This window comes from Rhamphochromis sp. 'chilingali' (assembly GCF_963969265.1).
Source record: "Rhamphochromis sp. 'chilingali' genome assembly, chromosome: 1".
NCBI classification, from domain to species: Eukaryota; Metazoa; Chordata; class Actinopteri; order Cichliformes; family Cichlidae; genus Rhamphochromis; species Rhamphochromis sp. 'chilingali'.
Genome location: NC_137929.1, coordinates 1214884 through 1338628, shown reverse-complemented (window position 1 = coordinate 1338628; position 123745 = coordinate 1214884). Strand labels below are relative to the sequence as shown.

General features: G+C 43.0%; 2 protein-coding genes, 2 long non-coding RNA genes and 1 pseudogene across 10 annotated transcripts; 4 read left to right on the top strand and 1 right to left on the bottom strand.

Moving 5' to 3' along the window:
• The first annotated feature begins 6163 nt into the window (after positions 1-6163).
• On the top strand, positions 6164-22761 carry LOC308397243 (protein NLRC3-like; annotated as a pseudogene). The gene is made up of 6 exons (XR_013974773.1): positions 6164-6566; positions 6695-8490; positions 8984-9157; positions 13577-13750; positions 20880-20926; positions 21075-22761. The product of XR_013974773.1 is annotated as a protein NLRC3-like (transcript).
• A 6201-nt stretch (positions 22762-28962) lies between these two features.
• Positions 28963-49123, bottom strand: LOC308399320. Of its 3 annotated transcripts, none has more exons than XR_013972124.1 (3): positions 48391-49123; positions 44845-45297; positions 28963-29536 (listed from the first exon to the last, which is right to left on the bottom strand). It is a non-coding gene; the product is annotated as an uncharacterized lncRNA (long non-coding RNA). The 3 variants fall into 3 exon arrangements; XR_013972126.1 differs by lacking the exon at positions 48391-49123 and having other exon boundaries at positions 28963-29217; positions 29351-29536; positions 44845-45403; XR_013972125.1 differs by lacking the exon at positions 48391-49123 and having other exon boundaries at positions 44845-45411.
• A 6498-nt stretch (positions 49124-55621) lies between these two features.
• Positions 55622-63683, top strand: LOC308399312. The gene is made up of 7 exons (XR_013972122.1): positions 55622-55862; positions 56578-56617; positions 61644-61690; positions 62003-62047; positions 62887-62916; positions 63370-63438; positions 63645-63683. It is a non-coding gene; the product is annotated as an uncharacterized lncRNA (long non-coding RNA).
• Positions 56868-61621, top strand: LOC308399545 (uncharacterized protein; the record flags this gene model as incomplete). Its single annotated transcript, XM_080886864.1, has 3 exons — positions 56868-58057; positions 60860-61153; positions 61616-61621. The coding sequence occupies exons 1-3, from the start codon at positions 56936-56938 to the stop codon at positions 61619-61621; spliced, it is 1422 nt and encodes a 473-aa protein (XP_080742990.1). The 5' UTR covers positions 56868-56935.
• A 14416-nt stretch (positions 63684-78099) lies between the features above and the next one.
• LOC308397706 (uncharacterized protein) lies at positions 78100-99013 on the top strand. Of its 4 annotated transcripts, none has more exons than XM_080883780.1 (5): positions 78126-78183; positions 79728-79780; positions 92012-92117; positions 95443-96627; positions 96953-99013. In XM_080883780.1, exons 3-5 carry the CDS (start codon positions 92100-92102, stop codon positions 97643-97645), a joined length of 1896 nt encoding a protein of 631 aa, XP_080739906.1. In that variant the 5' UTR covers positions 78126-78183; positions 79728-79780; positions 92012-92099; the 3' UTR covers positions 97646-99013. The 4 variants fall into 4 exon arrangements, with proteins under 4 accessions (XP_080739908.1, XP_080739905.1, XP_080739906.1 ...); XM_080883781.1 differs by having other exon boundaries at positions 78149-78183; positions 91665-92117; XM_080883782.1 differs by lacking the exon at positions 79728-79780 and having other exon boundaries at positions 78100-78183; positions 96956-99013.
• The last annotated feature ends 24732 nt before the right edge of the window (positions 99014-123745 follow it).

Below are 123745 nucleotides of genomic sequence, written 5' to 3'. Positions count from 1 at the left end.
ACTTTCCACAACCCTCAGCAGGCAGAGTCCATTCTCCCCGCAAGTTTCTCGGTGCTGGAATTTGGCTGCGGAACATGAAGACGCTCTTACTTCTTCCTTCTTTCCGCGGAGTGGCGGTTGCTTCGGATCTGCTACTGTAGACAGAGACGGGCGTATCGCTGATAATCGACGAGGACCACTCGCTGCTGCTGCCCCCCATGCTCGAGGGTTCGGAGGGAGAGCAGATTTCTTCGCCGTCCAAGTAAACAGGAGCGCTGCTGGGCTGCAGAAGGAAATCCATCTTGTGTGTCTGTGACTTAGAAATTGTGACGGACTCCTCCTCTCTGCTTTTTATTCTCCTCCCCCGCTGCAGTCCCTCCCACTAAAAACTTTTTTTCCCAACAACAGATGGCGCTCTTCCGGAGGTTTCCCCCCTCCCTTCTCAGGATGCAATTCGACACGCTTAGCAACAGATGGCGCGCTTCCGGAGGTTTCCCCCTCCCTTCTCAGGATGCAATTCGACACGCTTAGCAACAGATGGCGCGCTTCCGGGGTTCACCCCCCCTTCTCCGGATGCGATTCGTCACGCTCATTACACACTTCCGGGGGGGGGGAGGTCAAAAGGTCGTGATTAGGGCCATCAATCACTTCGGATCAAATTTTGTCATAAGCTGTATGGTATTATCTCTCTGCAGCTGTTTAATGCAGCTGCTTAGAGTTCACACACAGTAGAAGAATCAGACTTGAGTCACATTTCAAACACTGGAAAAATACTCAGCAAGTAACAATGAAAACAGCACAGACTCAGTATATCCTGTTCAGTCCTGTGTTTGATATGAATGTGCTGTTCAGAGAGGATCTCGTGTCCTCTTTTACAAAGCCTTTGTTTCATGATGTTTGTGTATAAATGAATGTAGGTGTGTTTCTAAGTGTGAAGGAGCCCTGGGAGAAAAGACTGAAGCTTGTGCCAAAGAACAAACAGGAAAGAAAGATCAGCATTAATGAAGACGAGCACAGAAGGAGCCCAAGCACGTGTTGCTTTTTCAGATTTCTCTAAAAGTGTGTGTTCATTTGTTCCATCCTTCACAACAAACAACAGCTGACAGACACACATGCACTCTGTGTCACTTCACAGGGGCTGATGAAAGTGGACACAGTAAAGGGAGAGCTGGACCTGCTCTACACATCCTGCACTCTGTTAACAGACTTTATTCTGCAGCATCAACAGATAAAAATATATGAAGATATAGAAACGTTTAACATTGTGACTGTTCACATTAGTGAAGCTGTTACTTTGCTGCCAGGTGGGAAAAGAAGCCTAAAGCTGAGTCTGATTAAACATCTGCTGCACCAGAGAGTTTCATGGCCCTGCTTTATCCTGTGCTTGCTGACCACCTCGTCCTGAAACCTCTTCATCATCCTCACAGTTGTGTGAAGAAAGAGGGAAGCAGGTGGAAACCATCTGTGCTGCTGTGTTCACTTGTGTGTGTGCGTCTATGGTCATATCTAATGTGTACCTACAGACAAACACAAACACAAACACCTGGCATTGCACAAGAGTCTCTATGGAGCAACCTGCAGATGTCAGAGATGTGATTAGAGGGTAAAGTGGACTAGTGAGAGCATCTATGTTGTTGTTGTCTGCTGGGGGACAGCATCAGCTCCAGAGATGCATCAGGATCAGCAAACTAATCTGCAAGGCTGCAAGTGTCACTGAAGGAGTTTGAGTCAGTGAGGGACTCAAACTCACACAGCTGGTCAAGAAGGCTCAGCAGCTGCTGTATTTCCTGAGGAGGCTGAGGAAATTTGGTATGTTGGCCAAGATCCTCAGCAGGTTCTACAGCTGCACTGTGGAGAGCAGCCTGACAGCTGCATCACTGCATGGTACGGCAGCACTACTGCAAACCGCAAACGCCTGCAGAGAGTGATAACAACTGTGGAGAAGATCATCAGGACCCCGCTGCCCTCTCTGCAGAGCAGCTACCATCACAGAGTCCAGAGGAGAGACACACCTCTGCCCTCGAGACGAAGGTTCAGAAGTGTGAAATGTAGAACATCCAGACTCAACAACTCCATCTTCCCCACTGCTATCAGACTCCTGAACAGCTGACCGACCTCAAACTGCAGTTTGCACATCAGGTCACTTTGCACACTAAGTTCATTTTGCACATTAAACTCCATGTACATCCATGTACATCGACATCTGCAGACCACACGTGTCTTCAGTTACTTATTTGTACTTATTTGCTTTTCTTTCCAAGCTCCTTCGACAACATCATTCATAGAACAACTTCCAGCTTCTTTTGCTCGGCTACAGTTTGGATGGATTTGCATTTAAAGATGCAACAAGACTAAAATGGTTAGGGTCAGGAGGTCAAAGGTCAGAGCTCCTGTGGGTCTGAGGGCGGCCTCACGCTGGAGAAGGATGAAGGAGTCTGACCTGAGCCAGTGTTTGACATGAACACATCAGCACTGCTGTCAGTGAGCCTAACGACAGCCGTTAGCATCATTTCAGTGTTTCAGTCATAAAAACACTTCCTGTCTCTGTGGTGGTTACAGTGACATCATGCAGTTTGTGCTTTGACCTCCAGAGGGCGACAAATCAGCACAGACAGAGAGCTCCATTCAAACTTTGCTGCCATCAGGAATAATTCTTCAAATATAATCATCAGTGTTTGAGCAGCTATGATATCAGGGACAATCTAGACATGTGTGACAATACTGAACATGTCACATGACACACCTCAAACATCATGTGATCCACTCTCAGTCTGCACTTTCATTCATGACTTCAACAGGTTGAAATGAGCTTTGAAGAAACATTCAGTGAAATAAATCTTTCATGGATTCATGTGAGCAGCAGATGAACTTTGTACCAACAACATCTTCAATAACAGAGTCTGAATGAAGCTCAGGTGTTGATGCTGCTCACTGATTGGACGCTTGGTTTCAGCTCTGCTCTCAGTCTTTACTGCACAGGTGAAGGTAGAAAGTGTGACTGGATCTATAGACTGGAAACAGAGAAACATGCTGAACATTTGAAGCTTTGCAGCAGAAATGTTCATGTTACAAATACAGCAGAGCTGATCTGGGATCAGTGTGTTCACACCTGCAGCTACAACAAGGTTTCATGTCTCCACACGTCAGCATGTGAACTTTACTCTGACTCAGTCTGAGCAGTCAGACGGCATATTTTTAAAGTTAACACATCAGCACACACAGAGCTGAGCCCCTCCCACCTGTGCTGAGTTTCAGGTGGAGCCCCGCCTCCTTCCAGGAAGCAGCTCACCTGTGTGTCCGTGTTTAGTGGAGCTTGTTGTTGGTGTGAAGAAACTGTAAGTTTGCTTTGTTTCCTCCTTTAACAGTTTGTCTTTAGGAACTTTACTGTTTGTTCAGCTCGTGTTTGATTTCTTCACACAACAAACTGTGTGTGTTTGTATTTCCGGTCTCTCCATTAAAGTCAGTGTGTAATGTTTCCTGGCTAACATCAGCTGTGTGCAGCTTAGTTCAGCACAAATCTGCCGCTCCATAGTTCACGGTAACGGACTCACAGCTGGACCAACGAGGCCGAGTGTGTCCGCCACTCTGAGCTACGTTCGTGTTTGTGTACTTGTAGTTTGTACTTTGAGTTCATTCAGAGCCCACAGAGGACGCAGCGTACGTGATGACGTCACAGCCCTTTACCTCCTTTACTGTCACTGTGATTAATATTTACACACGAGACACCTGCAGAGCTCTGACGCTGAGCTAGCACACAGCATGCTAACACTAAGCTAACGTTCAGCTAACACTAAGCTAACACTAAGCTAACGCTAAGCTAGCCAAGAACCCAGAGTGAGGTTAAAGCTGAGTAAACACTGACCCCAGACCAGCACCGTGATAAAGTGAGCTGCTGCTGCTGAACTTGAACAGGTAACAAAGTGATGAGCAGTCAGGCTGCAGGTTTCTACCTGTTCATGTTTCTACAGTAGAATCACTTTGAAGTGTCTTTGTGCTGTTTCATCTTTGATTTGTGTTCATAAACACTCAGAGAAACATCACGTGACCTCATCAGGATCTGTGTTGGTGTGTGGGGCTGTACCTCAGCTTTATGTTGTTACATGCTCATTTGTTCATTATAACATCAAAGTAATGTTATGAGGAGTAATGAAGTAACGTACTCCATTACTTTTAATCAAAGTGTTCTGTGTAATATGTGTAATAATGACTGTTTTGAGTAATGACCAACACTGATCACAACAAAGAGGAAATGCCTCCAACATGCACAAACATTTGAGCCACAACATGCAGTTAATGTGCACAAATGTCTTTGATATGCTGCTCAGTGATGGTGGTGACTGTCAGAGCAGAGCTACTGAGAATCAATAAGTAATATCAATGATGGGATCAGAATCACTAAATTCTTCTCATCCCTGTCAGTATCATACATGTGCTGTATAATGTGATAAATGTAGAGGTGCTGGCTGTTCTCTCACTCTGCTGTTTAGCTGTAAAGGACGCCTCCCTGCCTTTGTCTCATTCATGACCTTTAATAGTCTCTTCTAACATGCAGAGATCTGTATGATCTGTTTCATAGAGTCTAACCAGCCTGTACAGGTAACAACAACAGTCACTGCATCACTGACACACAAACGTCATCTCTGTCAATAACAACATTCATACATGGAATAAAAACACATCAGTGGATCATTGCTGGAGCTGATGTTTGTGCTCCTGGTGCAAAGGCTCTCAGTTTCCTCCTTGAAATAACATCAGTGGTGGGTCAGCGACATGCTTTCTTTCCCTCTCAGGTTTAAATATCTGGGACTCTCCACCGTTTGGTTTTAGAGCTGAAGAAGCTTCTCAGATGAAACGTCTTCCAGAAACTTAAAGACGTCTCTTTTCTCTCCAAGCTCCTTAGATCACATGACCTGGATGACTGAACCTACAGACATATTGACCTGGTTTCATGGTCACATGACAGGTCAGAGGTCAGCGACTGTAACTCAGTTCCTCCTGTTAATGTGAACTCACTGAGTGTTTGTGGTTTACCTCTCAGACTGACTGAAGATGATGATGGAGGAAGAGGAGGACAGAGCAGAGTCTGCAGGGTCCAGCTGTCCGTCTGTGAGGAGTGACCGGTCCAAAGATTATAATCCAGTCTTCAGTGGTGAACCTGGAGCAACGAGGTCAGAGAGCTGTGATGACTCCTTTACATGTTTGTGTTTCCTGGATAAATATGACCTGAAACATCCTCAGATTGTTACAGAGATTCATTAAAAAGAAAACAATGAAAGAGAAAAGATCCAAATGTTCGACTTGGTCATTTGCTGTTTGAGGACAGTGATGCTCATATCTGTGGGGAAAGTGTGACCTGAGTGGGTTCATGTTTGTCTTTAAAGAACAGAGCTGCTCTGATTCTCTTTGTGTCTGATCTGTTAAACAGTCTGAGAGGTCACACAGAGACCCAGCAGCTAAAGCCTGGATCATACTGGCTGCTGTTACTCCATCAGGACAACACTGAACCACAGTGGTGTGGATGTAGTGGATAAATCCCACCATACTGATGCTCAGAGTTAACCACAGGGAACAAAACCAGATGTTACCTTCAGATTGTGACCTTTGGAGTGGACGATGCAGATTTCAATAGAGAATAAATGTTGTTGTTTTTCAGCTGTGAAGAAAGAATCTAATTTTCTGAACTGAAGAATTTATGATGCTGGAAACAACATGGAGACTATAACACAACATTTCCACTGTGTTCATAGAATGAATGTAAAACTGTCAGACATTCATTAAATATGCAAAATGTCCACAGAAGCATCAGAGGGTCAGACGTGAAGCACTCAGTGATTTTGATCAAATGACTCATCAGTTATTGATCTGTACTACACTGATCTACCACGTTAGTAAAGCTGGTGTTCTGGTGGTGGAGGGAGACTCGGATCATGTTCTGGTTTTGGAGCAGTGATCTGCTGATGGTTCAGTTTGATGAGCTTCTTCAAAATCATCCCTGACATCACCACTGAAAGGACGTCCATGAAAACAGACTGAAAATTACTGATATGTTCACAATCTGAGAGTTTAAAACTTGACAGACTTGATTCAGATGAAGTTATTTGAGCAGAAACTCCTGGATCTTTATCCTGTGTTGATCTAATCCTTCATGGTTCCTCCACAGAGTGGAGCAGCAGAGCTCAGAGGTTCCCAGTGGTCAGTCTGCCCAGCAGCATCAAACACAGCTGGACTCCATATTTATGGTCTGTACATGTACAACAACTACTGTTACATCTGTTCTGTTCACAGTCATCTCCATGCTGCTCTTTGTAGACCAGTGGATCGTCAGTGTGTCCAACATGGATCTGATGTTTGGCTCCATGATTTCAGTCTGATTGGCTCATTCATAAATATTCTGTTCCAGCTGCTGGAGGACAACATCATCACTTTTGTGAAGAACGAGCTGAAGAAGATCCAGAAGGTTCTGAGTCCAGGTTACCCAGAATGCTTAGAGAGTCAGAGGAGCAGCAGCAGAAAGGCATTTGTGAAGATCACAGTGGACTTCCTGAGGAGAATGAAGCAGGAGGAGCTGGCTGACCGTCTGCAGAGACGTAAGAGGATTTATCTAAAGATTTAAGCTGCTGGATAAATGAACATTTTCCAGAGATGGAAGATGGAGCAACATGTTTTAAAGATTAGTTCTTTTTGGAATTGAGTGTTTATTTTTCTTCTCATTCAGAGCTTCAAGCTCCAGTTTGTCATCGTAACCTTAAATCCACCCTGAAGAAGAAGTTCCAGTGTGTGTTTGAGGGCATCGCTAAAGCAGGAAACCCAACCCTCCTGAATCAGATCTACACAGAGCTCTACATCACAGAGGGAGGGACTGCAGAGGTCAATGATGAACATGAGGTCAGACAGATTGAAACAGCATCCAGGAAACCAGACAGACCAGAAACAACCATCAGACAAGAAGACATCTTTAAAGCCTCACCTGGCAGAGATGAACCAATCAGAACAGTGCTGACAAAGGGAGTGGCTGGCATTGGGAAAACAGTCTTAACACAGAAATACAGCCTGGACTGGGCTGAAGACAAAGCCAACCAGGACATCCAGTTCATATTTCCATTCACTTTCAGAGAGCTGAATGTGCTGAAAGAGGAAAAGTTCAGCTTGGTGGGACTTGTTCATCACTTCTTTACTGAAACCAAAGAAGCAGGAATCTGCAGCTTTGAAGACTTCCAGGTTGTGTTCATCTTTGATGGTCTGGATGAGTGTCGACTTCCTCTGGACTTCCACAAAACTACAATCCTAACTGACCCTAGAAAGTCCACCTCAGTGGATGTGCTGCTGATAAACCTCATCAGGGGGAAACTGCTTCCCTCTGCTCGCCTCTGGATAACCACACGACCTGCAGCAGCCAATCAGATCCCTCCTGACTGTGTTGGCATGGTGACAGAGGTCAGAGGGTTCACTGACCCACAGAAGGAGGAGTACTTCAGGAAGAGATTCAGAGATGAGGAGCAGGCCAGCAGGATCATCTCCCACATCAAGACATCACGAAGCCTCCACATCATGTGTCACATCCCAGTCTTCTGCTGGATCACTGCTACAGTTCTGGAGGATGTGCTGGAAACCAGAGAGGGAGGAGAGCTGCCCAAGACCCTGACTGAGATGTACATCCACTTCCTGGTGGTTCAGGCCAAAGTGAAGAAGGTCAAGTATGATGGAGGAGCTGAGACAGATCCACACTGGAGTCCAGAGAGCAGGAAGATGATGGAGTCTCTGGGAAAACTGGCTTTTGATCAGCTGCAGAAAGGAAACCTGATCTTCTATGAATCAGACCTGACAGAGTGTGGCATCGATATCAGAGCAGCCTCAGTGTACTCAGGAGTGTTCACACAGATCTTTAAAGAGGAGAGAGGACTGTACCAGGACAAGGTGTTCTGCTTCATCCATCTGAGTGTTCAGGAGTTTCTGGCTGCTCTTCATGTCCATCTGACCTTCATCAACTCTGGACTCAATCTGCTGGAACAACAACAAACAACCTCCAAGCCGTCTAGTTTTTTTTAGAAAAAAAGAGTCTCTCCACCAGAGTGCTGTGAACAAGGCCTTGCAGAGTCCAAATGGACACCTGGACTTGTTCCTCCGCTTCCTCCTGGGTCTTTCACTGCAGACTAATCAGACTCTCCTACGAGGTCTGCTGACACAGACAGGAAGCAGCTCACTGACCAATAAGAAAACAGTTCAGTACATCAAGAAGAAGCTCAGTAAGAATCTGTCTGCAGAGAAAAGCATCAATCTGTTCCACTGTCTGAATGAACTGAATGATCGTTCTCTAGTGGAGGAGATCCAACAGTCCCTGAGATCAGGAAGTCTCTCCACAGATGAACTGTCTCCTGCTCAGTGGTCAGCTCTGGTCTTCATCTTACTGTCATCAGAAGAAGATCTGGATGTGTTTGACCTGCAGAAATACTCTGCTTCAGAGGAGGCTCTTCTGAGGCTGCTGCCAGTGGTCAAAGCCTCCAACAAAGCTCTGTAAGTACATATGTGATCATAGCTTTAGCTTTTAAATGTTTATTCTAGTTAACACAGATCAGGTGGAACAACTCAAATAAAATATCAAAAATATTAAGTGGTCATCGGTACTCAGTTTGTTCAATACTGAATACAATGGAGCACAAATTGTCCACGTTTCTGAAATATTTCTGGGTGTAACTGTCACCAAAGTGCAATTTAGACCTGGCCTGTGGTTGTTATCTAAGTGATAATCATCAATTCTACTAAAACAAATACAAAATAAAGAAATTTGACACATTCTGTTGATATCAAAAGCACACTGAACAATTCAGTGTTGTTTTACTGCTGTTCTCTCTTCACTTCTTCTCCTCTGATTCTCTCCACATGTTGCTCTGCATCAGTGCTCAGTTTCCTGACAAAACAAGATGAAATATTGCTAAAAATAATAGTATCTCATTACGCTTCAACATAAGTGTTTTATTTTTGTAATTGTTTATCTGTTATTTTTCAGACTGAGTCACTGTGACCTGTCAGAGAGAAGCTGTGAAGCTCTGGCCTCAGGTCTCAGGTCTCAGACCTCTAATCTGAGACAGCTGGACCTGAGTAACATTAACCTGAAGGATTCAGGCGTGAAGCTTCTGTCTGAAGGACTGAAGAGTCCACACTGTACACTGGAAACTCTCAGGTGAGATCAAGCATTTTTCTTTCATCAACTGACAGAATTAGCAGATTAATAATAAGGCAGTCCTCTAATAAGAGGAGAAGTGGAGGTGTTTTGAAGGGCAACGTACTCTTATGCTGAAAGCAGACTTCTCACAGATTCTGAGGCTGCAGGTTTCATCACTGTCCAACCAAAATTCACTGAACCAGCAGTAAATGAACGTCCAAAACGACGCTTCATGTTTAAAAAACAGATGATCAGGGGGATTTGTGTTTACATCTTTTTTGTGTAATCTGTTCACCTGCTGTTTCAGCTGTTTGGTGGTTGTTGAGATGGTTTTGTGAACTTTTAGCTGAGATCCTGACGTTTCTGTAGATACCACACATGTCTAATTACTTTGTACAGCATGAATGGCCATAACGAGGTTTTTAACAGTAAGAAAAGTTGTAAAACTTCAGAAAATATAATTAAAAGTCCAAAACCTTCTACGTCTGGTGGCTTGTGGTAAGGAGCAGATCAAACGAGTAAAGAATTACGTTATAATTATAAATGGCTTCAACAGCACATTCAGGTCTGTGAGACTCATTCAGACACTGAGCCGTGGCTCTGTGCTACATGCACATATTTCTGCATCTCTGCCATTCAGACACACTTTATATATAGTTTATTTTATGTAGTATTCAATACTGAACTGTACATTTAGTCTTTTTAAAGGCAGCAAGTTGTATTCAGTGTTTTCATAAAAGCCTTATTTCTATCCATTTACTGCTATTAGGAAGAACACGTGAGGTTTAAGACCTGGACCAGTTTGAAACCTTTTGTCCTCCACAATGGAAAATGGGTGGAAATAAAAATGGGTCTCACTTTAGCCAGCTCCTAATTTTATCAGTTCTACTCTCAGCGTCTCCTGTATATCTCCTGTATAAATGTTGCACTCAGCTTTGTGGTCTCCAATATCACTGAAATGCAGCCAGATGCTGCTCATTTTGCCTTTTCACTCTTTCCTGACATGCTTGCATTTCAGTACAGCTCCCATTTCTCTGTGTACTGGTCTCTACCACTACCCTTGCTGTCTATGGGACATGTCCTCTTTCACATAATGGTATGATCCCAGTCTGTCTCTGAAAGTGATTGGCCACATGGTTTGCTCATCAGAATAAAACCTCAGCCGTGCTCACATTGATTATCAGCAAGCCTGAAAATTCATCAATATTTGACATATGAAATTATCTCATGGGCTGGATTTGGCCCACGGGCCATATGTTTGACACCCCTGGTTTACACAGTTTGGTATTCAATGTACAAGTGAGCTAGCTCTCAGCTAACTAGCAGACAAGCTAACTGCTGGGACTGCGTCTTTCTAACAAGAGCGTCAGACACTCAGACTAGTTTCCTTTGTGGATGATGATGTGTTCTCACACTGATCCTTCATGCTGATGCTGCCATCCACCCACTGCTCCTGGATTCCTCATCATCATCTCCATCAGCCCTCACAATACTCCACCTTCTTCAGCTTCATGTTCAGCAGCCTGGATGGACAGTAATTCTTTCCATGGGTTATGGTGGGACATTGAGAGCTGAAGTCAAACAGCAGTGAGAATGAAAGACTGATTCATTTCTATTTAGTCTTGTGATGTGCAGCTTTGTTCAGAGCATTAAGGCCCAGCAAAGATTACTGAGGTCATAGAGTCCTGATGAAACCTGTGTGCTTATAGAAACTGAGACCAGATGAACCAGAATAGAAGGACATTAAAATGAAGTGTCAGCTACACAAAGGCAAAGCTATTCAGTTGTTGCTGTGAGTTATTTAAATGGAGGATGGAGTCAGACTTTAAGCTGCTGGACTCAGTCACTATATCCTGTTGTCCTCATAGAACCTGGACACACAGACTCACCTGTGACACAGTGACACACAGTGTGGGCTACACACACATTAGAAAGTGGATCAGTCACACTTGTGCAATCATTTGTTGTGCTGGGAAACCATGAACACTTTGAATCACATTAATGGCTTTGTTACAGCAACATTCAATCATGAGTTCAAAAGTAGTGTATTGTGTACTTATTTTAATAGTACTGCAGTATGAGAAGTGCAACATTCAGTGTGCAGAAACAGATCAGGTGCTTTCTAACAGCAGTGTTCCCTTTAACACAGCAGCAGTTCAAATATTTCTGTCAGTCTGAGCTGAAACATGAATCTAATCAAATATCAAATCAAAGTTCTTTGCCTCTGCCAGGACGTTAACATTTGATCTAGTTTTTTACAAAGTTCCCTCAGCGTCCAGAGCCACCAACATACCTTTGATCAACAGCAAGTGAACATTTATAAATGTGTGTTTGCAGAACAGGAAGCAGCAGAACTATTGTTCTGTTATCAGGCAGCAGCACAAACGCTCATCAGCTCATTTACTGTGCAGGACTTTGAGTGTGTGAAGTGTGTGTTTGTGCTGGATTTCCTTTGGAGAATCTCAGTCAGAAACCAGACAAAGAAAAACTCTTTCAACAGTCCAGGTTGAGTTGACAACATGAACTGCATTTATCTTCCTCTGACTGACATGTTCTTCCTCCTCTGCACCGAGCCAGCTGCTAAGACTCACAAGCTCATTGACATTTTCTGATGTTAAAGAAACTCTCTTCTTCTGCACAATATGAGCAGCAACAGAGAAGAAGCTTTCACAGGTACAGATGTTGCAGCTGTGGCCAAGTACATGTGCTGCATGTTGGAGCAGCACTCTAATGGACAGGCCTCTGTACTGATGGTGGGCTCTGCTCTGTATCCACCACACTGTTCTCAGCTGAGTCTTCCTCCTGTTCACAATCACACTCTGATCAAGCATGTTCACGTTGTAACGCCGTGGCTTTCGTAGTCTCTCCTTTTTCTACAGCTCATGTGTTCTTCTTGTGATGCTGCGTCTTGAGGCTCATACATGCCGTCATTTGTTGATCCTAAGAACGTTCCTCAGACCGACTTCTTCAACAACAGATAACTTTAGTTGTATCAACACTGCCTCCTGGAACAGTTTAAAATGAACATGTCAAAGATCTGTACCTGTCTCCATGTTTCTGTCCCTGCCCCTTTCTTTCTGTCCTGGGTCATGTGAGCGCTGCAGTAGTATTAGGCCCACCCTCAATGCTCCCTTTGGCTGAGACGCATAATGACGCCCATTTCAAGCCAGCACTGATCAACATCCCTCCTGTGACCCATGGCTGTTATATTCAGAGCCAGTGAGCACTTTCACAATAATCATGATTTTAAAAACTGTGATTAAAATAATTGCTGACGTTAATCAGTTAATGAGTTAACGAGATAATAACAGGTTAAGTTGCCCTAATAATTAGACTTTGATGACAAACTGATGTGATCTCCATGTTTCCTTTGTTGGACTGTGGGCGAGTGTCAGAACTGAATGTACTGAGTAACATGTAGAGTTTAAACATGTGTCAGTTCCAGTTTTAGAGCTCTAAAGTGCAGCTATCATGTTAGGAATATGTTAGGAATAGACAGGAACACTGAGCACACTGAGGTCAAATCTTTATTTTACCACTCGCTGCATTCTTGATGTTCATGAATTCAGCAGGTTCATGATTGTCTGCAGCATTAATCTCATATTTCCATTAAAAGTGTTGAATTTGACTGTTTAATGTTCTTTATGATCTCTGGCACCAGTTCATCTGTAGGCTGAGCTCAGTCCATCCAGTTAGTGAAATGATGTTTAAAGGTCTCCTTGTTCTGTGAGCGTGCACAGATCCTGAAGCAGAAAGCCTGGGTTACAGAGAAATGATCATCACTGTGATGATGCTCATCATCTCTGACTGGGATTTGAGGTTTTGTCAAAGCAGCAAAGAAAGCCTGGCTATGTTGGACTGGGTGTGGCAGCAGCTCCCAGTTTGAGTTCAGGAGACAGACGCCCTCTCTACTTTGAAGATCAGCTTCAAACTTTCCTTTTTAATAAAGCTTATAGTTCGAGCTGGATCAGGTGACCCTGAACCATCCCTTAGTTATGCTGCTATAGGCTCAGGCTGTTGGTGGACTTCCCATGATGCTCTGCTTTCTTCTCCCCACTTTTCACTCCTGATGCTTTTATATGTCACTACTGCATGTCCTTAACTTTTGTCTCTCTGTTTTGTTCTTGTCTCTCTGAGCTCATCTCTTCTCTTTCCCCTCACCCTGCAACCAGTCATGGTAGATGCTCCTCCTGGAGCCTGTTTTCACTGGGAGGATCTTTGTGTCAAAGGGAGTTCTTCTTCCCACCATCACCAAGTGCTGCTCACAGTGGAGGCGGTCACCTTACACTGTTAAACAGCTTCAGATGACTGTTGTTGTCTGTTGGGTATTGTCACTTATAAATAAAGTTACATTGAATGGATGTAAATGGATAGATGTTATTGTGACAAAGAGAAAACAACTGTTGACAGATAGATTGTTGTTTTGTGTGTTTGCAGTCTGTCAGGATGTCTGATCACAGAGGAACGCTGTACTTCTCTGGCCTCAGCTCTGAGCTCCAACCCCTCCCATCTGAGAGAGCTGGACCTGAGCTACAATCATCCAGGTGACTCAGGAATGAAGCTCCTGTCGGCTGGACTGAAGGATCCAGGCTGGAGACTGGACACTCTCAGGTATGGAGAGAAAATCTGATAGAGGAGGAAGAGCTGGAAACATTTCCTGTGTCTTTCACTCACTTCCTGTTTGTTTCCTGCAGATGACACATGAACAATCACACATGCAGGAATATTTTCAGGGACAGACACACTAGTCTAGCTGGATAGTTCATGGATATTTATGTAGGGGTCTCCAAGGAGTCTGGTTGCAGGAACATTTAGGTCACAGGTGTACCTGAGATAGATACCAGTGTACCTAATAAAGTGTCAGCTAACATTTGGAAATGGAAGCTTAAATAATGACAAACTGTACATTCACAGCTGAAGTCACAATAAATTTGTTCTCAAGTGCACATTTTTCTGTTATTGTTCTCAAACAACAGAATGAGAATGAAATATTGATTCTAACAGGGCCCATAAACAGCATTAGCTTAGTAGCATTAGCTTATCAGAGTTTCCATCATGGTCACAGAAATCCTTAGCAGAGAAAAGTGGCCTACTTAGCAATAGCTGCTCAAGTTGTATAAAGAAAGGGAAAACAGTATTAGCATTAGCTGCTAATGGCAGCTTACTTAGCATAAACTGTTCACATCTTTATAATGCAAGGGAAAGGAGTCACTCATGGAAGCCTATTTAGCATTAACGTCTCACATCATTATAACACAAGGGAAAAGGGTATTAGCGTTAGCTACTAATGCTTATTCACCTCAAATTAGCTTTAGCTGCTAATGGTAGCCTACTTAGCATTAACTCCTCACTAATATAATGTTAATTCACATCAAATTAGCATTAGCTGCTCATATTGTTATAAGGAAAGAGAAAACGGTATTAGCATTAGCTACTAATAATTATTCAGCCCTAATTAGAATAAGCCTCTAAAAGCAGCCTACTTAGCATTAACTCCTCACATCGTTGTTACCCAACGGAAAAGAGTATTAGTATTAGCTACTATCATTTTTAATAAGTAAGAGAAAACAGTGTTAGCATTATTGAATAATGCTAATTCACACTAAATTAGAATTAGCTATTTACAAGAGCGTACTTAGAATTAGCCGCTCACATTGTTCAAAAGTAAGGGAAAACAGTATTAGTATTAGCACATAATGCTAATTCACGTCAAAGTAGCATTAGTTAATAATGGCAGCCTACTTAGCATTAACTGCTCACTAATATAATGCTAATTCACATCAAATTAGAATTAGCTGCTCACATTGTTAAAAGGGAAGGGAAAACAATATTAGCATTAGCTGCTAATAATTATTCACCTAATTAGAGTTAGCCCCTAATGGAAGCCTAGTTAGCATTAACTCCTGACATAGTTATAATGCAGGGGAAAAGGGTTACCATTATCAGATAATGCTAATTTACATCAAATTAACAATTGTTAATAATGGTAGACTTCGTATCATTAGCTGCTGTCGTTCTTACAAAGCAAAGGAAAACAATATGAGCATTAGCTGCTAATGCTTTTTCATCTAAAATTAGCATTAGCCACTAATGGCAGCCTACTTAGCATTAACTCCTCACTAATATAATGCTAATTCACGTCAAATTAGCATTGGCTGCTAGCATCAGCCTACCTAGCACTAGTTGTTCACATTGTTAAAAGGGAAGAGAAAACGATATTAGCATTAGCTACTAATAATTATTCACCCCTAATTAGGATTAGCCGCTAATGGCAGTATACTTAGCATTAACTCCTCACATTGTTATAATGTAAGGGAAAAGAATTAGCATTATCTAATAATGTTGACCTTGGCCCACTGGAAAAGTTCAGAACTAAAGATTTAGGAGTGTTTCTCGATAGCTCTTTCTCATTTGAGAAACAAATGAATTCTGTTATTAAAACCAGCTGTAAGGTTTATATTGTTGATTGTCATTTATGCTTAGAAATATTTACTCATATATGCTTAGAGTTGTATAATCGATTGCATGATGATAGAGGTTTGATCCGTAGTAGTCTGTAAAGACTCTGTGTACCTTCCAGAGTGCTCTGGCATGCACACACCACTTGGGGCCATGAGAGAGGTCGTACCCTCTCTTACTGATTTATGGTGTAGGACAGGGGTCTCAAACTCAATTTAGCTGGGGGCCGCTGCAGGCAGAGTCTGGGTGAGGCTGGGCCGCATTAGGTTTTCCACAAGAAAGGCATGGTTAAAAAATTCCAATCTTCTCAAATCTCTTTATTTTTATTTTTTAACACAAAATATGAAAAATAAATAAACAAATTAAGAATTAATAAGAAAATAAATCAATCTGTAATACATAAATAAAATAATAATAAGATATTTTTAGTCAGTGAACTTGTGTGTATCTTTCAGTCTTCTATATCTGCTGTGTTTAGATTGAAATGTCTGTATTAACAGTTCTATAACCTTCTTCTGAACATGAATGGAACACTGTAGAAAATGAACTGTTCTTCTGAACATGGCTTCTCTTGCCTACTCCTTGCTGCTAGAGACCTGGCAGCGTTTCCTCTCGCATAGCCGAGCCAGATTTGGCCTGAAGGAGGAAGCAGTTGCGACCCTCAGTATGTCTTGAAGATGATCATCCGTAAGTCTGGACCTGTACTTGGACTTATTGAAGTTCAAAGTGGAGAAGAGCTTTTGGCACAAGTATGTGCTACCAAAAAGGCACATGGTCCGCTTGAACATTCGGGAAAGCCGAGGGAAACTAGGGCTCAAGTCTCTCAAAAATTGTCCAAGCTTGTCTGCTTTTCCACTCACCTCCCTGAACTTTGCTTTGAGTTCAGAGTTGCACTGCAGCTCAATGAGCTCCATTTGAAGCACAGAAGGGGCATCTTGCACATCAAAGGAGAAGGGGTCCGCAAAAATGTGAAAGGTGGCTCTGTGTGTCTTGAAGTCAGCAAATCTGTGATCAAATTCCTCCTGTAGCCTCAAAATGACATCAACATACTCGTCAGCACTGAATGGTGTGCCTGCATCCACGAGTGCCTTGCATGCTGGGAAATGGCAAAGGTTTGTCTGAGAGAGCTGAGCTTTCCAGAGCGCCAGTTTTGTGGAGAATGCTCTCACGTTGTCATAGGCAGCACTGACAAGTTGCCCCTGGCCTTGTAACGTCTTGTTCAGTACATTAAGCTCATGTGTCATATCAACAAGAAAAGCTGAGTCCATGAGCCATTTGGGATCAGTTAGCACAGGAACACTAACTCCATCCTTCTCCATGAAGGCTTCACTTCTGCTCTCAACTCAAAAAGTCTCTTTAATACATTTCCCCTGCTGAGCCAACGTACCTCAGTGAAGTCGAGCACATCCCCATATTCTGACTCCATTTCCTCTAAAAAAGCTCAGAACCTTCGGTGCTTTAAGCCCCTGGATCTGATTTGGTTGATGCATTTCACAACAATAGACATCACATTGTCAAACTTCAGGCATTTGCTGCAAAGGACCTGCTGATGGATGATGCAGTGCAGAGCAATGGCCTCCTCCACGCCTTCCTCTTCCAGTTTGTTTTGTGCCACCAGTCCATTTTCCCTCCCTGTCATTGATGGCGCTCCATCTGTTGTTATTCCAACAAACCTCTTCCATGGCAAACCAACATTCTCAATGGCATCACACAGCTTGTAAATATCTGCTGAGCGGTGGTCTGGCCATGCATTGGAATTACTGTGAGCAGCTCCTCCATCACTTCAAAACTGTCATCAACACCACGGACATACATTGGGAGCTGGGCAGTGTCGGTGATGTCTGTGGTCTCATCAAGAGCGACTGAGTATACACTGAAACATTTGGCTTTCTCACACAGTTGGTCATAAATGTCACTTGACAGGTCAGAAATGCGATCTGCTGCGGTGTTGGCAGAAAGGCTGATGTTGCTAAACTGACCTTTCTTTCCCGGACAGACTATATTTGCAGCCTGCAATATGCACTTTTAGACAAATGCACCTTCTGTGAATGGCTTCCCTGCTTTAGCAATCATCTCACTAACCACGTGGCTCCGACTGCTGCATTATTCTCTTTGGTTGCTTTCTTGGAGAAATCTTGCTGCCTCAGTAGATCTGTTTTAAGACTGGCAACCCGGTTCGCTCTCTCGTCTCCCTGGTATTTTGCATCCAGCTCAGCATGTCTAGTTGTGTAATGACGTTTCAAATTGTATTCCTTGTGCAGCGCAACTTTCTCTGTGCAAATAAGACAGGTCGGGGTGTCCCTGTGCTCAACAAAGAAATATTGCATTTCCCACTTTTCCTGAAATTGTCGGTGCTCATCACCAACCTTTCTCTTCACCGCAGGCTTTGAAAAAGACATGTTTGGGGCTATGTGACATTTATAATTCTACTTGGTGTCACTGTCGCATTGAAGTTTCAATCAAGCGTTTAGCCGACGGACGGGGAACGTCTCAACGCGTAGAGAACGTCATTTCTGCTTCTTTTTCTTGCAACCGTAGCACGGCGATCGGCAGATAAAAAGCCGGTAGCAGTCTCCTTTGTTTTTACGCTCGATGTTCATGTCTTTCATGACGACACGAACACCGTGGCGTTTGCAGATGGTAGAAAGTGCAGGGATAGCGAGCGCAAAAAAGGCGACTGCTCACGGCGCCGGGCTGTTGTTACAGGAGAAAGAAGCGGAAATGACACCGTGACATATAACAAATAACATCAGCTGTTTCTGATGTTAGTTGTTTTGACTGCTTTTACATTATATTGAAATATATGTAATGTTCATGTTTGCTGCAATGCAAACGCAGTGATGCAAATAAAAACATGGAGCCACAAATTACGGTGCGACCCTATAATTAGTCCGGGTTACCGGGGACTGTTGTTGCCGATGAACAGGTGTCGCTATGTGACTGCAGACTAAATTGGGCTGCATTGAGTTCATGACTTTTCTTTTATCCCGCCGCCTACGCATCACTGTGAGAGTTAATATGAGATCTCTCTCTGTGGAAAAATAACTTTAAATCCCACTGACGTGTGTATAAATCTATATACGTATAATGTCCCGCTGGGCAGCAACTTAAAAAAACAACTTTTTTTGAAGTGTTGTGAACGCAGCGCGCTGGGGCGAATGTCGGCGTTTGCCCAATAGAAAGGAGGAAGCCAGCCAGGCACAGGAAAGAAAGAAACACTCCAGGGCAACGCTGCTGGAACTTTGACTCATTGAGAAATGTTTCCCTGCTTGCATCAAGCCCGGCTGGTGTCCCCTGAGATCCATATCCCACCCTGATTGGTGGGTTAATTCAGCTCCGCCCACAACACTGTAAAGTGTCATACATTATCAAACTAACATTACATTTTCATGTTAAGGTGGGGCCAAAAACTATCGTCCTGCGGGCCGCAATTTGCCCACGGACCACGAGTTTGAGACCCCTGGTGTAGGAGGACACCTACTCTGTGTCTGGTTAAGTATAAGAGCCCTTTGTTAGGGGGACCGCTGGACTCTTAGCACCAGCTTTGGGGTCACAGGGTCACATCTGGAACACACACACACACACACACACACACACACAGACACAGACACACACAGACACAGACACACACACACACACACACACACACACACACACATACCTACACTATGCACAGACTGGTACTCTTTGTTCATACCTGTGTAAGACGTCATAATGAACTTGTGCATATTCATGTAAGCTCAATAAAGAGCAGTGTTACGAGGGAGCAGACGAGAGCGACTGAGGTCAAGTGAAGGAACGGCGCTGTCACAGTTCTCTCCCTCATCAATTGTCTGGTTCCAGCGGTGGGTCTGTGCTAGACGACCCATCAGCAGCTTTTTCCACTGGTTACCAGTACGTGGTAGAATCCACTTCCAGATCTGGTTGTCTTTAAATCTGTGAATGGATTGGCTCCATCTTATCTCTCTTTAACAAAAGAATCCAAGTGGAGCCCTCAGGTCTGCAGATAAGCAGCTTCTGACCAGAACTAGACGTAAAAACAGAGGTGAGCTTTATCGATGGCTGCAGCCAAACTCTGGAACAGTCGCCCTTCACATCAGGTCGTCACCAACACTGGACATTTTTAAAAGCCGGTTGGAAACACATTTGTACTCTGTAGCTTTTGTTAAGGTTCAAAAATTGAGGAAGGAGAGTACAAACAACCATGGTCCAGAAGATCTTGGTCAAACAATGATTTTAATGAATACACACGTGTGGGAAGCCAACTCTGTACGCAGACAGCAATTGATCTTCGACTTACTAAAAGCACAAACAATTATTTTATAACATCAGGGTTTGATTAATGACGCCCCTTCATGCGTCACAGATACATTTTATACATAGATCAGATCAACACCACAATGACTTTTAACACAGTTCGAAAGAACATCATCTTCTATTTTCATGGCCGGCACTTCCTTTCTACCTTTCAGTTCCTCTTTTACCGAGACAATTTTGCAGTTACAGCCAGACATGACTAACCTCTCTCCTCTAAATAAATCTAACTAAAAGTGTGTGTGTGTGTGTGTTGACCTCACTCAGCCTCTATGTCACCTCTCGCACTTCTGACCTTTCACCAGACAGAGAGACAGAAGCCACTCTCGTATATGTAATAATCGAACCGAAACTATGGATATATCATCTACTAAATAAATGTTTTAATCAAGAACCTCTACTAAACATAATAACTGTGTGCATAAGCATCTTAAGGCCTTCTTAAAGCTATCTGTTACATTGTTAGAGCAATGATCAACTTGAATAACCTAGTAATTCAAATAGCCTCGTCCAACCCGCTGCTCAGAATAACCTAAGACTGCTTTCACTTCTGCAAACTCTCTGCAAGCCTATTTCCTGTCAGCCTGTGACTTTTAGCCTTTTCTGACAGACACACTGTTTAAACCTCTGAATGCAATATCCATGCTGCAGATTATATTATTCTTAATGCAATGGTAATGATGATAATTATTTAACAATAGCAGTAAAATAATTTCCCTGCTCCACACTTTCAATCCTGACCAGTCTTTATAGTCATTACTGTGTATGTTTCCTATTTTCTCTCTACTCTGTGCAGCACTTTGGCTCAAGCTGTTTTTAAATGTGCTGATAAATAAATGTAGATTTCTTTGAATAAAACAGTGGAGCCGAGCTTTGAGCTCAGTGTGTAACAGTGTGTGTGTGAGAGCCATGTAATGTCCATGTGTGCATGCTGACTGTGCTGCTCTGACCCCCCTCCTCCTTTCAGGGTGGAGCCTGCTGGAGTCCGATGGTTGAGACCAGGTCTGAGGAAGTGTAAGTGTGTTTTTAATGGGATTCATGAAAACAAAGCAGCACACATTCAACCATCTTCATCATGTCAGGAGTCATCATCAAAGTGTCAATCAATGAACAGATGATGGATCAATAACTGCAGCTGGATTGTGTTTGTTCTCTCCATCAGATTCCTGTCAACTCACAATCGACACAAACACAGTGAACACAAAGCTCCAACTGTCTGACAACAACAGGAAGGTGACACGTGTGAAGGAGGTTCAGTCATATCCTGATCATCCAGACAGATTTGATTATTATCAGCTGCTGTGTAGAAATGGTCTGACTGGTCGCTGTTACTGGGAGGTCGAGTGGAGAGGAAGCGTTTCTATATCAGTGAGTTACAGAAGCATCAGAAGGAAAGGAGGCAGTTATGACTGTTGGTTTGGATACAATGATCAGTCCTGGAGTCTGTACTGCTCTGATCATGGTCCTCGTTCTGTCAGGCACAATAGCAGACACACATCCATCTCCTCCTCCTCCTCCTCTGTCTCTAACAGAGCAGCAGTGTATGTGGACTGTCCTGCTGGCACTCTGTCCTTCTACAGAGTCTCCTCTGACACTCTGATCCACCTCCACACCTTCAACACCACATCCACTCAAACTCTTTATCCTGGGTTTTGGTTCTTGTTTCCTGGTGCCTCAGTGTCCCTGTGCTGAGTGGAGTGTAAAGAGTGTCTCCTGTTACAGAAACACTCTGACTGTTGAACAGATAGTTCAGTCTGTACATGTCTGTCTCTTTCACTCACAAACACGTTTTCAGATTCATGGATTCAATCAGTTGATGTTTGAAACTCTTCTAAATGATTCCTTGTAAACTTCTTCCTCTTCAGTCACAAACAAACAGGAAGTGATGTCACATGTGTTCCTGTCCACACAGCAGAATGAGTCTATTGCTGACAGTGATGTACAAACAGAGTGAGCATTTCTGAGGCCCAAAATAAACTGAGTAGTTCACTGAATGAACAATGGACTGTGAGCTCAGTTCCTTCATCATTAGTATGGATTATATATGTATATGTATTATATTAGTATCATATATATCAGGTGCTGCTGCTTTCAGTCATTGTGCAAATGTGCTGTTTGTAAGCTTGTAAAGCTGCAGTCAGCTGAGACTGAAGAAGTCACCTGATCAGTGAGCAAACGTTTCTGAAAACGTCCAGATGAACAGAATCAACCTTTTGGGATCAGCCAGCAATGCAGCATCATTGTTGTTCAGCTTCAGAGGTTTGCAGGAATGAACTGATGACCAGAAACAGCTGCAAAGTCCAAGAAAATACCAGCTGGAGTTCAGCTGCATTTGAAGAAGTCAAAGAAAAGTAAGGATGGCAAAGGGCGACGTTTTCTTCCAAAGAGCTGCAAACATGGTCGACGCCTCATTAGAAGAATCATCTGGACATTTGTGAGGAACTCTAACCAAGAAAGCAACGTCACACAGATCCAACAGACAGTTTCCATGACTGCAAGTGTTGAGTGGAAAAATGCTACATTGCATTATTGCATCCTCTCACCACAGGAGGCGCTGTTGGCACCACTGATTGCTGATCAGCTGTTCTCTGATGATCTGATTGATACTGTGAATAACGGGACTCACTGAACTCTGTGACACAGTGAAGATTACAGAGTTTAACTTCACCCTTTAAGACTGACCACAGAACCAAGTCCGCCAGAGCTTTTGTTATATTTTTACATGCTGTGGAGCCATTTGTGGGAGCATTTCAAGTTGCTATACATCAATACAACTGTTATAGCCCTAATTTTAATAATATGTATGCATTAAGTCCATAGTAACTACATAAACTGCAAAAAAAACCTCTGCTCATCCATCTCTGTGTGTATCAGGATACATTTGGTTCATAATACACAGAAAAATCAGAGTTATTACCTGTAATAAATGTGACAGATTCCTGCAGTGATAACCAGGCAGGACTGAAACACATCCAAGCTGTCACCACGGTAACAGCAGCGTCCATCCACAGGTGAGGGGAGGAGCAAAAAGAGGGACTTTGACCATTTTATACTAAAAACACTCAACTAATGTTTCTAATATGAAACAAATAAGCCCACATTAATGTGAGCGTTTATTAAATAATAATAATGATGATTTCCTCCTGATCTCATTTCCACAGCAGAGAAAACTGTGGTGTATATTGAGGTGGAGGGTGTGGTCTGTGGCTCAGGTGTAGAGTGAGGGTGGGGTGCACCACAGCAGCATGCTGGGACTGCTGAGGGTGGAGGAGGGAGTGATGATGACATCAGAGCTGCAGCACAGAGACCAGTGAACACACAGTCTGTTCATCTTTGCATAGATACAATATACAGCACAATATTGAATGACAGACACGCTGTGGGAGCTTCCACAGATACACTGACGTCAGCATCCAGAGTCCTCCTGCTGCTCCCCCCTCAGAGCCCCGTGATCAGCACCAACACATTCAGTTAGATGACAGAGTCCAGCTGCAGCTAGAATCAGCTCCCCTCTGTGAACAACAGCACAGCGTCAGTGTTTCACACTCAGTGAAAGGAGGAAACAGCAGAAGAACACCATGTGTGCTACGTTTCCCAGGACACACTACAAACTGCACAAATACAGAGCAGCACGTGGAAGGACCTGGAGCTGCATTTACAGAGCTGCAGACAGCGTGATGTCCTGTATGGACAGGTGGAAGGAACCAAGTCCTCAGCTGGAACACTCGTGTTTGTCCACAGACAGGAAACACAGCAGGAAACTTCCTCACAGAAGTGCAGCTCATGGATAACACACTTCCTGTCAGTCAGAATGAGGCTGCAGCCAAACACAGAAAGGTGTTTTTGTCCAGATGAGCCCAGAGAAGAAACACGAGTGTTCACAGACATCAGAAGCTCAGAGAGGTGAAACATGAGGTTGGAGTCCTCGTCAGCATCCAGAAGAGCTGCTGTGAAACCCTGAGTACTCATGACAGACTCTGATGGCACAAACACATCATGATTCAAACAGAAAGACAAACATGGAGCTCCTGATCCTCCTGCATGAGAACAAGCTGACATGAGCGCTGTGTCTGAGAGTGTCTCCCTGTCACAGTGACAATAACACAGCTGCTGCTCACAGTCATTAAACTGACCTGAGGTCAGCTGTGCTCCTTACATATGAACCATGTGACCTCACATCAGTGCTGTGGATGACTGTAGTCATAGAAGAGTAGAGCTGTAGCAGGTGGTGTGAGGAGGAGGTGGTGTATTCTAGTTAACGCAGTACTGAAACACTCCAGCAGAGGGCGCTGTTAAGTCCTTATTGTAACACAGTTACTGTGTGCAGTTAGACTTCATACATAATCTGCACTTATTTCCATCAGACATGCTGTCAGGAAATGATTGGTTTCTATTGATTCTACTTCCTGTTGACTCGTTTGATGACAGTGAAACAATCACAGCTGATTGTGTGATGATGTAAACTGTCACTGTTACATTCAGTGTGTGTGACATAATGTTAGTGCAGGCTGATAACAGCCTGGTTCTGTTAGAAACACATGAACGTGTCCATAGATCAGTGTGTGTTTAACATGAGAGCTTCAGCCCTGCTGATGTGTTAAATAAAGACATGCAGGAAAACTGATGAGACTCTGAAATAACTCTTTATATTTATAATGTAACTCTGCATCAAAAGAACAACAAAGGATCCCAGACAGCTTTCTGTGAACAAAGACCATTCTGATGTTTCTGTGTTTCTAACACTTTGACATTATTAGTAAACAGACTGCAGTGAGCAGCATTTATAAAGAGCTTCTATATAAAGATATGACAGCTGTTTGACAAGTTTATCACTCTGTGTTTGGACCTGATCAGTCCAGCTGTTTACTTGAAACATGTTCATTTACCTGTTCTGTTATATTCATGTTCTTGTCTCTGTTGAAAACACATTTTAATGTCCCTCAGATTTTTCTCCCAGATGAATAAATCTAAAAATGACACAAACTGACTGCAGCTGCTTTTTGTCCTTTCTGTCAAAAACCTTCATGTGACTCATGAGAGACACGTTTCAGCTGTTTGTGACAGATCAGAGGCCAACAAGTCATTTATAACACTTTCCATCATTGTTTAAAGTTCTCAGTGTTTCTGTGTTGCTGCGTATAGGATCTCCCAGCATCATCACTGTGCTGTCCAATCATTGTGTGCGAGGTTACCCTTATAGTGCGATGTGTGTTTGCACAAAGAGAAGCATGTGTGTCAAATATAAATAAGCACAGAACAGAAACAGCTGCTCGTTTCTTCTGTTTAGAGTCAAGTTAGTGTTTTGTGTCTTTGTTTGAGGCCTGATGTCGAGCAGAGGTGTGTGTAACTGCACTGGTCTGTTATATGTGTGAAGTGTGTGCTTCTCTTCAGCATCATCTTTGTCACTGCTGATTCCTTTGTGTCATCATGTGTTGAGAAGAGAGAACAGTTATAACGGAGGAGCAAAAGGAAGCCCTGAAATCTGCATCAACAAGGAAGTGTTGGCTCACCAGTGATCCCAGCAGAGCCACTGGTTTGGCTCCAGTTGTTCTAGATTCAATGATGTTGTTGCTACAGATACATGTCAGCATCTTTATTGAATTTAATATGAAGCAGAAATGGTGTCATTAGGAGAAGAAGAGGAGAACAAGTCCGGCGAGGAGGCAGCAGCTCTTAAAGATGAAACAGCAGCTCAGCCCTGAGCTCAGAGAGCTGCACATGAAAAAGCTCCTCAAGCAGATCCTGTCAGAGGTTTGTCATCAACAGGAGGAACTGTTCACATCATAGGATGAAGATGCTGTCAGCTGGATGAAGAAGGTTATTTAATGCAAACGTTCACACTGAAGTCAAATTGTTGTCGTGTTGAACAGATTCATGTACTGATCGTCTCCAGAATGTTAGAAGAGCTTCAATGGATCATTAGAAACAACTTACAGCTGCACAGCTGTGTCAAACACATCTGTGTGTCATTGTGGGATTGTTGTGTTTCTACATGTGACACACGTCTAAAACATGCACACAATCTGAACACAAACAGGGACTCATGTGTTCCCACAGCCAGATGCTGAGAGCCATTTCCTTGTAGTCCTGTGTCTACATACATGAACCATTAGATGTTATTGGAATGATTGTCAGCTCTGATAGTTTCATGTGTGTTTAGCTGGACGCTGTTTGATCCTCGACATGTTTAAAGGTGTCCAGTCCTGAGACACTGGGGCTGGAAACAGCTGTGATGTCATTGGACTGTCACACAGACAGAAGTGCATGAAGTGAGCAGCCGAGGAGCCGCTGATGTTTTGGATTCAACAGCATTTGAAAGGTCGACACAGACACATTTGCACACAGAAAGCTGAATCTGTCATATGCCACAGTGAACTCACTGTTCAGTGTTTTTCAGGAAGCTTCTTAACTGCCTCTGCTGCCAAACAAGCAGCTGATGTCCTTGAGAAGAAGCTGAAGAAGTCTTCAACAACAAATACAGGAAGTGGACTTTCAAATACTAGATTCACTTTAGACTCACAGAGAAATGACTCAACCAGCTGTGTTTGACTATATGAAAGGTCAGTGTGTGTCTGCACACAGACTGTTGTGTTGGACTGTTATTCAGTTGTCTGCTGAATGTTTTCAAATGTCTGCATCTCAGCTGTGATGAGGCTGGGGGTCATGGGAGGCCACCGTAGCAGCCTCTTCAACATCATGACATCATCATAAATGCTGCTGGACTGTCTGATGGGCTGACGGTGAAAAAGCCGTCGGGAAGGAAACAGAAGACATTTCAGAGGCTGCAGCAGATTTCTTTGATTCGGGGCCTTTTTCAGCTTTATTGGACAGAGCAGTGAAGATAAGTGACAGCAAAGCAGAGAGAAAGGGGGCGTGGCCCGGGTCAAAGCCAGGCCAGCTGCTCTCCACCTCGTGGTCACCTGCTCATCCTAGTGAGCTCCACCAGCAGCCCTTTCACACACTTTACACTGTCAAACACTGTGTGTGGACCTCAGCTAACAACAGGCTACATTTAAGTCTGGACTACATGCTTTTATATTGTTTTTATTCCATCAGCAGCTCAACATCATGAGCAGCTTTGACATAAAGACATCAAACTCAAGCTGACTTTAAACTACTTTTAATACAGGGGCTCAAAAACAACAACATCTTTATTATATATCAGGACACAAAGTCATTTCATCTCAAAGGGAAACAGCTTTATTTGGAATAACCAGCACTATCAACTGGTTTGGGATCTCCACCAGTTTCATGTCTTTGCAGCTTCTCCAACAAAGTTCCTGTAAAATCAGCATGTTTGTCTTTATTGGTTTGATAGTGATTGATTATTCAGTCCCAATCTGCTGTCATCGAAAGAACAAAATGATGTTTCTATGAGTCACAAAGCTCCAGATGTTGTCGGCTTCACAAAGAAAACAAAGAACTTAAACACAAAGTGTTTGGAGCCAAAATGTTCCCAAGCTGCTCTTTTTGAAATGGCAGAGGTACAGTGGTGTCTAACAGCACACTGTGGAAGGCAAACATGTTATTGTTGGATGAAACTTCATGAATCCTTTGTAGATTTGAGCTGTTGGAGCCTTTCTTTTCTCTTCAGGTGTACAGATGCTGAGGAGGCAGGTGAAGCAGGTGGAGCTGTTGTGATGCTGCAGAGGGTGTGTCTTAGTAACTCTGTGAGGCAGAACTGGATCCAACATTGTGGATGTGTTGATGTTGGAGCCATTAAGAGTCTCTGGCCACACTGTAGGATTTCCCTTTGATCCACTGTGGGGGCATTTTGGAGTCTGTCAGTGAAACTCTTCATGTTTGTGTTTGACTCCAGTTTATAGAAACAGAGAAATGTGTCATGCTTTTGTTCGGCCTCCACAAATACACACATTTGTTCATTGGTTGGACTTTTTGGAAGGAGACACATTGAAAACCATGTTAATAAGATCTTGTTGTTTCCTGTGGATCCGACACAGAGAGTGGACTTCAGACAGAAAGCGTGGAAGAGATTTTAGAGGCCGTGTGTGGCAACAGGAAGTTTCTGTGTGTTTGCTGATCTTACATGTGGAAAACAACACGTGATGTTTGTGAAGTTCTACAATGATCATTGTTCTCACAGCATTTTGAGTGGGAACAGTTCAAACTGGGAGTAGTGGGAGTTATTTACTGATTGAAACAAGCTGAATGTTTCTGTGACGATGAAGATCAGCAGCTCAGCTGATCAATGAACTGACATCTATCAGTCGTTTCATGAGATGAAGTCATCAGCAGACATTTGTTCTGACTGTGTGATGAATGTCAGAAGGTCAGGGCTCTGCTTTAGTCACTGCTTGATGATCATTGGCTCATTGTTGAATCCAGGGCCCAGTCTGACCTCTGACCTTTGCTGCAGGTCTTCTGTGTTATCTCCACTTTCATGTCTGATCTTCTGCTGTATCGTCCAAAATAAACATCTGGATCATTTCCAACACTTCAGCAGATCTTTAGTTTGGGCAGTGCAGCACAGAATAACACATATTGTACTATACTGCCCACTTCCTGATCTTATTGGATCTGTGTGTGAGGTTGGTGAAGGAAACACATGTTTACTGAGTGAGTCGCTGCCATTAGGAACTAGTTTTTATATCACAGCCTGGAAATCACACAGGACCATTTCTGCAAGTGAAAAGTCGTCATTGGAGGAAAATGATTGTGTAGTTTGTGCGACTGAAGAATTGTCCCAACTACATGTGCTGCTGACCCTTGACCTTTTCTTTAGGTGCACAGAGGAGTCTGTGGGAACATCCAGAACTGAGGCATCTTGTGTACAAACGTGTTCAGACCAGATGTCAAATGATGTCAGATGTCATCCGTGAATGGATGCAACTGTGGATCGTTCCAATAAAATGAGGCAGTTTTGTAAGTACAAGCCCACTACAACCCATCATCAACATTTTAAATTACATTATACATCTTCACTGATATAAAGCACCACTATTTTAACCTGATTCACTTTTTCCACCCTAACAGTTCATTCCTCAAATCAAACAAGATATTTGACCCTAAAAAAATGCATCAACAAATAATTTTGTAATAAAATATTTATTCTTCAACTTTTACAAGTGAAATCAAACAAGTGTGTTTAAGAGTGAAACCAGAGTGGAAGCTGCTCATATAGAGTCCAACCCAGGCTAAAGTAAGCTGAGTAGAGCAGCACCATCAAAGTGTCGGCTCTCTGGACACGGTGCAAGATCGCCATCTGCAGGACTAAACTAGTTTTTCTCGCCCTCCTCGTCAACATCAAGATGATGTCATCGTACAGCAACTGATTCCCTGTCCGTCTGGAACAAAGCATTTACATTAAAAAGACATTTACAGAAAATACAAACACCAACAACACATCTCATCATCACATGATATTTTATTATTTATTATATTATATATTTTTATTGTACCATCAACATCAACAAATACCAGCATATTTTCTTTGAGATTGAGTAGAGTGGACCTTTCCCTTGGTTCACTTCCTGCTCGCAGCATCAGCTGACCTCTGACTTCCTGGTTAAGGTCTCTCAGCGTTGACTGGAATATCAAATCGGACTCACACCATGTTCTTGTAATGTGGTCATGTCTGTCCGCTGTTTGAAGAGCATCTCTGGCCTAAACACAATAGGAAGAACAACAACACGGCTAAAAAAAAACAACACATTTCCATATTAGATGAAGGGCACCGTAACTGGAAATGGTAACATTCATCTGATGCTGCTTTGGATTTATCTTCTGTTTTAGACCAACTTTGATCACTTCGAGCCATCTTAAGTCCGTTTGTTCTTCTCACTCACTAACGTCTCGTATGATTTCAGATCCCTGCTGTTCCCCAGCTGCCCTGTAGGTGGCCTCAGTGTGTCTCACACCATTTACAGATGATTACAGGTCGTTTACAGTTCAAACAGGTCCAACATAAGAAATATGCAGAAAATATCCTGCTATAACAGTTTGGGTCAAAGTGCAGATGTTCCAGATGTTCTGAGTCTGTCTGTGTTTCATGTTAACATGTAGATGTTGGACCAAAGTGAAGCTTTTTGATGTGACAGCAGGAATGTGAAGTGTAACTCTGAGCTGTAGGAAATGAAACTAAACGGACTTTTTCTCCTTTATTTATAGGAAAGTGTAGGAGAGCAACAGATGAACAAGCGTTACTGTAACAGGAAACATCAGAGGACCTGTATGTTCATCATCATCACTGTTTCCTTGTTCTGTCACAAACACACAACACTTCCTGCTCTCTCTCTGATGGATCTGATTGGCTGTTTCATTCACAGGAGGTCAGGGCGTCACACAAACAGCTTTAACTGCACAACGACACACTTTAAATCATCTGCAGACAAACCTGTGTGTTTGATTTATGAAGAAATAATAAAGACGTGTGTACAGCTGTCCATGAAGCAGCTTCTCACACAAACTCTGACACTTCAGCCACTTTAATTCCTGCAAAGCTGCGTAATAAAGAGCTGTGACTGCTATGAGCTGCTGATGATGACTGCATGAAGCTCTCAGCTGAAGCTTCTTTCATTTATTTTAATGTTAATGTCGCCTTTTTAAGCCTGTGTGAGGATTTTAATGACACACATTAAAGGAGCTTCTTTGATTAGAACCAAATTCATGTTGATTTTCAGCCTGAAATGATAAAAACTTTAATAATTCTGTTTATAATCATCAACCTGGAGACTAATGAAAAGTATAATAGTGAAAAAAAGCCTTTATTATTTGAGTAATGCCTGAATCTGCTCAGAGACGGAGACAACACAGAGGTGTTGATGACAGTTTGACATTAACTGAATTAAAAACTAGGGCTGTCAAATGATTAAAATTTTTAATCAGATTAATCACAGCCTAAAAATTAATTAATCATGATTAATTGCAACTCGAAATATGACCAAAATGTGTGCAAACATACGGACAGATAGCGGATTTTTACACACTTGTTAGTGTTATTTAATGCTAAGACCACGCTGAGTGGCCTGCGTTCACTCAGCGTGGTCTGACGTAGGCTGGGTGTTGTGCTGGAAGAGAATTAATCACAGCCTAAAAATTGATTAATCGCAACTCGAAATATATGTGTATATGTGTATATGTGTGTAAAAATCGGGACAGATAGTGGTTTTTAACACACTTGTTTGTTTTATTTATTATTAATTGTGAGTACAAACAGTACAAGCAGAACAGGGCTTCAAATAATTGTGAGGGATTTTTACTGAATGTTTTCCACCCGTTTAAATCTAGCACATTGTTTTATCCATATACATCTTCAAGTTCACAGAACATAGGCCTAATTCAACAGGCAAAATAGAAAAAATCTCCAATCATCCTTTTGGGTAAGGTAGATTAGTGCAAAAAAAATATGAACAACAGTGAAAAGTATTGTTTAAATCACATTCAACCATAGAACAAGCTCTAAACACACGGTCCTCTGGTCTACTCATCCTTCAGCCAGTTGCTGAGACAAACCAACTTGTCCACGTTCTCTGAGTGCAGAGCAGACCTCTTCTTGTTCACAATGTGCCCTGCTACAGAGAACAGCCTCTCACAGGGCACTGTGGAGGCAGGAGTGGCCAGGTATCTGCGAGCAAGGCGGGCCAGCTGGCTGTGGGCTCCTGCATGAGCTGCCCACCACTGTAAGGGACAGTCCTCTAAGGCAGTGCAGGGCTCTGCTCTGTAGCGCTGTATGGCTCTGTCCTGCTGTACCTCCTCCTCTGACTCAGAGTCAGAGTCCATCTGCAGCAGGCTCAGCCTCTTCTTGGCTGGACCTTCTTCTGCAGTGTGTGATCTTCTAGGAGAGTCTTCATGCAGCATGCCTGCCAGTGTGGTCCACACTGCTTCTCTGTCAGTCTTGGGCACACTGCGTAGGTCTTTAAAACGTGGGTCCAGTGCAGTTGCGATCTGGAGCCATGCATAGTTGGTATGTTCCTGGCGGGAAGCAAGGTCTTCCTTAAACTTCTCTTTAAACCTCACCACATATGCAGGGTCCTCATCAGTTACTTCCATGACACGGCGCAGATGGCAGAAGGCTGGTAGAACTACAGAGCAGGAGACGTAGGCCTCTCCTCCCAGCAGTTCAGTCACATATCTGCAGTGGAATACACACACACACACACACACACACACACACACACACACACACACACATACACACACACACACACACACACACACACACACACACACACACACACACACACACACACACACACACACAGATAAGACAGCAAATTAAAAAAAGCTTTTTATTACTAGGTATTAAGACATTTTCATAATAACAAAACTGATTTAAGATGTATGTTTGATACATTTAATCTAAACCTACAATTATGGTCACAATGACAGGCTCACCTGCAGGGCTCTAGAAGTGTCTCCAGTCTCTGAAGTTTGTCCCACTCTGGAGGCGTCAGGAGGACAAGTTTATGCTTTTGTTTATCCAGAGTCGCGGTTACTGCAGTTTGGTTGCGGATCAAGCGCTTCACCATCTCCAGCGTGGAGTTCCAGCGTGTAGGCACGTCCTGGGCCAACGGCTCCTGCTTGCGCCCCAGTGACACCTGCTCTGCGTTCAGCTCTGCTGTGTTTGCTGGGCTGTGCTTAAAATGGCCAACAATTTTGCGACATTTGGCCAGCGCAGTGACAAAGCCACTGTCTGCGAGACTCACTGTGATGCATCTCTGTAGAATGTGCGCGGTACACGGCATGTGATTGAATGGCATGATGCGAGCCGCGGCGATCATATTGCGCGCACTGTCCGTGCCTACTGTTGTCACCTTCTCCTCAATTCTCCACCTGCGAGCAACAGTCTGGAACTGCTCTGCACAAGCCTCCGCAAAGTGCCGCTCTTCCGTTTTCATTATAGTCAGCGCAAAGGATGTCAGACCCCAGGCTTCAGTGATTAAATGCGCAGTAACTCCCAGGTAATTGTTATTACTCAATGATGTCCAGTGGTCTCCTGTCAGAGCCACGCATTCTGTGTGAACTAAAGCCTCTTCTTTTTTCTTTTTCTCCGTTTCATACAGTTCGTGGATTCGAATTGTTATTGTGCTTCTCGCTGGGGGCTTGTAGGACGCGTCCTGAGATGCAACCTTTAAAACATCCGCAAAGCCCTTGTCCTCCACAATGCTTAGCGGTCTACAGTCCTTTGCTATCCATTTGGCTATATTGTCGGTCAGTTTGTCCAAAGAAGACTTACCGAGTGGCCTGCGTTCACTAAGAGTGGTCTGACGCAGGCCGGGTGAAGCTGCTGCCCCAACAAACGCGTGTTTGGCATTAAGGTGGTATTTTAAGGTCGAATTTGAACGGTGAAATTGAAACTCTTTACTACAGTGAGTGCAAATTACAACGCATTTGTTTATTATCCCATCTATGTTCTTCTTGTATTTGAATTCCCCATCTAGAAGGCCATCCTGTTCCTGCTTCTCCATTTTCAGTGGCGCGGTAAACAAATCAAGTGGAATTATGGGAGCGACTTTTTTTTTTTTTTTATCTGCGTGTTGCGCTAAATAGTTAAATATTCTAACGTAATTAATTCCAAAATTTAATTATCGCAATTAACGCGTTAATTTCGACAGCTATATTAAAAACAAAGTGCTCTTATTGTGAAAATCTGCCTCCTACTTCTTTAAATCATTTTTATGTATTTTTTAACGTCACAGTGAAACATTGAGGCATTAATCTGACACAGTTTGATCAGCAGCTGTGTTTTCACTGACGTTTCACTTTGATTTGTTCAGGCTGAGCAGAGAGGATCGGCTCTCTGTGTGCGCACTGCTGAGAAACACAAGCTCATTTCTGCTGTTTCATGAAAAGTGTTATGGAGGAACAAGAAGTTCAGCCTCTAAACTCTCAGCGTGAGGACTGAGTGAAGAGTTTCAGAGCAGAGAGTTTTGGCTCACAGCTTTTAGCGTCTACACAAAGAGACGATTACGCACTTGATCTGAGAACATCTCCACCTCCTACAAACAAACTCTCCTACGAGCAGCTGTCACAACCACAACAGGCTGAAGACTGGATTTCTTCAGGTCAGATTTACTGCAGTTTGCATAAATTGTGTGTCACAGACTTTGTAGTTCACATTTGTGTGACTCGTTTAAATCTTCTCCTCCTGAAAGTGAAACTCTTAAAAACACATCAGGCCACAACCTGCTGCAGGTTGTGCAGCAGGTTGTGAACATCGATTCATTAATGTTGAATTCTCTGCAGCTGCTCTGTTGCCATGTTGTTGCAGTACCGTATTTTCACGACCATAAGGCGCACTTAAAAGTCTTAGATTTTCTTCAAAAAGTGCGGCGCGCCCTATAGCGCAGTGCCCCCTATGTGTTGTAAGGAGGACGTAGTAGAGAACACCATGAGAACGTTAAAGGGTGAAGTGTGGGCGTTGATCGTATATACCGGGACAATCGCACATACGTGTATAAAAGAACAGGTATGTGCGTTATGCAGGACATCGTTGTTTTAACAACCCTGAAAATGGCAAAGAGACACGCTTACGAAGCACAGTTTAAACTGAAGGCCATCAGCTACGCGGAGGAACATGGAAATCGAGCAGCGGCGAGAGAATTTAAGATTAATGAATCGATGGTTCGCAAGTGGAGGAAGCTGGAAAACAAGCTCCGACAGGTCAAGAATACGCAGCTGAGTTTCCGCGGACATAAGGCGATTGATAGAGGATTTTTATGAAATACAATATAATCAAGTGTGTTTTATTTTCTAGTGTTCATATATTTTCACATAACCAAGCCTATTGTTAAACAAAACACAATGCATTCCTTACTTCAGTGTTTGAGATGTTTGACAAGACAGGATATACATGCATTCTTTACTTCAGTGTCTGTGATGTCAGATAAGCATGAATACTGCTGTGTCGTTATTTTTCAGTTTGTGTGCAGAGGTTAGATAGCTAAGACAATGCCTGAGCTCTCCCCTTTCCGTTAAAAGAGGAAGTGCTATGTAATCCATTTTGAACTATAAATAAAGCAAGCAGCCTGTACTCGTTGTGTCTGTCTTCTCAGAGGCATTCACCCGTGTACACGTTCTTAAACTCTGAGTCGGTCTGCAGTGTCTTATTTCTCTTACTTGTGAACAGATGTCTAAACCCCTGACAGCGATCATCGAGCAAAGAACGAGCGGGAGAAGCGTTTCGACGGTCACCATTCGGCTAAAAGCAGTTTCACTTTCACTTTTTATGAAACGGTGCCATTTTTCCATCCGGACCAGGACTACGGTAGCGCAGCAACTTCCAGCGGATTATAAGGAAAAGCTGGCCATCTTCCGCTCCTACTGCAGCAAACACATCGGCGACAAACACATCCAGCGATGGATGACCGATGGAGACCACAGTTTCACCAAGAGTGGAAGGCAGCGCCGGGAGAGTTACGCCACAATTTGCCAATGGATTGTAGATGCTTGGGCTAACATGTCTGCTGGCACTGTTGTTCGAGCTTTCGCAAAAGCCGGCATCATTTCTGAGGAGCCGCACGGCACGGAAAGTGACTCTGACAGTGAAGAAAGTGAACCTGGCATGTTTGATGGAGATTTAGCTGTTCAATTCAGACACAGAGGATGAGGACTTCGATGGGTTTGATGATAAAAATGTGAGTACCAAACTTTGTTTTGCTCCTGCTTTAGTTTTAAATACGCACACTTGTATGCTTGTGTGTTGTTGATGATGACGATTACCGGCAATAGAAATGTGAGTAAGGTACCGAACTCAGGTTTGCTCCCGCTTTATTTTTAAATACTCATACGGTACTTGTATGCGCCCTATGGTCCAGTGCGCCTTATGTGTGTGTTAAATACAGTAAGGGCACACATAACTGAGACTGCGCCTTTTAGCACAGTGCGTCTTATGGTCGTGAAAATACGGTATATTAATAACTAACCTCGTGTTGTGGACAAATGATCTCAGTTGTTCTCGTATGGGCTCAAAATGTGGTCATAAATATTTTGTACTTGTAAAAAAGATTTGTATGTGTATAAAAGATTTGTGTGTGGACTTAGAAAAAAACCCCCTGCAAGTTACAAGTACGGATTTTGACCCTATTTTTCTTCCTTTCATCTGATTGGTCAATGTCATGTCAATCAACAATGTAACAATCCAATTAGAGAACAGATGGGTTTGGCTGTCGAGGGGCGCTTTTTTTTAACTGCAGGTCTTTGCCTGCATACATGCACATATGTCCCTCTGTGGGGGGTCACTCCCACTAGGTTTATATCTGGGACTCTCCATCATTTGACCTTAGAACTGAAGAAGCTTCTCGGATGAGAGGTGAAACGTCTTCAAGTAACTTAAAGAAGTCCAGACGCTTTTCTTTGCAAGCTCCTTTGACATTTGACCACGAGCAATCTTTTCTGGTTTCTTTGTAGCCAGAAACCAGCTCTCTCCTCGGCTTCCTCCACTACACGCTTGCCCCACGCCAGTCTCCTCCGTCACTATAAAGGGGAGAGTCATGAGCTCCATCACCCTCACCTGTGCCGTCCAACGTCCCGCCACCAGCCTCCACTGCAGCAGGCCAGAGACCACACCCCTGCCACAATAAGTAAAAGTATATCCTTGCTGTACCCTTAATGCTAAATGTGCTAAATTAACCGCTGCCTTTGCCCCTTTGGGATTATTCTTATGTCACTGGGATGTTGACCTTTGACCTTCACATTAGAGAGATGGGCAGACATAATTAGTGTATGAATTTTAAAGTAACAGGTAATAAAGAGAGTGCAGCAAATGTAGTCAGGTTTATTACTCTGTATCACACATGAGTGCCCGAGGGAGGCGGGGCTGACTGGGGAGACACAGGAAACAGAGAGACAGGGCTGACTCGACATGAACCGATGAAACGTGGGACACGGGAACAGAAACTAAACACAGGCTGAAATGAACACTGAGGGAGGGAGAACTAAGATTACTGAGAGCCTGATAAATAAGAAGAACAAAAACCAAGAAAAACAAGAGTCAAAGAAAACCAAAAACACAAAGCATTGGGCCAGGACCCACTGCTGTGACATTTATATGTGATAAAAACATTAAAAACTGCTCAGATGTTGAAATCTTTCTACGTATACTTTAGGTTCAGCTCTCCAGCCTGGCATTTGGTTAAGCATGATTCAAACATTTGATTTTGTTTAACTGGTTTTAATTATAGTTACTTTTTGTGAACATTTGTTGCAGCATTTAAAAATACATCATTTATTTTCAAACTTTTATTTGATTTAGAGCATCATATTTGACCAACGTAAATGTTTTAATTTCATATAAAATAACTGAAGCAGTGAACTAAATATCTGAAATCTTTGCTTCCTTAAAAGTTATAATCCTACTTAAGTTATAGTGCAAACGCTTAAGCAACAAATATACTTGATGCTAATTAATTAATATTTCCCTTTGATGTTGCAACTATGCAGTCACTTCTGTCTTTAAACAAAATAATATTTTCCAGTTACAGAAATCATAAAGTCCAAACTAAAGTGCTACTGTTGCTATATGCATTTTATATAAATCATGGATGATGGTCCTGACATGAAGGAAGAGAAAGTTACAGGTTGCATCCTTTGACTTTGTCTCCGTGCCTTTGGGCGATTTTCAGAAGGACAGATGTTTCTGTTCAATTCTTAAATCAATTTTTTCAAACACAAACACTATTTTAAAGCTTCTAGAGAGTAAAATATTAATGATAATTATAATAACAATAATAAAAACAAAAGCTCTCAGCTCCATCAAACCAAGCAGCAGAAAGAACAATAACTGAAGAGAAAACTTTAACCTTGTAGACTTCATTATGTTCCAGCTGCTCTACATACGCTGTGACCTCGAACTTAAGCAGAGCGTAACGTATGTGCAGCTCAATAACTTCATAATCAGACCCTGTGGTATTTAGGCAGCAGAACAACTAAGAATAACAACTACAAATAATGTTTTTAGGTTTCTGTTGTACTGCAAGGTTCTGTACAGGAGAACCAAACCAAGAGCAAATATTACGTCTCATTTACACCTGAGCACGAAGAGCCATCAACATTTAGCAAATTGAATCATCTTTGTTTAGATGCAAGAAGAATCATATAGAAATGAAAGAGTAGAAATAGAAATCCAGAGCAAAGATATCCTCTAATTCAGCGTAGCACATGTGCAGCTGCTGCGATTCACGTAAGCATTCGGCTCGTCGCTGTTGCAGATTTTTCTCTCGCTGTTCTGGCTCACAGCGCTGCAAACACAAAAATAAATATCCCCAAAGGTGTGAAAGGGAGCTAATTAGTAAGAGTATTGTTACTCTCCGCAGGAGTAGTCCAGCAGTAGAAATCAGTCCAATAACAAGGTGTGTAACATCTAGCAGGGTGACAGAAAAACCCAGGGTAACTTCTAAGGACCTCAACGTCTCTCTCACATTGTGTTTTTAAACATGCTTCCATTTGTCACTTCAGTCTTTACTCTGAAATACAGGAAGAGAAATCATGGCTGAAACAATTTCTCATGAAACCAGGGGTGTGGTCCAACAGTCAGTTTGGTGAGGAAGGTTCCTAACTGAGAGAAGTGACCCAGAAGTATCTGTGTAGCAGCCACAATGAATCCAGATCATGAGCTTTATTAACTGATCAAAGTCTCTTCTTTCATCTTCTGTATCATTCAGTTTGCATTGGTAATGCCCATTATTGTAATGCTTTTTTAAGACCAGCAAAACTTTATTTCACTTTGGGTTAGCTGGGATAAGTGATGGATGGAGGGAATTTTACTTCAGCCACAGAAATCCTAAACAGGAAGGAGGAGCAGAGTTACAGTGGATCACTATCCAGCAGGGAAACAAGGTTTATTTCAATTTCTTGGCCATGAGTGAGATTTACTGAGTGGGCAAATTAGGGAGACGACACCATCAGATCCCGAGCCCTCCATGTGTTAATCAAGAGACGGCTGCTGTGCTACATCCATAAATAATGAATAAATTAGGAGCTAAAGCTGAAAGGACAGTTTATTTGTACCATCTTCACGTGAACACATTCAAGAACATCACAGATGAAGAAACATTAAAAACTTCCACACTACATAAAGCAAGAAAAATAGTTTTTCTTTCAGGTGGTTTCAGAAAAACAGAAACATCAAACATCTCCAAGACTCTCTTTGAAAGAACTAAAAACCTTTGTTCTCATGGTCCAATCATGAGTGAACTCCCCGATGAAGCCTTGTGTGCTAAAACATGTCAGAGTTTTAAAGGTTAAACATGAGTTTCCAAAACGTTTTGCTGGAGAACAATGAACTATTTGACTGAGTTTCAATCATTTACAGACGAGCAAAACCAGGACAGAGAAAAAAGGACAAAACTGACTCAGTAAAACAACAGAAAAGAAGATCCCATGTAGATCTGTATTATGTAGAAGTTCAGCCCAGCAACCAGTTCAGTTCAACACAAGTTTAAATGATTCTATCTGAACTCTGTGGAGCCTGATCTCAAGCTTTTTGAGTCTGACACAGAAACCAGAGGATCTTTCTGTGTCTTCAGATTCACTGTGATCCAGTGATGGGAGTGATTTCAGCCCTGAGTGATCGCGCTGATGTTTGCACAGAGCAGACAATGAGGTGAATGTTTGGGCACATTGGTAACAGTGAAACAGTTTATTAGTAACGTGGGATCGTTTGTGTGCAGAGTATGAACTGAGATTCCTGAAGCTCTTGTCACACTGGTCACAGCTGTAGTTTCCTTCCATGTGTGTACGTTCATGAATGTTACGACTACGTGAATGTGAGAAGCTTCTCTCACAGTGTCTGCACTTGTGTGGTTTCTCTCCTGTGTGGACTCGTTTGTGTGTTTTAAGCTTCCATGCAGTGGTGAAGGATGACCCACACTGATCACAGAGGTGCTTTTTAACCCCACTGTGAATCAGTTCATGTTGTTTTAACTCACTTGTTGTGGTGAAGCTTCTCCCACATTCTTTGCAGTATTTCAGTTTGTCTCCAGTGTGTCTACGTTGATGTACTTTTAGGGTAATTTGCTGACTGAAAGTTTTTCCACAGAGGTCACAATGAAAGTCTTTCCCACCACCACAGTGATGACAGGGTTGAGAACTGGATCCATCTGTGTCGCTCTGCTTCTAAACAAAGACACAAAGACAGTGTAAGTCAGTCCTTCAACATTTGTATCCTGAACGTCGCCTGAAATAAAGAGCATCTCTGCAGACGTCCAACTACATTTGACTGTTTCAGTTAACACACTCAGTTTACTGGGCTGCAATAACTACAATACTACCACCATAATACTACAGTAATACTAAAATCATAACTGAAAGGAAAATCTGAATAATCACTCAGAGCTGCTTTTCCATGCAGTAGAATTGCTAACATGCTAACACAGTTTAATGAGCAGAGTTGTTCCAAACAGTCAGGCTAAAATGACAAGATATAAATACATACCTCACAGTAGCTGCACTTGTAGAGTCTCTTTCTGGTGTGGATCTGTTGGTGTCGTCTCAGGTGACGTGGAGATTTAAAAGTCTTCTCACACAGGTCACATTGATAAGGCCTCTCCTCAGTGTGGGTAAACATGTGTTGTTGTAAGTCTGTGTGAGTTATAAACTGTTTGCCACACTGTTCACAGCAGTACACATCATGTCTGGTGTGAATGCGTAGGTGTGTATTTCGGTTCCCTCTCTGGCTGAAAGTTTTTCCACAGATGTCACAGCTGTATGCCTTAATTCCAGAGTGGGTAACTAGATGACTCTGTAAGTTGCTACTGTGAGTAAAAGCTCTGCCACACTGATCACAGCTGTACGCTTTAACTCCACTGTGGATGAGTTGGTGTGTTTTTAGGTAACCCTTCCAGGAAAAAGACTTTCCACACAAGTCACAGCTGAACGGTCTCTCTCCAGTGTGGATGACCTGATGCTGTTTTAGTTTAGCCCTCACTCGTCACAGGTGTGTTTTTTCTCTCCCTTTCTTCTGTGAGGTTTGTCGGCCTCCTGAGAGCGCTGACTTCTGGCTCCATGTTGGTCCTGCAGTGACAGAGATACAAACAGAGGCAGTGAGTGAAATGCAGTCGTGGAACAAACTCAACCTTCAAACTCCATTAACACTAGTTTTAAACCTGAAGGTGGAGCGTGGCACCAAACACCTTAAAGGTCTCTTATCCCCACCTGCTGGTAGTTCTAACACATTACATCCAACCTGCTGTTAAAGATAATTCATGACCGTTCAAACACTAAAATCATGCCCATCCCTCCTGATTGTACACACACACACACACACACACACACACACACACACACACACACACACACACACACACACACACACACTTTTATAATTTAGATTATTTTGTTGTTTCCTATTACATATTTCTATAATTTGTATAGATTTATACAGAATTATTCAGTGATAATAAATCCTATGTTTGTTTATTCTAAAGGAACCCCGTTAGCTTCCACAACAGATGTTGCTCATCTTCCGTCAAATACTCACATAAATTATTGCACAATAAAGTGGATTCAAGATATCCACATAATTTCACTCTTACATCCACAGTGAGGTTTCACAATTGTTCAAATATAAGCAATCAATAATAATAATAATAATATCAATAACATTGAGGCACATTACACAAATGTCAAAAACAAATCATGTCTTACAATATTTACAACAACTAAAAGCTCTGTAAATCGGCTTTTAAGTGTTCATTGAAGTTTTGAATAATTCTCTAATTTTTTAAGGCAACTTATTCCACTTAAAAGTTGCTCTAAATGTAACAGTTTTACAAAACGTTACTTTTAACTCGAGCATTTACTAAATTGCAGCTTGTTGAAAACTGTGTAATATGATGATGTATTTCATCTGGATACTGCAGCTGAGCAGAATAAATGTGGTGTGTTTAACAGAATTGCTTTCTTTAGAACTACAAGTAAGCCATAGAATATTTTAGCCTGTACAGGAAGCCAAGAAAGGTTATTATGCATTTTATCAATATTAGTATAGTATGAACATCTTCACACTAATCTGGACGCCTTATTCTGGACTAACTGAAGTCTGTTAAGATCTGTCTTATTAGCTGCTGACCAAATGATTGAACAATACTCCAGATGAGACATTACTAGTGCATTAATGACATCTTTCATAATGAAGAAGTGATACACAAAGAGCATTTCATAGCCATAGCTATGCCTTGTCGGCAGAGTTATGTGACATTAGTGATGTTTGTACTTTCAGCGTTAACTTGGTTTTAAAGCCTTTAAAATATACGCCGTTCAATAGTCGACCTTAATCTGACAGAGAATGTGATGATTTTGTGGATAATTAAAGTCAGTCATATATCCACAAACACAACAAGCTGAAAGTCAGTGATGCTGCTCGGTTTGCAGTCCTGAACATCACGGCACAAGCAGGATTCACTGCACTGTTAATGTTAGCTGTGTTATATTGCTGCCTCTGTTCGGTGGTGTCGAGCCAAACGCACTTTAACGTGTGTTTGAACGAGCTGACGGTTCACTCGTTAAGCTGAAAGAAAGATGCTTTAATCACAGCAGTCACACATGTGTCCACTGCACCATCTGGAACTCTTCTTGTTTACACTCGTAATAACACAAACACTAAATCCTGCTTCTCTGTGCTGTTGTGTAGCAGTGTGTACACCTGAGACTGTCACCTGTCTGTCTGTCCTGCACTCTCTCTCTGTTTCTTTCTCTCTGATTGTGGAATAAAAGTATGAACATGTGTTTATAAGTTACACTTGTGTTTGAATCCTGCAGCTTATCACACATTTGATTTCCATGTGTGACGACTGCAAGTGTCCAGAGTGAGGACAGACTGAGGGAGCCACTGCTGCACATCATCTGTGAGGCTTTGCAGCCCTGATGATCCACCAGGACAAACTCAGCAGTGTGTGAGGAAGAGGAGGAGGAAGAGCCAGCAGCAGCTGACAGATGGAGAGAATAGACAGACTGTTCCCTGTTTGTGAAGGACTGCTAGGAAAGTTTAACATAACTGTCTGTGCTGAATCAGTCTTATTAGGTAATGTTCAAATAATGTGATCATCCCAGTGTTTCCAGTGTGGGAGAAAGTACTCAGGGCCTTCAAGTTACACACTATGAAAGGCAGCAACAAGTTTAATGTTCAGAAACCTAAAGTCTGTATCAGCAGCAGGATGGAGCTAAAATAAATGTTGGTTTCAGTTCTATGAAGCTTTGAGTATTTTGGATCAGTAGCTGCTGTGTTTGTTGCATCATATTGCTGTAACTGTTTATATGCTTTATATATTCTGAGCTAAGTTGATCTATAGTGTTACATGATACACTCTCAGAAATAATATAAATATATATATATAAATAACTGTTAGTATCATGGTTGCTAGGCAACCTGGGCAGCGCGACGGAGGTTAGACGTCCCATTTCACGAGCCTACGAGCCTCGCACTTCGGCCTTAGCGGTCTTTGAGTCTGCGGCCCTTGAGGACTTTAAAGCTGCAGAACCTGAATCGGGATACAGCCATGATGATCTCCAGCCTCGTGCTCGCCAACATTCTGACCTGAGTTAAGAAGACGATCACTGAAATGGTCTCAGCAGGTCCTTTGATGACAGCAATGAAATGCAGTGGTAAGGCTGCCACGATTAGTCGACTAGTCACGATTACGTCGACTATCAAAATCGTCGACGACTGATTTAATAGTCGACGCGTCGTTTGAAGCTTTGTAAGATCCCAAAAGCAGGAATAAGTAGCAGGATTTAAGAGTGTAATAACGGACTGAAACAGAAGATGGCAGCACTGCATGTACAAGGATGCCAGCTGCCGTTAAACCCCGAAGAAGAAGAAGCTCTGTCCCAGAATTCATAGCGCGGCCCAGCGCAGTTTCCAACAATAGCGGCAGCTAGTTAGTTTTAATATTACTCTTATTATTCTTTCTGGGTCACAAAATAAACGTTTAACATATTTTCAGGCGAGAATGTAGCTGTGTAAACCTCAAATATCGGCTCAGTTTATCAGGACACCACATATTTTCAAAAGCGCTCCGACGTTTTCGGAGAAGTCTGTTACCCACTAGCTCGATAGCTAGCCGGGGGCCATGAGAGCACCGGACTCCCGGCAGATCGTTTTCAAACCCACCGCCCTACTCAGGTTAAACATGATATATAAGTCACTTAGATAAACTTAAAAATGTTATTGTTTGGCTTTTTTCAGTATTTTATTTGTTCCTGAGTAATTCGGCTGAGTTTATTAAACTTCACCAAAACAATCTGCACATTTAATTAAAAATTAATAAACTACCATCTTGTCTTTATTTTTAGTTAGCACATACCTTAAACACTTAAAGCTGTAAGCTAATGATAGTTATATAAGAGCAGATGCTGCTGGTGCAATAAGCTGTACGTTTTACGTCCAATGGATGATGATCTGATTAGTCGACTAATCGCAAAAATAATCGGTGACTAGTCGACTATCAAAATAATCGTTTGTGGCAGCCCTATGCAGTGGTAAGGCTTTTTGGGGATTAAGTTCGTTTTCATGGCAAAGAAGGACGATGCAGTTCATCTGATTACTCCTCATAACATTCTGGAGTGCAGGCAAAATGCTATTATAAAAACTTAAGCAGCAACTTCTCCAGGTTCCAATATTTATGCAATTCTCAAACCTTTTGGCCACGACTGTATAACCTCTTCTGAAGTTTAGTGGATATTATACATGGTTATGCTCAGGATGTGTCGGCCAGTTTCCACTGGAAACGCCTTTTGGTTAAACTGTCAGCGAGGAATTTGCATTTGCACTGTTACATTTTTATATAACTTTAATGCACATAAACAACAGCTGCTTGTTTCAGTGAAAATACATTGATGGGTTTTTAATAAAGTTGTGCAGCTGTAAAGTATTTTGTCTGGTGTCAATTCTATCGTCAGCTACATCGTTATGGCAAATGTTCAAATGTATATGGTGATAAATATCTGTGGTCATATGGTCCTGCTCTGTCTGTCACCTTCTGTGTTGAGCTCATTGTTTCCTCTGTAGTGGCTGAGCTGAGTCCAAGTAGCTGAAAATGTTCCTCTGCTGCTCCGTCAGACTCTCCTCCTCCTGCTGATCAGCTGGGACACAAAACAGATCTTTGTTAGGCTCCACACTGCACTGAAGAGTCAAAGTGTCTCATATGTTCATCTGACAAGTAAAAGAACACATTTTTGTTTCCCGAGGTGGGCAACTTGTTGGAAACAAACACAAAAGCTTTGAGCACTGATACCTGCCATTGCTGGCATTGAAAGATGCAACGCCAGCAATGTGGATTGTCAAGACTCAAACCAATCATCAAGCAAAGACAACAGGGATCATTTGTTTCTGTTTATTTAGCATTCACAGCATTTGTAGTTGCCTTCTGTGCAGGGGAAGTCCACGCACACTGTGTGGTACCGCCATCCGCAGAAGGTGCATTCAACCTCTGTAAGAGAAACGAGATTGTCTGAGACTGAAATGATATTCACTAAAGAAGTGGTGATTTGTAAAACTTCAAGTGTATGATAAGGTGAAAACAAATACACAACTGCATGTCATGTAGTTGAAGGTTTTTTTTCCTTTGGAAGACCGGAAAACACTGAAAGTTACAAATTAGTCCTTTATTTATCCAGGTAAAAAAAAATCTCATTGAGATTAAAAATCTCATTTCCAAGAGAGACCTGGCGTCATGGCAACACAAGTCACATACCACACAGGTATATAACATTTAAAACAAACACAATATCCCAACATGTGTAACAAATGTATTGTGCTTGAAACAAATTCAGAATAGGTGATAAAGCAGCTGCACATGTGTGTCACGAGTAAATCTGGCTGTATAACAAACAGAAACAAGTGATCTGCTGTCTTTGCTCAACGGTTGGTTTGAGTCTTGACAATCCACATTGCTGCCATCTTTCAATATGTTGAATGCACCAGTGTAAGTGCAGCCACTCAGACTCAATGTGTTCATAGAAACAGGTGCAGATGTGTCACGAGTTCATCCAGCAGTAGCTATGGCACTTGGCCACAGGGGGCAGCAGTGGACTGACCTGCATTCGAGACTGCTCCAGCTGCTCTGTGACAGTCAGTAGATCTGCTACAAATTGCAGATCATATGCAAGTTTTGGAAATGACATTATAAATATTCTTAACTTAGCCACGGCAGCATTGTTGATGTATTACCTATATACTACAAATTATTCCACCTGCTGAAAAGTGGATCTAATGTGGGCGGACTCACACTTAGCAAATAAACCTGTGATGTGAGAATGTAATCAAACTGTTGATCAGAGGCAAAGTAATTTAAAGTTTATGATGCTATCGTCTAATGTTAGCTGACATGATGTTAGCTTGTAAACTTATGTTGTTGTCTGGGTCTCATGTCTGATCTGATGATAATAACTGTGACAACACAGAGATTAAATAAAGGACGTTGGTGGGACTTCTTATGTTAGAACTATAACTTCAGTTAAGGAGTGAGACGTAAGGTGACAAGGAGAATGAAGAGAATGAGAAAGAAGTAACTGGGAAGAGAAAATGAAAACACAAATTTGAAATGATCAAATTTGTGTTAACAGATGATGGTGATTTTAAAAATTCAAGTAATTTAAAGGTTTTATCCTATTTGTTGTTGTTTTTTTCATATTCTTCTATTTGCAAGAGGTTATTAATAAAACAGGTTCTCTTTCTGGTTTCTCTTTTTGGACGCACTCTCTACAGCTCATCACATCCAAAATGGCGGATGTCAAGTACAAAACCTCGACAGAAACAATCAGCAAGAATTTTAGCATCAGTCCAAAATAAAACTGTCCAACTACAGAGTTTTAAAATCCAACTAAACTATGAACAGAGATCTTTTACCAATAGGCTATTGATGAGATGACAGTGGTAACAAAAACGTACACATCCGCGCACACAGACAAAATGGCGGGAGAGCGTTTAACGGTCGACCTCATGAGTCCGTTACCGTGAACTATGGAGCGGCAGATTTGTGCTGGAACTGAGCTGCACACAGCTGATGTTAGCCAGGAAACATTACACACTGCTAACGTTACCTTCACACGGAGCTCCACACGGAGACGATCAGCGTCAGGCACAAACACCAAGTTCAGAAAAGAGGAACTTTGAGCAGGAAGGAAAGAGTCAGAGCGGCGTTTGAGGACACGTTTACAACCACGAACATCAGAATCTGTCTGTGCTGCATTCAAGTGCAAGTTGGAAACTCACTAATCTCTGTCATGTTGTCCAAAGATGATTTATTTCTGCTGGTTTTCTTGTTTGAAACACAAACATGTGTCAGCACTTTGTTGTTCTTCACCCTGCAGCATTTGAATATTTCAGGAGTAAACTGATCATAAATTCATGAAGTCATGACTGAAAGTGCAGACTGAGAGTGGATCACATGATGTTTGAGGTGTGTCATGTGACATGTTCAGTATTGTCACACATGTCTAGATTGTCCCTGATATCATAGCTGCTCAAACACTGATGATTATATTTGAAGAATTATTCCTGATGGCAGCAAAGTTTGAATGGAGCTCTCTGTCTGTGCTGATTTGTCGCCCTCTGGAGGTCAAAGCACAAACTGCATGATGTCACTGTAACCACCACGGTGACAGGAAGTGTTTTTAAATGATGAAATATGTCAGTGATGCTGATAGTGTGTTCATCACAGACGTTCAGGCTTCGTGTTGACATGAATCAAAGTTAATGTCATTATGGACCAAGGACAGTACTCTGGGTCTCCTGCAGAACAACTCGAGCTGTGATACCTGAATGAAGAGCCTCTGCTGCTTTAAAGAAGGAGGCTCGAGGCAGAGGTGAGGTGCAGACCAACCAGCTTTTATTCAGCAACTTTAACAGAAGGATCAGAAAAATAAAACTATACAGCACAGTGATGCTGACTGAAGCCACAGCATTAAACTAAACAAGCATCGGATCATCTTTAACAACATCTAATAAATAATGACAACTATTTACTCCTGTATTTCCTACAATAAAGCCTGTTCAGATATTTGTTGCTGATGGAAATGTAAAAGGCTCCCAGGAACCAAAGGACAAAAACAGAGGCAACAGTCACAGCTGCAAAGGATCCCCTAACACATAAACTGGTTCGAAGATATTTTCTAGCTCTGCAGAGGAGCTTGATTGCACGGACAGTAAAAAGTGGATTCAATAACAGCAGCGAGCGCTGAGTGATATAACGGTGCTGCGAGCAGCAGTGCAAAGGCTCACACAGAGACAGCAGCTACACTGTGTGTGGATGTGATCCACAGTCACAGCTGTGGGTTTCAGTCAGTGTGTCTCTAACTTCATGGTCACATTTCAAAGCTTATTGCAGCCAGAAGATGTTCAAGTAAAAGATTTATTGCTGTACTCGTCTACCAGGATAACAGGAGGTTCATAAAGCTGTGTAATACTTCAGCTTTCCATCATGCAGTAGTAGTTGTGTCCCTTTGTGTTCATTAGTGTGTTCACACGTCTACTTTAACTTCACTCTGTAATGAAAGGATTCAAATCACTGATAAATACATACATGCTGACTCTGAGTCTCAGTGAAGGAGGAAAGGATGGATGAAGGCAGCCTAGTGTGGGTCATGTGTGTCCAGCAGTCATCCAGGGCCTGGATCCATCTGTAACAGGAAGACAAAGTCCAGCCTGTAATCATCCTATCAGGCACAGCGTTTCCATCCAGCATCCTGACGACGCTAACAACCCGTCAAACGTCTCCTCTGGTCCACAGAAGTCACACTTCCTGTGTCATGTTTACCTTTTTAAGTGTGCTATTCAAGCCTGTGTGACCAACTCTGACTCTCCAGATTCCATCCTGGTCTCTGCTGCAGCTTCTTCTACACGACTGTTTTCTGTATAATAATATCTGCCTTTCCCGTCTCTGTCCCAGTGTGCCTGCCACTCGTCCTTCATCTTTACCTTCATTATACTCTTCACCTCACTTTCACTGTATTTTATAGTCAAACCTGCACGACTTCTTCTTGCTGCACCTTTTTAAACTTATCGTCCTGTTCATTGCATCAACACCGATATTCACAGGGAGCCATAAGAAATCCACTTCTATCCCTCTGTGTTTGATTCTATACAGTAAATGAAGTATATCAAAAACAATATGTTGCCTAGAGTCTGAAGACATATCACCTGTGCTCACTAGCACGCTGCTAGAGTCCCAGCAAACCACATACCTGCATATTAGTGCGTCCTCCACCCAGTTCAAGCCAGTAACATCACTACCAGCTCCCAGTATAAACTGCCACATCATCTGTAATTCTTTTACTCATCACCAAACTTATTTGTGGGAGAACAAATGCAGCAGCCGTTCTTTTATCTGACAGTGTTGACGCATCAGTAAATATCCTCACATGACCTGAGGACTTTCCCACTATATGAACCTGCTTTTAGTCGCCCCTCCTCCCTCGCCACAAGCTTCCTTTACAACATAACTTATAAAAAACAACTTTATTGACAATCAGCAATAACAATTACAGACAGTCTAGAAGAAGAATCACATGATCAAGGAGCAGAAGTTTATGGTTTTAATAGCTTTTACATTTTGGGAAAGTTTTAAAAACATTGTTTGGTTTTCTTTCTAAAGCGTTGAAAGGACGGCTTTGCATCAGAAAAGTAAGATCAGCAAATGAATCCATTAAAGTTCTTTTGCCTTGTTTGCAAAAGAAGCCAAACAACATTTGTGTTACAAAGAGAGACTTCAGAACAGATCAAAGATCACAAACATCAGGCACTGATGGAAACAGCCAAACACAGAAACAGAGGCACCAGCAGGTGAAGGAGGCCTGTTGTAGAAATGACTCTGAGTGCTCAGGTAGAAACGCATGAAGAACCAGTGCGTCTAATATTTGGAAACCAGTCTGTGTTTGAGCGTCCTGGATGAAACACAGATCATGTTGCAGAGCGAGGACGTCGTCTTTCCTCCCGAGTGTGTAACTACAGGACGTGTGCAGAAGGTTTAATCGTCCTCCTGACAGTTACTGATGAACGAGTCCTTCAGGGAGGCTCCAGGATCACTGTGGCTTTTACCAGCTGCTGCTAAACTGAGAGGTGTTGCTGCTTCATGTGTGAAGATGTTTGCATGGCTTTAACAGTGCAGACGTTCCTCATGTGCACCCATTTCATATGTTTTATTGTGATGTTTAGTAACATCTGCTTCCCTCCTTCAGGCAGACGATAAAGTGAGCTCAGCCTTAAACATGTGGAGAGAACGTTTGACCGACAGTCCTGGGACGACTGCAGAACAATGGTTTGTTTTTAATGATAAAGTTTCATAATGGAAATAAATGCTGAGCCTGTTTCATGATGTTGGCCCTGCAGCATCAGGCAGGATTAATACTGTAACAAACGTGTGTCACAGTTATAATGACTTTAAATGAAGACTTGGGTTGGATGGAGATGTCAGCTGGATTTGTGCTGACTGTCACTTTAAATGTTTTCAGTTCAGCTTCTAAATCTACTTTTGTATAATGTTTGCTGAGTTTTGCACTTCATGACGCTTTTAAGAAGAGCCAATAAATCCTGACTTTACACCAAAATAAAGGTTTAATGTGTTTAGTGTGACAGTGGAGGAGAGCGCACATAATAAGAGTCATTAACAGAATGGTGACAATTATAATCTGTCTCATTTTAGGAGCAGCTCACAGGCACAACAGACTACAGAGCAATCAAAGCACCAGTTAAACGTCCATGTGACCGGCTTACAGCCAATGAACAATCAGTCCCCACTGTCCCCACCAACATCACTGTACTGGAAAGACTGTGCTGCCATGGTCAGAGATGAACTGGTACTAAAATGTAAGGCAGCTGATGTGTGTGGCCTTAGCAGCACAAATGCATCACGGCTGCAACGCTGCAGTGTGTTTAAACATTTGAACATTTCTGTGGCTTCAAACCAGCAGCTGCTCTGTACTCAGTCGTGTTTGTGTGTCTGTCAAAGTGATTGTTGTCTTTAAAAAGCCTTTTGTGTTGAGTTTTGTGAGCAGTGCCGAGCTTCTCTGTAGTCTAAGCTGAGTCGATATATTTGATTCCATGTTTGCTGTGATTTTCAAAGTCAGCAGCAGCAAACCCATACGGTAAAAAAATACATTTTTCCTGGCCAAAATATATTTCAAATATATGGTAAATATATTTTGTATTTGTGATGCTCCAAAAAAATATATTTTTGAAATTGAAAATATATTTCTTTCAAACCAAAATACATTTCAAAACATATTTTAGGGTGAAGAAAATACATTTCCAACCTTACAGTAGAATGTATATCAAAGTATCCTTTATTTAAAATATATTTAGTGCAATAATGATGATAATGATAACAATACTAAAAGTAACATGTTTTATGCACATCTGCAAAAAACAGTTGGATTCAAACAAAACAGAGTCAAAGGTCTATCACGAATTAGGTTGTTTATTCATTTGCTTACAGTATTTCACATTACACAATATCTCACTATAATGTAGCGTTCATTGACTTTGAAATTATCTGTCAGTGATACAGTAAACAAGATACAACAACTGCTATGTACACTTTAGTTTTTGACAATATATACAATTTAGTACTTAAAGGAACACACTCCACTGTTTTGGAAATAGGCTCATTCTCCATCTCCCTCAGAGTTAAAAATGCAGCGTCTTCTTTCTAGATCCGTACGTTAATAGGGCTCTGGAGCGTGATCTTACGGGATGGGGCGTAGCCAGGATTTTTGGTCAAGGCGCCATATTAGCAGGCCAAACAAATGCTTGCTGTGTGGTCGGTTGTAATGTTAGATTGCACTACCGACAAAGGAATAAGCTTGAAAACAGGCTCTCTTTTCATTGTTTCCTCACCTGGAAACATCATGAGGGAGCTTATGTGTTGGATGTTACCAAAAGAAGGCGTCTAGCCTGGATAGCAGCTGCGAGACGAGCTGATATTCAGTTCTCTACCAGCCACAGATATCTGTTGGTGTGCTCCAGTATTTTCATTCAGGTAAGTTCTAAATAAGTTCATATTATTCTTTATAGCCTGTTAATTTTATTTTCAATAGCACAAACTTAGAACAAACATGCAGAACTACCTTCTATTTATAGAGTTGCTAATTATTTGGCATTATTGCAACAAACCAGCCTATGAAATGAATGAAACAAATCCTGACTGGGTTCCAACACTACACATGGGGCACTACGAAATCCCTGCTTCAAACTACATGCTACATACCACCATGCCAATCAGATTACTTCTTCCATGTGAGGGTAAAAAGGTGACCTTCCTGGATAAGATGGCAAAGGTTTGCTGCGTTTTGGTGAACATGTGCCCCAGTGTGGTAGTAAAACCAGGGAAAAATGCTCTTGTTAAATACTTTTAAGTCTTGTGCTGTTTATGTAGTGATAAGTTTTCTTTTTTTTTTTTTTTTTTCTCTTCTTTTTTTTTTCTCCTTCTCTTTTTACAGTTGCAGAAACATATAGGTGATTGCTGTAACGTATGTTTTAATTTTGAAATTAAAGCAGCCTTTTTTCCGTTAAAAGGTTCTTTGTGAGGATCAATCCAGACATGGGAACAAAATGCCCTGCAAAACTTGGTACAAGCCGCAAGACAGGTCGTGTGGTAAAGAGGAAGGTTACAAGAATCAGCCCTCGGATCACCACCTTCCTCCAGCGGCTCTCTGAGTTTGAATGGAGGACTTCCAACTAGGTAAGAACAGAGATGATAATATCTTTTACATAGCTGATAATTATATACATACTGTACACACATCCATACAACAGTATGAATGATCTCAGACAGATGTGAACAAGTGAATAACCTGAGCAAACATGAATATTGATGATGTGTCTTTGACAGGTGGTGATAAAGACTACGCTGAACCCGACCATCCTGGTAACGGAAATCTAAATCCCATGTCACATTCTATTTCCTGGGACCCACTGATAATTATTACATTTTGTAAATGAGTTTTGTTTTACAATTGTAATAGTTTATTTAATGTTCATGCTGGTGGGTTTGTCCTGTTTTTAGTGGAATGAAAAACTGTTTTCCTTAAAAAAATCAGACAGAAAGGTGAAGGACTGTGTAGTTTTCATGTACGCTTCTATTTATTTTGGTTATTGGCATTGTTTTTATTCAGTTGAAAAATGTTTTTCTTGTTAAAAAAAAAAATCAACAATAAATGTTGGTTTAATTCACTATTCTGAGACTACTTTATTTTTTTTATTTTTTTTTGTCCCGTTTGGATCTATAGCCATCAGAATTGTTGTCTTGAGGCCAAGAAAGATGCCAAGCGGATTTATTTTACCAAGTGGGTCATCATGGCCTTGCCATATTGGTCCATTTGATTGACCTTTATTATAATTATGAATTTATTTTATTTTCAGTTGCAAACGGGACAGACATAACTGTGGGACAGGACAGGGGGAAAGAATGAAAGAAAGAGGGGGAGAGAAAGAAAGAAAACCAAAGGGGGGAAGAGACGGTGAGAAGGGGGGAAGAGAGAAAAAAAAACAAACAACAAAAAAAAAAACTCCTGGGTCACCTGTATGGAGAAAAAAAAAAAACAGAGGAGACAGCAAACAACAAAGAGCAACATAATAATAGAAAAAAAAGCACCATCACAATAAACTAGCTAGCCATAGATATCAATAGTTACTAAATAATAAACGATATTGTGCAGCACGCAGGATAGACAGCGCACAGTGTGCTTTGAGGCAGCAGCCAAGAAAGCTGTAGTCCGCGTCTGTGAATACTCATGTGTACACCTGTGTGCATACCTGTGTGGATCAGCATGCTTGCATTCCAAAGGTTTCTCCATGTGATAAGTGATAAGTTTTCAAAAGAGACAGTAAATTACAGAATGCTAGTAGTGGGTGATATTATACAAATGCTGTCATGATTTTATGTGAACATTTTGTCATTTGTAAACTATACATAACATTTTTTCTACATTGTAACTGATGTGATGTTCGACAAAGTGCTTTTAATTAAAAATAGGCAAACATTTCTTTGTTTCTTTATTCAACTTTTGAACAGTGGTATTTAGTAAGTACATATTCAGTAAATGCAAAGTATTTACATGGCCCCCTAAATTAAAACACTATGGGTTATTCAGAACAGAACTATGCTTGGAAAAATATTGTCCCATCAGTTGATCCAACTCCTCCACAGTAGCAGGTGGAACTTTTCTTTTTTGAGGATGGCTTCTTTTACCTGTCACTACAGATGGTCTGTCTATGTTTTGATCAAGAACCTTTTTTTTGGGCAGCTGAAGAGGAGAAGTCTATCTTATGGCCAACCTCTGGCTGTATCTTGGTCATATTACCCAGCAAAACCCAGTATGCAGGTTCATCTGTAACAGTCCTTGTGCCACAGATCCTCACTGTTGCTTCTACATTAAACAGAAGAGCAGTGACATGGCTGCAAGTCTCCACGACTCTAGCCATACAGCTGCAGTGGGCGGCTTCAACCTTCCCTGTGATGCTCACAATGACCTGTGGCTGCAATGCTGCAATTCAGTCTTTAAGAGTGCAGGACCTGAAACACACACAGACAAAGTTCATTTAAAGACAAGAACTATGAGCCAAGGCCGACACAAATGTGTTTTATTTACTTTCAAATCCATTTATCATAAATGTAACAAATAAAGTGTTTTTATGTATCCATCTATAGAACGCTGCATGTTATATTCTAAATCTGCATGTTTCTTTTTAGAAACCTATCAGCAAAAAATGAACCTAAAGTATGTAATGCAAGGATGTAATCACTTTCAAGAGGGAGAAAACATAAAGTTCAACTTTAAGTGACAACTATGGACACCTAATATGACAAGGAGATTCTGCAGGTCATTAATCAATGTATAAAACTAAAACAGAATGTATTTTTAGTGACACAGGACACAAACAAGGAAGCAAGATGTGTAATTAGGATTATTTATAATAAATATGAATTAATTAGGGCAATTTCTTTAACCATAAAGAATAACTAAATCCTTCAGGACAATGTCACATCAATGCACTGAACTCACTATGTTATCCCTCTAACAGAGCCTCTACATGTTCTCACTGTAATTTCCCCCTCACGAATGAATTTTTACTAGCACTAATTTGAATGTTGGGGGGAATCAAACGCATTTTACTCGCAGTACTCAAGCTGACTTACCTTTGCTTGAATGACGCCGTACTCACAACGTGGAGGCTTAAAAATAGCCAAATCTTGTACCCAGTCCTTGGTGAATTGGATGTGCGCCTCCAGAGATTTATAATTGCGAAATTGGTGCGCCATGTATGCTCTGACTCCACAGACAAGGTATGAGAGTAGATCATGCTAAGTCAATAGCGGTTTGGTCTTCAGGGTTTCTACTCCACGGCTATATTTCATACGGGTCCACATTTCAACAATCAAGTACCGTCTCTTTGCATCTGGACAGAATCTGTCTCTATACCGTCATTTTCTTTTGAGCTACGTTTCAGAATGGTTCGTAGCAAACTTGTTTTGATTCGTGACCTGCCAAGATGGTGCTGCGCTCCCACAATGCATTGCGACATTACGTCAACTCCAAAGCCCTTTGCGTGCAGGAGTGTATGCGCATGCGCATTGCCACGGTGGTTTAAAAAATAAAGATATAATGAAAAGTAATTAATAAAAATTAAATATTTAAACATTCCCACAAATGTGCAATGAACGTGCAAAAACTCTCTTTAGTAGTTGTTGCTGTTTCTTTCTTTCTTTCTTTTTTTTTTTTTTTTTTTGAAAAATAACGACGTCTCTGAGGCGCGAAATCTGACAGCGAGAGGAACGGCCGGATACAGGAGACGGGAAGAAACAAGCCGATTATGTTCGCGTTAATTAAGTGGTTGGAAGATGTAAAATTCTCAATTCTGCCAACTGAACATATACGAGATTTTAATGAGGATGAATAATTAGCCGGCATGGAGGAAACGGACCTTTATTTCATGGAGTGGCGACAAGAAGCCAAGGCGGGTGGCCAGTCTAAGAAGCCTCCATCATCAAGCTAGCAGGTGCCTTTTCCCATATAATATTACTTTATTCTCGCTTATTTGGAACGGAAGCGTAGAGCTGCCACCCAGGCAAAGAGAAATATAAGTATATCACGTTATAACGTGAAAAGTTTATCGTTCTAACAATATACTATCATGTTTGAACAACATGTTTGAACAACATTGTACGAAAAATGTACATAATTATCACGTCCGTACAATATTGTGCGAACGTGACAATTATGTATATTATAATAATGTGATATTATATTATACCAGTGGTTCTTAACCTGGGTTCGATCGAACCCTAGGGGTTCGGTGAGTTGGTCTCAGGGGTTCGGCAGAGCCTCCGCTGTGACGTGCACGGCTCATTTTGTGCACCAGTAAAAAACATATCTACGTCTAATTTGAAAAAAAAACACACTTTATTTTTCACTAAAGAGGGGTTCAATGAATGCGCATATGAAACTGGTGGGGTTCGGTACCTCCAACAAGGTTAAGAACCACTGTATTATACAAACATGAAAAGCATAATGTTAGAACAATAAACATTTCACGTCATAACGTGATATAGCTCTATTTTTCTTTTGCCTGGGTGGCAGCTCCACGCTTCCATAATTTGGTAATAAAATATGTAACTTAATTAATTATATTGTGACGTACTTTTGCCTTTTCTTATTATTCTGCCTTCTCAATAACTATCAAAGCCTATTCACATTTAATTTGGCTTTCACAGAAATCCTACCTCTCCTTCTGGCTACAGAGTACTTACCAAGGTTAGAAACAAAGAACAGTTATGCTTTATTAATGTTCGCTAATTACAATGTTCCACATTTCCTTGCTTTTTAAGTCATTGTGGCGGGGGCGTGGCCCCGGGCGCAGCTGCAGGGGAGGAGTGGAGCGGAAGGCTCATCAGGGCGGCGCTGCGAGGCCGGTAAGAACAGCTGATGTTGTTTATGGACTGATGATGGTTTCCCTCCCCTGTGTTATAGTGAGACGGAGAGGAGCGGGAGAGGGGAAAAAGAGACACACATCAGCTGGGATGGACAGCTGTCATTCTGTGCGATAGTATCAGTGTGTGAAAGTGTAAATAAATGTGGAACTTGGCGATAAAGACCTGTGTGTGCGTGTACCTGTGCCTAGTATATTCCACAAGTGGTGCCGAAACCCAGGAAAGTGCCGGTGGGGAAATGTCCGACCCACAGGCCGCGCCACCCGCCCAGCCTCTGCAATTCTTGGCGCAGATGCTGGCGGAGATGGCGACGATGAGCCGGGATCAGGCGGCCGACCAGCGTGCCCACCTGGCCGCGCTGCGGGAGCAGACGGACCGGCAGACGCAAGTTCTGGAGCGGCTGGTCGGGGCCGCTGCCACGCCGAAGCCCTCGCCACTGTCGGTGGCGGTGCCCCGGATGGGGGACGGGGACGACCCACAGGTTTTTTTGGAGACCTTCCGTGCCACGGCGGAGGCTTGCCAATGGCCGCGGGAGAAGTGGGCTCCGCGGCTGCTCCCCCTGCTGTCCGGGGAGGCACAAACAGCGGCCCTGAGTCTGCCTCCGGCGTCGAGGAGCAGCTTCGCGGACGTGAGCCGGGCGGTGGTGGACAGGCTAGGGCTCACCGCCGAAGACCACCGCCGGCGGTTCCGGGCCTGTCGGCTGGCTACAACGGACCGACCATTCGCCTGGGCCCGGCAGCTGCGCGACGCGGCGGTACGCTGGCTGCAACCGGGAACATCGGAGGGGGAGACGAAGCTGGTGGACAAGGTGGTGCTGGAGCAGTTCACGGAGGGATTGCCAGCGGAGACGGCGAGATGGGTCCGGTGCCACCGGCCCGCAAGCGTGGAGGTAGCGGTGACGCTGGCGGAGGACCACCTTGCCGCTGGAGCAGGGGAACCCGGGGACGCCAGACGGAGGCCGAACAAACAGGCCCCGGTGCCGGCCCCGAGGCGCCGTGTGCCGGCACCAGGGCAGGCAGAGCGGCTGCCGGCGCTGAGCCCCACTAACCCTTTCGCGGCGTTGGTGCCGTCCAGGGCAGCCGAGCCAAGTGGAGCCGCCCCCGAGCCACGGAGAGCAGCACAGACGCCGGGGCCGGAGTGTTGGAAGTGCGGGCAGCCGGGGCACCTGAGGAGGGATTGTCCGCTTATGGAAGTGGGGCAGGTGTTTCGTGTTGCTGGCGCCCCAGCACCCTCCCCCGGTCCAGGAGGGACATACAGTATTCCGGTAAGGACTCGAGGGGGTATACGCCAGGCGTTGGTGGACACGGGCTGCACGCAGACCCTCGTACACCAAAGCTTGGTTCGCCCCGGGGCATTGCTGGAGGCAGAATGGGTGGAGGTGAGGTGTGTGCATGGTGACGTTCACAGGTATCCCATAGTGCCGCTGTTATTAAAGTATAAGGGCAAAACGCATAGAGTAACGGCGGCGGTTAGCCCGCGCCTGTCGCACCCCCTGATTCTGGGTACCAATTGGCCGGGGTTTCATCAGCTACTGGGACAGTACGCGGGGGTGCGATCACGACCGGAAGCGGGGTGTAGCGTGTGCGCGGCGTTCAGCGGTGATGCGGGGTCGTCCGACACTGACTCCGGGGGGGAGGAGCCGGCGGGTCCCTCACGGGACGTCCCGCCGGCCCCGGAAGTGTCCCCCATGGGTGATTTCCCACTGGAGCAGTCTCGTGACGGCACCCTACGCTCAGCCTTTGACCAAGTGATGGCTATTGATGGTCACGTGGTGCGCCCTGAGGCCGCGCAGACCTACCCGCGTTTCGTCTTATTAAACGACCGATTATATCGAGTGAGTCGTGACACTCAGACAGAGGAAACACACACCCAGTTGTTGGTGCCGCAGGGCCGCCGGGAAACGCTTTTCCAGGCGGCCCACTATAACCCCATGGCAGGGCATATGGGCTATGAGAAAACTCTGGAGCGAATAACGGCCCGATTTTATTGGCCGGGCATCCGAGCGGATGTGCGCCGCTGGTGCGCGTCCTGCCCGGACTGCCAACTTGTTAACCAGCCGGCCATACCGAAGGCGCCGCTGCGCCCTCTCCCCCTCATTGAGGTCCCGTTTGAGCGCATCGGCATGGACCTCATCGGGCCGTTTCACCGGAGTGCACGCGGCTACCGCTTTGTGTTAGTCTTGGTGGATTACGCAACGCGGTACCCGGAAGCAGTTCCGCTGCGCACCATCTCTGCAAAGAGTGTGGCGCAGGCACTGTTTCAGGTCATCTCCCGAGTCGGAATCCCGAAAGAGATACTGACTGACCAGGGCACGTCGTTTATGTCTCGTACACTGCGGGAACTGTACGAATTACTGGGCATTAAATCTATTCGGACCAGCGTCTACCACCCTCAGACTGACGGGCTGGTGGAGCGGCTGAATAAGACTTTAAAATCCATGATTCGGAAGTTCATTAACGAGGATGAACGCAATTGGGATCACTGGCTAGACCCTCTGTTATTCGCAGTGCGGGAGGTGCCCCAGGCCTCCACGGGATTTTCTCCCTTTGAACTGCTGTTCGGCAGGAGGCCACGTGGGGTGCTCGACCTGATTAAAGAAAGCTGGGAGGACGGTCCGAGCCCCGCCAAAAATGAGATTCAGTACGTGTTGGACCTGAGAGCAAAACTCCACACTTTGGGGAGGTTGTCACGGGAGAATTTGCTCCAGGCTCAGCAGCGTCAGCAACGCCTGTATGACAGAGGGGCTAGGCTCAGGCAATTTTCACCGGGAGATAAAGTGCTTGTGTTACTCCCTACTTCCAGCTCGAAGTTGCTCGCCAAGTGGCAAGGACCCTTTGTGGTCACACGGCGAGTCGGGGACGTGGACTATGAGGTCGCTCGGTCGGACAGGGGAGGAGCCGCGCAGATTTATCACCTCAATCTCCTCAAACTGTGGCGAGAGGTTGAAACCGCTTCTCTGGTGAGCTTGGTGAAGGAGAGAGATGAGTTGGGGCCTGAGGTGCCAAATTCTATCATTCCCGCCTCCCTCCCTTGTGATGACCATCTCACACAGGCCCAGAGAGCGGATGTTGTCGCGTTGCAACAGCGTTTTGCGGACGTGTTCTCCCCCCTGCCCGGCAGGACGTCCCTCATCGAGCACCATTTCGTGACGCAGCCTGGCGTGACGGTGCGTTCACGGCCCTACAGGCTCCCGGAGCACAAGCGAAAAATCGTGCAGAGGGAATTGGCGGAAATGCTGAGGATGGGAGTAATAGAAGAGTCGCACAGCGCCTGGTGTAGCCCCATCGTTCTGGTGGCGAAGAAGGATGGGTCTATACGGTTCTGTGTCGACTATCGCAGGGTGAACGAAGTGTCACGCTTTGATGCCTACCCCATGCCTCGGGTCGACGAGCTCCTGGACCGGTTAGGCACGGCCCGCTTTTTCACGACACTGGACTTAACCAAGGGCTATTGGCAGATTCCCTTGTCTGCCGAGGCCAGGGAGAAAACGGCCTTCTCCACTCCGTACGGTTTGTACCAGTTCGTGACACTTCCGTTTGGCCTGTTCGGGGCCCCGGCCACTTTCCAGCGTCTCATGGACCGGGTACTGCGTCCGCACGCAGCGTATGCTGCCGCCTACCTGGATGACGTGATCATCCACAGCGACACCTGGGCGGAGCATGTGCTGCGGGTGGCCGCGGTCCTGGAGTCCCTGAGGGGGGCGGGGCTCACGGCCAATCCGAAGAAGTGCGCGGTTGGACGGAGGGAGGTGCAGTATCTGGTGTACCACCTGGGGGGCGGGCAGGTGCGTCCACAGGTGGAGAAGACGGCGGCTATCGCATCCTGCCCGCGCCCCAGGACGAAAAAGGAGGTGAGACGGTTCTTGGGGTTGGCGGGTTACTATCGTCGCTTTGTGCCGGGGTTTGCGCAGCTAACCAGCCCCCTGACCGATCTCACTCGAAAGGGTGCCCCGGATCTGGTCCAGTGGACGGGGCCGTGCCAGGCGGCGTTTGTGCAGGTGAAAAAGGCTCTCTGTGGGGAGCCGCTGCTTCACACTCCTAACTTTTCCCTCCCTTTTGTTCTGCAGACTGACGCCTCGGACAGAGGGCTGGGAGCCGTTTTGTCCCAGCAGGTAAGGGGGGCCGACCGCCCTGTCCTATACATCAGCCGGAAGCTAGCAGAGCGCGAGCGCCGGTACAGCACCGTGGAGAAGGAGTGCCTGGCCATCCGGTGGGCGGTCGGCTCCCTGCGCTATTACCTCCTGGGACGCTCATTCACCCTCTGTTCGGACCACGCCCCACTGCAGTGGCTCCACCGCATGAAGGATGCCAACGCCCGGATCACCCGGTGGTATCTGGCGTTGCAGCCCTTTAAGTTCAAGGTGATCCATAGGCCGGGGGCGCAGATGGCAGTGGCCGATTTCCTCTCTCGCTCGCGGGGGGGGGGGGGAGTTGGCTCGGCCGGACGGCTCCCCGGCCTCGAACGGGCGGTGGGGGTGTGTGGCGGGGGCGTGGCCCCGGGCGCAGCTGCAGGGGAGGAGTGGAGCGGAAGGCTCATCAGGGCGGCACTGCGAGGCCGGTAAGAACAGCTGATGTTGTTTATGGACTGATGATGGTTTCCCTCCCCTGTGTTATAGTGAGACGGAGAGGAGCGGGAGAGGGGAAAAAGAGACACACATCAGCTGGGATGGACAGCTGTCATTCTGTGCGATAGTATCAGTGTGTGAAAGTGTAAATAAATGTGGAACTTGGCGATAAAGACCTGTGTGTGCGTGTACCTGTGCCTAGTATATTCCACAGTCATTTTTAGGCTTTTTAGAGTTTTTGTTTTTTATTTTTTTTAGCAGTAATGTTTCTGCCTATTTATTTCAGCCCATGAAATCGAATGCAGATCTTCCTAATGTGAGATTTACATAAATGTAAGTAATTTTGTTTGTCATTGTCATTAATGTTGTTGCTGTTGTTGTTTTTGTGCAGTTTGCAATCATATAAACCTAGCAAGCATCAGTCAGCACAGTGACTAACCTAAACAGATTCTTGCTTTATTCACATATATTATATGTAATTATATATACCTGCACATTGTACCTAGGGTTGCAGCCACTTGGCCCCACCCCATTGTTGTGACAGCCCTGATTGTACTTATACACTGCATCTGAACAGGGAACAGTCTGCCACATTAATGTATTTTTAAGTGACTTGTTTGTAATACATGAATTTGTTTTTTACAGATGTCAAAGTCTCAACCTCATGCTGCCCTCCCCCATCCTCCTAAAGTAAGTATTTGTTGTTGTGGTTTTTTATGCGGTGTCTGTGTCACATGCTAATCATAATTATTGAAATAACTGTTTTCTAACAAATTTTCCAAAACACTAGTTATGTTTGTTGTCATTCAGACCAATACTACTGCTTAGACATTGTTTAGTGGTCATGCATGTTTGACAAGCTCGTTATGATACCAAAACAGTAGGCCTATCACAATAATCGATATATCGACTTAACACACAGTACATGTACATGACCTCAATAATTGTTGATGATGTAATTTATCTGCCATTATATTTACAAAAATAAAATATAATGATAACAAAACAATAACATTAAATAACATTGTTTTCTATTTGTTAGAAAACTTACTATTTATTCAAGTTTTTAAGGTATCTAATATTTTGATTCCTAATTTCAATGATCTAAATACTTTAAGAATTAGATGTTGGTTTGTCAATTGAAAGTGTGTAGATCTTGCATTATTATGGTGTTATATTATGATTATACATTCAAAGACATAAAATGGTCTTAAAATGACAATGACATAACTTGTCGCAATTGTTTATGGGGCAATATACCGACCAACAAAAAGTCGTTATCGTAACAGGCCTTCAAAACACACAGTTTTATGATTGATAAATTCAAAAAATAAATACATTTAATTTCTCTGAGATTCTCTAATATTCAGTTACAGTTCACAACACAGTTACCCGTACATGCAGTATTATACTGTAAATATAAATCTCTGCATTTAGCATCCCACTAGAAGCGTCACAGTTACTGCCTCTTTTTTTTTTTTTTACAAATACCTGTACTATTACTAACACATTTACTGTTTTACTTTTAGCCTGTGGATACAAATGCAGATTTCCTTAATGTAAGTTGTGCATTTTAATTACATCATGTTATTTTTATTATTATTTATTTATTTATTTTATTTTACATTCAAATATTTCAAGCTTCTTGGTTAAAGAAGCTTGATTGTTAGTAGGTAAAGAATAGTTCACCTATAATTCATATTCCCAATTAATTTCTCACCTCTGATTGAATGCCTTTGTTTGTTTTCCTATAACAAAACATTTTTGCTGGATATATATGGTGAATTTATATGCATAGATACAGTCGTAGTGCTTGACACATGCAAACAGCAGTAGATGTACTAAAAAGGAAATAATTACAATCATGATGTTGATTGCTGATGTCAGTATATATATTTTAGAGGAATGTTTTGTTTTTCACCCAAAATAACTATATTGCTTCAGAAGAGATTTATTACCCTACCGGACTCTTATATATTGTTCTGTTTTTTGTTTGTTTTTGTTATTTTCAGGTTCAATGGTGCGTGTTCTTCTAATGGCCGCCTTCCCACTGGAGGTTTTGATCCACAGCAATTTAAAAGGTAATCAGCTTTGAAAGTCAGTTCAAATGGTTAGGTAATAGTACTTTAAAAAGCCTACAACTCTGTCACCAGTTTCTTTACCAAAAATTACCCATAAAAGTATCGCTCAATAGCATATATTGTAGTTCAAATGTTTAGTTGTACAAATATCAAATTTTTGGAAATCTAAAACTAGTCAAACACTCAAATGTTCATGCTTTTTATAGGAGGACAGAGCAAAACGGACATCGGCGCAGAATGAAGAACTGCCCTTGATAAGGACACTATGACAGCCATATATAGTAAGTGAAGACTTTCTGTGTATCTAAAATTGCATACAGCACAAGTAACTTACTTTGCAACCATTAAAATAGGTTGTAAAGTAAGTTACCAATACAAATAGGTGATGATGCATTGTAGTGGTTGGTCTCAGACAAAGAAGGTCAACAGATTTATGAATGCTGGAAGGTAAGGAGAGACGACCAAAAGGGGTGTTAGCATTACTGTAATGTGAACTGGATAGACTTCCCATCTAGGAAAAAAAAGAGGTAAAATTATGCGTAAAATATATCTGTATTAATATCTGTATCTATATAAACAGAAATATCTGTTTGCTAAATGAAGCCAGCTAACATAAATCACATTTTTATTTTAACTCTGATAAAAGTAATAGAACTGTGACTTTTGTTTGTTACAGTGGGGGTAAGGAAGGGGTTTCCCAGCGTGTCCAGAAGGGCTTTGAGGATTGCCGTGAAAGCTGGGGGAACTGAGACTGCTGGAAAAGGAAAAGAAATTACATTTTAAGTATGCTGACTTATGTTCATACAATCACACACACATATACACATACACACACATATGTGTGTGTGTGTGTGTATATATATATATATATATACACACACACACACATATATGTATATGTGTGTGTGTTTCTTTTAGAATGTTTGAGTATGTAATGAGAATAAACTTATAAAATGAATATTCCTTGCTTGATTGATATGCTATATGTATGTTTTAAACATCAAATAAAGATTTCTTTCAGATGTTACATGTGAATGTGTTTTCTTAGAAATATATGAAGGGTTAAATTTATATTTTTTTGAATGATTTTAAATAAATTTAAATTGTATTTTGAAATATATTTTATTAATATATTTCAAAATATACAAAAAATGGCCAAAAAATATATGTGCTAAAAAACATTTCAAAATACATAAACATATTTCAAAATGTATTTTAAAATACATTTTGAAATGCATTTCAAAATATACAAAAAATGGCCAAAAAATATATGTGCTAAAATACATTTTAAATATATAAATATATTTTAAAATGTATTTTAGCACATATATTTTTTGGCCATTTTTTGTATATTTTGAAATAGATTTCAAAATGTATTTTAAAATATATTTTTTTACCGTATGGGAGTGACATCTGAAGCTTCGTTTAGAACGTACCTTTTTTTAAATCGAACTTTATTGAAACACAATGAGTATACAACATACAAACAGATGAAGTTTACAAAAGAACAGAACATGAATATACAGAACCAGGAGTAAAAAAATGATGATATGAGTAGGCGAAAAAAATCAACATATAAATATTGTTCTGAGAGGCTTTTTGTTGGTTGAGTCTGAAATTGATTGTATGTACAATTCATATCCTTATAAAAAGGCAGAAATATGGTGTTTTATTAATAAACTTACATTTATGGATATAAAATAGCTAAAAGTATTAACAAATATTTTATAAAAAATCATTTATCATTCTTCCTGGGGAACTTAAAGAAACAGAATAAAACATTTTCCATCGTAAAGAAAAATATGGACAATAACAAAACTGCTAAATTCTTCCAGAATCTCTGTGTAGAGGAACCAAAAGAGATGTGCCACAGTTTCTGGATGATCCCCACAGAAAGTTCAATTAGTATTTATGTCTCTTTTAAATGTTACCATATAGTGACTGGCTGGGTCACATTTATGAAGAATTTTATATGAGATTTCCTTCACCTTGTTCACAATTAGATATTTATGGGATCATCCAGACTGTCTTCCAGGTGATATCTGGAACATGTCGGTTCCAGTAAGATATTCTATATATGGGAGAGACATGATATCTTCTTGGAATAAACTACGTATTCTCTTATTGCTGTTACCAAGTTCCTGTGAAAAGCAGATTTTTCCCACTGCTGACTCAGCTGGATCAGGGAGAGTGACTGAGGCAGATATTGAGCTGTCAGTGTTTTTATATAACATTAAAGTCCCTGAGGGTATGGCACCAAGCACCATTGAGAATTCCCCAACACTGACGGGAAAATTATATAGTGTAAGGAATTCATTGTAAGTAAGTAGTACTCCCTCGTTAAATTTTAAAACTTAGTAGCGGCCGCCATTGTTGGCAGCTGAAATTTGGCTGGGCCGCGCTATGAATTCTGGGATATGGTGGGCCACGAAGGACACACCCGACCCATCCTTCAAACTCGGGGGAATGAAGGACGCATTTGAAGGAGTCGAGGAATCGGGACAGCCTTGGTCGCCTGGCTGTGACGTCATCGGCCTTCAAATGCGGCCTCCGGAGGATGCAGCCGACGTTTTGGGACACAGCTTGTGTGTCTTTGTTGGTCATGTGACCTCCCAGGGACTACACATGGAAACGAGCAGTTTAGCTCAAATCTGGCAGGTTTCCATCGTCTGTTTTTGTCCTGATGTCCATGAACATGAACACTGTCCCTGTCAAACACGTCCAGATAATCTGATCCAGTGTTGTTCTTCTTCTGTGGTGTTTGTGATGGAGCAGCTGATCCTGATGTCCTCCACCAAGGGGGCAGCAAATTCAGCTGACTGTCATCATTTATTAAAAAGATGTAACAATGTGACATAATGCAATATAATAGTGTCAGTTACACATTGTGGGTTGCACTGTGGCCAGAATGGACATTACCTCCTGCCTAATGGAAGCTGTCAGCCATCCTGCAACCATGAATTAGATAAGCAGAAGTGAAGGGATTGTTAACAACAATTTAATAATAAAATGTAATGTGATAGTTGCACTTTATTAGCTCCCCACAATCGTATGAATAATAACCATGAATGCACTGCATGCTCATAGCAAGTTCTTTAGGTTTAAAGTGAGATCCTGCTTTAAAGGGCGCTTCATCTGCTGGGAATGACATGTTTCTTCTAGTATGTAAGGCTCAGCCCATCTTACTGGGACTTACTTTTGTAGATCCACATGCTCTAAACCTGGTGCTCCATGATTGGTGCAGAAGCTTTAAGCTCCTATTAACAAATAATGACCATGGACTTAGTTGTTACTACAATAACTTATCATTGAGCAACTTTTAATTTTACTTGTAAAACTATGCAAGTAGAATTGAATGGGGCACAGTGAGCTGAGCACAGGCCCACTCTGTGACACTCAGAGGTTTGTGGATATCATACTGAGAGTATTGGACACAGTGCAGCCAGCTTGCAGCCACTTTCCCACCACTTTAGCACAATGTTTACATGAGACTCAGCCACACTAATGTTCCTGGGCAGACATGTGGTGCAGCATGGCTGATGGCACTGTACCTGCAGCTGTCATGGACAAGAACCACTCAATACCTCACCCAAGCCAAGCCTGTGCTGATGTTGTGATCTGAGACCGAGACACTAACCCAGGATCAGGATATGATGTTGTGAGAGTTTCACTAAGAATTAGCTCTGATTACAAGATTTCAATCTATCGTAACTCTAATTTGTATTTACTTCAGTTTGTTCATCTTGGAGCTGTGTGCAGCTGAGGACAGTCTTATTATTACCAGGTGAGGATATGTAACAGCCACAGTCTGTAGAGATGATGTCACCATGGAGTGGTGATGTCACTGGAGCTGCCAATATGTGCTCCAGCCAAAGCTACACCAGAGGGTTGTGCTGTGTAACAGGTTGGTGCAGGTGGTGTTATCTACATTTGAACATTAGGCAACAGTCTCATGAAGACACTTTCTATTGTTCACTAAAGACCAACAATAACAGAGACAAAGGGAGAGCAGCAGAACTAGTGCTAACAATTAGCACTGCTAGCCTGCCCACCAACACCAGCTAATGTTCTAAAAACGATGATCAATGATTTTGCTGTAACGGCTCCAGCTGTCTGTGTCAGGGACACGTTGGAGATGAAGTGAGTGATCCAGTGACAAAGGTTTGGAAAGCTGCAGTCAGCTGAGACTAAAGGAGTCACCTGACCGAGAGACCAAATGTTTCACTGAGAACGTCCAGATGAACAGAATCAACCTTTGGGATAATCTGTTCCACACATCCATGTTTCACTTACTGCATTATATTTCCTCATTGCTGTGCACACAGGCCTGTGGCTTATAACCAACTCCAAGTTCAGACTCAGAGGCTGCTGAAGCTGTTTTCTGGAACAGAGACGTGTTGGATATAAAAGCAACTCTTCTTTATGTGTCAGCACTGAGGAAAGGAGCAGCTTCGTTTCTAAGTGTATGAAGGACTGTAGCAGTGTGTGTGTGAGCTTTATTTCACAGACAGAACCATGTCAAAAACACAACTTCAGGTAAAAACAATACAAAATCAAAGAGTCTGATCAGAAGGATTAAACAGAGGAGTGTGGGACTGTTTTTAACAGACAGCAGGTTAAGCCAGGCTGGAGGAGTAAACTGAGCCTCGGTGTGAGCAGCAGTGTGTTTGACAGGAAGCTGAGATAAACAGTCTGGAGCCCATTTAGTGCTTCATATGAAAGTGTGAGGATTTGAAAGCAAATCTAAAATCAAGCAGGAGTCAGTGTGAGAATGATTTGTGCTTTTCCTCAGTCAGATGCTGGGAGTTTCAGTTCATCCATGTTCAGCGTGCTGTGCTTTGTGTAACAGGAGAATATGACAGTATAAATCAAGTCTTCATGTCACTGAAAGCCTCCACAGTCTGCTATGGAGGTGCATCAGTTTGGATTTACAAGAAGAACATTTCTTAAACCTGCCACAAGATGGCGCTCCAACAGAAGGGATGTCCACAGTGTAACACAGACACACACATACTGTGTGAATGTGTGAGTGAATGGGCTTTCAACACAAGGCTTCTGCTGCTACCTTTAATGACATAATTAGCTAACAAGAACAAACTGTTAATTACCACCAAAGAACGGCTCCAGATTTTAGCTGCTGACCATTTTGTGAAACGTTGATTACATCAGCTTATTGTTGATTTTTCAACCTTAATATCAGCTGCTTTAAAGGAGCCTGGTTCTCTGGCAGTAACACTTTTCTTCACTAGATGCAGTGCAGGCACAGTCTGTGTTTCTAAACTACACACTAATGTTCATTGTTGTGCAGCTAAATCCTCCCTCTGGATGGGAAGAATCCCTGTCAGGCTTCAAACACCTGGCTTGGTGTTCTGGAGCTAATGTGTCACCTGTGAGGACTCTGAGATGAACACACAGCAGACACTTCAGTTCTCCGTCTGTGTGTCCTCAGTTTCCCAGCATGCCTTGGCTGTGGTGGTGGAGGTGAATGAGGGGGAACATGCTGCTCTGTCAGCACTCAGGTTTCATACCTGGTGATCTCAGAGGACAAAGCGGCGTTACAGCAGCGCACGTTGATGAGACCTGATGCTCTGAACAGTTCAGACTTCAGCCTCACTCTGAGAAAACAAACGACTGACTGTCAGCAGCAACTACACCTGCTCCATCAGTGACGGAGAGAAGAACTGAGACTGAGAGACATACAGCTGCAGGTCAAAGGTCAGAAACGCCCGATCTTTGTACGGGTCAGGAGTTAGTACTGCAGAGGTCAGAGGTCAGCTTGCTGACAAACCATTTGAAACAGTTTGGAGCTAAAAGCACAACAGCAGAGGAAAGAAGAGACACTGCAGAGATGATGCAAAATATTGTGTTTTGTTCTCAGCTGTCAAAAAGTGTAACACACGTGTTCCAGCACAGCCTTTGTGTACTTTCACTTCTCCATACTGTCCATTGGAAATCCTGTTTGTTACTTTTTGATTTCAGTCCATGTGTCCAAAGCAAACTTCTGTCCCACACTTTCTCTGCTGACTCTTCACCGATGCTCAGATGATCTCAGATGATTTCACCAGAACTCATCAAAATTCGGGCTCCACAGAAACCCAGACGTCACTAAACAAGCGTAACAAGCAAAGTGAAAACTGGTCGTTCAGCTTTATTGACCAAAGATAAGCTCACATGTCACCTCATGACACAGACACTTATTTCCACAGCATGCACGAGGACTGACAATAAGTGTCTATAAAGCCACTTCTATCTGCCACACCTGTGCTTCTGTCATGGTTGCTCTCCTCTCACTCTGTCATTTATCCACAGTCTGCCTCCCTCTGCTCCGTCAGCTGACGTCCTCTCTACACCACCTGCTGTGTTTTATCCTGCAAAAACACATTTAAGAAGCGTTGCACCGAGTAACGGGAGGAACTGCTATAAAATCCATTTAAAGGAGGTGGTGCTGAGTGCTGTGACTGGGGTCCCACCACTGACATCACGGGTGGAGGACATGTTGGAAAACTGCTACAAAGTGCTGTGCAGCCAGCAGAGCTTACAGTCTGTCCTGTGTGTCATACAGGCTCTCACACTTAGTGTTTCTGTGACACATTGAAGAGAAGTTTGTGTTGTTCACAGTTGTGCTTGTACTGAGTGACAGCTGACATGACCTAACAGGAATAATGTGTCTGTGCTGAATGAGAAGTAACACACAATGAAGTCTTGATGCATCTCAATCATCCAGGAAAGTGAGTCTGTTGCTTCTGTTCATCTGGACGCAGCGTTTTGTGGGAGAAACGTGTCGTCATCATCAGGTGACGTCTTCAGTCTCAGCTGCAGGTTTCAGTCTTACAAACAGGACATTTGCATAAAGACTGAAAGCAGCTGCAGGAACGATGGGCTGGGAGCTCCGTTCCTTCATCTTAATTATGCAGATTCTCAGGACCATTGATCAACAACCACTGATCCATGTCCATGAGTCCCATTCACAGAGATGTGGGAATGGCTGCAGTCACAGCATGTAAGATGGAAATAAATGAGAAGTATTTAGCTGAAGTGGATTTGATTTATGTTACTTCTTTTTTAACTTGTAGTTCTACATTGGAAGATTATTGTGATATTGAAATATAAAAATACATTTATATTCTATTATTTTCTCAAAATAAGCGTCACACTCGTGGAAGCCGGTGTAGCCGCCGAAACGCCTGCATTTATGGAGACTTTCAGCCCCAGGTAGGCCAGTTATGGATCTTGGGATCCACATTATGTCAGCAGCTGTTCTCCACCGTGAACTGTGTTCAAACAAACACGCTCACGCCTCACAGACGACAGCTTACAGTCCTGTAGAGAGAAAGTGACTTCGTACAGCCCCATCTTCAGTCTTGTGGAGATGATCTCGACGCTTTGGTGGATGTTACTAGCTCCTGTGCAGTATTTTGTAAAGACATGATTACACCCCGTAAGCGCGTTAAAATTTACGCTAACAATAAGCCATGGGTCACTAAAAGTGTCAAATCCTGTTTAAGGAAAAAGAGACAGGCCTTTAAAGAGGGGCTGTTACCGATTTTCAGACAGCTACCAAGGAAATGAAAATCGAGATCTTGAAAGCAAAACAGACAAAAACCTTCTTGAAAGCAAATTTGCTGCAAAAACTTTTGGGTCTGCCTGGACTTGTATGAAAACCATAGCAGGGTTTCAAAACCCCCAGAGCAGCAGTCAGGTCATTTTAGATGTTTTAATTCAGACAGAGATTTTCAAATGCTTTAAACATGTTTTCTGCTTGTTTTAGTTCTTCTGATTTCAGCGAGGATATTTGGGAACTGAAACAGAAACTGAGAGATACTCAGCACTTTATCATTGAACTCAGCGATGTTAAAAAGGCCTTTCATACAGTCAATGTGAACAAGAGCCAGGGTCCTGATAATATTAGTGGCCGCCTAATTAAATCTTGTGCTGATGAACTCAGGCCTATATTTCAGGTTATTTTTAACAAATCCTTGCAAACACAACATGTGCCCTCTCTTTGCAAAGAAGCAGTCGTGGTTCCTGTCCCTAAATCTAAACGACTTCAGGCCTGTTGCCTCACTTCAGTTGTAATGAAAGTCTTTGAAAAAATCATCAGAAATGTGATTATGAAGAGACTGAAGGTCAGCTGGATCCAATGCAGTTTGCATACAGGCCCAACAGAGGAGTGGAGGACGCACGTTTGACTTTACTAAATCTGATTCTTAAACATGTAGAGAGTAAAGGGACTTTTGCAAGACTTCTTTTCATTGATTTTTCTTCGGCTTTTAATACAACACAGCCCCATATTTTAATTAAGAGACTTTTAGAACAGTTTGAAATCAGGAAAAACCTGGTGGGCTGGATTTTAGATTTTCTAACTGACAGGTCACAAAGAGTGAGAATAAATGGGGTTCTGTCTGACCCAGTGTTCTCCTCCACAGGTTCTCCTCAAGGCTGCGTCCTATCGCCCTTATTATTCACTCTCTATACAAACATGTGTCAGGGCAGACATGAAAACAGGGTCATTATTAAATATGCAGATGACTCTGTTATTGTCAGCTTACTGAAAGAGGGTGAAACTAACCACGGCCCAGTCATTGATGACTTTGTTCAGTGGTGGGAGGAGTCTTATCTCCAGCTGAACATATCTAAAACAAAAGACATGGTTGTTGATTTTAGGAAACAACAAAATGAACACGGAGTCACTTTAATTAAAGGTCAGAAAATAGAGCAAGTACAATCATATAAATATCTTGGGACCATAATCAATGAAAAACTGAACTTTGATCAAAATTGCAAATCAGTTTGTAAAAAGGGTCACCAGCACCTTTATTGCCTTAGGAAACTTGTTCATTTCCACATTGACCAAAAAATGTTAACTTTGTTTTATCGTTCTTTCATTGAGTCTGTTTTATCCTTTTGTTTGGTGGCATGGTTCGGTCAGACCTCTGTCACAGAGAAAAACTCTCTGAATCAGATAGTGAGATGGTCCAGTCGTCTGATAGGTGAGCCACAGTCTTGTTTAGCCTCCCTGTACTCTGAGCAGGTACAGAGGATGGCTTTATCAATCCTTAAAAATGGTTCCCATCCTCTAAGGGGTGAATTTCAGCTTCTTCCCTCAGGACGGAGGTTTCTATTTCCGAGATGCAGGACAAAGCGTTATAAAAACAGCTTTGTCCCCGTTGCTGTCACTGAATTAAATAAGAACTGTTTTTGATTCGAAATATTAAAGTATGTGTCACAGTGAGTTTTATATATTTACTAGGTATGTGTGTTTTTAAAGGGATGTCAAATGCTGTCATTTTTCTGTAAAGCAAATTTACCTTGCCTTTGGGTATAAATAAAGTTACCTTACCTGCAGACGCTGTGCGCAGAGGTTCAGGAGCAGAAGTCCCGTTGTAAACATATCACGGCAGACCCGACGATGTTTGCATGAACGCGCTTTTTTTAAAAGTCAGGTCAAGGCTCCAAAAGCCCAAAGGCGATATAACAGTTTGTGTTTGCTACATGGATCATTGGAGTTCAGCTTTCCTTTGTTATATTTCTTTAAGAGCTCAAAATGTGTTCATTACATAAATCAAATGTAATTTTCTCTGTAGCACTTCATGGATTTCATAAGCAACACACTGTAGTTGTTCACACAAAGCATAAAGGTAAAAACAATATACACAGTGTTATCTTCATTTTAGATGTCACAAAGTATTTGCGGCTCCCAGTGTTTTCCCGAACCCTGACCCTTTGCGTGGAAACCGGGTCCAAAAGGCTCTTTGGGTGTTAAAGGTTGCTGACCCCTGCACTAGGCCCAACTGACACATATATTTGATTCCAAATACAAAAAATAATGTGTAACCTGCTGGAAGAATGTAGGAGGTTGAGACAGGATCTCAACACTTGGTGTCTGCAACAAAAGACAACAATATGTGGGCCGATCGTGGCTCAAGAGTTGGCAGCTCGTCTTGTAATCGGAAGGTTGCCGGTTCGAGCCCCGGCTTGGACCGTCTCGGTCGTTGTGTCCTTGGGCAAAAAAGCACTTTGGGGTCCTTAGGGACGAGTAAAGCGCTCTACAAATACAGGCCATGTAATGGCAGAAACATTCTCTAGTGTAAATCCTGACTAGTTCATTAACTACAGATCAGTTTCAGTGAACATTATTCACAGAGGGATCTGAGTTCCTTATACCAGACTCTACAGAAACTGTAACACTGTACAGCTCTGCGACTCAACAATATGACAACAATGTAACACACACTAGAATCATCAAATAAAGCCCCACTAACCACTAGAACTAGAACTAACTAACTAGCACTGGACACTTGCATATTAGAGATTTCTACCACCATAGGAGGCGAGATATCATCCTTGAACCAGAGCATCCAGCCCTCAATTTCGGACATAAAAAGCGACGTGGCCAGGCATGATAACACTTTGACTGAACTGCAGGACTGTGCCTCGAACCACTCTGACACCATCGCCACTCTCCAGGCCACTGTGGAGCGTTTGTCTGCGGAGGTAAAGAAGTTAGATGAGAGATGTGGAGCTCTTGAGGCACTCCAGGAGGAATCATTTAAGAACTGCAGGAATACCAGAAGGCACAGAGGGACCCAAGATGACTGAGTTGGTTCACACCTGTTGGCGGAGGCGCTATCTCTCGAGGAGAAGCCACTCATCCAGGGCCGTTGCTAGCCATTTGGGTGCCCTAAGCACAAATGCTTTATGGTGCCCCCCCCCCCCCCCCCCCGCCACTGAAAAAAAAAAAAAAAAACATTAATACTTTTGAATTTCTCAGTGGAATTTGTTTAATTAAATAACAACAAACATGACAGTTAAACAAATAAATAAGGTTAAAGGAGGTTAAAAATACTGTTACAAATAAATACTGAAACAAAAATTGAACATTGGAACAGCTTTATATCCTTCACACTGAAAAGCTTACATGCAAAGCAGAACACAGCATTGTTCTGCGGTGAGTACACTAACCAGCTCCGGTGAACCTTTTCTCCATTGGGAAGAATTTTGAACTTAAGGCTAGTGTGAAATGCTCTTCCATCAGGCCCCTTTGGAAAATTAAAATCAGAGCTGACATTAAAAGGACTTCTCCGCACAATTTCAACACGATCAGCATCTACAATGTGAGCTGGCCAAAGAGCAGGATCGGTTGAAGGGGGCACACATGTCTCCACAGTGTCACTTTCTGATAGTCTCTCAGTGACAGGACTCTCAGTGGTACTTGTGTATGGAACTGTACCTGAACTGGTGGTTGATGGTTCTTGTTCTTCTTGGCTAGGGATTGTTGCAGGGTCTACAATGGCTGGTGGTTGATGTCCAGGGATGGCACTACTACTGGATGGTTCATCCTGTCCTTGAGATCCTCCTTGAACATATTTAAGCATTGACCCTGCATACAAGAGAAAATATTCAGGGATTTTACAGAAATACAATTTTGAATCTACAGTAGGCCTACGAAAGATTGCATTATAAGACTAATAAATTAAGTAAGTCACTGGTACATTTAAAAATTACTAACTATATTTTACATGTATAGATTTTCATAATGGCAAATGGCAATATAAACATGCTGTACATAATTTGATATAAATGCGCAAGTAGGAAATCTATATTACTGGAAGATATAGGTTTCATATTACAGTTTCACCAACAGATGTCGCCCTTGATCTATGAACCTAAAGAAAGACGAGAACTATTTATGTGTTCAGACGTCAATGGCATAAATAAGATATGCGTCTTTATAGATATCCTGAAATGCAGCAACATACAAAGTAATCTTGTCTAATCTGATAATAATACTTGACTGCATCACTGACCTATCCCAAAGTTAAGGTTAATCAGTAGCATGCATGACGTTAGCCAGCTAGCAACCTGAGGAGGGAAATGCTAGTCTCACGAATCACGATAACGTTAGCAATCGTGACTCACGATTGCTAACGTTATCTGAAAACCGTCAATTGAGTGACCATGATGAGTTGCTTTTAGTAGTCCATTCTATATTCATATCCACAACGTAAACAAACTACCCAACATCAATCATTTGCAACATTTGTTAACACAGTATGAACACTGCTAACAGGAGCTATCACAGAGTTGACGGACATGAGCGTGCAAGCAAGGGCTACAATAATGAACTTTTTAAATTATTATTATTTAAACATTGCCTTACCGTCAAGCGACGCCTGAGTTTCATCACGCTTCCTCTTCTTCTTTCTTTTCTCCGCTCCCGACTCCTGTTGCCGTTTCGAGGCCATGTTCAAACAGGTGTTTACCAATTATAGAACAGACCACTGGGAGTGGGGGGGCACCAGGAGGAGACTGGAGACAGGGCACAAAGCAGATTCACCCCTTTTCTCGGGAAAATTGTTTTATGTTGCTTTTGTATTGTTTAACCATATTAATGCATATGATATTTATAGTATTAATATGGTTTACTTTTTTTTTTTTACGACCCTGATTTTTTTGGTGCCCTACCGGCCATTTGGTGCCCTACGCAGTGTGCGTTATGTGCGTTTGCGGAGCTACGGCACTGCACTCATCGATCGAGCACATCGAGTGAATCGCCAGCGTCCCAAACAAAGTCATCTTCCTCGGCCCATCATCTTGAGATTGCACTACTACCACATTGGTGAGGAAATTCTGCTGAAAGCTGCAGAGAACAAGAACCTGATGTATAAGGGTTTTTAAAATAAACATCCTCCCAGATTTCCCTCCCTCTGTTGGAAACGCAGAGCCGCATTTGCAAATATGAGAGGAAGACTACGTGGGATGACCGGCGTCAGGTACAGACTGCTATACCCTGCAAAGCTGTTAGTGACCCATGGTGATGTGAGGAAAAGCTTTACCGATCCCAAAGAGACCGTAGACTACGCGGAGAAGCACCTCTCCCACCCACCTTCAAATGTATTAAAAGCAAGGATATATCTATATGTCTAACGCTGACACAGCACTGTGTTTCTTCTTTTCCCTTTATATTCCATGTAAAGGTGAATATGGAGCGTTTATGGAGCTCGTTTATTGACCAGCTGTCAGTTAGAAGGTAAGAGTTACTAGGTTAACAGAGGTTAGCAGTAACAGTACGGGGAAGTATATTGTGTTGTTCTTTTGTTGGTTTTTATTTTATCCTACTTTACTTTGTTATTTTGATTTTACCTGTTGTGAGTGCTTCCCGTAATTCTCCTTTTTCTTGCGCCGCTGCGGCCAGAGTTCACAACATTACATATTTTTGTATCTATAAACAGGAAGCTGACACTCTCCAGACTTTATCAAAGGTGTGAGCGTCACAGCAGAGGCCTTTGTGTCAACGTAGCTGAAGACAAAACACAGAAACACATGAAGGAGATTTTCCTGGCCTGGATTTTATACAAATATTCTGCAGTACATCAAAAATGAAAGAAAACCATTAGTCAACATATGAACATCACCTCTGAAGTTACAGAGCTTTGATTGGAGACACAGCTGAGCGTTTTGCATTTTGCATAATTAATTACATAATTCATTATGTAACCATAATTAAATGGTTACATCATCTTTAAAGTCCCCAGAGATCAGGAAAAGGGCCTGAGGGTGCTGTGTTTGGAGTCTGCTGGTTACAGTGTGCAGGACCTCACAGGCTGCTGCAGCGTTAGCAGAGGGCGGGACATACACAGCTATCATAATCACGTGTGTAAACTCTCGTGGTAGATAGTACGGTCTCATGCTAACCGCTAGCAGCTCAATGTCCTTACAGCATAGCGTCTCTTTGATAGAGAAATGCCCAGAGTTACACCATCTATCGTTCACAAACACAGCCAGACCCCCTCCTCCCTTCTTACCACTCTCCGCTGTTCTGTCATAAGAGGCTCAGCAGCTAAAGCAGCACACCTGGGTCTCCCAGCCTATTAAAAGCAGCCCTTTGCTTCACCTGCTTCACTAAACATTATTATTTTAAGCAGAGTGGTGTGATTTATGTAGGCATTGCTGTGTGACAGGATGACTTTTCTTGCACACCCACCAAATGAGGGCGCACATGCTTCCACGCCCACTGGTGACTGCACACATCCTTTCAAGGAAGCATTTCATTCATCCCTAACAAATGGAACAAAACACTGTGCAGCGTGTTCAGGTTTGAACGTGGCCCTGGCCTCTCTCTGCATCCACCTGGCACATGCAACACACATCCACTCCCTGCTGAACTGCTTGTATTTGATGTGTTGAAGTTTTGGTAAAGTTTGAATAAATTCCACTTTATTTATAGGAACATTTCATCTGTGGACTCCTGCTTCCCCTCTCCTTGAGCCAGTTTGTGACGGGAACATGACATAAGAAAAGTAATTTATCCCTTTTTGATTCTGTGTATCTGGCGCTCATCCAGTGAGTTCACACTTGGCAGAAACAGACTGAATTTGTCTGGAGAACTTTGGCTTCAGCCAAGTTAGATAAACACACTGTGTCTCTGTCAAAACAGCAGTGTAGTTGTGGCACCCCTGTGAGGGAATGACCACATGAATATTATTTTGTGTAAAACACTCATGTAACGGGACATTTTTCATTGCTATATGTATTTATTTTCAGTTTCTTTAAGAGGATAGAAAATCCATGTAACAGGGATTCATTTTATGTTAGAAAGCAGTGAGGGCGGAACTTTGGTGCTTGCTCCGGGGTTTCGGGGAGCAGTAAGTGGAGCCCACCTTCCGCTGCTTCCTCAGACACGTTCTGGAGGAAAGCAGAGACGCATCGTGTCTTCCTTACTCTGCTCTTCACCTGCTTTTACAGGTCGGTACACGGTGCTCGCACCGAAAATGTTGTTTATTGTCACCATGGTTACCCACGTTAATGTGAATGGGAGAGTTAAGGCGGTCCGCCAAAGTTATTTATATGTAAACACGGGAGAAAACCAGAGGAGTGTCCCGCGCGACCGCACCGCGAGCCCGCTCGTTAGGTGGAGCGCTCGTGAAGCAGAGTCAGTGCGCTCCTATGCTCTGTGCAAACGTGTTGTAATGCTCCAATCAAATCAGTTCTGTGAGATGTGAATGTTAATAGTTCTGTTAAAGTGACTGAGTAGATTAGCTAGTGTAACACAAGCACTCTGAGCAACTCTGTGTAGCTAACAGAGGCATTCACTGATGTCAAGCCAGCCTCCAGTTTGTTTTACGTTCCCTGTGTATTCAAAGTATTACGGGAATGGATGTGGAAACCGGATTTCAAAATAAAAGCCAACTTCGAGTGAATAAACAGATATGTTAAGAACATAATAACATATAATTTAGGCTTTTTTTTTTTTTTTTTTTACAAACTCTAATGTTACATCTATATGACACAGCCTTGTACCCTAATTGTGCCCTGTCACTATCAAGGCCATCTTATTTTGGATTTCAAAGTAAAAGCCCTGTGAATCTTCATTTTTGAACTACTCTTTCAATGAATTCATAATGCTCTTAAAAGCAAAAGTCGTATTTCCAAATACTATTTGAACTTTGTATCAACACTTTTCAACCGCAGGCTTTTTCACAGTAATACCATATCAAAATTAATTCTTTCTGATTTTGCTTTTCATAGTAATGGCCCTTTGAAATTGCCGATATTTGACTTAATCTCCTAACGATTCAAAATGCTCTAAAATGAAAAATTCTTGTTTCCACAGGGTAATTCCACTTTAGATCAACAGTATACAGCCCCACAGTGATACCATATCAATATCAAGTCATTCTGATTTTGCTTTAAAAAATAAAAGCCTTTTCAAATTGTCCATAATTGACCTAACTTTCAGTGATTTCAAAATGCTCTAAAATGGAACATTTCTGTTTCCACAGGGTAATTCCACCTTAGATCAACAGTATACAAACCCGCAGTGATACCATATCAATATCAAGTCATTCTGATTATGCCTTCCAAAATAAAAGCCTTTTTAAATTGTCCATAATTGACCTAACTTTCAGTGATTTCAAAATGCTCTAAAATGGAAAATTCCTGTTTCCACAGGATAGCTTCACTCTATATTTACAGTATACAGCCCCACAGTGATACCATATCAATATCAAGTCATTCTGATTTTGCTTTTCATAGTAATGGCCCTTTGAAATTGCGGATATTTGACTTAATCTTCTAACGATTCAAAATGCTCTAAAATGAAAAATTCTTGTTTCCACAGGGTAATTCCACTTTAGATCAACAGTATAAAGCCCCACAGTGATACCATATCAGTATCAAGTCATTCTGATTTTGCTTTCAAAAATAAAAGCCCTTTCAAATTGTCCATAATTGACCTAACTTTCAGTGATTTCAAAATGCTCTAAAATGGAAAATTCCTATTTCCACAGGGTAATTCCACCTTAGATCAACAGTATACAACCCCACAGTGATACCAATATAGGTAATACATCAACATGGCTGCCGTGGCTAAGTTAGGAATATTTATAATGTCATTTCAAAACTTGCATATGATCTGCAATTTGTAGTAGAGATGGACCGATCCAATATTACGTATCGGTATCGGTCCGATACTGACCTAAATTACTGGATCGGATATCGGAGAAAAATAAAAAATGTAATCCGATCCATTAAATATCACGAAAGCACCTCACAAAACTTGCAACACGCCGTAACTCGCCTCAGAACGTTAGCACGTCGGAGCAGTATGCATCACGTGATAGAGCGGCTGTGGCATGCGGGACCTGTCGGTAGTCTGGATAGCATGTGGAGCTTCGCTAGCAACCCAGCATTTCATCTCCGACAAAGTTATTATTAAGATTCAAAAATTGAGGAAGGGTACAAGAGGTGATCGAAAAATAACCACACTGGTCCGGCCGGGTGAAGTCAAACGAAGATTTTAATTCACACGTGGGAAGATCACTGAAAACAGCAATTGATCTTCGACTTACTAAGGCACAAACAATTATTTTATAACATCAGGGTTTGTTTACTGACGCCCCTTCATGCGTCACAGATACATTTTATACATACGTCAAATCAACACCACAATGACCTTTTACACAGAACATCATCGTCTATTTTCATGGCTGGCACTTCCTGTGTACCTTTCAGTTCTTATCCTATTCCTCTTTCTTGCCGAGACACCAAGAAACGGTTCCTCTTTTACCAAGACAATTTTGCAGTTACAGCCAAACATCCTCTAAATAAATCTAATTTAAAGTGTGTGTGTCACGACCTCACTCAGCCTCGATGTCACCTCTCGCACTTCTGACCTTTTACCAGACCAGAGGCTCACTGAGACTATGTGTATGTCTTCTACTAAATAAATGTTTTAATCAAGAACCCCTACTAAAAGCTTAATACAAGAATATGAACATATAAAAGATAATAAAATAAACTGATATAAGTGTTTTGTAAGCATGTATTGCAATTCCTTCTATGTTCTAGTTTTCCCTCAGCATGTATCACCTGAACAGTCACGTCAGTGAGGCTTACGACCTTTAAAGAACCTGAACATCAACTCAAATAAGCACAGATATGCAATATGTATAAAATAGTTATAACTGCATCTGAAATACAAAGTTAACATCATCATAAACATCTTAAGGCCATCTCAAAGCTATCTGTTACATTGTTAAAGCAATGATCATACTGCAGATTATATTATGCTGGTCAAATACTTTTTGTTCATCCCCACAATCCCCCTTTCGACCTCTGGCACACCAGAGGTCGATACATAGGTTGTTGTTCACTCCTCAGTCCACTCGGCTACCTCCAGATCCATCATCGGCATCATGGACATAGGGGCCACCGCCCCAGGGTCCACTGCCTTTACAATCACTTTCTCTACCAACCTTCGGGCACAAGGAATGAGACAACAACCACAGGTCACCAAAATACCCACCAATACAGATAGAGACAACATAATTGACAGAGCAAGCCCCTTCCACTTTCCCTTTTTTTTACTCTTTTTATTTAAACCACCCCTTTTCAAACTCTCAATTTGTTACCACTCCTTTCTGTAGGCGCGGCGATCTCCTCCTAGGCTGCTCTTCTTTCTTCGGCCTTCCAGGTGGACTACTGGTCGGCCCGTTGCACAGGTGAAGAGGTTTATTCTGCCTCTGTTCCTTGACACCTGCGTTCTTTGAAGACGAATTTTCCTCCACCAAGCTCTCGTGTGCGGGTGCACACTGCGACCAGTGGTACCAGGTGTCGCCTTTCCCTTTCAGCTGGACTGCTGTAGCCGGGCGGTCACCTCATACGGACCAGTCCAGCGGGGCTCCTTCCACTTTCGCTTAATGACCTTCAGCCACACTGCCTTTGCGTCCGGGACCTCTCCGTTCCCCGTGGATCTCTCACAAGTGACCTGTTTTGTAAAGCTGGACACAAGAGCCTTCAACTCATCAAAACATTCTGCATGAGACCTGTTGCTTGTCCTGGGCTGCTCCACCGGGACCACTGTCTAGGGTGCTGGAAACTGTCTCCCAGTCAGCAGCTCATAAGGGGTGAAACCTGTGGATTGGTTAACAGAACATCTTATGGTCATCAAAGCAATGGGCAGGGCTGCGACCCAATTTAGCCCTGTCTGCGCACAGATTTTAGCCAACTTGTTTTTCAAATTTAGGTTCATCCTCTCTACCTTTCCTTGAGATTGAGGATGATAGACCGTCCCGAACTTATGTTGCACTCCCAACATCCTCTCTACCTCTTGCAAATCTTTGTTCTTGGAGTGAGTACCATTGTCTGATCTAATTCTCTTGGGAAACCCATGCCTTGGAATGTAATGATTGATTAAGCACTTAATCACACTTTTCGCGTCTTCACGTTTGGTCGCCCATGCTTCGGGCCATCCAGTCAGAACATCCACACACACCAACAAATACCTCACCCCACCTGGGCCTGTATCAATCATGTCGGTATAATCAATCACGACCTCTTCTCCTGGCCTTTCTGGCATGAGAAACTTACCAGCTTCAGGTTTTACTGCTGGCTTTGGGTTGTGTGCCCCACAAATTAGGCACGTTCTGGCCTTTTCCAGTATCATCCTTCTCAAATCAGGATGCCACCATCGGCACAAATTTCTCTCCATCTGTTTCACTCCCACGTGACCAAGCCCGTGAGCCTCATTCACCTTTTGTTCCGCCATTTTGGCCGTTAACGCGGGACGCCCATCTGGCCCCCTCCACAAACCGCCATCTTGCCAGGCTCCTTTGTTTTCCCACACCCCCTTTTCCTCTGGGGATGTCTCCTCCTGAGCCTGTCTAACTTCTTCCATGCTGTTAGTGCTAACCTCCTCTTCTGGGGTTACCTGCACCAGTTGTCTCTGTCCTTTGTAGCCCGCTGCTTCCTTTGCGGCTTCATCAGCTTTCTGATTTCCTCTTGTCACCATACTGTCTGCTTGTGAGTGGCCTTTGCATTTCATAATACTTACCTCGTCTGGGTCCTCCAGGGCCTTTTCCAGTTCCTCCATTTCCTTTTTGTGACAGATGGGTGCATTAGTGGCCGTTCTGAACCCGGCTCTCTTCCACTGAGCCAGTTCCACATGAGCTGCTCCAAACGCATATGCTGAGTCAGTGTAGATGTTCACTCTCATGTTTTTAGCCAACCTCAGGGCTCGAGTTAGGGCTATCACTTCAGCTCTCTGGGCCGACTGTTGTCCCTCAATTTTTCCTGCTTCTTTCACCTGAAACTCAGTTCCTACTCTACAGACTACTGCATAGCCCGCTCTCCCTTCTTCATCTCTGTGGCAGCATCCATCTGTGAACCAATCCTCAGCTCCAAGTATGGGCTCTGCCTTTAGGTCTTCCCTGATTTTTCCTTCAACCTGGGCTTTCTTAATACAGTCATGTGGTTCTCCTGACCCCATTAGGTCTGCCATATTTATTCCTTCATGTGTGAATATCAAATTTGGCGCCTCTAAAATTTTGCTCAACCTTTGTTGCGTCAGTGGAGTCATTGTGAATACCTGTGAGTTCACATAGGCCACTACACTGTGTGTGGTAAGCACTTTCAGTGGGTGTTCCCTCACTATGTGTGCTGTTTTCTGAATTATCTTTGCTACTCCTGCTGCGTGTTGTGTGCATGTGGGATGCCTTGCTTCTGTTGAATTTAATCTTATGCTGACATACATAAGTACATCCCTACCTCCCCCTTTTTTCTGAAACAACACACCATTCACAACTCCCTTTGTTTCTGAAACATCAAGATAAAATGCCTCATCATAGTTAGGTGTGGCCAGATCTGTGGCTCTTGACAAATCCTGTTTTAGCGAAATGAACGCTGTCTCTGTGTCCGGCGTCCAAGGCAACTCAGCCTTCAGATTTCGGACACCAACTTTCTTGATCAGGTCCCTTAAAGGGGCAGTTTTACCCGCCTAGTTCGGAATGAACTGCCTGCTGTAACCTGTCAAGCCAAGAAAGGAAAGCAACTCCTTCACAGTTCTTGGTTTTGGATGTGTCAGAATTTGGTCCCTGTGTGTGTTCATTAACCCCACTGATCTGTGTGCGATCACCCGGCCCAGGAATGTTACCTCTGGCCGGACCAACTGCAGTTTTTCTTTGCTCACTTTGAAGCCACACTCCGCCAATCTGTTCAACACCACGAGCGATGCTGCCGTACAGGCCGCTGCTGACGGGGCTGGTGAGAGTGCAAAGCCTTGTGGTAGGCGTGTGTACCTAAATTTCCGGCCTCTGTATGTGAAAGAGAAAATGTCTCTGAGTGACTCGTGCAGTGGGAGACAAAAGAATGCATTCGCTAGGTCAATACATGTGAACCACTTTTGGTCCCCAGTAATTTCGGTCAGAGCTGTGTAGGGATTTGGTACAGGCACAGTGTCAGTCCTCAGTATGGCATTTATTGCTCTCAAATCATGTGCCATACGGTACTTCCCTGTCCCATGTTTTTCCACTGGCAAAATAGGTGTGTTCCAAAATGACCATGAGGGCTCAAGCACTCCTGCTTTCCACAGCCCTTCAATGGTTTCAGCTATACCTTCTTCTGCTTCAGTTTTGTGCTTATATTGTGGTCTGTTAATTGTTATGTCAGACTTCAGCTGGAACAGGACAGGCGAACAGTTAGCTAAACCTACATCTGTGGGCCCTGCGGACCACAAAGTACCAGGCAATTTTGAGAGCTCAGCTACTGCATCAGGATGATCCATTCTTTCCCTGCCATGTATTCTGGAGATTTCTTTATGTTCTAAGATCACTGCATCGTTGGACAAACAAGTTATGCGATATATTTTACATTTTGGTGCATACCAGACATTTGGAATTTGGGTGCTTTGCCAGCATGCATTGTCCAGCACCCGCTTGACCATTGGTCCCAGATCTCTTGGCCCATGACCCTCGTGGACCGCCAATGTAATGTGAGGGGCTGAATCCTCTCCCACATTGTACCAAGGCAGTTGTTCATCCGTAAATTTCACAGCCGCGGCCACACCTTCTGGTCCAACATAAATGTTATGTGTTCGCACATTCCACGTCTGTCCCTCAAGATCAGACTGGAACTGTTCCCGATAGATATCGTTATCTTCCCTATCATAAAAGAGTGTAACGTGGAAAGGATCTCGCGGAGGGGAGTAGACGGCCAGGCTCATTATCCAGGGTCTCCACAGCTGATAATGTCTCAGAATGCCTTCTTCCACCAGCCTCCCCCAGTAGATTTCGGCAGTGGGTTGTTCAGAGTTCTGGACTAGATATTGAGTCTTTGAAGGTGATCCCAGGCACGGGAATTCTTTTCCTCCAGGCAGAGTAACAATCAGTCCATCTGGTGAGCACATGATTGTGGCTCCCAGTTTCACAAGCAGGTCCCTGCCCATGAGATTTGCAGGCACCTGTGAGGACACCACATATTGGTGTTTCAAAGTCTGTTTTCCCAGCTGTGTCAATGCTGGACCTGTCAATGGCAGTGTCATTGGAATCCCGGAAAAGCCTACCACATTAACTGTGTGACAGGAGAGTGTCGCACTGTCTGGTGTGTCTTTCAGTGTTGAGTATGTTGCTCCAGTATCCACCAGGAAGGGCAATTCAGTGCCTTCCACGGTCATTGACAGCATGGGTTCTGCCGCCCCCCACGCTGTTCAGTTTCTCCGGGCTCCGTCAGTATTGCTCCCTCTCCCAGCCCCAGTCAGCTACTGGGTACTGGGCGGCTGGTGCTGCATTCGGGTTTGGAGCTTGATGTGCTCCCCTGTAAGCAGCTCTTTGTCTTGGGCCTCCTCGTGCCTGGGATTGATAGCCTCGCCTCTGATAATTTCGCTGCGATTCAGGACATTCTCGGGACCAGTGTCCTTCTGCTCCACAGCTGTAACAGGCAGTCCAAGACACATTGTTAGGATTCCCTGGATTCCGAGCCCTTTGTCCTCCCCTCACGGATCCACCACGCCCTCTCTGCGGTCCACCGGTCCCCCAATTCCCTACTGGTTGATGCTGCCTTGGTGCATTGGCGGGCCAACGGTCGTCAGGGTAGAGACCCGGATCCTGATCTGGCAAGTCAGGCACAGGATCGGGCTGAGGCCTTGCCACCATTATTTTCCTTGCGCTCTCTTTATCCTCTTTCTTTCTGTCTCCTGCTTTGTTTTTTGCTTCTGCCAGCTGCAACTTAACCAGCCACGCCTGGACTTCCTCCAACTCTTTCTTTTGTTTGTTTGCCTAATCCTGTTCCTGCTGAAGTCTGTGGGTCACATGTCTATCCCACTGCACCGAGTCTGCAACGGCAAAATCTGGGTTCTTTTCCAAGTCAACTGCAACCTGGTTGGGCAGCCCTGCCAGCACTGCCGAACGAAACCACGCTCTACTTTCACCCTCCTTCCCCGGATGTATTCCTGTTCCTAACAACCATTGTTCCTTTGCTTTAGCTAAACACTCTCTGGGTGTGTTTTTGGGATCCCAAATAATTTTTGGAATGGCTCCAGAGTTAGGAGTTGGGTACTTCTCTCGGACTGCATCTGCTAAGTCATTCTGCACCTCATGATATTGCAGGTCATTTGCATATCTGGTTGTTTGAGCTATCTGCTCTACATCTGCTAACCCACCACCCAGCATACAACGTCCGGCCAAAGCGCGAAAATCGCCCAGCGCTAATTCTTCTCCTTCCCAATGTTCTCCCTTGGTTATTGGTGGAAGTTGTTTAACCAATGCTTCCAAATCTCTCACCTTATAGGCGCGATAAACTGGTTCGTTCTTTGGACCTGCTATTAGAGGCAGACTTAAACCAGGGTCAGGAGCTCCTTGTTCAAAACTCACTTTTCTACTCTTTGAGCTCTTAAATATGGGCCGTCTCTGTGCTTGGTCTCTCTTCACACTTCTTTTCCTCAAAATTAGGCTTGTACTTGGTTGGGGTTCAGCTCCTCCATCTTCGTCCTCCTCATCGTCTTCTTCTTCTGATGACGTCGCACGGTCTTCATTCTCCTCTTCTGGCCCTCCCTGCATTACTCTCTGCTTTATAACCTCCAATGCCGTTAATGCCTCTATGGACGCACGTAGGGCCTCATGCATTTGTCCATACACTTCTCCTTCAGTTTTTAACACCAAGCTCAGAGGTATTTTATCACCCAGCCCTTTCTGTTGGGATGTAATAAGTTTGCTTACCTCAACCTCCATCGCTTGGCACTCTTTCTCTGCTGATTTTAATACTCCAGGGGAAGCCAAACGAATAGCTTTCTTAAGCTGTTCAAGCTGATCCTTCAGAGGTTTGCATCCCCTTTTCCCACTAGGTGTCGCACCCGAGCTGTCAGCCATTCTCTGAAACACAGACTTACCTCTTCCAACGGCGTTGGTCGACTCCACTTTCTAGGTCTAGGTCACCCAGACACGCTTAACTTTCGGTTTCAGTCTTCGTCTCGCTGTTCTCGCAACCACTGGCTCCTCTTCCCCTGCTCGGTGACACACAAAGTTTAACCCAGCACTTTAGAGGCTGTCCTCGCGTTCTCAAGCGTTGACACTCAATCAAAATTATTCGCCCTCAAAGTGTTAATATATGACACCAGCAACCCTTATGCGCAACGCGCTCACCTCCGTATACTTACCTCTCCAATAGTTCCTCGGATTAGTGTTTTTTCATTTATTTTAAACCCATTAACGGCGCTGCGCGTCCCTTATATACTTTACAGCAACACACCCTCAAGGGTCCCTCAACTTGTCCCGTACTAATAAATCTAAAACCAAGAAATCACCTTTATGTCATTATGTCAAAGCTTTCTCCATTTTGCGCAGCCTGCCACATGTTTAACAAAAAAATCGCTGCCCGAGAAGGCTCCCACATATCAAGGTGGTCGTTTTCACAAACTTCCAGCAGACCCTCAAATAAACAAAAACAACGACCCAGGCAGGCTTCCAGTTCAGCCTCCTCAATTTCTATGCACACCGAAAACTCATGGGGAGATTCTCAGGATGACCACTCCACTTACTCTGCATCCAGTCAGCTCATGAATTAACAACACTTGCAGACTGTAACCCTTTTATTTTTGTTAATGCCTTCAAATCCACCTTAAATCTTCTTACCTAAACGTTGGTTTTAAACACAAACAATTCTTATATTCTATTTTGAAACGCTGTCACCATTCATATATTTACAATGTTATTATTTACTAAGCCAGCATTTTAATTGCAGACATTTATCCACATTTGCAAACAATAGTTATAGAGCTGAATGACACACAAAACCGAAAGCATAGTCCTCTCATGCGCTCTGCATCAGCTGCCTCATTTGCATGCACACACACTCTTCATCTAAGAATAGCAGCAGGCAGTCAGTGCATTGCTGACTCCACCCACAGAGATCTTTTTTTTTTATTACAGAGACGTCTTATATTTACAACTGCACAGATTTTAAACCTTTTAACACCTATCGAATTTCGACAAATTTAACATAACAGTCTAACCGATAAACTCCCTGAGTTTTTTGCGATCAATTAACCAGTATCAAGACTTTAACTGTTTCTGGCCTCATCTCTTAAAATCCCTAACTCAATTTAAAAGTGTCCAACACCCAAGGTCCAACCTTTGCTGCCCAAAAAAGCGCAGATACCGTTCCAAACGGTAAGGAGACTCTAACTCCTAGCTTAATTCCAGGATGCCCTGTACCCCACAGTTAAGCCACACTGAACTATCCCTCTTCGCCGAGAGGTCAATGTCGCGCGTCCACGACAAGGAGGGAGCGTAACCTCCGGGCTCTGCGCTTCCTAGCAGACTCGAACTGCCGTTCTAGAATAATTTATAATACTTTGAAACAACAATCAACACCCGAAACAAGTGTATAACTGAGGCAGGTGCAACCTAGTGGTCAATTTGACCGCTCAGGTCCACTCTTATGACCAAATTTGGACTCTAACCAACAAAATAACCAATTCCCTACCAAACTACTTGAGACTCTAACTCAATTTCTTTGGGACTTCAACCCAGTATTTAAACTTTTCTTATCAGACTCTTAACTACTTTCATTTCTTCTTAGCAGAACTCTAACTGCATCAACTCATGAGATTTTCATCAAAATCAAAACAGACATCCACCAGTAACTTCAGTGAGTGGACTTAAATTTTATCATGTCCAATTTGGCACACTTTGGAAATAATTCAACAGGTAGTGCCTTACCTTTTGGATAAGCCGGCTTATGCCCACTCACTTCAACCACTGGAATTCATGTCTGCCCGTCTGACCACCTCGGACCACCGCTCACACCTCCACTTTTCTCCCTTACTCAACCACCGGACGAAGCCCCCAAATATTAAGATTCAAAAATTGAGGAAGGGTACAAGAAGTGATCGAAAAATAACCACACTGGTCCGGCCGGGTGAAGTCAAACGAAGATTTTAATTCACACGTGGGAAGATCACTGAAAACAGCAATTGATCTTCGACTTACTAAGGCACAAACAATTATTTTATAACATCAGGGTTTGTTTACTGACGCCCCTTCATGCGTCACAGATACATTTTATACATACGTCAAATCAACACCACAATGACCTTTTACACAGAACATCATCGTCTATTTTCATGGCTGGCACTTCCTGTGTACCTTTCAGTTCTTATCCTATTCCTCTTTCTTGCCGAGACACCAAGAAACGGTTCCTCTTTTACCAAGACAATTTTGCAGTTACAGCCAAACATCCTCTAAATAAATCTAATTTAAAGTGTGTGTGTCACGACCTCACTCAGCCTCGATGTCACCTCTCGCACTTCTGACCTTTTACCAGACCAGAGGCTCACTGAGACTATGTGTATGTCTTCTACTAAATAAATGTTTTAATCAAGAACCCCTACTAAAAGCTTAATACAAGAATATGAACATATAAAAGATAATAAAATAAACTGATATAAGTGTTTTGTAAGCATGTATTGCAATTCCTTCTATGTTCTAGTTTTCCCTCAGCATGTATCACCTGAACAGTCACGTCAGTGAGGCTTACGACCTTTAAAGAACCTGAACATCAACTCAAATAAGCACAGATATGCAATATGTATAAAATAGTTATAACTGCACCTGAAATACAAAGTTAACATCATCATAAACATCTTAAGGCCATCTCAAAGCTATCTGTTACATTGTTAAAGCAATGATCATACTGCAGATTATATTATGCTGGTCAAATACTTTTTGTTCATCCCCACATTATCCCGAGAGAAGTAAAGCAAGTGTGTAAGTCCATCTCTGAATGTTTGTAAAGCATTCCCACGTTAAGCTTAACAAGCGACTGCCTCTCGCTTAATGATCAGCTGATCGGCTTTTCTGTCTCGAGTCCGTCTCTCTTGTTTGTTTTTGGCCCACTTTGCACCAGAAAGAGGAAACCAGCGGCTGAACAACAGCAGCACGTTTAAGCTTGATAAGCTGTTGTTACAATTTATTTAATATTACTTGCTACACCAGGATCTTTTACTACGTAGCTGACGCTGGTAACTGTGCAGGGACGGATCTAGCAAAGTTTAGCCAGGGGGGCCGATAGGGCATTAACAGGGAAAAGGGGGCACAAAGACAGACTTTTCTTTCTTATTCTCATTTAAAATGTCGAGCTTTTAATAAATACTTATCTGACACCCAAAGTTTTAATTTGATGTAAAATGAATAGAAGTCAATTACTGTGACTATTAAGTCTAATATATATACCCTAGTAAGCTATAGTACTTTTTCCTTTGGGAAGGTACCATCTGTGCAGTCTGCAATTTTGTTGAAGAAAGATGTTGAATCTATTTAATATTTCTTGAAAAATAATTGATTTCTGTGCATTTTTTTTCCACACTGCATCAAATTAAGGTTGATTACGTCGATTAAGCATCATGAGGTGGCGCGTGAGGGGTGGTTCCCTATTTTTTATTTATTTATTTTTGTTGTTGCTTGGAGTTGGAACCCTATTAGTTAGGTTGCTTAATATTTACGCTAAGTACTCTTTAAAATACCAGAATAGGGAGGATGGTGTAGGTTTAAGTTTATTAGATTGATCAGTATTGCTGAACTATGAAATATTTTTTTTGTATACAGGTATAACAGAATAGCTTTAGTGTAGTTGTTGTTTTAAACTTGAGTATGAACTTGCAGACTTGCAAAATGCAGCAAGATATTTTAAAAAACAGTTTTGTTGATTAAAAAACACTATATCAGATTCATATCGGTATCGGCAGATATCCAAATTTATGATATCGGTATCGGACATAAAAAAGTGGTATCGTGCCATCTCTAATTTGTAGCAGATCTACTGACTGTCACAGAGCAGCTGGAGCAGTCTCGAATGCAGGTCAGTCCACTGTGGCCAAGTGCCATAGCTACTGCTGGATGAACTCGTGACACATCTGCACCTGTTTCTATGAACACATTGAGTCTGAGTGGCTGCACTTACACTGGTGCATTCAAACATATTGAAAGATGGCAGCAATGTGGATTGTCAAGACTCAAACCAACCATTGAGCAAAGACAGCAGGATCACTTGTTTCTGTTTGTTATACAGCCAGATTTACTCGTGACACACATGTGCAGCTGCTTTATCACCTATTCTGAATTTGTTTCAAGCACAATACATTTGTTACACATGTTGGGATATTGTGTTTGTTTTAAATGTTATATACCTGTGTGGTATGTGACTTGTGTTGCCATGACGCCAGGTCTCTCTTGGAAATGAGATTTTTAATCTCAATGAGATTTTTTTTTACCTGGATAAATAAAGGACTAATTTGTAACTTTCAGTGTTTTCCGGTCTTCCAAAGGAAAAAAAACCTTCAACTACATGACATACAGTTGTGTATTTGTTTTCACCTTATCATACACTTGAAGTTTTACAAATCACCACTTCTTTAGTGAATATCATTTCAGTCTCAGACAATCTCGTTTCTCTTACAGAGGTTGAATGCACCTTCTGCGGATGGCGGTACCACACAGTGTGCGTGGACTTCCCCTGCACAGAAGGCAACTACAAATGCTGTGAATGCTAAATAAACAGAAACAAATGATCCCTGTTGTCTTTGCTTGATGATTGGTTTGAGTCTTGACAATCCACATTGCTGGCGTTGCATTTTTCAATGCCAGCAATGGCAGGTATCAGTGCTCAAAGCTTTTGTGTTTGTTTCCAACAAGTTGCCCACCTCGGGAAACAAAAATGTGTTCTTTCACTTGTCAGATGAACATATGAGACACTTTGACTCTTCAGTGCAGTGTGGAGCCTAACAAAGATCTGTTTTGTGTCCCAGCTGATCAGCAGGAGGAGGAGAGTCTGACGGAGCAGCAGAGGAACATTTTCAGCTACTTGGACTCAGCTCAGCCACTACAGAGGAAACAATGAGCTCAACACAGAAGGTGACAGACAGAGCAGGACCATATGACCAAAGATATTTATCACCATATACATTTGAACATTTGCCATAACGATGTAGCTGACGATAGAATTGACACCAGACAAAATACTTTACAGCTGCACAACTTTATTAAAAAGCCATCAATGTATTTTCACTGAAACAAGCAGCTGTTGTTTATGTGCATTAAAGTTATATAAAAATGTAACAGTGCAAATGCAAATTCCTCGCTGACAGTTTAACCAAAAGGCGTTTCCAGTGGAAACTGGCCGACACATCCTGAGCATAACCATGTATAATATCCACTAAACTTCAGAAGAGGTTATACAGTCGTGGCCAAAAGGTTTGAGAATTGCATAAATATTGGAACCTGGAGAAGTTGCTGCTTAAGTTTTTATAATAGCATTTTGCCTGCACTCCAGAATGTTATGAGGAGTGATCAGATGAACTGCATCGTCCTTCTTTGCCATGAAAACGAACTTAATCCCCAAAAAGCCTTACCACTGCATTTCATTGCTGTCATCAAAGGACCTGCTGAGACCATTTCAGTGATCGTCTTCTTAACTCAGGTGAGAATGTTGGCGAGCACGAGGCTGGAGATCATCATGGCTGTATCCCGATTCAGGTTCTGCAGCTTTAAAGTCCTCAAGGGCCACGTACTCAAAGACCGCTAAGGCCGAAGTGCGAGGCTCGTAGGCTCGTGAAATGGGACGTCTAGCCTCCGTCGCGCTGCCCAGGTTTCCTAGCAACCATGATACTAACAGCTGGAAACGTTTCATACAGCTTTGTTTGACAGAAATGAAGGAGAACATGTTGGTACTAAATGTGGCTCAATGCTTACATATATGTGTAAAAAGCAAATGCAGGAGCTGTGATAACTGTGTCTGATAGAATGAAGAGTAGACTGATATATGAAATATTCCTTTATTGGGTGAGAAAATCAGACCATGTCATAACTGCTTTAAGTCACACAGAATAGATATCAGAGCCTTAAACAGGCTGACTTCTGCTAAATGGGTCAAACTGGGCAGAAAGTCTACAAACACATAACATCCTTATAGAATATGATGTAACACTATAGATCAACTTAGCTCAGAATATATAAAGCATATAAACAGTTACAGCAATATGATGCAACAAACACAGCAGCTACTGATCCAAAATACTCAAAGCTTCATAGAACTGAAACCAACATTTATTTTTAGCTCCATTCTGCTGCTGATACAGACTTTAGGTTTCTGAACATTAAACTTGTTGCTGCCTTTCATAGTGTGTAACTTGAAGGCCCTGAGTACTTTCTCCCACACTGAAAACACTGGGATGATCACATTATTTGAACATTACCTAATAAGACTGATTCAGCACAGACAGTTATGTTAAACTTTCCTAGCAGTCCTTCACAAACAGGGAACAGTCTGTCTATTCTCTCCATCTGTCAGCTGCTGCTGGCTCTTCCTCCTCCTCTTCCTCACACACTGCTGAGTTTGTCCTGGTGGATCATCAGGGCTGCAAAGCCTCACAGATGATGTGCAGCAGTGGGTCCCTCAGTCTGTCCTCACTCTGGACATTTGCAGTCGTCACACATGGAAATCAAATGTGTGATAAGCTGCAGGATTCAAACACAAGTGTAACTTATAAACACACGTTCATACTTTTATTCCACAATCAGAGAGAAAGAAACAGAGAGAGAGTGCAGGACAGACACAGGTGACAGTCTCAGGTGTACACACTGCTACACAACAGCACAGAGAAGCAGGATTTAGTGTTTGTGTTATTACGAGTGTAAACAAGAAGAGTTCCAGATGGTGCAGTGGACACATGTGTGACTGCTGTGATTAAAACATCTTTCTTTCAGCTTAACGAGTGAACCGTCAGCTCGTTCAAACACACGTTAAAGTGCGTTTGGCTCGACACCAGCGAACAGAGGCAGCAATATAACACAGCTAACATTAACAGTGCAGTGAATCCTGCTTGTGCCGTGATGTTCAGGACTGCAAACCGAGCAGCATCACTGACTTTCAGCTTGTTGTGTTTGTGGATATATGACTGACTTTAATTATCCACAAAATCATCACATTCTCTGTCAGATTAAGGTCGACTATTGAACGGCGTATATTTTAAAGGCTTTAAAACCAAGTTAACGCTGAAAGTACAAACATCACTAATGTCACATAACTCTGCCGACAAGGCATAGCTATGGCTATGAAATGCTCTTTGTGTATCACTTCTTCGTTATGAAAGATGTCATTAATGCACTAGTAATGTCTCATCTGGAGTATTGTTCAATCAGTTGGTCAGCAGCTAATAAGACAGATCTTAACAGACTTCAGTTAGTCCAGAATAAGGCGTCCAGATTAGTGTGAAGATGTTCATACTATACTAATATTGATAAAATGCATAATAACCTTTCTTGGCTTCCTGTACAGGCTAAAATATTCTCTGGCTTACTTGTAGTTCTAAAGAAAGCAATTCTGTTAAACACACCACATTTATTCTGCTCAGCTGCAGTATCCAGATGAAATACATCATCATATTACACAGTTTTCAACAAGCTGCAATTTAGTAAATGCTCGAGTTAAAAGTAACGTTTTGTAAAACTGTTACATTTAGAGCAACTTTTAAGTGGAATAAGTTGCCTTAAAAAATTAGAGAATTATTCAAAACTTCAATGAACACTTAAAAGCCGATTTACAGAGCTTTTAGTTGTTGTAAATATTGTAAGACATGATTTGTTTTTGAAATTTGTGTAATGTGCCTCAATGTTATTGATATTATTATTATTATTGATTGCTTATATTTGAACAATTGTGAAACCTCACTGTGGATGTAAGAGTGAAATTATGTGGATATCTTGAATCCACTTTATTGTGTAATATTTTATGTGAGTATTTGACGGAAGACGAGCAACATCTGTTGTGGAAGCTAACGGGGTTCCTTTAGAATAAACAAACATAGGATTTATTATCACTGAATAATTCTGTATAAATCTATACAAATTATAGAAATATGTAATAGGAAACAACAAAATAATCTAAATTATAAAATTGTGTGTGTGTGTGTGTGTGTGTGTGTGTGTGTGTGTGTGTGTGTGTGTACAATCAGGAGGGATGGGCATGATTTTAGTGTTTGAACAGTCATGAATTATCTTTAACAGCAGGTTGGATGTAATGTGTTAGAACTACCAGCAGGTGGGGATAAGAGACCTTTAAGGTGTTTGGTGCCACGCTCCACCTTCAGGTTTAAAACTAGTGTTAATGGAGTTTGAAGGTTGAGTTTGTTCCACGACTGCATTTCACTCACTGCCTCTGTTTGTATCTCTGTCACTGCAGGACCAACATGGAGCCAGAAGTCAGCGCTCTCAGGAGGCCGACAAACCTCACAGAAGAAAGGGAGAGAAAAAACACACCTGTGACGAGTGTGGGAAGGGTTTTACTCTGAAGGCTTCACTAAAACAGCATCAGGTCATCCACACTGGAGAGAGACCGTTCAGCTGTCACTTGTGTGGGAAGGGTTTTACTGTGAGGGCTAAACTAAAACAGCATCAGGTCATCCACACTGGAGAGAGACCGTTCAGCTGTGACTTGTGTGGAAAGTCTTTTTCCTTCAAGGGTTCCCTAAAAAAACACCAACTCATCCACAGTGGAGTTAAAGCGTACAGCTGTGATCAGTGTGGCAGAGCTTTTACTGACAGTAGCAACTTACAGAAACATCTAGTTACCCACTCTGGAATTAAGGCATACAGCTGTGATCAGTGTGGCAGAGCTTTTACTCAAAGTAGCCACTTACAGAGTCATCTAGTTACCCACTCTGGAATTAAGGCATACAGCTGTGACGAGTGTGGGATGGAGTTTACTCTGAAGGCTTCACTAAAACAGCATCAGGTCATCCACACTGGAGAGAGACCGTTCAGCTGTGACTTGTGTGGCAGAGCTTTTACTCAAAGTAGCAGCTTACAGAGTCATCTAGTTACCCACTCTGGAATTAAGGCATACAGCTGTGACGAGTGTGGGATGGAGTTTACTCTGAAGGCTTCACTAAAACAGCATCAGGTCATCCACACTGGAGAGAGACCGTTCAGCTGTGACTTGTGTGGAAAGTCTTTTTCCTTGAAGGGTTACCTAAAACAACACCAGCTCATCCACAGTGGAGTTAAAGCATACAGCTGTGATCAGTGTGGCAGAGCTTTTACTCAAAGTAGCAGTTTACAGAGGCATCTAGTTACCCACTCTGGAATTAAGGCATACAGCTGTGACATCTGTGGAAAAACTTTCAGCCAGAGAGGGAACCGAAATGCACACCTACGCATTCACACCAGACATGATGTGTACTGCTGTGAACAGTGTGGCAAACAGTTTACAAGAGACGCACACTTACAACAACACATGTTTACCCACACTGAGGAGAGACCTTATCAATGTGACCTGTGTGAGAAGACTTTTAAATCTCCACATGACCTGAGACGACACCTTCAGATCCACACCAGAAAGAGACTCTACAAGTGCAGTTACTGTGAGGTATGTATTTATATTGTTATCTTGTCATTTTAGCCTGACTGTTTGGAACAACTCTGCTCATTAAACTGTGTTAGCATGTTAGCAATTCTACTGCATGGTAAAGCAGCTCTGAGTGATTATTCAGATTTTCCTTTCAGTTATGATTTTAGTATTACTGTAGTATTATGGTGGTAGTATTGTAGTTATTGCAGCCCAGTAAACTGAGTGTGTTAACTGAAACAGTCAAATGTAGTTGGACGTCTGCAGAGATGCTCTTTATTTCAGGCGACGTTCAGGATACAAATGTTGAAGGACTGACTTACACTGTCTTTGTGTCTTTGTTTAGAAGCAGAGCGACACAGATGGATCCAGTTCTCAACCCTGTCATCACTGTGGTGGTGGGAAAGACTTTCATTGTGACCTCTGTGGAAAAACTTTCAGTCGGCAAGCTGCCCTTAAAACACATCAACGTAGACACACTGGAGACAAACTGAAATACTGCAAAGAATGTGGGAGAAGCTTCACCACATCAAGTGATTTAAAACAACATGAACTGATTCACAGTGGGGTTAAAAAGCACTTCTGTGATCAGTGTGGGTCATCCTTTACCACTGCATGGAAGCTTAAATCACACAAACGAGTCCACACAGGAGAGAAACCACACAAGTGCAGACACTGTGACAGAAGCTTCTCACATTCAAGTACTTGTAACATTCATGAACGTACACACATGGAAGGAAACTACAGCTGTGACCAGTGTGACAAGAGCTTCAGGAATCTCAGTTCATACTCTGCACACAAACGATCCCACGTTACTAATAAACTGTTTCACTGTTACCAATGTGCCCAAACATTCACCTCATTGTCTGCTCTGTGCAAACATCAGCGCGATCACTCAGGGCTGAAATCACTCCCATCACTGGATCACAGTGAATCTGAAGACACAGAAAGATCCTCTGGTTTCTGTGTCAGACTCAAAAAGCTTGAGATCAGGCTCCACAGAGTTCAGATAGAATCATTTAAACTTGTGTTGAACTGAACTGGTTGCTGGGCTGAACTTCTACATAATACAGATCTACATGGGATCTTCTTTTCTGTTGTTTTACTGAGTCAGTTTTGTCCTTTTTTCTCTGTCCTGGTTTTGCTCGTCTGTAAATGATTGAAACTCAGTCAAATAGTTCATTGTTCTCCAGCAAAACGTTTTTTGGAAACTCATGTTTAACCTTTAAAACTCTGACATGTTTTAGCACACAAGGCTTCATCGGGGAGTTCACTCATGATTGGACCATGAGAACAAAGGTTTTTAGTTCTTTCAAAGAGAGTCTTGGAGATGTTTGATGTTTCTGTTTTTCTGAAACCACCTGAAAGAAAAACTATTTTTCTTGCTTTATGTAGTGTGGAAGTTTTAAAATGTTTCTTCATCTGTGATGTTCTTGAATGTGTTCACGTGAAGATGGTACAAATAAACTGTCCTTTCAGCTTTAGCTCCTAATTTATTCATTATTTATGGATGTAGCACAGCAGCCGTCTCTTGATTAACACATGGAGGGCTCGGGATCTGATGGTGTCGTCTCCCTAATTTGCCCACTCAGTAAATCTCACTCATGGCCAAGAAATTGAAATAAACCTTGTTTCCCTGCTGGATAGTGATCCACTGTAACTCTGCTCCTCCTTCCTGTTTAGGATTTCTGTGGCTGAAGTAAAATTCCCTCCATCCATCACTTATCCCAGCTAACCCAAAGTGAAATAAAGTTTTGCTGGTCTTAAAAAAGCATTACAATAATGGGCATTACCAATGCAAACTGAATGATACAGAAGATGAAAGAAGAGACTTTGATCAGTTAATAAAGCTCATGATCTGGATTCATTGTGGCTGCTACACAGATACTTCTGGGTCACTTCTCTCAGTTAGGAACCTTCCTCACCAAACTGACTGTTGGACCACACCCCTGGTTTCATGAGAAATTGTTTCAGCCATGATTTCTCTTCCTGTATTTCAGAGTAAAGACTGAAGTGACAAATGGAAGCATGTTTAAAAAACACAATGTGAGAGAGACGTTGAGGTCCTTAGAAGTTACCCTGGGTTTTTCTGTCACCCTGCTAGATGTTACACACCTTGTTATTGGACTGATTTCTACTGCTGGACTACTCCTGCGGAGAGTATTGAGCTGTTATTGAGCTGCACATACGTTACGACCTGCTTAAGTTCGAGGTCACAGCGTCTGTAGAGCAGCTGGAACATAATGAAGTCTACAAGGTTAAAGTTTTCTCTTCAGTTATTGTTCTTTCTGCTGCTTGGTTTGATGGATCTGAGAGCTTTTGTTTTTATTATTGTTATTATAATTATCATTAATATTTTACTCTCTAGAAGCTTTAAAATAGTGTTTGTGTTTGAAAAAATTGATTTAAGAATTGAACAGAAACATCTGTCCTTCTGAAAATCGCCCAAAGGCACGGAGACAAAGTCAAAGGATGCAACCTGTAACTTTCTCTTCCTTCATGTTAGGACCATCATCCATGATTTATATAAAATGCATATAGCAACAGTAGCACTTTAGTTTGGACTTTATGATTTCTGTAACTGGAAAATATTATTTTGTTTAAAGACAGAAGTGACCGCATAGTTGCAACATCAAAGGGAAATATTAATTAATTAGCATCAAGTATATTTGTTGCTTAAGCGTTTGCACTATAACTTAAGTAGGATTATAACTTTTAAGGAAGGAAAGATTTCAGATATTTAGTTCACTGTTTCAGTTATTTTATATGAAATTAAAACATTTACGTTGGTCAAATATGATGCTCTAAATCAAATAAAAGTTTGAAAATAAATGATGTATTTTTAAATGCTGCAACAAATGTTCACAAAAAGTAACTATAATTAAAACCAGTTAAACAAAATCAAATGTTTGAATCATGCTTAACCAAATGCCAGGCTGGAGAGCTGAACCTAAAGTATACGTAGAAAGATTTCGACATCTGAGCAGTTTTTAATGTTTTTATCACATATAAATGTCACAGCAGTGGGTCCTGGCCCAATGCTTTGTGTTTTTGGTTTTCTTTGACTCTTGTTTTTCTTGGTTTTTGTTCTTCTTATTTATCAGGCTCTCAGTAATCTTAGTTCTCCCTCCCTCAGTGTTCATTTCAGCCTGTGTTTAGTTTCTGTTCCCGTGTCCCACGTTTCATCGTTTCATGTCGAGTCAGCCCTGTCTCTCTGTTTCCTGTGTCTCCCCAGTCAGCCCCGCCTCCCTCGGGCACTCATGTGTGATACAGAGTAATAAACCTGACTACATTTGCTGCACTCTCTTTATTACCTGTTACTTTAAAATTCATACACTAATTATGTCTGCCCATCTCTCTAATGTGAAGGTCAAAGGTCAACATCCCAGTGACATAAGAATAATCCCAAAGGGGCAAAGGCAGCGGTTAATTTAGCACATTTAGCATTAAGGGTACAGCAAGGATATACTTTTACTTATTGTGGCAGGGTTGTGGTCTCTGGCCTGCTGCAGTGGAGGCTGGTGGCGGGACGTTGGACGGCACAGGTGAGGGTGATGGAGCTCATGACTCTCCCCTTTATAGTGACGGAGGAGACTGGCGTGGGGGAAGCGTGTAGTGGAGGAAGCCGAGGAGAGAGCTGGTTTCTGGCTACAAAGACGGCGTCAAACCAGAAAAGATTGCTTGTGGTCAAATGTCAAAGGAGCTTGCAAAGAAAAGCGTCTGGACTTCTTTAAGTTGCTTGAAGACGTTTCACCTCTCATCCGAGAAGCTTCTTCAGTTCTAAGGTCAAATGGTGGAGAGTCCCAGATATAAACCTAGTGGGAGTGACCCCCCACAGAGGGACAAAAGGACCCCCTGATGATCCTCTAATCGCCTGAGCCAAGGTGTGAAACTGGGTGTGGGTCCCAATCAGCCAGAGTTTCGGGTGAGTTCATTGTGAAACCTGGCCCCACCTTGTCATGCGAATTCCTGAGATCAGATGGCCCAGGATGTGAGTGGGCGTTAAGGCGTCTGGGAAGGGATCTCAAAACTGGATTATAGATGGCAGAGAGTTGATGTCGTAAACCCCGCCTCTGTTCAAAGATGGTCGCTCACAGTGGACATAGATGCTTCTTTCACTCCTCTTTCAAACCATCTGTCCTCTCTGTCCAAAATGTGAACATTGGCATCCTCGAAGGAGTGTCCTTTGTCCTTAAGATGCAGATGGACTGCTGAGTCTTGTCCTGTGGAGGTGGCTCTTCTATGTTGTGCCATGCGCTTGTGAAGTGGCTGTTTGGTCTCTCCAATGTAGAGGTCTGGGCATTCCTCGCTGCACTGTACAGCAAACACCACGTTGTTAAGTCTGTGTTTTGGCGTTTTATCTTTCGGGTGAACCAGTTTTTGTCTGAGCGTGTTGCTGGGTCTGAAATACACCGGGATGTCATGCTTGGAGAAAACTCTCCTGAGTTTTTCTGATACACCGGCTACATAGGGGATGACAATGTTGTTGCGTCTGTCCTTCTTATCCTCCCTCGCTGGTGTCTGATCTTCTTTTCTGTGCCTCTTTGCTGACAGTAGAGCTGGGCGATATGAGATTTTTTTCATATCACGACATGTTTTTTTCATTTCAGGCGATAACGATATCTATCACGATATCAGCCAAATAACTATATTTGTAAGATTTAAATGTGCCGTTGCTCACAAGTAAAATGTGAAATAATCAGCAGCTTGTTTTTATTTAAATATTTATTTCCCATAATAAGTTCAACAGGGTAGATGTACTTCAGGAACATGAGACTTTTTCAGATAAATAAAGCCAAATATTGCAAACTACACAAAAGGCAGCCGCTAAAGCGTTTAAGTTTCAAAATAGAACAAACGAAACAGACTAAATTGTCAATTCCACTTAGAAACAAAATATTAATTCTAAAAATAAATCTTAGTTTGTTTTACAGAAGAACAGACAAAAATGACTAACTTTTGTCAATATCAAATAAACTGAGAACTAAAAGGAAATTCTCAATCTCTCCTTGTTGTATAGCTTAGCTTTTCAAACAGTTTTAACAGTTACTTTAGTCTGACAAAAGCCGAATGACAAATTAGCGCTTCCAGTCAGAGACTGAGGCTACGTCCACACGTACACGGGTGTTTTTGAAAACGGAGATTTTCCGTTTTCGTTTTAAAAAATAATCCCGTCCACACATAAAGGCAGAAATGAAGGAAAACGCTGCTATGAACATGCCAAAGCAGCAGGTGGCGCTAGATTCCTAACCGTGCAGAAATGTTGGCCAATCAGAAGTCTAGAAGCCTCGGTGGGAAAAAGTAAACAAAGCTGGGGCATAGAAGCAGAACCGAGTCGTATGTGTGGACGGACAGTAACTGTGTGTATATGTAAGCATTTAAACACTGCAGAGAGTAGAATTAACAGTAACAGTATTGTAGAAATTCATTTCACCGAAACAATAACGTGGCGCACAGTGTGACGCATGCACCAGTTTATTGTATTTCCAGACTTGCTTTCGGCACAATTTACAGTGCACGCTACTCTGTTTTTGTCAGACTTGAAATAGCCGAAATACCTTCACACTATGGAACTTCTATGGCTCTTCCGTTCGACAATCTCTCCGGCATTCGAACCATCATCTGGTTTTTCTTCGGTCACGCTCGGTTGAATTTTCTAGTCGGCACACTCATTTCCTCCATTACCCGCTGGCTGCTTCCCAAACAAACACACGTGTGGCTTGGCACTTGTGCTGTACGTAACAAGTCACGTGATGTGACGCTGCGGCTGTGATTGGTTCGGCTCTGCGCTACTTAATTTGGATTGGCTGACCTTTTTTTTATTTTTATTTTTAAGAGGACAAGAGCGGCGAGGTCTATCGCGATAGCTTAATTTCTCTATCGAGTAAAAGTTATATCGCGATACATATCGTTATCGTTCTATCGCCCAGCTCTAGCTGACAGAGGCTCCTTTGACTACGATGACCTGGATGACTGAGAACCTTCACAGACACTTGTGGTCAAATAATGTGTTGTGCAGCACGCAGGACAGACAGCGCACAATGTGCTTTGAAGTAGCAGCCAAGAAAGGTGTAATTTAAGTCTACGAACAGTGAACACCCGTGTGCACACCTGTGTGGATCAGCGTGCTTGTATTCAAATGTTTTCCACATGTAATGGTCTGCAAGAGGATGTAGCGAGCCATAGCCCCGTCCCCCAGGGCATGAAACAGGCATGGAGGAGATCCAGGCCCCAGAGTGCGAGAGCCCAAGGAGGACAACCGGAGGGGCATCTGTGCCACCCTCATGGGAAGGGCTGAGGATCCCCAGACGAGGCGTCACCCAGTAGCCACCGAGCAGAAGCTAGAGGGGGCTTCACCAGCGTGCCCAACGGCTCCGCCGGCAGCCGGCTGTGCCAGAGTGAACCGAGCCGCAGGCCCAGAGGCCAGAGGCCCGAGGGCCCCCCACACCCCGGAGGAGGCCTGACCGAGCAACAGGCGCCAGGCCCCGCCAGGTAGCCACCGGGAGTGAGCCGGTACATACCTGAGCGCCCAGCCCCTGACACCAAGAACCACCAATGCACCGACCCCTGAGGGCATCAGTCACCAGCAGGGAGTGTGGTGAGGGGAGATAGGCCTTGGAGGGCCTGGGAGTTCCCAGAGAGGTGGAGTCTAAGACCCGACCTGACATATAGACACAGACAAACAGGCACACACAGACACAAACATGCGTTCCCACCCTCATGCACACATATACAAACACTCAGCACTCACCCAACGTAAGGACTGACATAAATGGACATGTACACCCAATCACACTCCCCAAACATACTCTATACCCCGGGTCCAGGTACCCTCGCCCCCAGAGGGGGAAGCAGAACCCAGACCCAAGAGATGTTACCCTTCCCCCCGGGGTGGAGGCAAGCAGACCGTCCCAGGCTCCGCAGCAGCAGGGAGGCCAATCGGACAGCCAACATCTCCTCCCAGCCCCCCCGCCCCGATGGCTAGCAGAGAATGGGGGTGTGTGAAGACCCCATACCTCCCTCCTCCCGCTCATGTGTAGTGTTGCTGCGTGTTGCTCTAAAGTGCATTTAAAACTAAAAAATGGTGCTGCTGCCAGAGAGCAGCAGGTGTTAGCATGGCCCCTCCCGAGAACCCTCAATGTCTACATGGATTTAAAATTGAGAGGTGGGCACCAGCGCCAGAGGTAGGTTTGAGTACACAGACCGTCCACTGGACGCCGTTAACGTGCCCACCCTCAAGGCCCTATATATATGTGTGTGTTATGAGAGTGTAAGTAATGTGGATGTCTAAGTTGTGAGATAAAATTGAGGCACAGGTGGCCAGAAGGGGACGGGGGGGGGGGGGGATGTCTCACCTGCACTCCTGTGACACACCCGCACCCCAAGGCCCTACCTGTATGGGTGAGTGTGGTGGAGCGGGAAGAGGGAGGTAGCCGGGGATGGGGAGGAAAAGGAGGGAGGGGAGGATGCCCCTCCCTAGGGCCAGCTCCCCCGCTGACCCCAGTAGGCACCCCCGTCCTCTGGTACCCACCAAGGCAAGGGAGCCCAGGTCCATCCAGACCGCGGCCTACGGTAGCACTGCCAAGCCCCACAGGACCCGGGGCAGCCCACCCTACCCACCGCAGAGGAAACTGTACCCACCCCAAAATGAACATATTTCAAGTAAACAGCTGGACTGATCAGGTCCAAACACAGAGTGATAAACTTGTCAAACAGCTGTCATATCTTTATATAGAAGCTCTTTATAAATGCTGCTCACTGCAGTCTGTTTACTAATAATGTAAAAGTGTTAGAAACACAGAAACATCAGAATGGTCTTTGTTCACAGAAACCTGTCTGGGATCCTTTGTTGTTCTTTTGATGCAGAGTTACATTATAAATATAAAGAGTTATTTCAGAGTCTCATCAGTTTTCCTGCATGTCTTTATTTAACACATCAGCAGGGCTGAAGCTCTCATGTTAAACACACACTGATCTATGGACACGTTCATGTGTTTCTAACAGAACCAGGCTGTTATCAGCCTGCACTAACATTATGTCACACACACTGAATGTAACAGTGACAGTTTACATCATCACACAATCAGCTGTGATTGTTTCACTGTCATCAAACGAGTCAACAGGAAGTAGAATCAATAGAAACCAATCATTTACTGACAGCATGTCTGATGGAAATAAGTGCAGATTATGTATGAAGTCTAACTGCACACAGTAACTGTGTTACAATAAGGACTTAACAGCGCCCTCTGCTGGAGTGTTTCACACTGAGAGCAGCTTTCCTCTGAATTCAGTGAGGTTATGACTGAAATTATTGGTGTAGTCGGTTTTATAAAGACCAGACCAGTAAAAACAAGAGTGTCTCTGCTGTCTGTGAGGAGATGGAGCCGAACATCAAGCTGTGCTGTTTCACAGTGAAGCCAGGTGGCTGTCACCAGGAAAAGTCTTGTCCTGAGTTTTTGAGCTCAGAGAGCAGATCAGATGTTTTTGGAGCAGGAGCACAAGTATGAAGTCGCAGAGTTAGTGATGAGACCTTCCTGGCAAAACTGGCCTACCTGAGTGACATATTTGGAAATGAAGTAAATCTACAGCTTCAAGGGAAAGATAAAAACCTCCCTCAGGTCACAAGATCAGCTCTGTCACTGGAAAGCTTGCAGTGTGGGGCAGGAGACTCGATGAAGGAGACACAGATTCATTGGAGAACCTGCATGAATTTGTTGACACTACTGATGATGATGCCGCCTCAGTGACTCCATATATCAAGCAGCATATTTCATCACTGATGGGATACTTTTAAAAGGACTTCCATGAAAACAGTTCCCAGCATGACCAGCTCCAACTGGTTTCAGCTTTGCAGAGCAGAACCAGTTCATTGACGTCTGACTCCACACTGAGACTGCAGTTCACATCACAGACACTGAGTGGATTCTGGCTGAGTGTAGAGAAGCAGTATCCACTCTGAGGGCAGCAGGCTCTGGGCGTTCTTCTTCCTTTAGTCTCATCTTTGTGAGGCTTCTCTGCTGCTGCTGCAGACCAAGTCCAGGTCCCAGCTAAACACTGAGCAGGAGCTGAGAGCTGCAGGATCCTGCTTCAAAGCTGCTTTGAAAAGCTGTGCACTGCAAAACGTGCTCGTCGGAGCCATTAATGCTGACTTTGTTATTTTGATCAAAGAAAGAAATCAGCACAAACTGTTTGATTCGTTTTTGTTTTGTAGGTTAAAGTGTTTCATATATTGTGCTCCTGAGTTAATGTTGCTGATCAGTTTGAATTCATTTTGATTGTTTATGGAGTTTATTTCATTTTATGTTTCAGTATCAAACGGTTCAAATGTTTATAGTTTTATTAAGGATGTAATTTATTTTTTATTGAAGGTAAATTGTTGCACTTTACTTTGTTTCCATCTAAAAGTGTTACATTGTTTCTCTTCCAAACTAAAAAGTGTTTCTGCTGCAGCTTCCTTTCACTCTTTATCATTTTCCAGTCAGTGAAAGTCTTTTTGTGTCCTCCTAAAATCCACCGTGCTCACAGTGAACACTCGTATGCTGTTGTGCTGTCACAGACTGTTATCAGCCGTGTAGCCGCTCATACCTCATTTATTCTTCTTGTTCTACCGTCAGACCCAGGCGCACAGCTTTGGTTGAAGTTCTTATGTTTGATTTCATAACAGCTCTTCAGATTTCCACTCTTTATAACTTTATAAGTATTTTTGACAAAGCCATCTTCTTTTACTCATCCACTCAGCAAGCGCAAGCGCCCAAGACAGTAACCTATCAACTCACATACCCACATAGCTTGTTCTTCTTTGTCGTTTTATTGGCAGTTGGTGGTGCATTACCGCCAACAGCTGGCTGGGAGAGTGGACCAGCATGATGCTAACCTGCATAGCTGCGTGTCGCGGCAGTTCAAAAGTCCGCCACGGCAGCCGGCAGGAAGAAACTATCCAACTACACGGTAAATGAGAAACTGCTTTGTGATCCGGACAAAATCCTCTTGGGGTCTGGATTTGGACCGGAGTCCAGGAGTTGGGGACCCCTGTTATAGTACCATATCACCCTATTAGAGAACTTTGCTCTCACACTGCAGGCCTACTTGTTGTTCCTAGAGTATTTAACCCTTGGATGCACAACCTACCAATACCTACACTCTTCCACGAGTGGGGTCAAAATTACCCCAAATAGAAACAATGCATTTTGCTATAAACTCTGTTGTTATTCTTCAAAATCTTTAAAACAAAGAGTTGTAATAGTTTCATATTTGAGGTATTTCTCATAAAACATGATTGTGACATGAGGCCCTTTGCATTTTTATTTATTTTTTCATTAATTTTCAGTTTTTGTATCACTTTTGTATGCTTGCTCGGCCTATACTGCAGAAGCTGGGTCTTCCCTCTGAAAGGCACAAGTTGTTCATCCACTGTAACACAATCACTGTGGATGAATTTCTGCCTGCAGTTGACCAGGAACAGGCCCCATATGTAGCAGAAAGCTGCCATGTGGTTTGTTTTCAGTCGGTAGGCTCTGGTCCTCTTGTCCTCAAAGTGCAAGAAAGGGGCGAAATCTTTAAATCTTTGAATTGACATAGTGGCCTTGTACAATGGGTTATGCAGAGAACTCCCAAAAAACACACCGACTGGTACATCCCAGTTCTTCTCACTTCCTGCAAGAATGGTCAATCAAATGAAGGCCAGGAGCTTATGTTTGATTACATTTTTCCACTCTTTCCCCTGTCTGTGGCTACTCTTCGTGCCTCCATGTTTGTGTATGACAGCACCTCTTCTATTAAATTATCAGACATGAACATCTTCCATGCATTTACTGGGGAGAAAGTACTAAACCCAGGTGCAAGCCCTGGCCGACTAATTCAGAATATTGTGGCTAGAGCAGTAAGAGGGGCTCATTCTGTTAGACTCAATATTTATTTCCTCTTCAGAGGACTCCTCTGTATCTGACTGGCCTTGTTCGGGTGGGGGGGGGGGGGGGGGGGGGGGGCAATAGTCTGGGTCCTCTATATCTTAGATGTGAGATTCTGAGTCAATGCCTCCAATGGGCTCTTCATCCCATCCGTCCTGGATCATTTGTAGGGCCACAGGGATCCTAGCTGGCCTCATAGCAGCCGTGTTACTTTATATAACAAAAGCGGAGCACAGCAAACACCGGAGCCCAAGAAAACAGCCCAAACACAGGGCAGTTCAGGGGGCCGACTATGCGGACAGCAACGGCGAAGGAGACGACGGAGCAGTTCAGGGGGCCGGCCGCACGGAAGGCAGCGGCGGCGGCGGCGGCAAAGGAGACGACGGAGCAGTTCAGGGGCCGGCCGCACGGAAGGCAGCGGCGGTTCTTAAGTGTCAGGCATACTGGCCAAGGCTCGGTGGGCACAGGACCAGGCGAGGCAGGACCAGACGTGGATGAAGGCTCGGAGGAGGCTGGACCAGACAAGGCTGACGAAGCCAAAGCAGAAGCTGGACCAGGCGACGCTGAAGCTGATGACGCTGGTGGAGCAACGGGCCCCTCGGACCCTCCAGCGGAGACAGGAGGCTGAACGGGCCCCTCGGACCCTCCAGCGGAGACGAGGAGGTGCTGGCTGGGCTCACTGGAACCCCCAGCGGACGAGGTAGATGGCGGCACGGGAGCCACGGAGTGCTGGATGAGCTCATCCGAGCTTCCAGCAGGAGCTGATGTAGAGCCAGAGAGAATTGGGACCCCGGGCTCAACGTTAAGCTGGCTAGAAAACTGCACTGCTACGGGGAACTGGGCCAAAGGTTCAGGTGCGAGCTGAGCTGCTGGACACACGGGGACCTGAGCTGCTGGACACACGGGGACCTGAGCTGCTAATGGTGGAGAAGTAAATGACTGCACAGGGACTGAACTGATGTCTGTAGTAACGGTGGTGGTGAGAGTGGAGTAGGTGGTGGAGTTAATGACTTCACAGGGGAATGAACTAGAGGTAGTGACGGTTGTGGTGCTGGTGGTTGAGTGGATGACTGTGCTAAGGGAGGCTGCACTGGGGACACTGGAGACACTGGAGACTGCACTGGGGAAAGCTGAGCTGCAGGGGACTGAACTGGAGACTGCAGTGACGGTTGTGGTGGAGGTGTAACGGGTGGAGGAGCAGCTGAATTGGCTGCGGGTTGGATGGCTAATGGCTCAGCTACAGAGTGTCTTAATGGCAGGGCTATAGGTTGAATGATTGACTGAGTAGCAGCCTGAATGGCTGAGTGTAGTGATGGTTGTGGCGGAAGAGAAACAGGTGGTAGTGTGGAAGATGGAGCTAAGGGTGACTGAGCGGCAGACCGAACTGATGACTGAAGCGATGGTAGAGGTGAAAATGGAGCTTGTGGTGGAGTTAATGGCTGTGCTAGCGGGGACACAGGAGACGCAGCTTGTAGCTGGGCAGCTAAGAGAGCTTCAGGAGGCTGGGCAGCTGATAAACTGTTCACATTACCATCCGTAGCACAAAACACAACCCCTGAACGAATAGTCCCACGGTTCGACACAGAAAAAGAGTCCTTACTCACCACAGCCGGCGATGTACAAGTCCGAACGTCCGGCTGTGGGGTGGCGCGCTGGCGGCGTGATCATCGTTTCTTCCTCGCAGACGGCGCCGAAGGGCCGGGCAAAACCACATCCGGCCGGTGTGGCTGACGTGGCTGCTCCAGGGTGGCTGTTGTCTGTTGCTGCTGGGCCAAGTCTGATTTTTTCCGAGCCTCCCAGGCTTCATTCACATTGGCCAATAAGTCCACACATCCTCTGACCTGGCGGAGATGGGAATTTCCTCCGAGGATTGCTTCGATAGCATTTATTCCCACAATCTTTGCCCGTGTATTTGAAGTGTGGGTTATCCACTCGACTAGGCGTTGGACACGTATCAGATCGCTCTCCCCGGGTAAGTCTGCTGGGTCCATGTTGTGGTCACGTCGTACTGTCATGAAACGCTGTGTGGCAGGCAGGGATTGGACCCAAACGCAAACTCACGGGGACAGAACTTGAACTCAAAAGCACAGCTTTATTGCTGGAAAACAGAACACAAGCAATACAAAACTAAACTGGGAAATGCTAATTATAACACATACCAGAAGACACGGGGAGAATCACACACAGCAAGAGAGACGACGCGACACTGACTCAGAGAAACACAGGGTTTAAATACACTGGGGAGTAACGAGGGGAATGAGACACAGAAGGAGGGCACAGATGGGAACTCAAACATGCAGACACAGACTTACACAGAACAGAGGGGACACAGAGCAACATGAAGGGCAAGGGATCGAAACTAGAAACCATAGAATAACTTACACAAGTACAAAAATACAAACATCACAAAGAACTAAAAACGCTGGGTCAGGAGACCCAGGACCGTGACAGGTGCTCCTCCACCGCAAAAGAAGCGTGTATTCTCTGAATTTCCGGGAATGCTCATATTTTGACAGCGAATGCACACCTGCGGACCACTTATGTGCAGCCCTGACTATAAATCATGTACGTTACTGTGCAAAAATTAATTCTTGATCCATCAGAAGTGTAAGTGGAACAGTCAGAGTTGCTAAGAATGAAAGTTTCATAGAAGATTCCATAGGAACTGCTTGGAGTCATTTTTAACCCCACTTGTGGAAGAGTGGGGTAGTGATACAAAAACTGCATTTTTTTAATTAATGAAAAAATAAATAAAAATGCAAATGGCCTCATGTTACAAACATATTTTATGAGGAATACCTGGAATATGAATATATTACAACTTTGCATTTTAAAGATTTTGGAGAAAAACAACCCCTGGGGTCATTTTTGACCCCACGTGTGCATCTAAGGGTTAAAGTAGAATGGGAGGCAGAGCCTTCAGTTTTCAGGCCCCTCTTCTGTGGAACCAGCTTCCAGTTTGGATTCAGGAGACAGACACTATCTCTACTTTTAAGATTAGGCTTCAAACTTTCCTTTTTGCTAAAGCATATAGTTAGGGCTGGACCAGGTGACCCTGAATCCTCCTTTAGTTACACTCAAAGAAATCTGTTGTCAGGGCCGGCCCGTGGCATAGGCCGTATAGGCAAATGCTAAGGGCGCCGTCCATCAGGGGGCGCCACGCCAGTGCCACAAATGTTGAAAAAAAAAAAAAAAAGTTGGTACTATTATTTCTAAATACAAAAAATAATCCCACGTTAATTAAAATGCAAAGTAAAGCTTATTTAATAGAAATATTATTTGTTAGAACATTACGCTCCCCCTCCCCGCACGGTGCGCCCCCTCCCTTCCCGTATCATGGTTCCTTTTGGACGTCACCACATCAAAAAATCAACACAAGATGTCAAAACGGCCAAAACTGTCAGGTGGCCAGGGAAGAAAAAAGAGAAAAGAAGAGGAGGAGAAACGAGAAAAAGACAGAGGTAGGTAACGTTAGCCTACATGAAATTATTTGAATGTGATAGTAACCTAAATTTTTAGCATTAAGCTAATGTTACATGATTCGCTAATTGCTAATCAATAAATAGCTAGTTAACTGTTTTAACGTCAGTTAATATTGTGGAGGGGGCTAAATTGTTATGGAAAATAATAATGTAACGTTAGGTAATTACAGTACTCCCACCTTTCCCACCATTCCTCATTTGTATTCATCTTTTAAGCAGGTGTTTTTTGTTTACATTGTTATTGCCTTCTGGTTAGCTAACGTTTACCCTGCAGGTAATAGTCACTTTTCCACCCCTGTATATATTATAGTTGTAAGCCTAGTTGTTAAAGTGCACATCATTAATGTTAATTAAGCAATATCACATGAGAGGGAATGCTGTTTTTTAATATGAGCACTGCTGTGATTCGGTCAAAGATAATCATAACATAACATTCTCATATGATATTATACTGTTACTTTGCATTCTGCTATTCAGCATTTCACTGTAATGATGACAATAAATTGAATCTAATCTAATTTGCATATCAGTTAACATCATACATATATCTCTTTGGTTTTTCATTTATATTATATCATTTCATTTTATTCCTGGAATCATATGTTTTTATTATTAGACTTTAATACTCAGTGGTGTCACATACTCCTCTCTTCAGATGCACTGTTGAAGTTTCTAAATCCCACCCCTGGGCCATCTACCACATGGATAGTGTCAGGAGAAGACATACCACAAGTTAAAGAGCATTTCCTGGGCTTTCTTGTTGCAGAGGAATCAACAGGAGATCATTTGTCAACTCTCATGCTAAAACGGATAGAGGAGCTTAACATTCCTTTTGAAGACTGCAGAGGACAGTCCTATGACAATGGGGCCAACATGAAGGGAAAAAATAAAGGTGTTCAGGCAAGGTTGCTTCAGCTAAACTCAAGAGCTTTTTTGGTCCCATGTGGTGCCCACACTTTAAATCTGGTAGTAGCTGATGCTGCAAAAAGCTCACCAGATGCCCTTGGCTACTTTGGGCATTTAGCAAAATTATTCAAGCTCCTCTCAGCCTCCACCCATAGGTGGGGTGTTCTCCTGAAACATGTGAAAACCACCTTGAAATCATGGGCTGAGACCAGATGGGAAAGCAGGATAAAAAGCATTGAGGCAGTCAGATATCAGGCTCGGCAAGTCAGAGAGGCTCTTCTGGAGGTGAGGGAAACAGCTACAGACCCTGTGGTCAGAGTTGAAGCCCAGTCTTTGGCTGAGGAGATTGGATCCTATCGTTTTTGCATTTGTACAGCCATCTGGTATGACATTCTCAGCAAGATCCAGTATGTGAGTAAACTCATGCAGTCGGCCTCCATGCAGCTAGATGTGGCTGTCGACTTGCTAAAGAAAACCAAAGATTCCCTCACCAGCTACAGAAACACTGGATTTTCTGATGCACAGACAACGGCAAAGGAGATGTGTGAAGAAATGAATGTGGAGGCTGAACTCAAACAAAAGCGATTGAGAACCACCAAAAGGCACTTCGGTTATGAGTCTCCAGATGAGCCCATACAAGATGCACTTAAAAAAAATGGAAACCACATTTTTTAATGTGGTAGTGGATACAGCCATCTCTTCACTTGATGAGAGATTTCAGAACCTTGGAGAGGTGAATGACAAGTTTGGAGTACTCCTCGATTTCCACAACTTACAAAAAGAAGAGCTGCTACAGCAGTGCCAAACACTGAGTACTACTCTGACCCATGACAGCCAGCCGGACATTAATGGCACAGAACTTGCAATGGAAATGCAGAATTTCCCACCATTGCCATCAAAGAACATGACAAACATGGAACTCTTGACCTTCCTGCATGAGAAGAAGCTGGTAGAAATTTACCCCAACATGTGGGTTGCTCTGAGAATCTTTGCCACTCTTCCTGTTACAGTAGCTGCTGCTGAAAGAAGCTTCTCTAAGCTCAAACTCATTAAAACCTACCTGAGATCTACTATGATGCAAGAACGTCTCAGTGGACTTTCCATCATAAGCATAAATCATGTGGTCTCAAATCAGTTGTCATATGATGATGTTGTAGATGACTTTGCTGCAAGAAAGACTAGGAGAGTAAGGCTGTAGCAGGTGATGTGAGGTTGATGAGGGGGTGGTGTACAGTAATTTGTAAGTCATTCTAGTTAATGCAGTATTAAAAAGCACAACTAGAGAACTCTGTAGGATCCCCTTTTTTGTAATATAGTTGTTAAAGTCATACTGGTTTATTTAATATCTTGTTTTGTGCAGTGCCTTATTTATATTGTATTTTTAATTTATTTTATCCAACTTGTTGACACGTTTTATTGTGTTTATGTATATAAAATTTACTGTATTTCATATATTCATTTTTTATTTTTTGTATTCATTTATTTATTCATATCTTTTTTTTTTATCTTGTTAATTATTCTGATTGTGAATTTGCTTTCTTTAAGTAAAAAAAAAAAGGTCAAAGACAAAGCTATTCGGTTTCTTGTGAGTACATACACTACACTGCCGATGTAGGGGGAGCGCCACCTAAAATCTTGCCTAGGGCGCCAGATTGGTTAGGGCCGGGCCTGTCTGTTGTTGTGGGCGTAGTTGTCTGCTGCTGAAAACTCCAGTGATTTTCCTGCAGTTTGACATCTAATGTGATCTTGTGAACTTCGTGAGTCCAGGTAACGAACCACTCTGACTAGACTGTATCCTGTCATCTCAACAAGAACAAGAATTAAGTGTCTGAATTTCATGCAGATGCTACATGATTTAATTATGTTCACCACAGAAACATGAAATTATTTAGTTCAAATCACAAGTTTGAATCTTGTACATGTAACAACCACCCAATAGGTGTAGGCTGCTGGGGGACTCCCATGATGCACTGGGTGTTTCTTCTTCACTCACTGTGTGTTAATACACCTCTACGTGTTTAATCATGAGTTATTATTCATATCTGGCTCCTCCACAGCACGTCTTTGATGTCTTCTTTCTCTCAGCCGAACTGGTCACATGGCTGCCCCTCCCTGAGCCTCGGCACATCCTGTGGCTGCAGAATAAGCAGCAGCTCTAATCAAACATGATCAATCCTCAAGTGTCAGTGAGAATAATAGAAAAAGAAAAGGAAGTCATTTGTCATGAGAAGTGGGGCTCAGGAGGTGGAGCAGGTCACCTGACAATAGAAAGGTCGGTGGTTTGATCCCTGCTGCTCCAGTCTGCATGCCAAAGCATCTTTACTGGTCGTGTTACTATGGTAACCCAGAGGAGTTTACTATGATAAGTATTAATTAATTCATTAAATGAGACAATCAGTCAAAAGTCAATCATTCATTTTTAATCAGCAGTGTTTTTGGAATCATCAGATAAATTTAAAACAAAACCAAAAACGCTGAACAAGTTTGTAAAGTTTTTTCTAAGCCAGTCGTCACAAACGTCTGTAAGTTTGAAGGTTTTCAGCTGACAGACGTTCAGGTAGTTTCATCGCTCTGGTTTGGAGGATTCAATGTTTATTAATCGTCCCTTCAGACGACCAAAGGCTGCCACGTGTACGGTAACAGCACAGACACGTGACAGACTAGACTTTCATGTGACAGCGTTTAATCTGTAAAAGGTGACGTTGACATATTTTGGAGGCGTGTTGGTCACCAAACTGAACGTGTTCACTCACTGGAGTCTGTGTGCTTGTTGTTGTTGTTATTCACCGTCTTCTCTCTGACTGTGATGATGGTCCCATTTCCTTTAGACACAGTTAAAGATGGAATCTCCACAGTCACTTTACAGATGTATGTTCCTGAATCCTCTGATGTTTGAAATGTTCAAAGATGAGTCTTTGCCTCCTTTTTCAGAGACTTGGAGATTGATTTGCGTTGGTCTCTCTCTTAATTATTGTTTGATTTTTCAGCCAGGCCACTCTGAATCTTTCAGACGTTCTTGTCCAGCAGCAGGTGATGCTTACGGTCTCTCCCTCCATGACAGAAACATCTGGACTCTGGGTCACAACAAACATGCCCGATGAAACAGCTGCAAGAGACACAAAACTGTGGGTCAGTACAAAAGTTGGTTCTGTTCATCTGGACGCAGCGTTTTGTGGGAGAAACGTTTCGTCATCATCAGGTGACGTCTTCAGTCTCAGCTGCAGGTTTCAGTCTTATAAACAGGACATTTGCATTATGACTGAAACCAGCCCACTGGGGCTGAGGTCAGTTCCTTCATCTTAATCATGCAAATTCTCATGACCATTGATCAACAACCACTGATCCATGTCCATGAGTCCCATTCACAGAGAGTTGGGGAATGGCTGCAATCACAGCATGTAAGATGTGACAGATGGACCCTTAGGCCCCTCCTCCATTCAGAGATGGTCTTTCCCTTTTCACGTAAATGGCCTCCTTGACTCCGCCCTCAAACCAGCGTTCCTCCCTGTCCAGGATGTCACATCCTCATCATTGATAGAGTGTCCACTGGCCTGTAGGTGTAAATAGACTGCAGAGTCCTGGCCTGACGAGGTGGCTCTTCTGTGTTGTGCCGTCCTCTTAGCCAGAGGTTGTTTGGTTTCCCCGATGTATAAATCCTGCCAATCCTCCTGCACTTAACAGCGTACACTATGTTACTCTGTTTGTGTCGGGGGACCCGATCCTTGGGGTGGACCAGTGTTTGGTGCAGCGTGTTGAGGTGTTTAAAAGCCACAGAGACCCGGTGTTTAGAGAAAATGCGTCTCAACCAGGGGCGATTCTAGGATCAGAGCTTTGGGGTGCTGAGCACCCAGAGAGCTGCCCAGCCAGGCAAGGTAAACTTGACTCGTCACGATGAGACGTCCTCCCTGTCTCTGTCAGTCCCTGCATCCCTACATGCCTCCAGTTGTCCCGAGTTCTCTCTGACTGTCTCCTTGGTGCATTTAAACCCCTGTTCCTTCCTGTCCTCGTCGTCTGTTGTCTTCGTCTCTGTTATCAGTCATCATAATTTTACCCTCTCTGTGCAAGTCTGCAAATTTCTGTATTAAATCATAAGATTCTTAAATTCATCAAGTCTCAAAACATGACATCACTGTTTTGTACATTTTAACACAATTTAATAAACATGCTTCAGCCAGTACCTTTTGATTAGCCTTGTCTCGGTTTCTTGCTTTGTGGTAGATCTTTATTGTTTTCACTGAGATATTTGAATGCTGATCAATAAATCAATATTCAATTTAAAAAAAAAAACCTCTAATCAAACAGTTTTTGAAAAGTTTGTAACAAAACCATCAAATCTGATCAAGGTTATTTAAACGCTGCAAAAGAAGAATGGATTGGAATAAAAACATACATATCCTGACCTTAATTACTGGGGAGAATGATGAATGATGCTCATAGTGAGTAAAAAGTAAACTGAGTGATTCTTTGGACAGACTTTTAAAGTGTTCGTATAATATAATACAGATACATAAACATACACTCCAAAAATAGAGTCCTTGAAATGTACAAATGTACAAAATATTAATTTAAACAATTATAAAAATGGAGGCAACTGTGCCTATGGTACAATGTGTAAAAAGCTCTTCACTGCAGACACGACTAACATGGCTCTGCAGATTGTTTCTTTTATTTTAACGTCACCTCACCTCGAGGTTGGCAAATCTATCAGTGTTTGGTGATCAACTCTCTCAAGCAGTTTAACAGTTTCTGCTGTAACTGTCACTGCTCCCTGTCTGCTTCCTTACCTGATTCTCCCTGACCTTGTTCTTTCCCCTCTTTCCTCTCTCCCTCTTTGAACTGATAATCACACGCAGATGTCACACAGTGGATATTTGTGTTTTTATGTTTTATCAATCTGTGTATTGGTACATAGTGTTGATTTTATTTGCATGATTTTATTGTGATATTTATATTGCATGTTTGTTTATTGATATTTATACGGCATGGTTTTATCCTCATATTTATATTATGTGTGTTAATGTTGTACCATGTTCCTTTAATCCACTGTGGACTAAACAGACAATTGTAGGCACCTGTGAGGTGGGGGCGTTCCCCAAGGTGGCCTATCAGCCGCCAGGTTGACCTGTTAAAGGGGATAGTGAGCGCAGAGACAAAGAGAGGAATGACGCACGAAAGGTGAGCAGGAGAAAAAGGAACGCGTGCAAGCCCGCACGTGTGTGGAAGGAACTGCTGTGGGGTGCCGCGAGTCGTTCGGCGATCCAGTCCCAACGCAGGAACAGCAACAGTGGGTGGCGATGGCTGCAATGCACAACAGGGCAGGGATGCCCCTCTGCCTGCATCTGACGGTGAGACGAGGGAGTCCGTGTTCAGGTGTGGAGTGGGGCGGGACTGTGCGGCGACGCGCTGTCAGGAGGAGACAGGTCTGTGATAGGGGCCTCCTCCCTGGTCTGCTGCTGACGAGTCTTACCATACTGGAAGAGAAGTTCCTCTCCTGTCTCTTTCATATAAGGACCACTCACCCATGTGTGGCTGGACTGTGGGATTATGGGACTGTGGGAGGGTAATTTTAGCTTATGGAAAACATGTTTTAGCCTTGTTTTAATAGTGTATAGTTATTTCTGCCGGCAGGGTTTTTAGCGGGTTGCAACAATATTTTTATTGTATACGGGGAATTTTATCTTGTATTTGTGACTCTGGCTGTGTTTTTTTTTTTATGGACATAAATGGTGTTTTAAGCCAGTTTAGTTTCTGTGCCCTGAGCGCTGACCCGCTCACTCCCCTTCCTCTTGTATGTGAACGGACTTGGAGGTGAAGATTTAGGTCCACCAGTCTTAGTGGCTACACAAATAGATTGTATTAGATGAAAAAATTACATTAATATGAAAAAATACTATTGAAATCACTAATAAAAAAGTCCTCCCTCAGTGTACTTTCAACCAAAAGGCAAAAAATCAAACACATGAACATCAAATAAAAGACATAAATACTGAAACACTGATCCAACATTATCCTTTATTGACGGATCATTTGTTCTTTCATTTTTACCTGAATGTTGCTGCTTTTTTTGAAAAGACGTCCTTATATCCATTATGAACCTCACACACACACACAACAGGAGTTATAAGGTTAATGGGAATCCAGTCAGTTAGCTGGTAAGTACCTTGGGTTTAATATCGGCACATATGACAAAATGAGCAGCTTCTCTCATTCCTTCCTTTTCTAACAGGACAGTGGCAACAACAGCAGCTACGGACAGTTTTAAGTTTTAGATTTTAAACAGGCTGTATACATTTCAATGGGAGCAACAGGACGGTCAAATGTCTCTGATTTCACTACAGAGCAGGACGGATTGTAGGGCAGCAAACATCGTCGGAAAACACATTTAACCCAGCAGGTTACCTGGTGTAATGTTTTTCAGGTAAACAGAAACATGGTCTGACTCCTACCAACTATATAAAGAGTAACTGAAGGTTAAATGCAGCTAACATGTCCTGTTTTAAGCCAGGCACTTCCACCTCCGCTCTGCTGCGTCTCAGCCACCATCTCTCTGGCACAAAGGGCACCAGAGCCAGAGCAGGGGAGAGGGAGCTGGAACAAACCATTCTGGGAGGGGGTTATCTATACTTCTGTTGTTAAAAGATCTCAAACAAGTACTGTATACTTTCTATATTTTTGTAGTGTATCACACAAACACCAAATATTGTCAAAAAAGTAAGAAATCTTTGGGGGTGCTTTGATCCATTTTGGGAAGCACCCCCCAAAACGGGCTAAAAACGCCCCTGAATATAGTTCTTTACACATTTGCCTACCAAGTGGAAGCTCAGCGGCTGAATCTCAGGAGGAGACAAAACATCTCTTTGGGGTTGTGTCAGAAATGGCATCAGGCCTAAAAATGTGTCCAATCACACATGAACAGTCACCCACTGTGGTGCCCTGTGAGTAACAGCTGAACGCAGCCAGTAAGCAGTTAAAGCAGTTCTTTTGTTAAATCCCTCCAATTAAAACTCTGATTCTGCACTTCAACACATCCTGATTGTTTTACTTTGGACAGAGACACAGCTACAGCAGAGTTCATTGTCCAAATACTTATGGGACAAACACTTGTAGTATATCACACAACACAGTACGTGAACGTGTACTGAAGCTCCCCTTCCTGCAACCCTAAGTTGGACATGTGGTTATGAAACTAGATGGGCGGTAAAATAAGAACCATTATGGATGACTGTTGCTGCCTGTAAATCAAAGTCTGCCTGAGGTGGGATTTCAGAAGCAGAAACCATGAGGAGCACAGCACCACTCCCAGAAGGCTGAGATGTGAAGCCATGTGATGAGTGAAATGATGATGGAGGAGAACACAGATGAAGATCTGGAAGCTGCTGCCTCTTTATATAGTAGACACTGACATCACCTTTTGCCTCCCTGCCAGCATGAAAACCCACACTAAAAACCCACTTACACAAACCCTCGGCTCTGGGATGGATTCAGAAACATGTCAGTTGTGGTAAACAAATGGACGGTTTTGCAACCACAAAGTTTAATCATACAAGGGCAGAATTATGTTCACTCTGTGAGAGGGGAAGCTCAGACAGTTAGCAAGAGAAACATTCAAAGAAACAACCTAAATAACACAAACTTAGCAGTTGGGATGCAGATCAGACGATATCAGCAATGTGATGATCAAATGTAGTTAAAAACACAAGAAAAACAGGCTTTTTGCTCCAAAAGGACAAACAAAGCAGGGCCAGATTAACCTGTCGGCACCTGCTGGCGTGCAGAGTAACATGTGACAACAACACACACGTGGTCACCTCAACTTGTTTCACTGGAGTTTCTCTTTTAGAGCTTTAACCTCCTAAGACCTGAACTCTTTCATGCATTTTTAAAGTCTCTTTGCTATTTGGGCTGTTTGGGACCTGATTCATGTACAAACAAAGAATTACCAGAACTTTGTTTCTGAGAGAAATGAGATCCACATATGAGGATATTCGCTTTAAATGTCGATAGAACAGAGGCAGGATAATGACCTCGTAAGTGCAAATCAGGTCCTTGTGGAGCAAAACTTTGTATTTTGGTCTAAACGTCCCAAAATGTGACGTCCACACATGAGGACAACAGGGCGCTAAAGTCCGTACAAACTTTTGTTTCTTCATTTGCTTGCAAACGAATGGAAATCCTCACTTAAAGCCAAGAAGCTTATTACCTGTGCAGGCTTTAGTGCCTCAGAGCAAACAAGAGACCTTTGATCACAATGATTTTTCTTTTCACATTTCATTCACTAGCGATTTTTTTAATGTCACCTGATCTCAGTCAGCAGACTGAATATAACAGTAAAGCACTAGTGAGCTAATGAATTAGATATTGGTCACTCATATCAACTGAAAGAGTGTAAGACAAGTAAATGTGCTATAAAGGCCGGAGAAGAGTTAATAAAAAGGTCTTGAAATGAAAATATTTCATTATTTGCTGTTTCATAGATTTTGGTTTTATTGCACTTTTGTCAGCCCTGCTGCTGCTTTTAAAAGTACTTTATCAATAAACTGGCATAAATGGTAACATTGAACACTTGCCAGTGTGAACAAAAGGTTCTTAACTTTAGCATCAAAGCTTCAGTTCACCTTTCTCAGGGCAGTTCCTTCAGTATGTGTGTTCGGCCCTAGCTGGGCCTCCTGATACTGCCCTTGTGTGGGCGCGGTGTTTTTCTCCACCTCCTCCTCTTTTGCTCCACCCCCCATCTCTCTCTTGCTCTTCTCTCTCCCCAGGACACAGCTGCTGCTCATTGGACTCATTTACCACCTGGGCCCAGTCAGCAATCACCTCTCGGAGGTCATATAAGCTGGGGATGAGCTGTGAACAGGGTGGGGGTGTTCTCTGGTGTCTCTGTGTTGTGTGTGGTTAGCCTGCTCAAAGTGTGGAGTTGTGGAAACAGCATAGCTGCTTTGTGTGAGTAGTGTGGGCTTGTGGGCCTTGGCAGCAGTAAAGCCAGCTGCTTTTAGTGACAGGGTGAGCTTGTGGGCCCCTGGAAGTACCTCCTCGTGGTGTGGAGTTTTTGTTTGGTTGTTGTGTTCTTTGTTGTTGCAACCCTTTTTCTCTTTTTCCAAGTGTTATTGGTAAAACGGCGTTGCCGGCTCTTTATGTTAAGATGATCTATAATAAAGACTATTTTATTTACTGAAAACACTGGTCTGTTTTCCTTTCATTCTGTTCTGGACTCATTTGTTACTGGTCCCCTCACTCACATGCCTAGACCCTTTCGGGGGGAACGTAACAATGTGTATTAATGCAGGAACAACTTGATTCCACACAGCTGACGCACCGAGAGTGTCTGCTGCGTGGTTAACTTTATAACCTTTGGTACGCAGTGGTGTCGCTCCACCTGTTAGCTAGTTTAAGAAACTGGTTAAGGAGGGAGTATCTGTGAGGATGAGGAGGATTTAGTTCTTTAAAAACACGTCAGATACTTGCAGGAAGCTTCTTTCAGCTTCTTTTCTCCACTGCGCAGGTTTAAAACCATGACAGCAGAAGTCATGATGAAGAGATTGATTAGTCAGTCACAGTGTAAAGAGTCCTCCTGCCTGCATCGCTCGCCAGTATAAACAGACCTTTGCTCCTGGAAAACAAATATATCAAAGTCATGTTGTCCAAGAAATGCATTTTATCTCACTAGTGAATCAAAGAAAGTCTGTGTACTTTCTGAGAGTGAGAGGTGAACGTCAGACAGTTCTTAGAAAATGTAGTTTCTCTTTAAGCTTTTAACGTCTCTTTTACCCCCATTTGTCTAAAACTACTTGACAGCCCTTCATGTCAGAGGTTTATTATCTGTGCAGGATGGAGCACATGGTCTCAGTCAGGCTGGACACGATCACTCCTACAGGAAGTAAATGTGATTTTATTTCACCTGTGAAATGATGAAAAACAGCAGAATAGCTCACGCTAACAAACGGGTGTTGAAATGTTTCATTTTCTGCTGTTTCACAGGTCAAAAAGGGCGTCGAAGCAAACTGAAGCTGAGCTGCTGCTGCTGTTGTAGTGCAGCATCTGCTGTGTGCTTCATCAGAGAACCTTCTGTACACAGCAGACAGAGGCTGCTGCCACTGAAGTCCATCTGCTAGAGAGCTTTAAACACTGGTTATTGAAGTGGCTTTGATGATACTGATACACAGTCTTTGCTGCTGTCACAGGACAGGGATCCACCAGGGAGTAGTTGTCAGGATAAAGAGCCTTCGCTTCTCTAAATATAAACTGGATACTTGTAGGAAACTTTGGGAAGCAGCATTTTTCCTCATATCGTCTAAACTGAAGTTAGCTCAGGTGCTTCTTCCATACTTGCTCTGCAGAAAGCCAAAGAGTTTGGAGCTCTGCAAACATTTGCAGCACAGCTGGATGTTTGTAACTTTGGTCACCTCTGTATCATCCCTCAGATTCTTTCTGCACAGCTTTGAAACCATGACAGCACGAGTGATGCTGAGGAGACGTCCAGTTTAAACAGACCTTTATTCCTGGAACACAAACACATGAAGTGATGCTGCTAAAGAAGAACATTTAATCGCACTAATGAATCAAGCATCTGTTTGTCTGTCAGTCTGTCAACAGTTCCTCTGATCGACTTCAGACTTGGTGGGTATTTTGTTTTTGCAGCGGTCAAAGTCGATCAGCGTGTTGCTTTGTCTGCTGTAAATCTGCCTGTACAAAGGGAAACATGCATGTTTTAGATGCAAACTCACAACATGGCTGCATTTTTGTGATTATGTGTATTTTATATTGATTTATTCTATTATGTTTTGTATATGAATCTTTACAAGTGTGTCGATACAAAGGCTTGATTAAAACAAAGGTCTCAGCTGTGCTGTTAGGGATGCTCTCATATTTGTTTCAAATGTAATAAATCAAAGGATTTCAGGCTTTTCATCCTTTTTATTTGTTTGGTTCTAACAGCAGCTGGATAAAAACATGCAGGTGATGAATATAATTGTGTGATATTGTGAGCATTGTGAATAAAGAAAGAGCAGAGATAGTAAAAAGGAAACAGGTGATGGACGTGAGATTTTCAGAACAAAAGCTCCTCAGTGAGACGATCACCTGGACACAAGGTCAGGCAGCTGGGACTCATCTAGAGAGCAAAATGGAAAAGTGATCTGTGCAGAACATCACTGTTGATTGCAGTTATTTACATCAGACTTCTTCTCTGAGATAAGAGCACCATTTGTGGGAAAGATGACAGTATTTCCAGGCTGGATGCTGTTTGCAGGGAGAACTGAATGAAAGTCTCCTGCACCTCAGCGCTGAGGTCCACACCTGTGAACACAGATGAGGTCAATCTGCTGCAGCACGTAGAGCTTTACTGATCAGCAGGTTCAAAGGATTCAGCAGAGCGTAGAGTCAGAGCTAAATGCCACATCACCATAGAGTTTGTTAACAACAGCTTTCTTTGCCCTTTGTCTCCATGGACTGAATCAGGGATACTCGTCATACTTCACCTCAACCACGTCACTGAGAGACCCCAGCCTGACACAGCAGCAGAGATGATGAAAGCAGAAACAGCAAACAGATGCTTCAGTTGTGTTTCTCTCTGTGTGTGCGCTCACGCCCACTTGTGTGTGTGAACTTTCCACGTACCTCAGCTTGTTTCTCCAACATGAGCCATCAGGGCTGAAAAACATCACTAACACATGAATTCTTTCTCTTTTTGTTATCACCTGTGATCATGTGTCTTATGTTTCTGTCATTCACCAGTTCTTGTATAGTTACGTGTAACTAGACTTCTGTGGGACGTAAATGATTGTTTTGTATGCAGATCTGTACAAAGGATGTAAACACTTGATTACAAAGGAGATCTCAGCTGTGTTG

Coding starts and splice junctions, on each gene's coding strand:
- LOC308397706 (XM_080883779.1), top strand. Junction 96,628..96,952: donor ACAAGTGCAGTTACTGTGAG/GTATGTATTTAT, acceptor GTCTTTGTTTAG/AAGCAGAGCGACACAGATGG.